General features: G+C 39.7%; 2 protein-coding genes across 8 annotated transcripts; one reads left to right on the top strand and one right to left on the bottom strand.

Moving 5' to 3' along the window:
* Positions 1 to 952: 952 nt before the first annotated feature.
* Positions 953 to 6,632, bottom strand: si:dkey-103j14.5 (isoaspartyl peptidase/L-asparaginase). 3 transcript variants are annotated; one of them, XM_020632798.3, is made up of 7 exons: positions 6,513 to 6,632; positions 4,893 to 5,089; positions 3,328 to 3,470; positions 3,013 to 3,176; positions 2,294 to 2,412; positions 1,778 to 1,888; positions 953 to 1,621 (listed from the first exon to the last, which is right to left on the bottom strand). In XM_020632798.3, the coding sequence occupies exons 2-7, from the start codon at positions 5,077 to 5,079 to the stop codon at positions 1,413 to 1,415; spliced, it is 933 nt and encodes a 310-aa protein (XP_020488454.1). In that variant the 5' UTR covers positions 5,080 to 5,089; positions 6,513 to 6,632; the 3' UTR covers positions 953 to 1,412. The 3 variants fall into 3 exon arrangements, with proteins under 3 accessions (XP_020488454.1, XP_065815838.1, XP_020488453.2); XM_065959766.1 differs by lacking the exon at positions 6,513 to 6,632 and adding an exon at positions 6,392 to 6,413; XM_020632797.3 differs by lacking the exon at positions 6,513 to 6,632 and adding an exon at positions 6,068 to 6,173.
* A 6,724-nt stretch (positions 6,633 to 13,356) lies between these two features.
* khdrbs2 (KH domain containing, RNA binding, signal transduction associated 2) lies at positions 13,357 to 112,078 on the top strand. 5 transcript variants are annotated; one of them, XR_010667066.1, is made up of 13 exons: positions 13,357 to 13,820; positions 31,084 to 31,211; positions 50,343 to 50,459; positions 58,192 to 58,338; positions 79,283 to 79,410; positions 80,987 to 81,188; positions 94,894 to 94,976; positions 95,722 to 95,780; positions 98,462 to 98,545; positions 102,166 to 102,218; positions 106,476 to 106,569; positions 107,710 to 107,778; positions 111,960 to 112,048. XR_010667066.1 is itself a non-coding variant. In XM_020632753.2 (13 exons), the coding sequence occupies exons 1-12, from the start codon at positions 13,730 to 13,732 to the stop codon at positions 107,741 to 107,743; spliced, it is 1,215 nt and encodes a 404-aa protein (XP_020488409.1). In that variant the 5' UTR covers positions 13,358 to 13,729; the 3' UTR covers positions 107,744 to 107,778; positions 111,960 to 112,078. The 5 variants fall into 5 exon arrangements, 2 of the variants coding, with proteins under 2 accessions (XP_020488409.1, XP_020488414.1); XM_020632753.2 differs by having other exon boundaries at positions 13,358 to 13,820; positions 106,481 to 106,569; positions 111,960 to 112,078; XR_003808565.2 differs by lacking the exons at positions 107,710 to 107,778; positions 111,960 to 112,048 and having other exon boundaries at positions 13,359 to 13,820; positions 98,462 to 98,558; positions 106,481 to 106,566.
* The last annotated feature ends 1,804 nt before the right edge of the window (positions 112,079 to 113,882 follow it).

Raw genomic sequence — 113,882 nt, 5'->3', positions numbered from 1 at the left:
ACTGTGCATATTATCTGTGGAAAATGTAAAACAAAGGCTGTTTATTCTCCCCGATGTAAATCTAAGTCTAATGTGACACCTATCCCCATGGCAGCAGATACAGGCAGAATTATAAATTAGAATATAGAATTCATGGATATTATTGCTGATGGTCACATTATCATTCTTATCACTGATTGTCTTATTTCTTTTGTAGATCATAAAGCGGCATCACACTTAATTATAGTCCGTTTCATAAGTGGTTAAAAATTCCTCACATGGTTTTATTTAGTGCTAGAGGTATTATCAACCTGTTTTTAATTTTTCATTATAAAAGACACATTAAAAATATATACCACTATAGGTCCTCTAGTAAAGATTAGTAAGCAAACCATGAAAGCACTTCTTAAATTACTTTATTGTTTCAATAGTTAGATTTAAAAGACCTACTTCATCTACCACTACTTTCATTGAGTATATCAACAACTCCGACTACAGCACCAACACTTTATTCTAAGGAAGCTGTATTTAAATCTAATCTACAATTTATTTTACACTTGAAAACAGAAAAATAACATGACATTTTTCAATGTAAAAATAACAAGTGTCAAGACTGTTAGGCTCTGTAGTGCTATCAAACGCATTAAACAGGTTAATATCTCTGTCTGAGGTTTTAAATGGAATAAAAACTAAACACTCAGAGCTGCTCCTGTCGCAGCAAGGACACCAGCTCATAATATCTCATTCTCATTCAGACTCAACAAGTGTCGAGTTGGGCACCCATTGTTTCAAAAGGACGATGCAATGCCAACAATGCTGCTTGCTGAATGAAGTGGAGGCTCTTGAATGAGGCTGCTGTCATGGTAACAACCTCTGCATAGTCCATTATACTGGGAGTGCATGAAAGGCATGTGTAATCAGTTATTTAGTTTTATGAAACCAAATGGCATTTGGTGAAGAAATAAATGTCAAGTATGTTTTATTTTTTTATTGATAATAACAGCTTTTATAGCCTTTTTTTAATGAAAACACATTATAACTAGATATCAAACATTATTGGCATATCAAGTAGTTTTTTTCATCCTGTGCAATAACTAACTGCTTTCAGAAAATACGGCTACACTGAAGAGTGTTTAGTCCAGAGTTAAAAAATAACAACAGTCAAGGACACAGTTCATGAACATATTTTAAAGTACTCTGCAGTCAAAATCAACTACATTAAATGTGAATACCTACAGTACAACCCTTTGAGTTTAGGGGTTTAAAATGGAACATTATTCATTTTAATTGGCTTAAAAACTAAAGTAGAACATGTCTGCCAAGACAAACCAATGATCCAAATCATACTTCCAGCTTGTAAATAAATGTAAGAGATTAAGTGCCCTACATCACGGCTCAGAACTTAAAATAATAGGAGTGATAGCATTAAATTGCTAATTGGATAGCTGCTCTTTACTTCTTTGATTTGGGTCTAATCCAAACCACAGAACATCATGATCCACGGCTGCCCATGCCATCCGCTCTGTGGTGAACGTGGCAGCCCACTGTCCTGATGGAGACACTACGATAGCGCCTCCTGCACCATGCACACGGTTTCCCATGTACTGCAGAGACAGCTGTGAAGAATCTGCCACTGATTTACCTGCACGAGGGATTAAAAGTATGGTATCACTAAAGAAACACATTTAGGTAATCAGTGTGTCATTCTTCTGTACATTATACAAGTATCAGTCAAACGCACTGTTGCGGCTGCCATTTTTAGACTATATGTGATGTGTAGACAGCGTTAAATTGTTACCTTGCTCAATATGTGAAATAATGAGTCTGGCCAGTGTGACTTTCAGAATAGACTCTCCATGACCGGTACATGAAACGGCACCACTGAGGTTGTCTGCGTATCCTCCAGAACCTCATCCACAAAAAAAAAAAAAAAAAAGACAATATTTGAAAAGCTGCTCAATGTCTCCAAATACGACCAGAAGATGAACACAATAAAAAACTCTTAATAAAAACAAAACTAAGAGTGTGAATGAAATTATAGCTTTGCTCTTAAGATGTAAGTTTATATGGAAAAGGTCATTTGAGGTGGAACAAAATGAGATCAGATAATGATGACTTATGATCAGAGCCCGGCAAACTAATTAGCATATTCGGTGAATATCGGTATTGGCAAATTTTATTGCAGATATGCGCCCATATTGTGCAATATAGTCATCAAAAAACAAAACATATTAGTCAGGCACTATTTCTGATTGTAACTGTAGTAGGCAACTTAGGAAGTGCACTTTGTAAAAGTAAGCAAATGAAGTCGTACCAATGATTGGAGAATCTCCTACTCTGCCAACCATTTTATTTCTGATCCCTCCGGTTGATGTTGCACATGCAACGTTACCAGAACAGTCCACCGCAACTGCTCCAACAGTATCATGAGCCCTAGAGAGAGAGAGAGAGAGAGAGAGAGAGAGAGAGAGAGAGGGAGAGAGAGAGAGGAAATGAATTAAAAAGCAAAAAGAAGGATGAATGCATGACTTTAACAGTGGATTTCTCTCACTTCTTCAGTAGCTGATGTTTCTTTTCACTACCAAACACTGAATCAAAACAATGATTTACTTGTTCAAAGAAAATATCCCACAAAACTTGCTCGAAGCCCAGCGAATTTCTCAAAGAATTGGGAGGACATTTAACTAGCAGTCAAAACTGAACAAAACTCAGTGAAATGACCATGAAAACCACTGAGTGATCCAATGATTATTAACTAAATTCCACTGCCCATGTCAGTGATCACCATTTTTCAAAGGATTAAATTTATCTAGGTCGAGTAGGACAATCTGAACACATCCTCCTGTTTGGCATTTCTCAGAGATGTCTTCTCCTTTTCTTCTATGAACATTTTTTATTATGAAATCCTGCACTCTACAAACCAAAGCAGTATCACACCAGGTCGGTGAAGCTGAAAAAGAAAGCCCTTTTAATAAGGAGATTTAAATCCAGACAAAGAAAGGGGGATAAGAGTCAGTCACTGGAGATACTTACCACTGAGCGTTGAAATCCTCCATTACTCCTGTAACATAGTTCTTGTGCTTCTCCCATTCTTTCCTCTCATACTCAGTCACCATTGTTTCAGTGGGAACTGTCGCCATGCCGATGCTCTCTGCAAACTGGTTTGCTCCTCTGCTTGTCAGCATGCAGTGAGAAGTCTGAGGAAGCCAAAAATGTATGTCATTGTACTTTTATTAATGCATCTTATATCACTCAGTTCACTGAACATACAACCTGTTGAAACTTGTACAAAAAGCATTTTAATGATGTTATAAGAATTATTGAATGGCATGTATTTTAAGGCCTCACCTTCTCCATCACCGCCCGTGCCAGTGTCACAGGGTGGGCGATGTTCTTTGCAGAAGACACCGCACCATTCCCAAGAGTCCGTCCATCCATGATTATGGCGTCCAGCTCCACTTCTCCTTCAGTGTTTAGCGTTCCTCCGTGCCCTACGATTAAATACCACAGTACCTGTAACTTAGCTTTATAATGAGGCAGACAAAAATCTGATAAAGACAGCTGATAATGCACGGTAAAGTAGCCAAGTATAATGGAATGACTTCATCAATGCTAAGAAACTAAACACAATCGAACTCCAGACAGACAGAGAGAGAGAATGACTGGAGGCAGATGAAGATTCCCTGCATACTCGGATCAGAAGATTTGATGGAGAGAAGGATGAAAGAGCATCTTCAAAACCAATCTGTGTAACTGCAATCTTTATTCTTGTAGTGCAGTGAAGGCCTTGTTGTTGTGCCTAAACAGAAAGGGTCGAGAATTTAAGACAGCAGAATCTCTTGATCCACTTCCAGTTACCTGAGCTGCCAAGAAAGAAACACACCTTCGTGACGAGACTCTGAGTGATCAGACACCTGTTTCCTCAGGTCCACAGCATGCGTTTTATGAATATGACATCATACGTCCCGGAGCTTCAATACAATCTGAGGACTGCATGTTTGAGAGAACTGCTTTTCTGAAACTGCCCGTGGATTAAAGTACAAGCACATAAAACCCCCAAAACTAAGCAAGTGGTGGCGCTGGTGGTGCAGTGGTTAGTGCGCGCGCCCCATGTATGGAGGCTGTCGTCTCAAGCGGGCGGCCCGGGTTCACGTCCCACCCGTGGCCTCCTTCCCGCATGTCATTCCCCACTCTCTCTCTCCCTGATTTCCGACTCTATCCACTGTCCTATCTATCCATTAAAGGCACAAAAAGCCCAAAAATAAATCTTAAAAACAAAAAACCAAGCAAGTGAGTGACACGCCTGCTGCACACAAGATGATGATTTTTCATATTTATGGTCTTGGTCTTGACTCCGTCTCCCCCCTGGTCTTGTCTCGGTCTCAGAGCTTTGAGGAACTTTCATTTTCCATTTTCCATGGAAAGCTACAAGTTTGTAATCATGCACTAAATCTAAAAGGATGACCCACAATGGTTATGCCATTTACAAGATATTTGTATTAACAGTGATAATTGAAGTAGACTTAAATAATGTGTTTGAACTTACAAAGTACACAATAAATTAAACTACATTTCCATAACCTGAAGTTGGTGTGAGAATAAACTGACACTGCATGAATGTGAAATGATTATTACATAAAGGCAGGTCAGAAGTGTTTCTATCTCAACTGTTGTGCTAATGTTGCTGCAGATGAAGTCTGGGATTAGTCCTGGATTATGAGGATGAGCACTACACTCAGCCTGCAACCTAACCTTCTCTTAACCCCCTTATTGTGACAATTAGATGGAGTCTAGATGAAGTTCGGCAGCACCACCAGCAGATGGAGACAAAGTGCTACAGACAAACTGAGCTGACCCAAATAAAGGAATAAATATTGGTTAGAATAACATATTCTACAGTCTTCAAAGTATACCTGCATTAAACACAGTGTTATCTTCCAGAGCCCTCACAGCGGCCTCCACAGCATCCAGCGCACTCCCTCCTCTTTTCAGCACTGAATGTCCTTCACATGCCGCGGCCTTTACTCCGTCCACAGAGGCCTTGGCCAGGTCATCAGGTATGGCCCACGCTCCACCATGTACGACTACGACCGCCGACATCTTTAAGTTTCTGCAGGAAAAAGACAAGACTAGTTTGAGGAGTCTCACAAAAGTTACACCTCAAAAAAAATATTCCCCTCTGTGCAGTGACGATTCTAGAGTCTGTTGGGGCCCGAGAGCAAAATCTATTGTGGGCCCCTGCAAACACCATTGTGCTGTTTTCACTCCCAGACAGAAAATTCCTCCAGTGTTTTTAACAGGAAGCTGTCAGATAGGGCCCCATTTTAGGGAGGTTTCCTTCTGTCATTGCACAGTTTGAACTACTGCTGTGTAAAGTTTGTCAGCCCCTCGAGGGGCCCCTTACTGGACTGGGGCCCCAAGCTAGTTGCCTGCCTTGCCTGTTGACAAGCAGCGCCTCTGCTTCTGTGCTTATGCTCTTAAAAGACCTGAAACAAAAACGTTTAATTTTTATAGTTATGTTCAACTTTTTTTTTTTTTTTTTTACAACTTTTGAGAAAATACCAAAATGAAAAACAAAAACTTAATTTCTAAATTTTTACATTTTTTATAATATTTGGTGGTTTTTTTTAGAATATTCAGATAAAAAGTAAAGTTTCCAAAGGTTATTTAACTTGGAGTTAATCAATGTTTTACATTTTTATTGATCCAGTTTATATCATTTTTTCATATTTCGGCACTACAAGCTCTTTATTTTTCTTTATAACTAAATGATTCTAAAGTGAACAGGTAAATACGAACTGTTTGCATTTGGCAATTTAGTTTTTCAGTGTTAGATCATGAAGGTGATGAACGCTTGTTGGAGGGGGCACCCTGTTAGTTTGGACCCAACAGACTGAAGAATCGCCACTGTTCAGAGGAGCTGCTAAATGGAGCCTCAGTTCAGATAATTATGTCGAGATTTCAAAGGATTTCGAGGTCAAAAAGGTTATAACTTACTAATTAACACCTCATCATTCTCAAACCTATTTTTATCATCTAATTGTGTTAATTAATTCCATTTGAAAAGGCTTCACTGTTCCTCACATACCTGTTACATAGAGACATCTTTAGTTTGGTGTGTAACTCTTCCTGGTTGCATTACCTAACTCAAAGGCTATCACATGGACATACTCACTCAGGTGAATATCTGCATGAGTCATAATGTTTTATGGGTGCAGCAGCTTATAATGATCAGTTATGATTGAGTCAAGGAGCAACACATTCTTCTGCTTTACTACAAAATGTGCTTCCTGCTGTGGAAGCATGCACATGTTTAATGTATTGAATGATTAATAATAATATGACCTCCAGCTGATTCGCATGTTTTAAATAAGTTTATCAGGTTACAACATGCAGGACACGTGGGAATCACCTCAGGCAATGTGCAAAGGCTCCTCAGACTTCTTTCCTCAGAAGTTGTTTGACACCCAAACCCTCCATACAGCTGCATCAATTATTTATCAAATAAACTAACAAACTGACACTTCTCTTACCTTTCCGGATCTTCACTCTTTTCCCCAGGGGAGGAAACCTCCGGCACAGTCACGTGGTTTCGTGGTATTTGTCAAGTGTTTTTGCTATCTCCCGACCGAGCCCGGCCTCGAAACGTCAAGGTAACAATAATTTACATATAACTTCCGGTCAGAGCTTTCAGAGTAAACTATGTGACGTGCACCTCGATGAACGTGAGGTTGGCTACTAATTAACACAAATGGCACAGATAACACACAAAGCTGTAACCTCTCCATGAGAAGGCCTGAACAAGCCTAAAAGCAGTCCTGGTACACCTGCTTCACCTGGAACTAGTCGTACAAGGTAATCTATTGCAAGATTTCAATCCAAAGTCATGAGTCCTTTTTTTTGCAACACTTCTCTTATTTCATTTCAACCCAAATAAGCAATGGGTTTGGCTTTAGAGAAGAAATTCTTACTCATCGTATGCATGCCTCATCCACTTCATCTGCCTATTGCTACTGCACAAAAGTTTTGGATTTGAAGTCAAACATCAATTGTTCTCGTAGCCAAAGACCAGGTGAACCAACTTGCAACCTTTTAGGGCTTAAATGGAAATCCTAGGCTTCATATTATATTGTTGCAATAGTTGATTTAAATGACACCACTCCTTATTGAACTGTAATGCCACATGAACAAACATAAAGCTTCCTTAGGTCCAAAGGCGTATAAGTGTTTGGTCACACACTGCAGATGTGAATGTTTCCTTTATGTGTCAAATGCAAAATATTAATCTTATTTTAAGTCCCTTCAAAGTATGTGTGGTATGATATTTAATGTAATTTTATTTTGAAAGGAGAATTTAAACCCCGTTTTGGGTTCGCGTTGTTGGCTTGATGGAGGCGGGGCTTAAAGGGGACAGTGTATTTATTAATTGACTGAGCAAACACAATAAGTGATGAGATAAGTGTTTGTTGTCAACTTGCTTATCACCATTTTTGCAGTTATGTAATTAATGAATAAAAGATTGTTAGTCCTGTTAAAGGTTGATTTGTGTGGACTTCTGGGAGTTTACACGACTTGAGAAATATTTGACAGCAGAGTGAGTTCACAATCAAGAGCTGGAAAAGATGTCTTTATTGATACATAACTTAATGCTTTGTTAAAACAATGAGGGGTCAATGTGACGCCAAGGCAAGCAGCAAAATGCTTCAGTTTGTCTAAAACATCCCGTGCTTAAGGAAACAGAAGTTACAAAGTAAGATAGAAGGATATACTCTATTCGGCATGGACATCACACAATACAGTGGATGAACCATATGCATTGTTGAAATGTTTTAGCATACATGCTAGTCCTCAACATCTGTCCACAGGAGGCTTTAGAAAGGAAAACTATTAAAGGAAGAAAAGCAATAAGAGCGGGAGAAACAATAAAGAGAGAATGAATAAATAATAAAGCAGCAATATATTCAGAGTCAAATATACACATGAACTGTAGAGCAAAGGCAGCAGGATGAAATAATAAACCTGTCAGAAGCTATTCATGTGAGCACTGCTGATTTGATTTTAGCCGTTAGTAAGTAAAGTGCATCACAGAGCCACATCAGAAAAGTAAACTAGAAATGCAGAGGACAGACTTCCTGTGAAGAAAGCAGAAACATGGTTTAAGCTTAAGGCGAGTATTTATAGAACAATTCTGTGCTTAACCAGGGCTTTACAGACATTATTTAAAACAAGCTTACAATATAAAATTAAAAATATATGTATTTTTAATTCATCCTGACAATGAAATGAGAGATTAACACAACAAAGGAACACTAAAAACAGGGTTGAACGTCTGCTTAAATGCAGATAAAATTGGGGGGATACTTTTTTTTTGGTTGTTTAACAGAGAGACTTTTACGATAACTTGGATCCCCACTGATTTGAAAACATGCTCAAACATAAAGCTAAAGCATTGGCTGTCTGATCTGCAGCCTTTAGATATGGCAGTAAGATGCAATTTTGCATTTTGACCACTAGAGAGCTGTAAGAATGCATCAAATCAAAGATACAACACTCGTAAGAGGCTTTGTGTTGGATTAGTGCCGATGGGGTCAAACACACTTTTCTTTTTCCAAAGTGACACAGAGCTGTGTGCAGTTATTATCCTTAATTTACTAGTTGTTTCCATGTCAGGGTTTCTATTTCTTGATCCTGTATTCTGATGTATGTTTGTATTATTTAAGTATGTCTGCTTGAGTCTAATTGTTCCTTTATACTACAGGATTACTGAAACATATTAACAGTCCTGTCAGCGTAAGCATTATCCACTGAAACAGCGCCAGTGTTATGATAATGATTGTCATCAATCATTTTATTGAAGGAAATTAAATCAGTGAATGTCCAGCAAGCATTAAACACAAAGACATAGGCAACTGGCCAGCATGAACCCAAATCACCTTTTTTTAGGCAAGCGGCCAAAAATCTTTTTCCAGAGATAAATGAATTGTTTTTATTTTATTTATTCTTAAAGTTGAGGAAATTAAAGTGTGAAGTTCTGATCAACAGTTGCTCCTTTTGGGTGATGATAAATGATAATCAAAAGGAGACTTAGTGTGAATGATTAATTTGAACCATAAACTGTATAGTCGCCATATTGGTAAGCTAACTTCTGGTTAACCTTGTAATAGGCAAAAGAGAAAAGAGGTGGAGCGAAGAGGAGCTGAGGCGGGCTTTAAGCCCACTGACAAACAACTAACCTGCCCATCAGTCAGGTTTGCCACACCCCTAATTTTGAATAACTCGTCTCCTTCACTCCTCCCAAGAGGCTGGCTGCATAAACCTCGGAGGCCAGATACCCATTCAATAATGCCAGTTTCTACAGAAGAAATAAACATGTCTTTATTGGCAAACAGAGGTGCTGCTTGTCAACAGGCAAGGCAGGCAACTGCTTGGGGCCCCAGACCAGTAAGGGGCCCCCGAGGACTGACAAACTTTACACAGCAGTAGTTCAAACTGTGCAATGACAGAATGAAACGTCCCTAATGGGGCCCTATCTGACAGCTTCCTGTTAAAAACACTGATGGAATATGAAGAAGAACTTTCTGTCTGGGAGTGAAAACAGCACATTGGTGGTTGCAGGGGCCCACAATAGATTTTGCCTAGGGCCCCAACAGACTCTAGAATCGCCACTGTTGGCAAACAATTTTTTAATAACACATCTGTTTTGATTCTATGAAGGATAAGAGTCATCCATAATTAGGGGCGTGGCCAACCTGACTGGAGGATGGGCACTGTGCAGCTGTTTGTCAGCTTGAAACCCGCCTCAGCTCCCGCTCTTAGCCTGTTAATAGGTTGATTGAAAGTTAGGTTTAGACAGCATTCCCACCTAGAGGTTCAATGGTCCAGTATTCTTAGAGATAGTACTTACTAATTCAATTAAGTGATACATATTTTACAACAAAATTGATTGTAAAATATATTGCATTACTGTTAGATGACACAATTTCTGATTTTGGAATGAACAATTCCATCAAGATAGATGTGTATATAAGAAGCAAGAACTGATGACTTCCAATTAAGGGGGGAGGTACAGAGGCTTGAGTCCTTCAGAGCAGACGGCCCGGGTTTGAATCCGACCTGTGGCTCCTTTCCTGCATGTCATTCCCCTCTCTCTCTCTCCCTGGTGTTTGACTCTATTTCCACTGTCCCATCTCTAAATTAAAGGCATAAAAAGCCCCCAAATAAATCTTTAAAAAGAACATCCAATTAAGTCTCATTCCCCGTACACCAGTATCTGCAGTCCCCTCCCTCACCCTTTACGATTCTGATCAGTGCACTTTGAATCATCTCTAAAAGGTCAAGCGGAGCCAGCGTTGGTCATTCGGCAGCATCTTCAGCTCAAAACTCATTTGTGAGTAAATAAAACAGACCTGAACGCTGCTTCGCTCCAAACAACTTGAGGATCCAAATCGATATCAAAGCTGTGGGGCTTGAGAGGCATTTTATATGAAATGCAAACACTCCTACTTACACCGCTGGCATCTTTTCTTAACTACCTAATGAAGCACTCACATGGCATTTAAAGTCTCTGAAGGTAGTGTGACATCATTACTCTGAACTTGACCTTCTTGAGAATAGTACAGGAGTTTAAATCCTACGTTATTACGCCTCTCAAAGCAGGGATCACAGCTCTGCAGTTATGTTAAGAAACAGTCATTCTAACTATATGTTTTACTTAAAAGAATATTCAACATTTTTTAAAAAAAAGGAAACTTTCTTATGTGTGACCACGTTCTTCTTCTTCGAGTTTTAACAAGATTATAATGGGACGGGATTAAAAGATCATCAAAAAACAAAGTGAAGAAACAAAGCAGGGATAATCTCCCAAACTTATTCATTATTTCTTCAGCATTCAAAGTAAAATCCACAGCAAACAAGGAGCAGGAAATTAACAAATTTATATGTTTCTCCTTCCCTCCTTTAAGCCCTGTGATTCAGTTATAAAAGGCACACGGTGGGCATGGTTATGCAGAGCTTTGCAGTTGCCAATGTGTAATTTGCTCTGTATTCATGAAGCCAAATATCCTTTTGGATTGTTTACTGGAGATGTTAAAACAGACCGAGTCTTAGAACTAGCAAGACCAACAAGATACAAGAGTGGTAAGGTCAAACCACTTTGAAAAGAAGATGCAGTTTCACCAAAAAAAGAAATTATTAAGTTTATTAAGTAGTTCAAACCAAATGCAATTTCAGATAGTTTCAGAAATGACTATTTTACACATCTTCCAGAGAAATCTCAGCCATGCAGTCTGTGTTCAGCACCTTGGACAGCGACACAGACAGCACTGTGTTTTGTTCCCTCGGGCTCGACTGACATTTCCGACAGCTTGCTTCAAATACCAGCTGTTCTAGTAACTTTCAGAGCCTCGAATAGAAACTCTCAGGCCACAGCGCATTACGGGTGTCGGCTCGCATGTATCTGAAAAACTAATTGGTTTAGGAATGTTTCTCTCAGAGATAAGGTGCTATCGCTTAATAATTTTGACATAACTGATCTCACTATAATTAAATGTTATCATATCAAAGAAAGCTGCAACTCCGCTGATAGCCTTTTAAAAATCCCCTGACTAAGAATAAAGTATAATGACTCTTTAAAATGCTCTCATAAGGGAAGTGTAGACAGGCCTAACTGGAGAGTTTGCAGGGCTCTATTGTCTTAGAAATCAGTCACTAATCTTGGACCTAATACTTTTTTGTTCTTCTGTAGAATATAAATCAAGTAGAGGTCTTGAATCTTGATCATTTTAGGACCTAACAATGTGCCTTTACTTTAGCTTCTCTACTCAACAGATGGATCCAACTTCCAGATAATATGCAACTGTTTCCCATTACAAAAAAATCAAAAAAATCAAATGCTTTGTCATGGTCCTTCAGCTTCATATTCAGAAGCACATGGTTGTGTCTTTGTGTCTTATATATATTTCAGCATCTGTGTCTTCCTGACCAGAGGTTAACATAAGCAGTTCTGTATCTGGTGGGCATACAACACTAATGTTTTCTAGTGGATTCAAACCGCATTTCATCCCTTGTATTTTGGGCGAGGGTGTTATCATCACCTTCAGTTTCTCTGAGTGTCCTTTATTGATGCTGAGGGGCTGCAAGTTTTAAAGTCCCCATGAACAGAACTTCAAAAGGTAGCTAACTGCCATGTTCTGACACGAGATAGAAGGCAGGACATTTGCCGAAATGAGCCCCTCACTGCAGGATGAGTCAGCAGACATATGAAACGTTTTACAGGGAGAGAAAATTTGGTTATTTTGATGTAAAAATACTCAGATAGTGCTTTATTGTGTGAACATATGGGTCATGAAATCATATATATTTCCTTGAAATCATATACGGTCGAACCATGCACAGTATAAAACATGGACATGGACAGTTCAGTGAAGTCACCCATTGGTTTCGAGTCGAGGTTTTGAAACCGACTGACGGCAGTCGTCATATCAGAAATACTGTCTCAAACTAACTTTTGGTCAACCAAGTAACAAGCAAAGAGGCGGAGCTGAAAGGAACTCAGCCACGTTATTTAAGTTATTATTATTATTTTTTTAAAGACATACGCTTTACGGACTGAGATTTGTTTTGTTTTTTTAACCAGGCTGATAACATGGACATTAATGTGACTTCCTGTACTTTTGCAGGGAGCCTCAAGAGGACAAATGAGGAACTGCAGTTATTTGCTGTTACGCATAGATTTTCCTTTTTACACCTGAGGGTGCTGCATGATTGCAACAAGCCACTTTGAAAAGGCCGTAAATTAAATGACTGTGCTAATTCTTATTATTCTGATTATTTTATCATCTGCACTTTAAATTCTGCCCCAGTTTAAATGGGGCAGCTAACAATGTATTAATGCACTGTAATTTGCATTTAAGATGATCACATTTTATTTTGTCTTATCTAATTTTATCTTTGAGAATTATTTTGAATTAATCTTCATTGATTTGTTTTTAATCTCTCATTGTTAAAATGTCTACTGCTTTCCCCAGTTCCTGCAAGGCACTTTGAAGGAATTAAAAACGTGCTGTTCACCCTTTCTTTAAGCTGACATTTATGGTGTACACTTTGGCCTATTTATGTTTTAACTGAGTAACCCTAAAACATGTGTAGTGTCATTGTTTATTTCCCTCTTGCACTTTAGATTTTCACTTCTTTTTCATGAGGGAGAATTTGTAGTATCTTAACAAGCTGATTTTACTTTTTTTTTTTTTTTTTTGTGAGATTATTGCAGGAACCGGTGTCAGCATCGTCCTCAACTTCTCTTTTTCTAATTCCATTCCCTCCGAGCACAAATTGGTATGCGCTCAGTGGGGACTGTCTTTGTTTTCCAGCAGCGCCAGTCCCAGAATATGGCCAATAATGTAGCTGAGGGGCGGGGAGCGGCAGCAGCAGCAGCAGCAGCGCGGTCTGCAGACCCACCGAGGCTGACAGTCTGGCGGAGTGCCGAGGAGGAGAGGCAGCAGGCAGCGGTGCTGGTGGCGGGCAGAGATGGACTCACACCTCTGAAACACAACTCCAACCTCCAGTTTACCTCACGCATCTCGGACACCTGGGAACGACTACTTGCTCTTTTCTTCTTCTTCATCTACTTATTTTAAGGAGGTTTTTTTTTCTCCTGGTGTTTTACGCCACCCAAAAAAAGCAGGAGCGGGAAGCTTTACAGTTGCATTCCTTTTCGTCTCACCTGCACGGCCGGTGAAGAGGTGTGATAATAATGCATCCCGACAAGTACTTACCTGAACTGGTGTCCGAGAAAAACAGCCTGGACCCCACCTTCGTGCACGCTGTTCGCTTGCTTGCAGAAGGTAAGTCGTGCATCTGTTTTAAGTCTTATCTGCTCTCAGTACACATATTTTACAGTAGTGTTCCCTGCAAGTGAAAACACCATTGCATTGCATTTCATGGACCCTAATGCGTCCTGGACTGTAATGTATGCTTGATATTGGATGATGAATTCACTTTGCTGCGTGATGTTAAGAAGGGGAGATCCACTGCACAACTTTTCTGACGTTTTCCACCCTCAAGTGCAGGAATGCAGAGAGCACGGAAAGTAAAGTGTGAGTTAAGTCATGAGAGTCATCACCTGTGTGTCTATCCTGCTGCCCTCCAAGGTCAAGCACTTAGTACAAAGCAACCAGGAAAGAAAGTGGAAGTGATAACAGAGCTATTCTCTCTGGGAAAATGATGAAAATTAACTTAAAGTGATTTTTTTTGTATGCAAGATGTTCTGTTAATCCTGTGATTCACAGTACCTCCAGCTGTTTTCTTTCTGTTATAGGCACAGTGTAAGGACAGGTTGCTTTTGTAAACACAGTATTTTCCACCAGAAATAAGTGTCCTCTTTAAATAATCTAAATGTCAAAACAAACCAAGCCACACGTTGTCAGAAAGACGTGTTTTGTGCAGACTTGGTATCTTCTTTTGGGTCATCTTGAGTACAAAGTAAGGACATGATTCCACCTCCAAGAGAGTGCATGTTGAAATGTAAGCGCTAGTACAATTTTTCCCATCAGTCAAAAACCCTATTTAAGTGACTAAACTTTGTCACTGGTATCACCTTCTCTGTATTATGCACTAACAATAACTGATAACCGTCATCAAGGTCACCGAAAGGACTTAATGCCATTGAGCCAGATGTTCCGGTTCCCTCCTCTGACTTAATGTTACAGTATGTCTAACAGAGCAGTATAATGAGGCTCAGCCTGCAGAATGTAAAGTAGTCGTCCATACTGCAGGTAGCCTTTTTTGTCTCATTCACACAGTGAGAATGTGTCACTTTTGACGAGAAAGGGGTGAGCCCCGGAGCAAACAGAAGAACTCAGCTCACTCCATGTCTGTAACTTTTGATTTCTCCATTGTTGATGTGCCCTCTACCCTACTCTTAACCGCTCCTTGTATGTCAAAGTATGGATCTAATTATGGCACTGAGGACAGTTTGAGTGATGTGCTATGATGGTGAACGGATCGATTCATATAATTCAAGTGCCAACACTAAAGTTCTTGCTTAAACCACATGTACTGCACTGTGTGCTTTAAGGTTGTCAAAAATGTCCATAGTTTGAACCCGAAGTTGCCACGAACAAAAGAGAGAGAGCAGCTGGAGTCCATTTATTTCACATCGTCGTTTAAGTGTCTCATAAAAATGCAAAAGTTGGGTTTATGTCTCATTTTGAAAGACGGAGAGCAGAGAAGTTTCAATTCTAAATTGTTCATATTCGGGGCGCAGGTGGCCTAGTGGTGAGCCATACGCCTCATGTTCAAAGGCTGTCGTCCTTGAAGCGGGCGGCTCGGGTTCCAATCCAACCTGTGTCTCCTTTCCTGCTTGTCATTCCCCTCTCTCTCTCTCTCTCTCTCTCTCTCTCTCTCTCTCTCTCTCTCTCTCTCTCTCTCTCTGATTTTCTGACTCTATCCACCGTCCAGCTGTCTCTCCAATAAAGGAACAAAAAGCCCCAAAGCCAAAAGTAAATCTTTAAAAAAAGATTCAGTAGCAAAACATTGTCATTGCATTGTGCAGTTTAGACAGTGTGCAGATGTTTACTTGCCAACAAAGTAAACATCTGCACACTGCTGAGAAATGTCTTTATTTTGGATGCCTAGGACTTCTTTCTTGTTGATATGATGCTGAAACAAAATTGATATCATTTGATAGCATTTAGATTTACAGTTATTGTATCATGACAACCCTGCTTGTATGAAATTAAAATAAATCAGGTAAATATGACCACATTAGGGCTGTACTGTGGTGCAGTGGTTAGCGCTGTTGCCTGGTTCCTGATTCGAATCCCAGTCTGACAGGAGCCTCTCTGTGAGGAGTTTGCATGTTCTCCCTGTGCATGTGTGGGTTCTCTCCAGGTACTCCGGCTTCCTCCAAAAGTCCACAGACATGCTCGTTAGGTTGACTGTTGACTCTAAAATTGCCTCTAAGTGTGAATGTGAGTGTGTCTGGTTGTCTGTCTCTTTATGTCAGCTCTGTGATTGACTGGCGTACAGTCCAGGGCGTAACCCCGCCTCTCGCCCAATGACAGCTGGGGTCAGCTTAAGCCCCCAAACGGGAAAAGTGGTAATGGATGGATGGATGACCACATTAAACTTTGGGCTTCAGCTCACACTTTTGTTGACCTTAGTTTATGGGACGGCTATTTTTGCATTTAATTAATATATCAAAGGTCAGACATTTGTGAAAACAATCAACATTTTTCAAAGTGACTTTTTCAAACTACAACTTTTGTCAAACCATCAATTCAAAACTCAAAACACTTTTCATTAACACAACAACAAAAAGCAGCAAATCCATATGTTAGGGTTCAAACCGGTCAATTTGTGACAAATTTGATTGAACAATCTTCAAAATTGCATATAGATTAAAGACTTAGTTAACTTTTGATTGTTTAATTTAATAATCGTTAAATCTCTATTAGAATGCTTTCATTTGTTACTAAGAGCCTTAAACAAAATCTCAAATAAATAAAAACCATGTGCATAATTTAATAATTTACTGTCATCTCAGACTGAAGAGTCTAAAAATAAAAGAAAGAAAAAAAAACTACAACTTATTTGTGTGTTATACTGTGTTTTTATGGTAAAGGTTATAGTTTCTTATTCTGATGAAGAGCACAAATGGAAACAGGCTACTGAAGTCTATCATTTCTCACTGTGTTCCCAAAGTGAAATATAACACCCAAGTCCTGCCAGAAGGTGCTTTTCTATCAATTATAGTCAAGACGGATCAAGTCAATCTGTACGAGAGATTAATGCGCTCTGATTGGACAAGGTGTTCGCGTCGGGTGTCTCGACCCCTTGAGCTTTCCTGTTCAAATGTGTTGATGAGGCACCTGACAGGTCCGCTCTTGTTGCTAACTGTGATGCAGATGGGATCATGTGTCACCCAGTTCACTCTGCCAGATTGACTCAGGGCTGCCGACTCACAAAGCCAGAGCGTAAACAACTAAAAAAAGTGTCTTCTTTATCATACCAACCACATTGAACAGCAATTTGCATGTTAATGTGCAGTTTTGTATTTAGACACTTGGTGGGCATTTTCTAATTTCAGTGTTTATTACATTATGGTCAAGTCGTGTTCGTGCATTAATTACCCACATGCCCTTCATTTTCAGTTTCCCATTATGTACAATTGAGAGCTGTACAGTCTGCTACAATACAGTATAAGAATGCATACAAAAAAATATAATAAACTGCATGTATTTCTATAGAATGGCATGCATTTCCCTGAAAAGAATCCAATCTGCTGAGAAGTCAACACAGTAAACATCACGTGTCACTCACAATGGTGGGCAATCGTGATGGCAGCTTTAAAAAAAAAACATTCATCACAATCAGCTGTGGGCAGCATGTGAAATAACGGTAATAATTTCACTACTTTCACATAGCTGTTATCCTAATTCAGTCTATTTGCTCATGAATAATTCAGAATCATGTGTATCAGTGGACAGCAGGATAAACTGCCTTTTACAGATTTATAGATTCACAGCTATTTATCACTGGATATCAAAGCATGAAATCCTGCATTATTCACATCACGCACCATAAACTGCAGAACATGGATTTAGCATGGCGTGAGTTGAACTGCTCCATATTTATGAGGTGCGTGTCTTATGAGTTTAAATGATGGAGCCTCTAAATTTGTTTGTCTTTCTTTGAGAAGATTTAAAGCTGTTTGGACAAAGCTCCTGCTGTTGGGTGGGCGGAGACGAGGCACTTTATGATTTCTTTGATGGTGGAAGTAATTAAGAATGAAACGCTGAGGATTATTTAAATAACCACACAATAAATACCATGAGTATTTAACTGTTTATATTAGTTTGTATCCAGTATTCTCACTTGTGATCTTAAATCAATTGAAAAGCCTGTAAGTCACAGCTCGGTCTTGTCTAAAAATATAAAGAAAAGAACGCTTCTTGGACTCCAGACGAGTTAGTTTGAGATTCTCTTTAAATAGGGCTAATGTTAGCATCGAGCCAAAAATGAACTCCAATGCAACTCTCTTTTTTTTTTGGATAATTAAGATGTCTTGATTGTCACAGCCTGGTCATGTAAACCTTGAAGGAGTTAGTAAATCACATGCTGACTACGCACAGACGCTGTGATCTAGGGCTGGGAATCTTTTGAGTGTCTCACGATTCGATTCGATTATGATTTCGAATTTTGGGGTCACAATTCAATTCGATTCAAAACGATCCATGGATCCATGGATTCAAAGTCTACATTTGATATAGTACATACTTCAGGATCTACTCATCTATGAGACTGGCTGAATTTCTTGCCGCTTCATTTGGTATTTTATTGAGTTGATTTTTGGAATTTTTGAATCTATTTAAAATCTCAGAAGATAAGAATCTGGATTTTTACATAAATCAATGTTTTTTACCCACCCCTACTACTGTGACCCCTCATGGTCTAAAGAGCGGCTCATCACTGCATCGACCGCACAAGAGCTGCTTTCACCTCAATTTGAATAAATTTTGCTCAATTGACTTTGCTCTAAGGGCTTCATTACTTTTAAGACAAGAAAACATTTTGTCTGAATTTGAATTTACATTTAAGGGACTGGAAAAGTGAGCTCATTCATGTGTAATGTAGATGCTTAACTATTGATCAGATTTGAAGTGAAATGCTTTTATTCTTTTCTGTATTTAATATAAGTTGAAACAGCCTAGTTATACTACAAGCAGGTTGAAGTGAGAGTCTGGAGAAGGAAGCCTTTAATAGATCCATGTAGTCCTGTCGTACCATGAAAACCAACAATCCTAACAAGGTGAAGGAGAAGCAGACATGGAGGCAGAAGTGACATTTGATGGACAAGAAGAAAATTGTTGAGAAAAAAACTAAGACAAGAGCGTGCCATGTTTCCAATTTTAGAATAAAGGGGACATGTCTCAACAAAGTGTTTTTTTTTTACAACAACAAGATCTGGTTTAAGTTGTCGCTAAGAATTTTGACAGGGTGTATAATATCTCAAATGCCTCCTGTGCTGTGCTGCGAGGCACAGGGACAATACAAACAAGCCCGCATGAGATTTGAATGGTGAAGGTTTCTCTGAATAAAATATGAGTAAAAATATGGAGGACAACAAACAATATGACTTATATCAAGTAAAAAACAAGAGTATAAACTTAGGAAAAGCTTCACATCTGATGTTGCCTGCATCACTGATTCGCAAACTTTTTTCTATAATGATTCGCTTTTAAATATTTCAGAACCAAATACTGAACCCTTTGATCCGTGCAAAATAGTTTTTGGGTGGAAAGATACGCCTTTAAAAAGATGTTCGATACAGAACGTCACCTTCAGTGTCTGATGTTTGAAACTACAACTTTATAGTTCAAAAGAGCATCAATTCTTGTACTTCCTGATGACAGTATTTTATTATTTTCTTTTCATTCCTATACTTCTGTCTTTTATTTTTCAGATGTTTGGCTGCTTTGTTTTTTTTTTACCAAAAATCAGTTTCATGAATCTAGACTATATTTCAGTATAGAAATTGGCTTTTTGCAAATGAAAGCAACATCCCTAATGGGCATGAATTTGTTTGGACAGGCAGGTGACATTTAACAGCAGTTCGTCAAACTTTAAAATGTGTTATTGAATATATTACATTATCTTTACATTAAACATTTTGTATAGCTGGACTTTTTATCAATAAGGTAAAAATGTTCCACTGTAGTTCTTCATGTACCCCACGATTTCTTGTACCTTTCTTGTACATTTCTTGAGGCTGTCTGCAAAAGCCCTGACAGTCCCATACACGGACAGTTAGAAATGCCTGTTTTTACAGCAGAAATAAACATCTTTACACCCGCGTTCAAAAAAAGAATTTGGCATGAATAGCTAATTTCTTTATCGGCACACACTATACGGGACGAGAGTTTCTTTTTACAACTTACCTGTTCTGATTTCATGGAGGATAAGAGTAATTCATAATAAGGGGCGTGGCTGATCTAGTGGATGGCGGCGTGGTGTAGCTATTTGTTAAGACTTAAACTCCAGCGCTTTGACTGCTAGTACGTTGACTGAAAGTTAGTTTGAGACAGCTTTTTCAATATGGCGACCACCATCAATGGGATTCAAAAGTCCACTTCAGAAACCAATGAGTGACGTCACTAAGCTACGTCCATGTTTTATACAGTCTTTGTTAAATTCACATAATAATACATTTGTACATATCATGTTTATTATTGTTTTACTTTTAGTAAATCCTCTGTTGTAAAGGTTCTTCTTGAGCGCTGTGCTGTGCTGTAGTGTGGTTGTTGAGTTTATTCAAAGGAGGACAACTTCTAAGAAAAGCTGCTGCAGTAATCAAAGTTAATCGTATTATTGGTCAGATTCTGCTTGCATTGTAATTCTGAGGGAATTAATGGTATACATCAAAATGAGCCCTTACTACATAGTGGCCAATGATCCTTTAACTTTAATTAAAATTAGACAGACAATACATGATCCGTGCAAAACACTGAAACCATCTCGGCCTTTGCTATAGTCAGTCGATAATGAAGAGCTTTAATTAGAAATTTAGATGGTAAGCTTTAATTAGGGAGATCAAAATCTAAATGTTCTTTTTTCTTTTTTCATGTTGCAGAATATTATCAATGTACAAACACATATTGTGACAGCAGAGGCTTTTCTCAATACCAATACACAGGTCGCCTGCTCAGTCAGAAAGACATACAATTGTAAAATGGATTTGGATGATATTTCACTGCAGAGTGGTTTTCTCTCAAAAACAATTGATCTTCATTTAATCTCTCTTTCTCTCTTGTTCATAAAATTGTTGCTCATATTTTCCGTGGTTCCATTATCGCCTGCTCGGTATCCTGCAGTGACCCAGCTCAAAGCAGCAGATAAACATCACCCTGTGTGGTTTGACCTATCAAAAGGACATAAAAATTACTTTTCAGTAAAGTGAGACATTGCATTACATTTTTTCGGGCATTTAGCCGACGCTATTATCAAGAGTGACTTACAACGAGAGCACGGGTCGAATGAGATTAAATTCCAAGGTCGCAAGAATTTCAAGTAACAGAAATGAGCCGAAGCCGCAGCACTCAGACAATAGATATTTGATACCAGCTTATGTTACTATGCCTCTTGAATTTTCACATATAACATTAGGGTTATTTATTTAAGAAAGAGATGGCCCAGTGGGATCTGTTCAGTTGAAAAATATGTATTTGAGGGGCATACAGGAGTCACAGTGGGGGGGTCAGGTGTGTGGTTAATAAGCAAAATTACTTTTTACATTTGGATGCTTTGAAGCGTCTCCCAGTGAAAAGAGCAGTGCTATTTGATCCTTGAGAGCATCACCACTTCACACAGCATTTCAGTGTCAGGGGCAAATGAAAAAGAAAAAATCTTGTTGTAAAACGTGATTAGTAGTTTTGGTTCAGGCGTGATTTGCTTGTTATTAATCTCATTAAAGCGTTGCATGCTGACGGAGGCTAATGTGCTGCTTCATCCAACATACCAGTAATTACATTTACACAGATTGTCTCATCAGACCGGGACATAAAGTGCTACAGGGAGCGCGGTGCCAACTGAACACTATTAGGACTGGAAAACAGAGATATACACACATCGATCACGAGAGCAGACAAATAAAAGGAATCAATCATTTGTTTAGAATCAATTGGCTCATCTTTGCTGTATATTATTTCACACAAATACTCTACCTTCGATTCATGTAACTCTGCTGACATGCATTCCAGTGCAGAGAAATATCTTGAATTACAGTCAAACTACATGAAAAAATCAACAACATAAAAGAATAGATTATACAACAAAATAAAATCCAGTGACACAAAGGACATTTATTGGCACTCTAAAGGCAGGATCAGGTCTCATTTAGGGGTGGTGCATGGTGCCCCGTGTGAGGCTGTTGTCCTTGTAGCAGTGGTGAAGGGTTCGAATCTGATCTTGCCCTTTGCTGCATGTCCCCCAACACTCTTTCCTCCTAACCTTTCCTGTCTCTCTTCAGCTCTCCTATCCAAAAAAGGCAAAATGGCCCCAAAAAACAACTTTAAAAAAACATGTCTCATTCATGGGGCTCTGATGAAGATCAGAAAGTAACATTGACAGTAATTAAATGAAAGCAGTGACCACAAATTAAAATACTTTTGCTCTGTGCTGTCTTCTTTAAAACTCATGTATTTTATAATGTATTAATATTTTCCCATTATCCATACTTTCTTAATTTATTTTTCCTCCTAATCAACCCCATGCATGCCTCTTTCCAAATTAAGTAAAAATTATGATTTGCAGAATAAATAAATGGAACTTGAAATAGTAGAAAGCAGTTTTCTCTGTGGTACTGAATAATGCAAAGAGGTCAAAAGATGACTCAGAGTCATTGCAAACATAAACTAACACAAAGAGCATGCTCTCGACTTAAACACAGCTACCAGAATAGATTAATGCAAATACACAATATCTAACTATGAGTCATTTCCACACGGTAGTGATATTAAAATGTATGTTTCACAGCCAGAGGTTTCATATAACATAAATAAATATCACACTGTGTTTAAACACACTACACAATGTCATGTGTCCAAAGATATAATAAATCATTAATGTTACATGGAAGGTATATTTATTCACCTAACATGTATTACAATATATTCCATCCATCTGTTATCTAGAACGCTTTTCCCGTTCAGAGTAGACACTCACGTTCACACCAATGGGTCACAAATTTAACCAAGCGAGCATGTCTTTGAACTGTGGGAGGAAACCGGAGTACCCGGCGAGTCCACGCATGAACTAGGAGAACATGCAAAGAGACCATGTTTGACAGGGATTTGAACCAGTAACCTCCTTGCTAAGGCATCAGAACTAACCACTACACCACTGTGCAGACCGATTATAACATATTTTTAGGGCTGGGAAACGATTAAAAGTTTTAATCGCGTTAATCGCATGAGTTCCTGTGATTAATCACGATTATTTGCATTGTTATACGCAAAATCCAATAATGAATTCAAAAGTAGTGTATAGCGCACTTTTATTGTAAATGTACTTCTCAACTTAAAAAATGTAATCAAAGCAAATAAATACAAAACTAAAGCTTATTGCATTCGTTGCAGTCTGGACGCAGAGTGGGTCTGCTGCGCGAAGCTAGACTGACAGCCTGTGAGTACTTTTGAAAGGGGGAGGGGCTCACGGCAGCACCCGCTGCTTGTTGAGGACAGTAACTGCATCCTCTGTACATGGGGCGCACCCTCTAACCACTGAAGTAAACCAGCACGCCATCATATGTATGTTCAATAACAGTTAGTTGTAGGGTTGTCTTGTTACCAGAATTTTAACTCACTGGAGATAGTTGGGGCTTCTCTTGGCGGGAGGTCCGGGGTTCTGAACTGACCTGTGTCTCCTTTCCCTGTGTGTCGTTCCCCACTATCTCTCGTTTTCTCTGATTTATGGCACTGTCCACTGTCCTATCTCTACAAGGGAGGAACAAATAGCCCCCAAAAATTAATCTTTGAAGCAAGTTTAAATCAAGCGATATTGATACCTGTTTCGATAATAAGACCACAAAATATGAAGTCCTATCCTCTCTATATCGGGTTATTTTTTCTTTTAACTTACTGAAAATTACAGACAAACTCATGCAAACTGTCTGAATTGCCCAAATATGTTGGTAATGTTTCAGTGGGCAGTTATGCAGTTTTGACATTGCTCTCTCTGTTTTTCTCTCAGAACAGCTTCGGTTCAAAACTAGGACTGAAGATCTGAAGGTTCTTTTTTAAAGTTTTGTTATTTTTCGATCGTATTGATCAATTAAATAACAGATTGTGTACATGTTGTGTCAAACATTTGGTATCAGAAAGCAGTACTGAAAGTTTTGACCACCTTACTACATCTCATGAATCCGAACATTTAGTCATTCATACAGCATATATCATATGTACACTCAATAACAGGATGTTTGTCACTCTAAACATGGACCAGGTTTTCTACCTTAGCTGAAGTTGTTTTCCTTCCTGTCTGCCTGATAAGTAATTGAAGTAAATAGATGATTATTGAAGCACCATCTTGATTAAAATGTGTATAATTTGCATTCTTTTTAATATGTCATTTGCATGAATAGTAATTACTTTTTCACTTCACCCTCTGTCACACATTCTCCATCTGAGGATGGCTTATTAATCAGATTGAAGTTTTTAATATTTATCACCATTTCAACGGCTGAGGACAATTCACACACAAACAAACCACATAAACAGCGTGTAGCCAAACATCGGCGTGCCTTTGCTATCTTCAGTCCGGAGCGAAAGAGGCCACAGCTAATTGCACACCTCGAAGTCCAATCACCGCCCGGTCCATTCTGCTCTGCAGGCTGTTATTACGAACTCGTTTATTATATTGGATGTCAACAAGCAATCAAGTTATTGAAAAAAATCAAAGCGATTTATTTTGCAGTTAGTCGCTAGATAAAAATGGCGAACAACAAAGCCTTTTTTCGGGGGGGGGGCATGTTGTATCTGGTCCTGTTCCCTTTAGTGCAATAAAGCAAACATATTTATTCACTGGATTCAGTTTGTGTTTTTTTCCCATCCTGCAAATCAGAACAGTGTTGTGATGTCTCAAAAAGCCCAGTAATTGACTCTGATTTTATTGAAAGGTTTAAATAAACAAGTGGGTATGTGCTGCTCAGCTCCAATACAACAACAACAACAACAACAACAAAAAACAGTCAAAACAAACGTCAACTCAAAATGCAACCTCGTGGCATCTCAACCTGGTAAAAAATTTGGTGCTTTTATAGCAATTTACTTTCTGCACTTTATCTTTTATGCTTGTCCATCAGTTTGCAGGTTGTTCAAGGTTTCCAGTCTTTCAGCCAGCTTTGCAGAATAAAAGGTGAGCAGAGTGCAGAAAGAAAACTTCGAGGGATGCTTACTGTGTGCATTATTTGTCTACACAGTGCTCGTGTCAGACTGCAGGACATCCTGAGTGTGTTTCTCTGTTTGGCTGTGATGAGCTTCATCATATCATCGTGCTCTGTTTTATCTCAGCTAACTGTTTGGCTGACATGACAGTGCAAACTCTGAGATTTATTAAACCTTCCAAATTAACTGTATTTGGATTCATTATTGTGAAGTGTTTGATCATTTCATGACCGTATTCTAGTGTGGGGGATTTCTCTGGTTCTTCTTTCTGTTTACCCATCAGAAAAAAAAAAAAAGGACATCAAACACCCCCCTCGCAGCGTATGAGAGACAATTTGATCGTACTATCTAAGTGTTGAAAGCAAACCCATTTTACAAACAGCTACTCCCTGGCCGTAGAACAAAACTGCATGCTCTATAAGGCAAACAACAACTGGAATCCAATAAAGCTGCGATGTGAGGATAAACAGCAGAGCAGTAAACATATTATCTCCCACAAATGATGCAGCTCCCATTCCCTTTCTTCTGATTGAACTGCATACACATGCTACTTTATACTGATGGTAGAAAACGACTGGAGGATATTTTTGTTTTGATATTTTTTGTTTTAGGGCTTTGAGGGAAACTTAGATCTTTGGGATTCTCTGTATCTTTGAAAGATTTTTCTTTGTGATTGAAACACAGTCTTGAGCTTGTATATTGGTTTTCTAGCCTTCTGACTACTCAAAGCACTTTTACACCGCAAGTCACACCTACACATTAGGTTAGGAGTTAGGAGTGGTTAGGAGACGACCGACCAACTGAGCCACAGCCGCCCTTAGAAGTAAACTCAGTGACCTGCACAGCTTTGGTTCATGCATTGAGTTTAATGGTGTTGAAGATTTCAATTCTATTTTGGGGGGCTTTTTATTTTATAATACAGGAAATGCATGGAGGAATAAATGCGCCAAAGGACTGGGAGTGGATCCTGTGACCACTGTGTGACCGTGACCAGAGCCCTTATGGCATTAAGGATTATTGATTATAAGAGCAATAAAACATCTTTATTTCTACAGCCCCTGTCAGAAGAAATGCATCTTACGATAAGGAATTAAATCCTGATGAAAACAGACAGGAGGAACATTAAAACAAGGACGGAATCAAAGGACTGAATCGATCATAAGAGGATTTTTTGTTTCTATATATATCAAGTTAACATCCTAAAATAAGATGGGAAGTTAAGCTCTGTTTTTTTATAAACCAAAATCACTTTGAAAATTAAAATACCTGTAATTTATATCGTATGGTTAATATACCCACCAAATAAGTAGGTTTGGCGAGGCAATGGGTGTGTTTGTAGTGGTTTGAAATGTTTGATGTTTTTGCATCTAGTGTCCGACCTCATCGATCGATGCACGCCGTTTACGTGCAGAAATTTGAGGAAAGTGATGAGATGTGTTCAACCCTACGTCAGAGCCTGCAGGTGGATGCTGGGGCGGTGATCGGGTTGAAAGTAAGAGAGCAGTTATGGTGTTGGGCAGCACTGGCCATGACAGAGCAGAGGGACAAAACTGGAAATGTTGCCGCTTAAATACACCGCCGGGGGGGGGGGGGGGGGGAGGCTATTGTGGAGAATGACACGTGTCAAATGTGAAATCAGTGCGGCTCGAGCTGCCTGCCCAAACTTGCTCGCAGGGGAAGTTCCTGTCGATTGTGAGGTCCCCTCTGCACAAGTTGGTATCCATTATCTCGCTACTGATCTTGTCCTGTAGGTGTATGAATAATGCAGGGATTCCCAAAGTGGGGCACGGGACCCCTAGGGTGGTGGGGCTTAAAAAAATATGTTTGTATGCTAAAGGCGCAACTGGCAGAACAAAAAGTTTGGGAACCACTGAATGAATGTTTTCTGATGAATAAATCAGCTAACCATAGCACTCACTGTGAATCTTTGCTGTGGAAGTGATAGAGGCTCTCCTGTTCTGTGTGCTGTGAGTCACTTTATTAGACTCTGACCTGGTGGCAGCTGTGACTGGTATAAGAAAAAAGTTATAGTTAATAGAAATGTTCAGACTTCTTCCTGATGTTTTCATCTGCTTGTGTCGGTCATATAGGCATCGATTATGATTTGAGTCATCCAGCTGCAACATATTCACAGTAAAGGTTGAAAATGTTTCAGTTTAAGAATATATAAAATCAGGTAACGTACAGAGAATTGCAGCCGTGCAAAGGTATGATTAAAAGGTTCCATCAGGAAAGATAAAGATGAACTTTAAACTCCTCCACAGTCAGTGTTTGGTGCAAACTTGCCAAAGCAGATGTATTTAACCTTAAGCCTCTGCAGGCTGACCGAGCACATCACTCATACAGTTGCACATATTTATCTGTTAACTGCCCAGTTAACTCAATGTTTTTTCTTTTTCTTTTTCATATTCTTGACTGCTGAGCTGCTCAGCTGAAGAAGTTTGGGCAGTTCAACAGAGGGGCTCAAGAGCCCCAGAATAGTCTCTGAGAGTGTTTTACTCATTCAGCTCCCCCAAAGAGATTTTATTTCATCCTGTGTGAGGACTGAAAGCGGTGACCTTCAAAGCACATTCGCGCTTCTCTGATCTTTAGGCTCCCGTCTCTCGCCGCCACATGTTTGACAATGATGATACTGCAAGTGTGAAATTTTCCCCACATTTCTCTATATTGTAAGCTATCTTTTTCTCTTTGCCTGTCTGTCTCCTTCACTCACGCGGAATCTTTTTTTTTTTCTGAGTTCATGGGCAGGCTGCAGACCAGAATAAAGGTGTTTCCCTTTCTGCACTCTGCAGAATAAAATCTTCTTTGTGGCCAATATTAGCAGTGTTATTCTATCCAAATATAATTAACATTGTTAATAATAAATGTTAAAAATACCACAAAAACTCAAAGCCAAGCTGAAGTTAAAATAATCATGGAAATATGAGTCGAAGAGAATGATCGTAGTTTGGGTTAAAATATTCTGTTTGCACGCTGCACCTAATTCCCAGAAATGTAATTTAATTAATAATAATTTTCACGTAAAATCTTGGTGAAATGTTTTTTGAACTCAGCAGATAATATCCAGGAAAGTTCACAGTGAGCCTTCAGGGTGATGATGTGTATTTCATGTGACTGGTGTGGGACTATGTTGACCGTTGTGTCAGTTTTTTAGAACTTTTTTTTTACCTTGGTTTCTACTGTTCATTGGCTTAGAGTGTTTATTTAAACCTGATGGCGTTGAGGCTCACAGAAACCAAGAAGAGTTTACATGTAGTACAATGGGCAAACCATTTTGACAAGAAAAAACCTGTAGGGGATTGGGATCCCAAGTGGACTATATAATCTTAATATGGACCCTGTATAGTGCCAATCAAGGACCCTTCTTCAAACCATCTCGGCTTAAATTTGTGGTGTCGATAGAAACTCAGGACAGAGCTGGCTTTGCCCCAGTTTGTTTTCCCCGATGAGCCCAGGTGCAACCCATTTCGGCTCTTCTTGGACTTGTTGGCAGGGAAAGTAGCTGAGGCAGATGGGAGAGTCATTACTGTTACAGGTATATGGTAATAAACCAATGGACAAGGTTGATTTTTAACCTGGTTATGGCAGAAGATACCTGGTGAATGGATCACTAAAACACATATAGGTAATCCTCATTGAACCATTAATGTAACTGCATTCAATGCAATCCATCCAAAAATGTTTAGATATTTTTGGCTGGACAAGAAAGTCGGACTGACCGACTGGCCATTGTTTCAGTTTGTCTAATTATCATTGTATGGATAAAGGCTTGTTTGAAATATGCATCTTTTTGCCCCCAACAGATGGTGTTCGTTACACCAAATGGTAAACATAAATGGTATTAAAGATCAATTCTGCAAGCACATGCTATCCAAAGAAACACATGTTGCATAAGTTTCTCATAAGGAGATGTGAATCAAACATGTTGATGGAAATAAATGCTCGTAGGAGTGTTTCTTTCTATTTACCTCCAATTTCAGTGGTTTTTGGCACAGTCTGCCTTTTTCATAAAAGCATATGTGAAATTATACTAGTGTATGATTTTGACAAATTATTCACAACAAATACAGTCTTTGATTTCAGTGGTTAACAGAAACGCATAGAACATTAATTCATTCTCACTCGCCCATTTTGATGTCTCTGTTTTTTGGCATTTTTGCTGAGAAAAAAACGCGAAACAGTGCAGACGGCTTGTTCCAATTTAAGCGATCTTCCTCGCACAATCAGGCACAATCAGAGAGCTTGTGTAACCCTTCAAGAGCTGACGTATTTCAAGCAGTTAGAGTTTGGTGTCTGTCATTTCACAGACAATAGCCATTTCAAATAAATGACCTGAATTCTTGGTATAAAACTGAAAACCACTGGCCATTACATGCTGGAATGAGCGAACTCTAGAACTGCTGGGAACAGCGGGCTCATTATACTGTCGTTGAGGATGTCTGTAAGGTCTTATCAAGGGAAATTATCAGAGGGAGCCTCTGCTTTAGACATTATCCGGAATATTTCCATAACATGATACATATTTCCTTACAAGCATATAGTTTGTCAATTTGAGATCTCTAAAGCTGATGACATTAGTGTGAATTCCAACATTTTCTTAGACAAGGCTAAGAAAACAGGAGTTTCAGTTATACCTTATTTGCCTATTTAAAGGTTTTACATGTGATTTTTCACACTTAAATGTAATAGAAATCAAGTATATCCTCTGAAAACACAATGGGTGTAACACCCGAGTCCCACTGTCTGTGATGTTTTCAGAGTCCTATCTTCACTTTGTTTACATCGCCTGGACGGCAGCTGACTCCTCCCCTCGTGTATAAAAGTTGTTTAATTGAGGGACTAGAGAAAAGAAGAATAACATACTGTACTCACTGCTTAACTGTGTTTCTAGATCACGCTCATTTCAGGTAAATTTACATGCAGTGTGAAGATAACAGCATAATAAAGATCGCTAGCATTAGCATGCTAACACAACAATGCAGCGAGAGTTGTTTTGGTTTCATGCTGGTGCTCAAGGGCGACATCTGCTGGATCAAAAAATCGCATATAAAGCCTTTAAAAAAAATAATCTAGTTTGGGCCCTTTGTTGTTACCAATGTTTTGCTCGTATTATCTTAATGGTGAGTGCTTCAGAGATCTGGTCTGGCTTTCTCCACAAACTGTTGTCAGCTCAGGTGAGGTGATGTCCTTCAGTCTAAATTCACACTTGCTTCCAATAAAGCTTCTCAGAATGGGTCAAAGACTTGTACATGATCTTATTAAATAACATCATTTTTTGTCCAGCAAATGTCCTGCAGACTAATGACGTAATTCCACTGAGTGTTAATTTAGAGCGGGGAGCCCTGCTAGCTGAAAAAACAGATGGCTTCATTTTTACAGCACTTACTGTATGAGGATGTGAATGTTTCAGGTCAAGTGCGATATAATGTATGAATCAAGAAAAATAGCTGTACATGGTGTTCAGGGACTGTGCTGTTCCTGTCAAACTGAAGCGGACAGTTAATATCAAGCACTTGGCTCTCACTTTACTGCAATAAGGCCGAGACACACAAGAGGACTATTAGGCCAATTTGCACAAAATTTGCCCATCTTGCAAACTGTGGGGGAGAAATACAGCAGTTTGATTGGAAGCAATGATATGCAAATATGATCTTAATATGAGATCTAATCTTAACCGCCCCAATTGACTTTTAGCAGATAACATCAAACGTTTTACTCGTCTAATCCGCCATCAGGATAAGCCCTGTGCTGTGCGATCTGAGACTGCTGACAGGCCACGAGAGCTCAGCCTGCACTGAAGTGAGACACAGCGAGCCGAGTGTTACTGTTTGCCTCTGTTGTTGTTTTGATTGGAATTACTGGATCATGAGATTACAGGGCCTGATGTAAAAGATGCATCAGGAGTCAGCGGGATAATCTCATATCATTAAGCCTGCATAGTGAGCATATTTACAGCTGAGACACAGAATAATCAGCAAAATACTTACTCTGTGATGCAATGCATAGTTAAATTTGTACTAATGCGTCCCCAGCCTCGTATTACACCACTCGGTTGTCGCGCTGCTGTTGGCTCCAGAGCAGACTTAAATGTGTTGACTGATGTGTTTTCAGTTACATAACAACCTAATTATCTCCTTATCTCTTTTTATTGTTTTGTTTTCTGCAGAGATTGAAAAGCATGACGGTGATGAAGTGAGAAAAGATGGGGACATGAAGAAATACCTTGACATCATCAGCAATAAAAATATCAAGCTGTCCGAAAGAGTCCTCATTCCAATCCAACAATATCCAAAGGTAAGAGACGCAACAAACACGGCTTTACACTAGAAGTGGATGTAGCCTCTAGTAAATGTTTATTAATTACCCCAGTAAAAATGTTGAGTGAGTGAGTTTATACTCCAGGTTTATACTCCAGGTTTAGTAGTTTGAAGTCTTCCATACTATAGCATAATATGAAATATTATGCATAATATGAAACAGTAAATTTGGGCCAAATGTAGGATACCAAGTAGGATCTACAATTCTACAATTCTACAATTCATTTAGCAGATGCTTTTATCCAAAGCGACATACATCAGAGAGTACAACGCAAGCAAGGATCTAGAATAGAGGAAAGTGCAAACGAACAGCTTTAAGTCCGATCGGACACACAGATGCTGACAGGCATTGCACAGAGGCAAAGCACAACATTGACGGCTGTTCTAATCAGCATAGAAGCCATCTTAAAATCGTCATTATCAAACAAAACGGTAGTCATCATCATCATTAAGGTCGTAGGTATTCATGAAATAGCTGAGTCTTTAGCTTTTTCTTAAAGGTGCAGAGGGATCGAATGGGGGCGACAGAGGAGATTAACATTAAGTGTTGAAAAATGATTGCAGAAGTCCAAATAACTGCAGTTCCTTGAGTGTCCACTTGAGGCTGCCTCCAAAAGCCCAGGAATCGTCATGAACATCTGTGTCTAAACGCCCGTTTTTATGCAGAAATGAACATGTTTACAGCCTAGTTGAAAAAAAACCTGTTTTTGTCTAAATAGCTAATTTCATTATTTGTGCACATTTTTCTTATAATTCATCTGTTTTTGTTTAATTAAAGCTAAGAGGTATTTATACATTTGCATAATTGGATGATGCGCCTAACAGATGAGTGTGTTGTAGGTCTTTGCCAGAAGGCTTAAGGTCTGCCTCAGCTCCACCTCTTTCCCCTGTTAGTAGATCAGGTGTAAGGTTGTGATAGCATTGCCAATCTGTCGACCACCATCACTTGGCTTCATAATGCCTCTTCAAAAAACACTGCGTGATGTCATTGATACTACGTCCATGTTTTATACATTGTATGGGAGAGATTTGGTAACTTCTAGTGCCAAAAACAACACAATGGACAAAATGTCAGCATCATCATCAGCATGAAAAGAGGAATTCACAAACAAATGGGTTACATTTCAATGGCTACATCCACTTGTTTTATACAGTCTATGTATTTTGTCTAACAAAAGACACTGCACCCCCTAAGGGTCCTTTATTCTGTTGTTCTGTTAAAGGAACGGACTGTAATGGAAATCTTTTGTTATTTTAATTGGCAAGAACTAGAGTAAGTTTAAGACAGATTTAGGAAGAGCATGGCTGCATTTGAAAAAAGACACTGAGCTTGTGAATGTGTGGTATTGTTTCATTAATTGTAGTTGTCCATCACTGGACTGGGCATTTTTTGGCACCTTATCCCACTGAGCCTAAACAGGCTAATAGAAAGTCATCAAACGTGTCTGCTTTACTTTGACGTAGTCATCAAAAAAACAAAGTTTTTGCTGGACTAAAGCACTCAAGGGTACAGGGAGGAACAGTGACCATAAATCATTGTATGACACAGTACACGTTGTGAGTTATGCAATGTCAGTTTGAAATGTTGCCTAATGAGGCTGCTCTCCGTCAGAAAACACAGCTGCTTGTGGAGAACCAAAAGGCTCTGCTGCCGCTGTAATCAGAGAAAACCTGCTCCACTGAGTCTGTATCCTCACACTCATGCAACAGGCAGCAGAAAATAAGGCTGTGAGTGTAGTATCACAGATCACAACAGGACATTTAATCACATACTGCTCATATATGTAACTGATTATTACACCTGCTCTGCCAGTACTGTATATTAACCCTGTATGTTTTGTACTTTTAGACACAACATTAAGAACAGTAATGTTGTCATATCACAAGCATATATGTGCTTCTAAACAGGGAATTTTTTATTTTTTAAGATGTATCTTTTTGTGCCTTCATTGGAGAGATAGGACAGAGAATAGAGTTGGAAATCAGGGAGAGAGAGAGAGAGAGAGAAAGAGTAGGGAATGACATGCGGGAAAGGAGCCACAGGTTGGATTTGAACCCGGGCCGTCCGCTTGGATGACTAAAGCATCCCGTACATGGGGCGTGCGCACAAACCACTGTGCCACCAGCGCCCCTTAAAACACATAGTTGCCCTTAAAGTCAAAGACAACGCCTGTTTTGGAAACTGCTTACTTTACTAGTAGTACGTACTGATTGGGCCAACATGCAGTATGCAGTATGCAGTATGCAGTATGCAGTATGCGGACAAAATCGAGATCCACAGTATGCCAAAAATACCTGGACCAGTCTCCCACGCATACAGTACTTTTTCCCACAATGCAAAGATATGTTGCCTGTTTTAAGCACTATGTAACTTTGGCAGCTGGCCGCCGTTCTCTTGCTAGACATACATACGACTTTACAGCACTTGTGTGCACACACTAACCGTCTGCTAAATAGAAGTCATCTAGCCCGTCTTCGGTACTGTAAGATACAATGACTGAGCCTCAGACACAGAAGAGGACAAAGACAGATGAAGCAAAGAAGAGAAAAAAGAAAGAGTGACTGAGCAAGAAGCTGAACTAGAGTATATATTGGACTGCCACATTGGCGAGAGCCGCACAAAACAGTAGGCTGCAAGTCCGGCATCGAGCTGGGGATCATCATCATCATCATCATCATCTTTATCGACAGACTCAGGAGTCCTTTATTGGCTATGTGGGTACACTATGTCTGTTTTAGTACAGTGAAGTTGTACTCAGAGACCTTCCATTGGGCGCCAAAGTACACCAAACCAGATTCCTCCGTTTTCTTGCTCCAAGTATTTGAAAACTATTTGTTTTATGTTCCCATAAAACACGTCTGATATTGGGTCCCTGTGTTTAGTGTTCTTTTTCCCCCTCACATTTTTCTCTAGCCCTTTAATACCATTTATTTTCTTTGTTTTTGTGTGTGCAAACCCTCTCAACAAATTTGATCATAGATTTTCTTTTGACCCTGCCGACACCTGTCATCATATAAACTAACGAGGCTCCATTCTTCTTTATACCAGAACTATCACACTTTTTTTGGTCTCCAAGCATTAGTTTGAAGTGGTTTTTCCCTCTTGTTGTCCGTTCCCCGTACGAGCACTCGGGGAGTTCCAGAGAAGGGATCCTCAACAAAACTCTGTCAGAGTTTATTTTTCTGTCTCACACTCTCAGGTCAAGTCCTTCTCTTAGTTTAAGTCGTCCTTTGATGTTGTTGTTATGCACAGTCAGAGCAACTTAACACAAACACTTCACAGTTAAATGATGTTTCAAATGTAATTTACTGGTTCTGTTTGTGTTATCGGAGAGGGACGAGGGGGAGAAGAGGCCTATAGGATGGGCAGAGGAACATTTAGCTGAGCATCAGGATCACAGGCGGTGCACTTTAGCCCACTGAGCCCCTCAGGACACTCCATAGAAATCAATTTGCTGTTTCCTCTTCAGGATCAGGGTTGGGGAAAGTAATTAAGCTGTGTTCAGGAACTCCTCAGTCTATTAAATTGATTTCAAATCTATGAAGAATGCCAATTGAGAAATCTCCTTGGGGAACAGAAAAGCCACAATGACTCCGGGATATCTTTCTGTCCTTGTGTTTCTGCCTCATTAACTGACTATTTCCGTTCAACTGTTACCCTTTTTACTTCCAGAGAACTTCTTAGTTGTGAAAATTGACTTTTTTTTTTCGTGGAACTGTGACTTTCAGCAACATTTTCAAAGTATGGCTCACCCTTGCATAGGGAGTAAAAGTAAACTAATGCACATACAATACCTGTTAGGCAGCTTATTTCTTCAGCAAGCGTCTCTCAATTTCTTCCATGGATAATGTCAAGCATACCAATGTTTCCTCCTGGAGAATAAATTGGAAGCCAAATGAAATGATTATAGATGGATTGAGAGCTTCTCAACCTGCTGGTTAATTGTATGCACCTGGTGTCTCAGGTGTGAAAAACTCCTGATTAGATTGTTGATGAAAACCAGCGGAGCTTGCTGTAAGGAAATAAAAAACAGGGAGCCTAAAGCAATATATTTTGCAATATTATATAAAATGGTAAAATAAAAAATGCATAGAAAAATCTACAATGCATATTCTCAAAATCCTGCCCCTGTGTAATGAATATATAGGAGGAGCGGCCCTGCAAAGTAAGCAAAGCAGTGCAGTCCAGAGGGACGGTGCTGTTGTCCGAGCAGCTCCTGCGGATCTAATTGCACAGTCAGCACCCAACAAGAGTGCAGTGTCACTATCTTAACCATCTTGGTAACACTGCACTTTCTCTTAATGGTTACACACAAAGAAACTCTTTAATCAAAGGCACATCACACAAGGAGGAGAGGTATCAGAAAGTTTGTAGAGGAAATAGATCAAAAAAGTTCAAATTTAGGGTTTTTGACATTTACATGACAAAACTTAACACCAAAATGACTTTTCATGTAGCTCATCCCAATGCCTGTCCTGACAGCATGCAACGCAAGTCAGCGTCAGTGACAATATCAGCCTGATTCTACTGGAGTGTCCTAGCTACCCGACGCCCGTTTTCTATTTGTTTCCCTGTCACTCATGAAGACAAGTGGGGAACGAGAGAAGGAGGGGGCTCTTCAAGGCACTGGCACTTGCTAATTAACTTGTTTTACAAAGTGTAGAGAGTGGTGCACTAATAATGTTGAGCTTTAACTTGTGTCAACACCGGAGAAAAACTTTTTTCTGCTCACCGCGATCCTTTTATTGACGAGCCTCTGACCGTTGTGATTTGAGTCAACAGCTCTTCAATACAAAGCCTTCCATGGCCTTTGCAGCCAGCCTCAAGTGAAAATGCAGCTTTGTACACTTCCACATTAGCTTCATTTCAACACCAGAGATTGTCGCTCGCATACCAAATGTTTATGTTTGTTGCACATCTGACAGTCTTTAACTGTGACGTGCAGTTTTGCTTGCAAGGTTTTTCTTTAAGTTTTTTTTCTAAATCAGACCAAATTATGTTTACTAGGTTGCAGGCTTGACTGCTTTATTTTTTAGAATCTTAGAGGAGGGTGCATATTTATTATAGCCAACTGCTGTGGAGCCCTGAAGCAAGGGTGAGACCAGATGTTGATGTTATGAAGAATTCGGAGGGTAAGAAAAGGCCAAGCCGCAACAAAAATGAATCTGGAATTACAACTTTTTGCAGCATAAAATGAGTTGCCAATTGATTCTGAATTCTTTCAGTAATGTTGCATGCAATTATCATTATCATAACAAATGTAAAGAGCTGGACGACAGATCAGAGAACACAGACTGTAGGTCTTTTGTCGTCTTCTCTTTGTTGTGATAAACATTGACATCATACGTTGTATGGGAAAAATTAATTTCGGCTACACAGAAAATAATTCCTGTGAGTTTTTACTGATCAATACATACCACTATTTTTGCTCTGACATCTGGCCCCACTGAGAGACACAAACTAATTGGCTTCATTTTACTCCATATTGGAACCTCACTTCCTGTCACAGCTTTTTTTTTACACACGTCAACCGTTACCGACCATACTTCCCGTCACTGGTGGTTGGTGCACAGTCTAACATGTCATAAATCCCTTCTTCAACATTCCAGTGGTCTAACGGTGCTCACTCTTGCTTACAGCTGCCGCCTTGCCACGATGTAATTAAACTCAAAGTAATTAAATTATTACTTGGGAGAATTCTTCTGCATGGTTTCGGATTTGACGAGGTGGCACATAGAGGATTAATGTCATCACACTGTGGAACAAGCTGTACTGATGAAATCATTCTTTATGGTTTCTCTGACAGACTGTTTAGGGTCCCGTAGGCTGTTCTCACTGCGACATTTTCATGTGTCAGAGCAGGAAAAAGCACAGGTGTTCTTAATGACTTCTACGCTGGCTGAGATTCAAGGGACCAGTTACAGGACTGTGGCTGTGCAGCAGGTTTACTGACATGTCTTAATGTGAGCTCTCATTAGTGTTATTAGTTTCACCTGTGCTTCTCCTGCCTGTTTCGTCATGTTCTGTTGTATTGGGTGGTTTTTAGGGAGCATTTTATTGATGATGGGTTAGGGTTAGGGTAAGAACGTAGGGTTGCATGTTTTCCCTGGGCATGCATGGGTTCTCTCCGAGTACTTTGGCTTCCTCCTTCAATCCAAAGACATGCTCGTTAGGTTCATTGGTGACTCTAAATTACCTGTGAATGTGAGTGTGGCTCATTGTCTGTCTCTGTATATGTCAGCCCTGTGATTGACTGGCAAACAGTTTAGTGCAGGTGTGGGCAACTGGCGTCCCCCATCAACCCTCAATGTGGCCCTCAGGTCTATTTTTATGTATCAATTTATTTGAAACATTTAGAAAACATGACAATATCTGCCATGAAATCATGAAAACCAGAAATATGTCCAGTATAATATTTGATCACTGGCATATGTTGAGTTAAATTTGAGACAAAATTGACTGTGATCGTTTTTGGAAACTACAATTTGGCCCTCTGGCAGTGAGAATTACATTGGTATGGCCCTTGCTGTGACCAAAGTTGCCCATCCCTGGTCTAGGGTGTACCCTGCCTCTCGCCCAATGACAGCTGGGATTGGCTTCAGCCTCCCCGGGACCCCGAACCGGACAAGCGTATTTAGATAATGAATGGATGGATTTTAATGATGATGATGTTTACAAATTAAGTGCTAATTTTCCTTTTTTTCTTAGAAAAAGTCTTTATGATGAAATAAAGAAAGAATAAAGTGTGACTGTGTATTAGGCAAGATCTATACATGCAGTGCCCCAAATATAGCTTTAAACTTACAAAGAGCAAATTATGACTAATCTCAACTGTATGATGTAGGGTATCATTTATTTTAGTATAGTCTGTGCAGTTAAGGATAGTAGAGCCTGAGCATAATTTTAAGTCAACACTGTTATAAATGCACTAAAATAAGGCGGCCATACATTGGCTTTTTTATCCATTATCCACATGATTACACCCTTGAGGGATTCTTTTATGAGATTTTTCCATAAATGGACATGAATCTGAATCTGGATGCCGGACCGTAAAATTGAACATAGAGTATGATGAAATGTAATCCACTGAAGATCTTGTGTCTCATCTTTTCCAATATGAGCCAATTCCAACATGCATTCTTGAGTTTACAACAAAATATGTGATGTGAGAAAGATATTGCAGCATTAAACGTCATTAAAATAGAGTGCATATTCTCCTGACAAGAATCCAAAAGCTTTTTTTTTTCCCGCAATCAATTATTCTGAAAGAAGCTGATAGATAGCTTGAGTTTCATCTGACTGCATTCAAATTGTGTGAGCCATGATACACAGGCCTCCAATTAATGGGCCAAATGTTTGATGCTGAGTCAGAAAGCACTTTTCTTACCAAATAAAAAAATAATAATTTATTTTTCTGAGGATTTTTCTTTTTCTTTTTATGACTTTTTTACAGAGACAGAACAGTGGATAGAGTCAGAAGTCAGGGAGAGAGAGAGAGTGGAGGATGACATGCGGCAAAAGAGCCACAGGTCATATTTGGACCTGGGTTGCCAGCTTTGAGGACTGTAGCCTCTCCAAATAGGGCGTGCGGACTAACCACTAGGCCATCAAGGCCCACCAACATTTACTTTTCTTTTTAGAAAAAACAATGCAAGTGCGAAGCTAGCACAGCGCTACATCGAGGCGTCATGGGCCCATCACAAATCTTTCTAGCCCACCTGTGTGTGCTTATATGTGAACATAAAAAGAGAGAACTGAAAGAGTAACTAGGAATTCATGAAAATCAACATATTAGTCAAGCCCCCTCTCAGCACCAGGAGAAAAAAAATCCTGGCGCCGTCCCATGGCGCGAGGCTATCCCTGTCGGAGAGGCAAATCCAAAATACAAGCTGGGTCCAAAACAAGTTTGAGGAACTAATTAACGCCAGAAAGCTACAACTAAAGACAAAGAGAATCTGGCAGAGAGCTGGTTAAATGTAAGGAGGGCTATTAAGGTGAAGGGGGAAAAGGTGTGCAAAGGGGATGTGCAGGTCAGTCGATTTTACAAGCAGAGAGGCCGACAGGTGGGAGTGGCTGGGTCTGAAATGACAGGAGAGTTACATCACAGTATAAACAAAACAAAAACAGAATACATAAATGGTGAAATCCAGAATGTGGACAGTATCATTAAAAGCATCAGATCTCTCTGAGGATATGTGACAAGACAATTTCATTAACTTGTTTATTTAAAATCTTTTTAGCTACAAGTTCCTTTTCTTTCAGTGGAACCCCAGTTGATTGGGAGATAAATTTCCCCTGCGTAACATGTTGATAAGGACATTAAATTTATACGTCTCACAGACTCATCTTCCAATCATCCACGAGGTGCACCTGAAAACCAGAAGTAAATTATACTTGTCACACTAATCTTCAACATGAATAATAAATTCAGTTACACCTGTCAGCGCCGGGGAATTTATTTTTATCTTCACGCTGCAGAGCTGACAAAGGAATATATAAAGTCAATACAGGATTAATGCTGAACCAAACCTGCCAGTAAAAATGCGTAATAATTGGACTGAAATGTTCCAGAATAAAGCGTTTAAATCAAAAGGAATTGTGTGTACATTAATGTTGTACTTATTTTTGACTATGTGTACACTCATAGCTGTGATACCAACACGTTTTCTTTGTCACAGACTAGACTCCAGCATCCTTCAAAGCGGGAGGACGTGTGTGTTTTTGCGCACCACTCTCTGTAAAATGTGCATTAGGTGTGATGTGGTTTCACAGCCTGTCAGGATAAAGATATTTGGCCTTGGTTTCTTGCTCCAGTGACCTCAGCATCACTTTTTATCTTCCGTCTCCTCTGAAGGGATGAAACCTTGACGACGGGGTTGAGCTCAGTTAAAGAGAGAAAAAAGGGAGGAACATCTGCACCTCTCCCGTGTCGACATGTAAACAAATGACACACTCACACTGTGCGTTTAAGCGTAGGAATTGTACGTTTCACTTCTTACTAAGCAAAAAGATAATCAGCACAGACATTTTAATTATCGCATAACTAGAATTTATCCTCTGCTGTTTAATGAGACGGCTTGATTAGCATCTCATAACCTTGGGGTATGAAATGGATTTTCAATGGCTGATACTGTCTGCTTGTCTGAGTCCAGTGCTGGGACTATTATGTCTTTATGTGTGTGTGTGTGTATGTGTGTGAGAGAGTGTTATTAAAATGATTTTTTGCCCTTTTAATTAGAATAAATTGAAATACTGCTGCCTGCTTAACATTTGAGCGTGCTAGTTTTTTTTAAAATATTACCTCTGTCGGGTGCTCTAACTCTCCATTCTGCAGGTACTTTCAACACTTTAAATTGTATTTTGTCCTAGTGGGTTGCCACAATTCTCAGCTTATCAGACTCGGGTTATTGTGACCTTTAAATAGTGCAGCTGCAGCCGAGCTCTAGCCATTGAGGAAAATTCCATTTTTGTCCGCACAGAGATGTCAGTGTCCCAAAGAAAGGCCCGGCAAGAGGAAAGGTGTTTTGCTCAGATAAGTGCTGAATACAGAGGAGGGGGACGTACAGAGCGGGAATTAAAATGAAGCACTTGTATGATGTTATCACAGCTCCACTTTGGGATCCCAATGTGTCAGTGTTTGTGTGATGACTTTGTCTGCTACAATGCTTCCCATGACATATAATAACGATAAAATGCCTCCCAATGTCCGAACTCTATGCAGCTGTTTTCAGACCTTAGTTTTCATTTCTATCCTAAGACAATGTCTTAGGAGACAATGTCAGCATGTGGTATAGATTCCCTCAATTGTTTGTGCTTCTGATTATCACTATTGTCCCACAATGCAGCATGCAACAGAGATGGAGGAGCCGCTCACAGCTGGAGAAAATCAAGGCTAATTGTAATAACTAATGTGCGACAACAGGGAGGCGTGGGAACACAAAAATAAAGTAAAGCATGCTCTGGAAAGCATTTAGCGTCCTCATTAAATCTGTTTTGATCAACAACAATGGCTCAAATGATTCAGTGGAATGGTAAAGATGCTGAGTGATTAGCTAACGGAGAATTACTACGCAACTCGCCAGGATCTGTTTTAGCGTCTTTCAGCTCATTGTTTTGTTTTTGCAGAACATGTTTTTACTTTTTGGTTCCTGTATCTCAGGAAACTCATTTGCTTTCCTTTTACTTGTTTGGTCAGAGGTAGGGCTGGGAGATCCTCTGAAAATAACTCTGTGAGTCATGACTGTCTACAATGGGTGTAACACCCGAGTCCCACTGTCTATGATGTTTTCAGAGTTTTCAGAGTCCTATCTTCACTTTGTTTACATCGCCCGGACGGCCGGCTGACTCCTCCCCTCGCGAATAAAAGTTGTTTAATTGAGGGACTAGAGAAAAGAAGAATAACATACTGTACTCACTGCTTAACTGTGTTTCTAGATCACGCTCATTTCAGGTAAATTTACATGCAGTGTGAAGATATGAGCATAATAAAGATCGCTAGCATTAGCATGCTAACACAACAATGCAGCGCGAGTTGTTTTGGTTTCATGCTGGTGCTCAAGGGCGACATCTGCTGGATCAAAAAATCACATATAAAGCCTTTAATGGTGATTCACAGGATATATCCCAATATTTTTTCTGTAAAGAAGTAACCAACGTAAAGGCAGTAGTTTTTGCTTTTTCTCTTTTTTAAAGGTTTGTTTTGGGGGATTTTTATAACTTCACTTAAAGATAGGAGAGTGAAAGAGCCAGAAATCAGGGAGAGAGAACGAGGGGAATAACATGCAGGTTAAGGAGCCCCAGGTCGGAATTGAGGACTGCAGCTTCTTTACATTTAACCCAAATAGTCAAATCCACATTGGCAAAATGCCATACAGGCGCTTTTATTATGTTGATAGAAAAACAAAATTCAGTCAGCTTTGAGTTTCAACCACAACTCGTTTGTTGTTGCAAAGTTGTACTTGAATATTATTACTGGGAGACATGGCTGATTCAGAGCTTAACGTTAGCTAATTAACAGCTCTTATGGTGGATATTGTTCTCAGGAGTAACTGCCAACAAACAGCGAAAAGGATGGTGAAAAAGTAAAACCAATGTGCACAAACAAATTCAGGCTAATGTTGCTAAGTGACGGCTAAATCGGTCATAAAAACGTTATTTGGTACGACGATGTCATTGTTATATTTACAGCTCGTTTTAATATCTCAAAGTGCCAAAAAAGAAACAAACAAAAAGCTTGAAGTTTCCAAATGTTAGGCGGGAGTTTTCCGAGTAATAGTTGATGTCATGGTGATGTATGTATCCCAACACAGTTACTGCAAAATGAAGTAGCTTACTTTTACTTTATTTCAGATTCACAGGTTCATATCATCATAAGCTTGAGTTAATGCCCTTTAAATAAACATTCAAACAGCACTGATCAACAGCACTCACTATTATAGCTTTTTGAAAGAGTGAAATGAAGCCTTGGTTACAGCGTTGACGACACAGAGCCTTTCTTCAATAATGCAATAAAAGAGTATTGTCATCTAAAGACCAGTGCTTGTTAGAGACTTGCAAGAGAAGAGCTCAGATTGTATGAATTGATTTTATTTTCCTTCGCTCTAACTGGAAAGCTAAGTGCTGCTCTGACAGTGAAACAATCCCGCCTGTCTGGAACACTTTCATGGTCTTAAACAGCTTTTGTAGCGTCATGTGCCCTTTAGCATCGCTGCATTCATGTCTGCATTGATCTAGGCTCATACTGTTTGTCACTTTTAACAGGAAGCTTGATATTTGTTTTGTTTTCTTTTTGTGTGTGTGTGTGTGTGTGTGTCTGTAGCCATCTGGGTGGCAGTTCAGGGCTTACACTTTAATAGGGAACTGTGAAAAGCATTGTAACTTTAAACACGTTTTACTTCAGTGTGCAACATTTTCCTGAAAAGACCGCAGGCTGAAGAGGATTCGACTGGACAACGTTCTGAACATTTGCATGTAGTATCTTAAAATAAAATGTTTATCCTGACTTCTCAGGTGAATGTGGCATATATTAAACGTAATGAGGTATTTTTTGACTAGACATTAAACACATATACTTGCTACAATTTGACTTTTTGCACTGTTTGAACTTTGGAAAATACTAGTTATGTGTTTATGAACATGTGACTGGACTTCTTAAAATGAAATAAAAAGACAAAAAACATTCATGCCTTAACGACTGTGATTGGAAAATATCCTGCTCAGTCTTTAACAGTCGTAAGCACTTTAGTATACACCACATAGGAGCATCCCAATGTTAAAGGAAGAGTACATACCACAAATATTTGACATTCTTTTGTTTTGTTGAGTCTCATGGACACTTGTCGGAGTTGCGTATATGGACATGTATGAGAGTCTTTTTTTGTGACGACAAGTCATGTCGGAGAAGAAGTGACATACAACATCCAGGTGACTTTGTGTGTTTGAAGATGAGTCACAAGAAAGACTCTCTGACTGGTGGATGTTGCCACATTTCATTTCAACTTCACTTCACTTTACTTCTGTTCAATGTTTCAATGTGTATTCAACCCACAAAATGCCAATCTCTTGTTGTCCGTTCTCATGTCCTGATGTTTCATATTCATAGAAATCCCCAAGACGATGACTGATACCTCTGATTAGCATTTACACTGATGAATTGCATCCCTTTAAACACTAACATCATTTAGATTCCTTTCTTCAAAAACTCACCAGTTAAACAGTAAACCTCCTCCACATCTCTTCTGCTGTCTTTATGTCTGTGCTGAAAGGACACACAGTCCTCCAACACACTCACAGAGCAGTCAACCCTAGCTGTCATTTAAGCATAAACCTCTACCTGAGGCTTTAATCCTCCTACCAGACAAGACCTGGACTCCCCCAGTATAGCACAGCTCGCTAACCCGGCAGTAAGTGCCTCAGGGCGTCTGCAAATCTTGACTAGCCCCAGTGCACAGCATTAACAGGCAGCGACCGTGCACACTTTCCAAGTAACAAACTGAAAAAAGTTTGTCGTTATTACCTCTGCAGGATTAGCTCCTTGACAGGTTGAGGAATTATTTTATGCTTGCTAGAAGAATGCTAGAAGTCATTTTGGTTTTATAAATAAAATCAGAATGAGGGCTTTGATTTCAATAGTGCTATGTAATGACTTGCATAATTTAAAATGTGGCAGAATAAAAAAAATCAGGATCATGACAGTTCTCACATGTTTTCAAAGAAATCTTCATTTTAATATATGTAGAAATATTCTTCAGCTGGGATGAGACTTCAGAGATCTTCCAAAGGGAATTAAGTGAAGTGTTGGACTTGCTTTAATGTGTGGTTGTGTTCATATTGTCTTTATCTTTTAAAAAAAAAATCTTTTTATTGTTTGAATAATGTTTTCCTTAGTTTGTGTTTGTTGATTTCACAGCTATCCTTTTTGTTGTTTGTTGTCTTTTTATTAAATATCACATATTATGCGAAAAACACTTTACAATGTTTTCTAACACTAATATGTGTCTCAAGTCTGTCTATAAAACCCCAATTTATGAAAAAAAAGTCCATCCTCTCCGTCTTTTACCTGCTCCACTTTTCAGAAAATGTGTCCTCAAACAGGCCCTTTGGAGATTTTCCCTTTGTGACATCACAAAGGGCAGTAACCCCTCCCCCAGATGGGTGACACTCACACAGTTAGGGATTTTGCTGCATTCATGTGCTCCTCCTGGATGGTCCCAGTTTCCGAGTTGGGAAGTCACTCTTTCAAATTTAGTGTGTTCACGTGATGAGTTTGGAAAGTCAGAATGTTTCGTAGCAACAACCGTCGTGGATGCTATGAATAAGATGTGTGAATGTCTCTGTTCCAAGTTGTTTTAAAGCAAAAGTTGATGTGCAATTCTTGAACTCATAAAATGTACCTCAACATTAACAAAAAAAATGTTGCCTACCCTGTGATGACGATTATGACGTCAAGTCATCAAGTCGAGCACCTCATCTTTTTAGGAGTTTCCGAGTTGTTTTTCCGACTTGAGCAGGTGTTCATGTGCATTTTACAACACGGAAACTCGTTTTTCCGATGTGTCCTACACCATGTGAATGCACCATTTGTTCTGTCCTCTGCGTCAGCCTTTCCACCATAAACAGTTGGGCATAGTACGAGAAATCCCAAGCCACATCCCCTTGCAGAGGGGGGGCGTGGTCAGACACAGCTCATTTACATATTTAAAGCTACAGACACAGAAACAGCCTGTTCTGAGCAGGGCTGAAATAGAGGGGTTTATAGGCATGATCAAATACAGGATCAGAGTGGATTTAGAACAAGAAACTTCACAGACATGTTTTGGGGAGCTCTTAGACTTCTCTTGCTTTTCTCTCTAGTTATTGTTTTTATAGTTATGTGGTACACTATGTAGTAAAGATAGTTGTCTAAAGTCTGAAGCTGGAACAAAGTCCATCTAAATTTCACATGTTACTCCTGGTCACTCCTGGTTCAGTCCTTTAGTTGCAGCAAATACATTTTCATTTTGAAGTTTTCTCGTCTTTGTGAGAGTCCCACGTTAGGTGTCAGTCAGACGTTTTCAAATGCTTTATAGACAGAAAACAACCACATTGAAAACTGTGAACTACTGACACTTTTTAAACATTTATAGACTTTATTTATAGGCTTCTTTTGTGCCAAAACCTTTAAATAATTCATTTGGACTCTCAGTCACTGCTGTCTGTCACCAAGTGAAGATGAATGTCAATAGCTGATGTCTTTAATATTCATGTTTTGGGGATTACAGACTGTCTGTTATGAAACCTGAACTCACTTTTGAACATGGTTGTATAAGATTAGATTCTGAAATGGTGTCTTTTTATGAAGCCAAACCACAAAAAGTGGAAGAATGGATGACATGTATAGAAGCAGGACTTATCAATATTATGAGACAGGTGTGCTCTGTTTGCTTTAAGTTGTTTCAGCACTTTAACAGATTTCCAACACTTAGCATTGAACTCCTGCAGGCTGTTGATTTCATGACTCAGCATTCTAAAAAAAAAAAGGATATGTATGCAGCAGAGCATAAAATATTGCCCGTTTTGTTCTGTGCATTCGTAAAAGATCCTGGTGCAACAATTTCCGACAACACAAGCGTGTACAGTTTGGTGTGGACTTTGGTTGTGTAATAATAGCCGTGGCTAATGTGGCCTCGAGCTCAACGCCTCGAGCACAGATTTGAAGCAGGAAATTCACATTCAGATGACTAAATTTATTCCAGAAGGACAATTCAGTCTCACAGCCCACCGAGTCAAAGAAGAAGAAATCAAAACAACCTTAAAGGAAACAAACAGTCACAGCAGCATTTCAGTGACATCAGATCTGCGTACACACGCGGTTGTCAAATGATAAACCAGATTCTAAAAAAAAACTATCAATACTAGGGCTACACTAATTGGTCAATGATTTTCTTTATCGGTCTGATATCGGGTATAGTTCCAATGGGTCGATCCATGAGGCCAGTCTATACAAGCCAGTGCATATTCTGTGTTTATGGCAAACATGTGCATGTACAACGTCGCTGTCATCGCTGCGCTGGTGGGTTAGGCTGAGCAAACATAGCATAAAGGGTGCTAACAACAAAAGCTAAGCAGTTAAGAGGTATTTCAGGCTTCTTACACCAACAACTCCTATGGCTTCTAGTTTAACGTCTGCATGTTTAGAGGAGTGATGGCAGAAAGAAGAGTTTAGAAGAAAACAAAAATAGCTGAAAAACTGGACAGTTTATGGGCTGCATTGCAAAGACTCAAGAAACTTCCCTGCTTTGAGATAAAAGCTATAAAACACTTAGAACCACGGTACAGTTTGACATCATGTAAAACAGTTTTCTGAGCTCGCTCTGATACCAAGAACAGAAGTATTGGATCAATATCGAAACTCAAAGAGTTGGATCGGTGCTCTTTAAAAGTACAACAGAAGAATGAATTTATAAATAAGTAGATATGTAAAAACACCTTGTACTTTACTCAAGTGTACAGGAACTCTCCATAAATCATTTAGAGCTGTCAGCATTCAACAACCAGAGTATCAGTTTGTCCTCCAAGGAAGGGCAAGATAGCGCCTTCTCCAGCGCATTAAAGAGAAGTCAGGGGAGAGAATGTGGTCAGTTTGATTTGTAAAAACAAACAACATCATTTTCTCATCCTTATGTGTGAAATATGTGTGACATGTTTTGTGCATCCTGAACTTTAAATGTCATTTGAATCCACATCTGCTTCATAATTCTCCACTAATCATTTATTACATCAGTCAACCTTTTTCAAATCCCACGTAATCATTGAGGTCATGCTCTTATTTATAGATCAAATAAGTGCAAAGAAAAACACACAAGCAGAAAAGCAGAGCGAGGTTACTGACAGTTGAATTTAAGAGCAGAGAAAGAGAGTTTTAAACTGACTTACTGGGACTTCTGTTGGGTTTTAAAATGTTTGATGTGTGGACATTGTAAATACTAAAATATGCTTCCAAAATGTAGTATTTGCACACAGTACTGGGAGCATTAGCCAATCAGAAAACATGAAATTCACAGGGTTTTTTTCTGCAAGAATGAGACTTAACACATCATCTTGTGGCACAAATGAATGGTTTATACAAGTTATTCATATATGCAGTGATACTCCCAAAGACCTGTAAACAAACTTTCATGTATAAAAAAAAAATAAAAAATCAATCCCAAGAAAGTATAGAAGCATATGGCAACTGAATGAAACACAATAAAATACCCTGGAAATACCTTCCAAATTCAGTTTATTGTAAAAGGGGCTTTGCCAAGCTGCATTGGCAGGTTTGCAGATTCAAACTTCCTGCTTTAAGCCTTTTAGTCCTGCAGGGTACACAGTACAGAACTTTAGAGGAATTATTTTGACTTTTAATCCTGCACAAAAGCTCTTAGTTTCAGTTTCTGTCATATAGACGCTCTGTGAAATACAAATATGTAGATCCCTGCACTTTATCTCTTAATATTTGCTCAATGTTTAAATTTGTCTTTGCTCTCCAGTGCTGTGTCCCCAACACACACACCGCCCCCCCCCCCCCCCCCCCACCCCCCATCTAATATCTGCATAGTTATCAGTGTTGAGACTACAGGGGGCACATTGCATCATTTCAAACCTCATTTAACACCGAACCGTGCCCCCTTTCTCAAGCCCAAATTGCTCGCCGTGGAGCTGCAGAGTGGCTCCAGACATTCATTAGCTTAATGAAAACAGGCCACTCTTCTTCTACCGCCCAGCGAGCGCGTTCTCGACGTATCCGCATCCGCCATCTGCTCTCCAGCTCCCTGCCAGCTATAGGAGAGTCCTGTCACAGCGAGCCCGCGTGAAGACAGGATCCACAAAGGTGCCTTAATCATTCAGATCAGAGGACAGGCAAGGACAGCAGGGATGCATTTTTTTTTTTTCCTCTTTCTTTTTTCTCTCGATGTCCCCTGGCGCTTCCCTAACCTGGGATGTAAGCGCTCACTCATGATGATAATGATGTTCATGAAACAAGCTGAGTGTGCAGTTGTCGGAGTTGAGAGGCAGAAGCCACACAGCTGGCAGGGAAGTTATTAGCCGCTCATCCACAGTGGGAGAGGTTGCTTTGTAGAAAGGTTAATATCATTTTAGGGTTGGCCTGAGTGTGTTGTGGTGGGCGTCTGACCACCTGTTCAGCCCTGGAGGTGGTCTCTCATCATCTCGTCCAACTGCAAACATTTGAAGGTCGAAACCACTCATCAGAGTTAAAAAAAAAAATGTTGGTCAAATAGCGTGGTGTATTTTAAAGTATTGCCACAACACCAGAATTTGGAACTTCAATACCATAATAGTAAAAATCTATTACATCTGTCGACACAGAAATTTAGTCATTTTTAATGTCCAACCTGCACATTTTGCTGGTATAGTATAGGGATGTTCCTAGGCTAGTAATTCCAGTTGGTTTAACAGAAATTTAAATTCAGACTAATCGACTAGTCTAAAGTGAAGAAAACACCCAGTAAACTGTCAAAATTAAGCAAAATTAATTAAAAGTTGTCTGCGGGTAAACGATGACTAGCGTTAGCAGAGCTAGCGCAGCCAGCCTCCGGTCCTCCATGCAGATTTAAGTCCAGATGCCTATTAACTTTATGTCCGTTTTCAAGATAAAAGTACCGCCAAACCCTGATGCTCCTACGAGATGCTGTCTGTTCACTGTGCTTGTTTACATCCAGGTGGCAGAGACTGTATATTTTAAAAGCACATGGTATTGAAAGTATCGAAGTAGCGCACATTTGGACTCCGAAGACAGCCTCATTTTTAAGTAGCATTCGAGAAAGTCTATTTTCTCTCTCTTGTAATTGATCTTAAGCTAATATTTTTCCTAAAAATTACCCATTAAAACGGTCGCATTACGAGTTCTATGCCCCCCATATTAATCACTGCTAATCTCAGCAGTGGTTCGCCTGTTAACAACCCACAGCTACTCTCTTCAATATGAGCGCTAGCTGGTGCACAGCGAGAGGGAAATGATAGTCAGAGCCCCGAGGCTTGAATCTGATAGTTTGTCATCAGGATAGTATAACTTAATTTCCCACTGGGAAGAAACTCATTATTTCTGACTTTATCTCAGCGCTGACCTCTAGAACAGACTCAGGAACATTATTGGTTTGAGCCCGTGCTCCCTTGTCCTTTTTCTTTCCCTCTCTCTCTCTCTCCTCACGACATGTGTGACCCTAAACGCCAAATAAGATACGTGACTAGCGAGGGCAAAGTTCAAGCAAACGGATGGATGGATGTGTTAGGCAGGACTGCAGATGAGAGTCTCCTTCACCTTTAATGTGCTACATACAGAGCGCAATTATATTGATTTATTACAGACTGGGATACCGCTCTTTCTGACATGATGAATGGTCAATGCAATGTGAGATTATATTGATATTAGATGACTAATGGCCAGCAAACAGCGTTTAAGGCTAACCTTTTCTCCAAATGGCTCAAATTCCTGCAACACATAAAGAGAGGGTTTCAGAAATATTTGTCTTTCTTTTTCCCTCCATAATTTTCTCTGTCTCACAAATATTGGAAGCATTGATAAGATGTCTGATTGCTTTTTTTTTTTTTTTTCCTCCCGTGTCACAGTTTAATTTTGTCGGGAAGCTGCTGGGGCCGCGGGGAAATTCCATGAAACGATTACAAGAAGAAACGGGAGTGAAAATGTCCATCCTTGGGAAAGGGTCCATGAGGGATAAAGAAAAGGTAAGGGAGATATTGATTGGTGCTAAAACTTTCATTTTGCTGTAAGGTTTCGATCAAACGGAAATATTAACAGAATAAAAAAAACACTTTGAATTCAACACAAGCAAAGAAGAAGACTCTAACCAACAACATCTGAGCTGCAACTGAGACAAACAACACCCGGAGTAGAATTAATGGCTCCGGGTTGACAAACATATGTACGAGAAGAAGGGGGAAATGTTTTTCCTTGTGTTGTTTAATAGCATCTTTTGTAATAGTCAATTATGAATGCAAAGTAATGAATCTCTTTGCCGAAGTCATTTATCCTTCTGACTTGTGTTTCCCTGGAGCTAAAACTTTACTGAGCGTGTGCAAAGTCAGCCTGCTGGATCATAACAGGTCTCAGTGTGCTGCTATAGAGTTACGACGCTTTTAATACTGTAACCTCTGATTTAAGACCCGGGACATGACTGAGACACTAGCAGTGCTGCAAACCTCTGTGCTGAAACTTAAGCTGCAATTAGTCAAAAACACTTTGAGTGTAAAATAACACAGAGGCTGGTATAACTACTTAATGATCAATGTTTGTAAGATACAATTGTATTGATTGACATAAGATAACAATCAGGGCTGGGAATCTTTGGGTGTTGTACCATTCAACTCAACATTTTATAGTCGTGTGTATTGGGTTGGCTGGTTTTCTTGGTTCCTGGCTTCATTCCCTTGATATCAGCATTTTGTGAAATATCAATTGAGGATTTGAATGGAGAAATTAACTTCCCGAACCAGAGCCACCAAAAAAGTAGAGGCACACAGTGTTAAGCTCTATTATACTGTAGGCTGTGTCAAGTGACAGACAATTTCTGTTAGTCTAAACTTTGACACATTTGGAAGAATAGAAAAAATATCATTTGACTTTGAGAACAAGTTCAGGAGGAGTGTGAGATTGTTCTTGGAAACTGCAGATGACGAACCCACTTTGACCACATGGTCCATTTTGTTGCTCGGCTTGAGATTCAAATGTTCCATGTACTCTTGGTCAACAGATGGAGTTTCCCCAGTTGGCATTCAAATATAGACTATATTGTATACTGTTGCTATTCACAGTTTTAAGTGCCTGAAAGTTTTGAGTTATTCAGAGCTTCTCCACTTTCAAAATGTATCTATCAAATGAAATGACTGACTTTGGAAACATTAGACGGAAAAATCAAAGATCACCGTCAAGTCAAATCATATGCTGTTCTGGAGCTTTTGTTTATATCGCACCACTGTTTCCTTATAAATGAGACAAATGGCAACTTGTCCTACAAAGACCTGAAAGAGAAGAATTATTCCCAATTGGGTATTTTAGACAAACATACTCTTCATCTGTTAAACACTGATCTTAAAGGAAGAATGTGGGACTTTTTGTGTCGAGACATTTACAGAGGAGATACTTGAGGTCTGCTGTATTTATGTGTAAAATGTTGCACATTCTGCCTTTAATTACTGTACCTTATGTCATGCAAGATAGCATCCAATAATATAATTACTGTGTGTACTGCCAAAAGATGTGATTTAACCAAAATTTATGAAGCAATTCAAAAGTCAAGTCAGTGACTCTTTGACTTTGTTTGTAGAAATAAATACCTTTAGCTTGGCCTAATTGTGAGCCACAAAGTCTGCAGCCTCACAAAGGCTTAAGGCAGTGGGACGTGCCTTAAAAATGTTCCTTGGCCGGAGCAAGAGTTCATTTAAAACTTTGGCTTGCTGCCACTAAGTCCACTCAGTTGACTCATGTGCTGCATAAACTCATTTTTATTTTTTGTGTGGAGAATTAATTAAAGAGATGCCAAAACGTTTACAGCAACAGCTTCAATGTAAAAGTTTAATTACATCTATGCAGTGTCTGGGTTGTGCTACTGAACTGCTAATGCAGTCAGGGGTGTTGTCATTTAATAAGTACTGGTACCCTTCACACAGTGATGGGGGGGTTTTCACCTGGATTTTAAAGGTGATACATGTTTCTCTGCAGCACAAAGGACACTTATAGACCCCTAACAGATTTTATTTTGTTATCACATACCAGCTATGTAAAGATAACATTTAGTTTTTTACTGCTCTCTGTTAGTGATATTGATTTTGTGTTCAGGCTGAGCAGGTCTGAAGGACTCTGTGACGAGACTGACACCTAAAGGTCGAGTCTGACAGACTGCACGCCATCGGTGAAAGCTGCTCTCAAGGCACTGTGATACAGAAATGGCTGAAGTTTCATTATACAGGGGGGACACACTTTGTAGGGGTTGTGTGACTGAGGTGAAATCAAAAATCAAGTACATTATTTGTCCCTTTTTTTCATTTATATGATGAAATAAAGAATACATTTTGGGGTTAAATGTTTTCTTTTCTGGATGACTAGACTTGAGTTGTTCTGGAAAAAAAAAAAAGTATGTTGGTAATGTATTTGATGTTCTGTAAACAGAGGACTTGCCTAGTCCAAATGGGTATCACCACCAGCCTCCGGCTCTCCCTGCAGGTAAACATCCACATGCACGTGCTGAATGTGGTTACGCATTGCTCTGGTCAAAATGCCAGTTCAACTTGACATGGCCTACAAATGTATATCCATTTACTGGATCAAGAAAACTACCAAGCTGCTCCATGCAACGAGATGCTATCCTTTCACTGTGCTTGTTTACATCTGTGTAATAGAGCCAAGCCGTTTGGCAGTCTTTTGATTCAGAAAATGGAGATAAAAACATATGTAGGCTGTGTCAGGTTAAACTGGCATATAATCAGTTAACAAAAGCAACGCATAACCACATTTAACCTACATGGAGGAGCAAACCATATAGGCACTAGCATTGCTAATGTTAGCAACACTCAACAAACAGACTTTGTTCTGCTGTGTTTTGCTGCGTTTAATGAGTTGTGCTCAGTTTTGACTTTTCTGATGGTTTTCTCATTTTTGCTATCTCATTCAGAGCTTCAGTAGATTACGTCAGTCCAGCAGTCGGGTAATACATCAGTTCTCTTCTGAAATATTGTCAATATTTCACCTTGTGCATTAGAAATAGCCAGGTGAGCATGCTGCTGAGTCATTGAGCTAAAACAGAGAGTCCTCATTTCACCCCTCTGACTCCAGACTGTTTACCTTCAGCTTAAGCAAACTCTGCAAGGTCAGGGAGACTTTTATTTCTGAGTTCCCTGACTCCTTATAGCGGAGCAAACTTATAATAATATGGATTGATGAAGCACACCAGCCTGTTGTTGTCTTGGTAACAGATCTGCAACTGTGTGTGTGTGTGTGTGTGTGTTGCTCCTGCTGTCAAACATTTCTCTGACAATGTACCGAAAACGGCTCAGAGACACGATCATATGCCGGCATTCACGTGTTGATGTGATCCATAATGACCGTTGCTGTCTGACAGGGAAAGTGAAGCCTGCTGAACATTTTTTGGAGTGATTTTTTTTAATTAAAACTGATTTCTCCCAGAGGGCGGAGAACAACTTTGTAATGCAAGGACAAAAGTTTGAACTCCCAGGTTGGCTGGCTGATCAAAACGTATGAGTGGCACTCCTCTTAACAGCCACCATAAAGGCGTCCTTGAGCTACGCACTCGACTCCCTACAGTTGCAGGATGGGGGAAAAATGAAAAAAAACAACTTCTTGACTGTTTTTTTTTTGTGTCCATGAATGAATCATTTCTCTTTCATTATGCAGCAACCGCATTTTAAACTGGTACAGGTAGACAAAAAGTCACCTCCTCTCTTCTGACATCCCTCCAGATTATCTGTTCAGTGTTGAATTGATTTTACCATTTGCCTGGTTCATTTTAAAACACAGTTAGAAACCAGCCTGGAGCACTGTTACAGATCTTTTTTCAGCCTTTAAAGCCGGTGTGACGCCTCAGGCGGAGCCCCTCAGGGCCTGAGTAAAGACTAAAAGGTGACTCGGCTTTTCCTGTCAACAAACTTTTGAATAGTTTGCCTGAAAAGCTATGACTGGCATTTTACCTCCATTTAAACTTGCTTGAACTAAATTCTCACCTTCTTCACATTCATATCTCTTTGCTCTCTGTTTTTAACTTGTTGAACTGTGTTGAAATTAGGATTCAAAGCTTCATATTATCCATCATTTCATTCTTCCACCACCATAGCTAGTTGAATGTAAATGATGAGTCTGATAAGCTTTTTTTCAGGATAATTTCAATCTGCACTTGAAACCATTTGATATTTTGTTTTTTTATCACATAACAATGTTTGATGTTTGATGAGGATCACCAGTCTGCTCTACAGTTATCAATAGTGCTTTAAAGACTCATTATGCAATTTTCAGAGCAGATTTTCAGGCCAAAACAAATGCTCTGTCCTCCGGGTTCGGTTCCAACCTGTGGCTCCTTTCCTGCATGTCATTCCTCTCTCTCTCTCTCGCTCTCGCTCTCTCTCTCTCTCTCTCTCTCGCTCTCGCTCTCGCTCTCTCTCTCTCTCTCTCTCTCTCTCTCTCTCTCTCTCTCTCTCTCTCTCTCTCTCTCTCTCTCTCTCTCTCCCTGGTTTCCAATTCTGTCCACTGTCATGTCTCTCCAAGGGGGGCACAAAAAGGCCAAAAAAAAACAAATGCGTTCTTCCATCACACCTCCTTATCACCCTGTGCACACCCACAAACCCATATTTTACCTACTCAAACTAAAACTCTGACGAAACCAACTTAGATTGGGAAAAAGCTGCTGGACATTTTGAAGCATCAAGCAGTCAAGTTGTAAACTGAAGAGTCAAAGTGAGATTGCATAGCCTGGGCCTCGACTAAATGCTTCTGTTGCTCAATATCTGCTGCAAGTGAAGCTGGGGAATTGTTTTTCCACCAAGTGTACCATGTCACATTCACAAGGTGATAATGTCTGTAATTAAACATTGTGTTTACAGCTTGTACCACTGCATCCAAGTGGCCAAAGAAAATCAATTTATTCTTCATTTTTATGATGACATTCATGTTATTTCTAATTAGAAGGAGGGACCTTGAAACTTTGCTAAACTTTTTCTCAACACTTTATGTCACTGGGATATGGAAGAAGTATATAATTAATGTTAAAAATTGCACTGCAATTGTTTGTGTCTGTCAGAGTGACATCTGAACCGTTTGTAGAAGAAGACATACTTTGTTATTATTCCTCCCTTTTCCCTCCCTTTTCCCATCTCAGTCCCCCAGACGATAACAAGTAGTCTACATCCGTCGCAGAGCTAGTTTGAATGCAGCCAACAAACTCATTTAGGGGCTGACTTGGGGCTGATTACACTTTTTGATGAAGATATTGGTTTCAACTAGGGTTGTAGGCGACTAATTTCCAGTCTAATTTGAACAAAAATGTAGATTCAGACTAACATAAGTCTAAATGTAAAAAAAAAAAAAAATCAGGAAACAGTCAAATCTGTCAGTTTATTTGAAATTGTCTGTGGGTAAATGATGCAATGTGGTTTGTCGAATGTAGCTAATGTTAGCAATGTTATAGCATCGCCAGCCTTTGCTCCTGCTTGCAGGTTAATACCACATGAACATGCATGCATAATCTGACACAGCTACATTTTATCTCACCTTACTGGGAAACCACGCTGCACCTACAAGTTGCAATCCGTTCACTATGCTTGTAGAGCCGGGAGAGCAGGCCCATTAACCTAAGCTACAGACCCCGCTAGCAGTGGGTGGCTGCGTTGCAACAACAACACTATTAGACCGGCATTGAGGGCCAAAATGTGAATAATCCTTCAAACCACTAGTTATTGAGGTGCTGCCAAGACACAGAAATTAAGTTTAACCGCTTTGTCAATTAAACCCCTTCCCAAGTTTGAGCTCAGTTAAAAAATACAAAAACCAAATGGGCTTTAAAACTTCAAATTAAATGAAAATGACAGGTCAAGTTGGCTTGTTCAAGGCAGCTGTCAAGGTAGCTAGACTCTGGTGATTCTTGGACAGAAATTATAAAGCTGGGGTCAGCTGGTGACATAAAAATCCTCTGTAGACTCATTTCAGTTCGGCATGAGTCGCAGGCAAGCGACCCCGCTGAATTTGGACACAGCTATGTGTCTGTTAATTTATTTCAAAAGCTTGTCATTCCTCACCTGTCCACCAAGTGTCCTCCAGCCTAAAAACACCTGTCTGTCCTGCATGCTATCATTCAGCTGCCTCCCTAGCTGTGGCTCATTTGTTTCTTTCTTATTTGAATTGGTCTTGCTTGTTGGTTTTTGTATTCCTGTCTTAAATCGAATCAGATCTCCTCTGTCATGTTTTTTTTTTCTACCATTATGTACCTCCATTCTTCCCTGAGGTCCCTGAGGGACTTCAGATTTGTTTGGCAACTCCGATCACTTACTGTCCATCAGAATGGTTGGCTATTTGAGTCTGAGCCACTGGATGTCTATCCATTTGAACATTTCCCTGAGCTGTTTTGGGCCATGAGAGCATTCCTCAAAACAAAACCAAAGTGAATTTTTCTAACCAAGATACATTCACTAACAGTAACCCTGGAGCCAGACTCTCTCACTGCACTCTCTTCTATCTGATCTGTTATTCTTTCAGTTGTCAGACAAGCAGAAATGATCCTTGAATTGGAAAGTGAGGTAGAGGTCACATATCATTCATGAATGTTTTTTTTCACTTTAAATGTTTTACAAGTGTCTTTCTGGTGATGAGTGATTGCTCAAGTGTCTCCTTGTCTTTGAACAAACTCATTATTGTCTCTGCAGGTTTGAGACTGCCCGTTACAGAGACGCTTCAAATGAAAGGAGAAAACTGATTGTTTTTTTTGTTTTTTTTGTGACATCAAAAGCTTTTCATTCTCAGAAAAGATTTTTTAAGCAGGAGTGTTTCTTATGACTGAAGGCACATTTTCATCGGGCGAGCAGCATGGTCTGAAAGTTGGATGTGTCTATGTCTTTGTTAATCTTTCCTTCAAATATTTGCAGTTAGAATTTGGCTCAGACTTTCATGGTACGCTGAGGTTGCACCTTGACCTGGTATCTCACACCATCATCAGGTCAAAAGTAGAGCAGGTGCTTCCTTTTATGACCAAATACCTGCAGAGCAAATAATATCCCAGAGACTAAACTCCCTGAATTTGTCTTCAATGCTAATTATGCAAATTAGGATGCTGATCAGGTGAAATGAACAAAAACAAGGTAAACATTAAAACCACTTTACTTTAACTTAAACCACTGCTGTGTTCAAGTGCAATCAGCTGCAATGAAGCTAAGTAGAGAAAAAGAGAGAGTGACAGAGCAAGAAGACAAACTGGAGTAAATATTATTTGTACTATAATGTACTCTGAAACGTTGGTGTGAGCTTGGTGAAATAGTCGGCTGCAAGTCCGATGTCAGCTGGCTATTCACTATGAATGTTTTCTGACAGTGCAATTTCACTCAGAGACCTTTGGGGGGTGCTAAAGCGCACAAAACCAAATTGATAGATTATTTATAACTTTTGTAAAACTGAAAAAGAAAGGCTGTTTTATCCTTCTGTTCTTAAGTTTCTGAAATTGGGCCCCCGGAAGACAAAGTAAATAGTTCACCAGAGTACAGCTATCTGCTTTTTTCCGTCACCCTGTAAAGTACTTTTTAAAACTTTGTTGATTTATCGGGATAAGTTTGAACTGTGTTATTTGTTGCAATAGGAATGAATAGATAGCAAACATTGGACAACAGTGTCTTCAAAGTATTTGAACTTGAGGTTTTCCTTTGTGCTTTTTGTGGACGTGAATCCTTCACTTGCTTTCTTCTTTCACAGGAAGAAGAATTAAGGAAAAGCGGTGAGGCCAAATACGCCCATCTGAGTGATGATCTTCACGTTTTAATTGAAGTCTTCGCTCCACCTGGAGAGGCCTATTCCCGCATGAGTCACGCCTTGGAGGAGATTAAAAAATTCCTTGTTCCAGTGAGTTAAACACTTCATCTTTATTTTTTTTACCACTTCATTTCTATTCCTGTGTCGTCTATGCACATCAGTCATTAATGCAGACTTGCTAATTTCTCCACAAGGTGGATAAACACAAAGCAAACAGTGTCTGTGTTCTGGGGAAACCAGTGTTCTGCAGAGTTTCTGTCTGTTTGACTAAGACATAAGACATAAGCGTGGAAGTTTTCCTCTGCATTACAGCCACTTCCCAACACTACATCATGCCCTTACTTACAAAGGAAAAAATAATGTATTCAGCAATTAAAGTGCAGTATGGAACTACTTGTAAGACTCCAGCAACTTATAGCCTGGAGAACTGAGCAATAATTAATGTGCATGTTGTGTACTCTCGCTGAGTCTAAGCTGTAAATATTAATCAAGCTTTGCAAATGTGACAGGCCTAATAGAGGAGTTGTGCAGCATGAGTCTTCTTTATAGAGTTCATGCCTCTTCCTCTGCCGAGCCAATACTCTTACAAGCATGTCTGCTCCCTGGGCCAGGAGGATGATGATACTGCAACGGCGCCAAGCAGTTCAAAGCCTTCCAAATGCAAATTACTTAACACCGTGTTGCCAAAACACAGGAGCAGACATGCAGGGTTATTAATCTATTCCTGATGTGTTTTCTCTGAGGAAAAATACTATGTGAGTGCTTCACCCATTGAATCATTAATCTGTACTGACATTGGGTCATATATGTAGAAATGTGAAATACATTTTGAAGTTGGTGCCTTCTTGGCCGAGAAAAGGCAGAAAGTGTCTTTTTGGCTCATTTGGATGAAAGACACCAAATCCCAGAATGCACAGCACCGCAGGCCACTCCCACTAAGGTCCGAATCAGAATCAGAAATACTTTATTAATCCCAGAGGGAAATTCGATCGTTACAGTTTCAGTTTCTCGCCCCGGCGGGCACCCAGCAGCATCAGCGATGGGCGGTGGGCAGCGGTCAGCGGCGGCCCCAGCGGGCAGCGGCCGCAGCAGCCAAAACACAAGACCGGCCTTTCAGCAGCAGCCGTCTCGCCGCTATATTTATATTTTCACCATTATCGGCTTTATCCATAGAGCCTGTTAGCATAGCTTCCAAGCAATATGGCGGACGTTAAGTTTTCGATTTTGGGAGTGAGTTCCCACCCACTGATCTGTGATTGGTCTGTAGCTTCAGTGGTCCAAAATATGAGTAACTAGCGTTGTAGTTTCACCTCGCTAACTGCAACAGCTTCCAGTGATGCAAAAATCATCATTTTGCATCACTGGAAGCTCCTTTTCAGACTTAGAAATACAAAGATTTCCCATCTCAGGGGAAAATGAGGGCTGGATGCACGACCATTCAAAAATACTACCAGGTTTCTAATGATACAAAGATTAATGCAAATGGATGAAGTATCCCTTTAAAGGAATATTTGAGATTTTCTGATGTGTGGTTGAATGAGTTATCAGAAAACTTACTTTTATCACCCGCGATAGATATCGAGCGGCTCAGCTCCTGTTAGGATGGGCCGGCTGCTGTACCATCACTGAAGCTAAGATAACATGTTGAGTACGTAAATATGTTATCATGCAGGTCTTTACTTTGTCACTATTACATCTCCTCAGGGATAAGGGGAGTTACATTGAAATTAAATCTACAGAAAAGAAGGGACTAAGTATAAGCAAATTTAAAAGTTACTAACAAACTAAAGAACTTAAAACAAGTTCCTGTCAAAAAGAAACACTAACAAAACAGAAGCTGATCTATTTGGCAAATGCAAACGCTGTAAGCTGAAACTACACCAGCAGGAAACACTAAGGCATTAAAGACAAAGCACCCTCCTTTCACATAAGGCATAAACACTAGAGAACTCAGCGTTCAAGATGCACACAGCTCCAACTGCTTCCTCTCTCCTGCTCTTTATACTCTGGCCTTGATTGTTGAATTGTCACAGGTGTGCTCGATCTCCAGCTGCAACAAGGAGAGAGCAGAATCTGAGAGGAGAAAAACACAACAACAAAAACACAAAATACTACGGCACAAAACGATCACTTTATGCTTTTTCTTACCATGCAAGTATTGTGTCCCTACGTGGGTCGAAAAACGGTATCTGATAGAGTTACATGTCTTTTAGAGAAAGTGGCAATTTGACAACTTCATACTGCTCATGGTTGCACTTGTGACAGGAATGAGAGTAACGTTGACAGAAGTTAATCAGCCCAAAGAAGAAGATGGAGTAGTTTAAGGTTGAACAATGATAAGAGGTCAAACTGGTACCAAATTACAGTTTATAGATAATTTAATCCTAAACTTCTCCTTTTAAGACACTTTTTGTACAGTTCAATTTAGTATATATCTGATTTGTCATAATATGTTTATCTGCTGATGTAACAATTCTTGCAGAATCTCTATATTGTTATATTTTGTTATTGTGTCATGAGTTATTCTGCTGCTCCAAACCTGAGTCAAATGCATCACAGTTACCTAAGAAGAGGGAACAAGTTAATTAGCCACAACACTTTTATTCTTTGTAGACGTTTATTCATCATACAATCTTTTAGATTTTTGCCTTTTTGCCTTTAGTAGTTAGGACAGCTGAAGAGAGACAGGAAATGATGGGAGGAGAGAGAGCGGGGGATGACATGCAGCAAAGGGCTGAGGTCGGATTTGAACCCACAGCCGCTGCGCTGAAGGCCATTGGCTCCATACATGGGGTGTGCATCATAACCACTAGGCTATCGGTGCCACTAATCATACAATATGCATGTATTTTAAAAACATGTAATAGAAAAATGATAAATTCCTCTAAAGACAAGAATGCTGTTCTTCCTTTGCTGCCGTATACTTTCAAAGTCTGTCAACCCGCGAAGGAATATCATGGACTGAAAATAGGTGCAGGAAAGTCAGACTCCCAATCATTGAACTAACTGCTTGACTCTCTGACTGAAGCCTCGTTTAAAAAAAACACAGAGAGGGCTAACTTTTCTAGTTGCTCTCCAAACGTTAGCTCGCTGCTCTGGAAGGATTCAGCTGATACCTGAAGTACGTTGATCAAATAGTCAGCTTTTATATCTGTGAAGTGGTTCTTAACATTTGACCTTCGCCTTGTTTTATTTCAAAGTGTTAATGATCTTCAATGTGGTAAAAGGACTTGAGCTTGTGTAGCACTTTTCTTCTGACTACTGAAAATGCTTTTACACCGTACAGTAGGTAACACCTCCCCATTCACACACTGATGGCAGAGGCTACTATAAAGTGTCCATTAGTATGAACTCATCCCATTCATACGCCGCTAACTGAAGCAGTTTGGGTGTCTTGCCCAAGGACACATCGAACATGTGGCTGCAGGAGCTGCGTGGGGATCAAGCCCCCGACCTTCAGATTAAGAGACGACTGGTGCGGGTTGCAGCTTCTCAAAAAAGGGTCGGACTGTTTTGAAAAATGCAGCAAATTTGAACTAAATTTGTGATGTTTTCCTCCTGCAAGTTTTGTGTCACTACCCCAAGTTGAATGCAAGTTGCACTAGCATTCAGTACATCAAAACAACCTTTTGAATCCTCTTCAGGATTGCTCATTTTGTTTCAGGATTCCGGTTTTACCCTGATGCTCTCTGTTCTGTGCCATTCACACCAGTCTGAGAAAGTCAGCCTGCTTCTCTTGCTTGCTCACAGACCATTGGGGGGGCTTTAATGTATTGTTTTGAGGAGGCTCATTATATAAGCTGCAATAAATATCATGCTTCACTTCAACACAAGAATCTAAACTTTCATCTGGCAGCGTCCCAGCTCTCTCAAGTGATTTGCACTACCTTGAGAAATGATGAAGTATTGTGTATTTTAAATTACTCTGCATAGAAATCCGTCCCAATTAGAAAACACAAAGGATGCGCTGTATTACATTTCGTTTTCAATATATTCAAACATTCAACTAAACTCAGGCAGTTTCGAATAGACAACTGTTCTTTTGTACATTTTTTTCCAGCAGAACTAATGAGTCAAGGTAACAAGGGAGGAACCGATATTGCAGATTTTACAACGTGACAAAAGGGCTCAAGTCAGGACTGTGGATGAAAATGCATTGTCATATTTTGGGGAAGTCTATGAGCAGTTAATGGCTGCAGGAAGTGGACAAAGAGCTGATCTTTTTTCATGAAAGCTTAGAAAAATAAAAGCATATGTAGTGAAAGTTGGGCGAAACAGAAAATGACTGAAAGTCTTATTATCTTGCTCTTTAATGGTCCAATATGTAAGATATCTGCTGAATTTTATTTAAGCTCCTTTAAGCCGACCTTACTTTCCGTTCTCTAAATAGACTTTTGTTGGTGAGTGTGGACAAAACCTCTGAATGTTTAGTGAAGTTATGTTGCTTTCAGACATGCTGCGTGTTGGCTGCGTGATGCCTTGTTTTCATTTCGCCCTGCAAGTCAAAGTCAGAGCTTTCAGTCTGTTAGCAATGCGTCTCACACTGAAAATCTAGAGAATAAAAGGCTTGCATATTTAGCCGGGGCGCGTTCTCTGCAAAAAATAGCCAATAAAATGATATGATAAGAGCTTTATTGATACTGTATGAGTGACATGTATAGCTACAGTATATCGGTAGAATATGTGACAGACATGAAAATGAATGTATGGTTACACTTCCAGTGGCATTTTCAAAGTAAAAGCCCAGTCCGGGATTTTTGTAAAGAAACTCCGCTCCAAATGTAAATATGTTTGTTTTCTGATAAGCCCAGCCCCCCAAAACTTAAATTAAGACACTCAAGACAACCTGTGATTGTGGCAAACAGAGGAAAGAGTGCTTGATAGTTTTACTTTATTCATGTTTGTTGACTATGATTTACAGTCACGTAAACACCTCTTTACCTGTGAGGAATAAATCTATATGTCTTCAAAACCAACAAATAAAATGAAATGAATATAGTTTATGGACTTCTTAGAATTAAAGCGTACAAAACAAAAAAAGACAAATCTAACTGAAGGGACAGGAAGCCAGTGTGAAACAGGCCTTTGACAAGAAAAAAAAAAAAAAAAATTTGTGAGCCATAGAACTTCATCATCTTGCAGATAAAAACATGGAGACAAAGAAAAAAGAGCGTTAATTCTACAGCACATGCTGCCTGCTTCGGGGATCTTATGGATTTAGCAAATAAACTGCACAGAATGCAACACAACAGGCATCTGTCAGTATCCATGGCGACAGATGTTCCCTGCCTCTGGTGGAGAGTGCCGAGTGCATCCTGCTGTTTACCTTGTTTTAGTGGCTCAGGATGGTGACTGTGTTGCCAGAGGGAATGGGAACACTTAAGTTGAAAATAATCAGCAGGCGTTTAAACTTGTTGTTTTTAATCGCTTAATTTAATTCATAATCCTTGTATTTAAAACAGGCATGTAAATGTGTTATTTCTATTGGAATTAAGGGGAAACTCAGCTGATTATAGATATCAAAGTGTGTTTACAGCATATTGGGAGTGAAAATGCAAATGTGAACGAGTTGGTAAAAGCTTTTCGGTGTCTCCAGAGGAGCTACGTGGAAGTCGCCTGGAGCGGAAGCCGCTTCATTCAGCATTAATTGGGGGCGAGGACTACAAGTTTGAAATTTGAGAAATCCTGAGGGGGAAGGAGTTAGAAGAAGTGAACTCACCTGACCTCGGAAGTCCGCTCCATATCTCAGCCTGAAGCCATCACCTTGAGGCTACATTAGCTGCTACTAGCATAAAACACAAGAGTCTCTGAGTGGAAGATGAATGTTTCTACTTGTATTTAAGGGTTGCACCAGCTGAGATAGTTTTAAAGTGAGCAAGCATAAGTTGCAACTGTGTGGCTTGAATATCCCCAAATCTAAAAATATGTATATACAGTGTAAATATATGGACACATGGATATATAAATATAAGAATAAGCAACAGTTTTATGCTCATAAATTCAGACAACAACCCTGTCATGCAGTAACGGAGCGAGTGTGGGGGCAGAAGGTGCGGCCGCCCCGGGCCCACTGTTGTCTCAAGGGGCCCATTGTTGTCTCAAGGGGCCCACTGTTGTCTCAAGGGGCCCACTGTTGTCTCAAGGGGCCCACTTTGAGCCAAATTTAACATGCATTTTGTTATTTAGTTGAATTTTCTCATAAAGTTAGTTTGACTAGGTCTGAGTCTCTCTTTTCTTTTGCCGCAATCAAGAAACACAATGTATTTTGTAGAGCAGAGAGGGGCTCCCCTCCACTGCCAAGGGGGTTCTCAACTTCGGCAGCAAACAGCACCAGCGGGGTGCTGTGGCCTGTTTGTAATGTCATTGATGCCACCTCTTAGCACCCCCTTTGCTGGGCCCCCGCTGCTGTCTGGAGTTTTACAAACCTAGTCGTCTGTCTGCTTTATTTCTGTTTACCTCGCAGTTTTTCGTAGCATTAAAAGTGTAAAAAACTAAATAAAAAATGGTTTCTAATTGACAACTCAACCTGGCAAGTCTCCTCCCGTTGCTAGCTCCACTAACGTAAACGCTACTAACCAAGCAAATAAACATGTTAGGAGGAGCACCCAGCTAGCTGTAGGAAAGTCTATGATGAAAACTTCATTGGTAAATTGTTTCATCATTATTTGAGATTACGCTTAGATGCTGGTCTTTTGTTTGTGGGTGCTTGTGTTGTAGACCGCCCTGTCTGCTTGGTTATCGTACTGTATGACCGGCAGGCCATTGCTGTCACACTGTTTACAAAGTTTGTTGTCTGTTTGGCTGGATGAGCGTTCAACTTCACTGAATGTTAAACTGTAGTTGCCTTCTGTCTTTGGTTTCCCATCCGGCTAATGAAGTCTGCTTTACTTGTTTAATCGGTGGAATATGCGCACAGACATATCAGCACTTGTTCTGTTTAAACATCAGCAGGTCACTCACTGATAAGTCCCTGTCACTGTGATAGCACCCTTTGTAATCTGCAGCGGCATTTCTCTTTGTCCCGCCCCCGTCTTGTATCTCCATACAGCCGATATTATACCATAAATGATATACTATATTACTATATATGCTACAGCATATGCAATATAGCCTATAGACAGTTTAAGGGCCCACTATTGGTCCCCGCCCCCTCTGCAATGATTCATAGGCTCCGCGCCTGCTGTCATGCAGTGGTTCCTAACCTGGATAACAGACAGAGGCTCTGCAAGTTTCTTGTTTTGGCATTGCCCACAGTATCCTGTATATGATATATTTTTTATTGCTCAATATATAAACATTTTAGGCGACCCCATTTGAATTCCATGAGACCCCACAGGTTGGGAAAGACTGCCGTGCCGTGATGTAGTGTTTTGTGTCAAGTTGCTCCTCAGACTGTAAACAACAAAGAGCTCATGGACGAGGGAAACTTTCCCAGAATGTCTGTTATCAGTTAAGCAAGGAGGACCTGTTGGCTCTTCTGAAATAATTTCCATAATCCCCATAATCTTAATCATGGTCAGATAATGGCCAGTGGATTCTGAGATGGTAGAATAAATATAAATGGTCTTATTCATCTTTTAATGTTAGGAGTTTGTTGTCTGCTAAATGTGTAAAATACGTTTTCCACAAGAACTAAATTTATGCCAGTGTTGCAAAACTATCTGATTTAAGTCAGCTGCCGCGCGACACCATTCCTCATCTTTGCCGGCCCGCCAGGAGAACTCCCACTCTGCTGCAGCGGCACATCGAGCCTGCTGCTTTGACATTTTGCCCCCGAAAAACAAAACTCAAGTCAGAGTGATAAAGCACACAGGATGACATGAGACATGAGTCTGTGTCCCACAATGCCTCGTGTAGTTAAGTGATTTACGCTGCTGGTTGCAGCTGAAAATAATGTAATATAGCCCTTGTGCTTCACTCATTTCCTCCCTTTTCTCGCACTCCTCTCTTTTCTAATCCATCACTGATCATAACAACTTTAATGTTTTCCTTTTTCTAAAAGCAGAAAAACTAATTTAATCAGAATAAAGCATAATTATGTCTAAGAATAAATGTCATTCTCCTATGATTTAACAAAACCTGCTTCCTTTAACTGTACTCACATCTTTGGAACGGGAAAATAATCTACACTTCCATCTTTTTATAAATGAAAACAAATTAACAATTGGTTAAAAAATAGAATCAAATGAACGAGCACTTTGTTTTCCATTTTCATTATACGTATGAGTAAGTAGAGAATTTTATTTCTGGGCGGACATAAAGGTGCAGTTTGTCATAAAAGCAACTGAGAAGAGAATGCTTATCATTACAGGAGCCTTCACAGATCTGCTGTGAAGCAAAATCTGACTACAGATACGCTGGCTGCACTGTCAGCTTAGAGGAAGAGAGGAAAATGCAAACATGAATGTCATCAAAGGACTGCTGTATGTACAGAGAGAGAGAGAGAGAGGAGAGAGAGACAGAGAGAGAGAGAGAGAGAGAAGAGGTAGAGAAGGACGTGCAATCCTGCTCTCAGCTGCATGAGCTCCTCATCCAGGGCCAAACTGCAGAGGGGAGCATTTTGGCACATACGGGGACAAACAGATGCTTTGACCAGATACGTGGCAGCAGCTTATTTCTTCTTCGCCATAAACTCAAATGTGAAGTCAATCGTCGATAAGCCTGGTATTAGGTATGACTAAGACCTTTATGTGCCATAACTGTAGGTAATCTATTGGATCCACACAATCCCAGATATACTCCCAGTGTAACAGTAAAAAGAAGCCCGGTGAAGAATCAATTCAAATTCAAATAACTTTATTTATCCGTTAGGAACTTCACTTCTTGTGTAAAGAAGCATCAGTGCAACTATAGCTCACATGATGGACAGCACAGCACATAAAACAAACACACACACACACACATCACATATCAACATCTAAAGAGTAATCAGCACTGAGTGAGTGAAGCCGTAACACATGATGCAGGACAGATCAGCAATAAATAATGCTAAAAAGATCTGATATGGGTTCAAAAAAGAATAAACATCCAAGTTAACTTGTGAGCAATTTAAAAAGCATAATAAATAGTTAATGAATAATTGTTATGAGAGGTTAAACGAGTGGTGTTAAAGGGTGCCAGTCATGAGTCTGATGGATGTGGGCACAAAGCTTGACATGTCCCTCTTGGTCCTGAAGGTGAGAGATCTGTATCTGTGTCCTGAGGGGAGAAGGTTGTACAGTCTGTGTGTGTGTGTGTATGTGTGTGTGTGTGTGTGTGTGTGTGTGTGTGTGTGTGTGTGTGTGTGTGTGTGTGTGTGTGTGTGTGTGTGTGTGTGTGTGTGTGTGTGTGTGTGTGTGTGTGTGTGTGTGTGTGTGTGTGTGCGCGCGCGCTGTCTGAGGCTATGTGTTGTCCCTTTTGTCCTCCTCCTGTTATAAATGTTGATCAGTGGTTCCTGCTGCTGTCCGATTATTTTACTGCTCATTGTTATGATCCTGTTTAATGAATGGATAGACAGGGACCCAAACCAGGTTGTGATAGTCAAAGTTAAAACTGATTCAATAAAACGTTTCAAGAACATTTCTAACAAGTTGAACTGGAACTGAGTGGATTTAATACGGATGCCACATTATGATCTACAAAGGCAAACTGTCTATTTCTCTGTTCTTATTTGTTATGCCTTTAACCGCTGCAAAGGGAAAGGTGTCAGACAAAACAATCTGCAGCACCCTAGAAAAATCTCTTTTGACATTTTTTCACAAGCAAAGATTCACAAAGACTTACACGGGTACGGAACAAGATATGCAAAGAGATTAAGAGCTTTCACAGCAGGGGGCGCCAAAATCGACAAAAAGAAAAACTTCATCACAGGAGCTTTAAAATAAAACAGATCAAAACTATATGCTGAGAACAGTAATGTTTAATATGTACTGATGCTCCGAGGAATCATTATTCTTAGTGTGTTGTTCATTAATGTTAAAAAGAGTTTGGTTGTTGGGAGTTCAGCACACAATGATGATAAGTTAAACAAAATGGATAATTCTACTCAGACACATTAAAGCAGAAGTCGTGAGTATGTTTTGGAAGAAATTGAAAGTGAAGATGTCACAAAAAGTAAAAAATTGTCTGAAAAATAAAAACTGTAGTAAGGTAACTGTTCAACTTTTTTCTTTGCTGATCTTGTCTTGCAAGTGAAGATTTCTGTAATTATTTAACGTTATCACTCACTGTGACACAGTTTAAGCAGTGTGCGATACAATTAGATAAACTTTGTTGTCCCCTTGGGGAAAATTGTCTTGCTCACAAGTGCTGCACACATTAAGCTGCCTCCAGAGTAGAATCAATAAATAAGGACAATAAAAATCAAACAACAATCCACATGCAAACTGAGAAGTACATACTAATGAAAACAATGAAAACCACAAACATGTAATGCACAAGATCTGCTCCAAAAAACACAACCAAATAATAGAACAAGATAAAAACAAATTTTACAAATATAGGAACATTATGACGCTTTTGCACAACCCAAGACGCCTAATGAAGCATTATTCAGAACTCTGATAGAGGTGGGCACAAACACGTCAAGCACAGACAGCTCATATATTCTGTTAAGTGCGTTTTCTGACACCAACCCGATTGCAGTCGTAACAGGCAATGAAAATTATTATACAGAGAAAAAAATGAATCTTCTTAATGATAGTTTGATTTTGAATGTCCTTTAGATATAACAGCATTCATTTCAGTCGATTTTGGTGACCCAAGTGGACACAGGTGTACCTCTTACCTCAAAGTCGATTATGTCCTGCACATGTGTAGTAAGTCCTGATCCTGCTCTCTTTTATCATCACTCGTAAAAAAGTTTTTTCTGTAGAAATTGTATAAAAATTAAAAATAAACCATGCATTTATAGTTACGTGGTCTGACACCTACCCTGCAGCAGCATTTACAGGCATAACCATATCAATATAGAAATATCCATCCTGACCCTGATGGTGGGGTTCGCTTATATATGTCATAAAGAGACATCGGTATTCATTTTGGAACAGTTAGCTCACAGGAGCTTTAAGTAATCAAAATATCTGTACTTCACTACTTCCCACCTCTGATGAGCACCAATGAAGAAGACTGGCCTCATGCTGCAAAAGGTTGCACTTTATATTCACAGTCGTCTGCGTTATTATCTTCAGAATTGATCCAGACTCTGCATATTTTCCTCACAATGCATGGCTGTTTTTCTTTTTGAGTTAATGAGCGAGGTACAATATGTGTAAAGGTGACTGTGGAAAAGCTCAACTTGTGAAATAACACATTTGTAACATACAATAGGAGAAGATGTGGTTCTCATATAGCACACAATATGCAATTATGCAAATGCAAAGAGTGTGGTGGTATCACACTAGATGCTTTTGCTACATCTGGCCCCTTCAATGGCAACGCTGATTCTCCGTTGTGTTCGATATCAAACCATCTATAGTCATTAAGCATCACAATGAAGTGAAATGAACAAGCAGGAGTCCAAATAATGAAGGTTAATAGGAATCAAAGCCCACATCTACAACCAACTGAGCCCTTTTGTCGCGAGCTGGTAGAGGCTGCTCATGCTGAAAAACGTACCAACAAGCAGAACAACACAAAAAAACAAATAACCATAAATGTAGATTAACAGCTGCTGCAGCTGTGCGCCTGCTTTCGGTGCCCCTGGATCAACCGGCCTGATGTGCTGTGGGAGGATGAGAACATTTTTTTCAGCAGGTTGTTATGCAGCACAGCATGACCTATGATGTTTTTTTCAGACTTTATTTGGGTGAGAAAATTGTGTTTGGACACCGGAATGTGCTGTGCACAGTGGGGAGCTTGGTGCTTTCCATGAGCTTTAAAACGTTGTCATTATAATATTTTTTGTGTTTTTCCTTTTTTATTCCCATATCCTATAAGAACACTCACCATGCATGTTGTGTTTTGTTTTCAAATCTCCTTTCCTTCTTAGTTGAAAGAGAGTCAGAAGCGTTTTCCTTCAAAATAAAGTAAGAACTTGTACAAATGTAATGCTGCTCAATCATCACTTATGGGCCTCCATACATGTGAGGTGGTGACTGTGTCTGCAGAGTATTATTGATATTTTGATATCTAGGGACGTTTCTTGGATGGGGACTGGATGTGTCAGCCAATGACAGTGTGCAGGTGAGTTCAACAGTGGATACAATTCAGCAATTGGACACCACTCGAACTGGCGTATATTGCAGATGTAGCGGCAAAGAAGAGGAAATATAATCAAAGTAAAGCAAAATGCAAAGCAGATAAAGCTTGTTCCTAAACGAAGGTGAACCTTGGGTTGACTTTCACCCGCGGACGCAGAGTTGGCCCGCTTTCTGTTTGACAAACACCAGCAGTTAGCTTTTGCTAGCTTGCTAAATTAGCGGCTTTTCCATTCGAAACAAATGTAATATTCTCAGTTAGCTTGCAGTGTTGGTACAAGTTGTAAACGTACACACACGTACAAGTCCTACAGTGAACTGCTGAATCTATCTTTAAAAAGTTTGATCTTGGGCTGAATCAGTCAAGATGTATTTGGACATTTGCATGGACAAAATATACCCCAAATGTTTGGGAAAAACTGTGTCTGAGGGGTGCCATTCCCGCAGTATGAGTGCATGTTTGTGAACGCCCCATGTCCCTGCATATTGCATGTTGATGTTGAGCTGCTGCGTCTACCTGCTGTGAGGGAACATGATGTATCACACACATGAATTCTGCACATCCAGCACTGCAGCCATGACAATTTGTGCAAGCATCCCATTCACCAGATATCGGCGGGTGGTGAGGCACTCTAGATGGATGAGGCGTCAGCTGATCTAACTCGAGATACATTTCAACACACGTCTTGTTAGCTCTTGGAAATTGAAAATCGGTTCATCCACATCACCGTGAGCCATAAATCTGCTCCGTCTTAGAATATACTGTCTGCTCTCTCTGGATCCTCAGCTCCGTCCTACAAAGAACGTCTTGATAAACATCTTTTTCTGACATCTTCATATGTAATAATAGAGATCTGGTCATAAAAATATTAAAGGTGTGGAATAAAAGAGTCCTACAGATACAACTGATATCCTCTGTGTTTGGGCGTACAAGTGTTTAACACCATACATAACTCAACAGGAGGGTGCAAAAATGTATTCAGAGGCTGCAGGCTTGATATGTTATCTTTGACTGTTTATCTCTGCAACGTTTTTGTTTTAGTTGGAGAACTATATTTACTCCGGAAATAACACATCCACAGCTTCTCCTGTCTCAAGGTCTCAGAGGAGATTCGTCTCAAAAAACATCTCTTTTAATTAAAGACTAAAGCCAGTGAGATTCATCATCCAGAAAAGCTGTTTTAATTTCTGGTTGTTTTTTTTTCGTCGAAGAATATATAAGAGGTCTTCATAAATGGTCGTCTTGCCAACAGAATAAAATTGCAGTGATATGAGATAAACAGAATGCAACAGGGTGGTGGGGGTGGTGGTGGGGGGGGGGGGGGGGGGGGGAATACATCACACCAGAAGTACCGCTATGTTTCACATGCTGACCTCTTAAGGCTTATTCAGACCGCCGTTCACAAGGCCCGATATTTACTCCCCTGTGACGTTACGCCTTCAATTCTGAATCCCCCCCCCCCCGGTCTCGGTTTACAGAAGCGTTACAGAGGGTGAGATGGTTTCAGCTGAGCCAGCGGGGGGAGCGCAGCGCTGTGTGTGCGTGCATACATGTCTAAATGTGTGTCTATGTAGAGCTCCCTCTGAGTTGTGCTTTTTTGCAACGCCCAAACACAATGTGAATTTACAGACAGTGACACCAATATTTTGCTGTCGCAGAATCAATATGAATGTACAAAGACATGATGATGGCTGGGCATAGTTTTGCAAAAATAGCAGTCTGAAAAGAGCTTTTAGAGTCCAGAACTAGTCTACATTGTCGGACAAGACTTGCCTTTGTCCCCTGCTAGATATTTAAAAAGGCAGACTGTCACAAATAAATGTCTTCCCTGGAGGAAAGAGGGACTGAATTTATGATAATGTCACAAACATGTCTGACTTGAGCCAGCTGGTGAGCAGAACTAATGCTCTGTTTTGCCGGCCAACCAGAGAAACATCAACACTGCTCCAGTTGCTGATAGACCCCCTTCTGGTTGGACATTTTTTTCTCCATAAACCAAAGAGATGAAGCAGGCAAGAAGACAGGACTGTGTGTGTCCGTCTCCCACAATGCCTCATGTGTAGTTAAGTAACTTATACGCTGCTGGTTGGAGCTGAAAAAATATGATATACCAGCCTTATGCAGCACTCATTTCTTCCTCTCTCGTCTCCTGATCCATCTCTGATCATAACAACTTAAATGTTCTACCGTCTTCCACCGCTGTCATCACAATGATGTCTTAAAATAAATGTCTTACTCCTATAACTGAACGAAATCTGCTTCCAACTGTGCTCACATCTACTCAACGTGAAAAAAAACATCTACATGTCCAGCTTTTTTTTTTATGGAAATAAACCCTACATGCATGTGGTGTGAACACGTTCTCATTGTTATATATCAAGATGAGTTGAAAATTACAAAGTAATGAATAAGCAATTTAGCCATTTTCATCTGATTTATATATAGCCTACATTATAGGGTAGTTTTATCTCGAGGAGAAATAAAGGAGCCATTTTTCTTTGAAGGGACTCAGAAGAGAAAGCCTATCATTACAGGAGCCTTCAGATCTGCTGTGAAGCAAAGATATGCTGTCCAAGTTTATATTTCTTTACATATCACATATTTATTTTGTTATATTTCATAATAAGTAATGAATAAGCTAAAAGGGCCCATTTTTCAATCAGATTTCCAAATGCACAAGAGACCATACAAGCCTAAAGTCAGAGACGCAGACTCACAGAGACGTGTCTGTTTCCCACAATGCTTCATGTGTACATAAGTGACTTACGCTGCTGTTTGCAGCTGAACAAATAATGTACCAGCCTTGTGCACGATCATCCCCCACCCCCCTTCTCTTAAATCCTCTCTCTTCTAATCCGTTTCTTCTGCACACAACTCAAATGTGCTCTGACTTCTGCCAAAGTAAAATTGATTTGAATGTGGCGTCAGCCTGATGACAGCGGAAAACTAAATGTTTTACCCCGATGATTTGCAAAATGTTCTTGCACTGAGTGACTTGCTGGTTGCATGTGTAAATATATAAACTACCAGTATGCACTGCTCTTTGCATCTTCTTACCTCTCAACTCAACATCTCACATGTGCTCTGTCTTCTACCAAAGTCAAATTAATTTAAATTTGTCAGCACCCCATGCTGTCTAAAGAAAATGCCTTACCCCTACTATATAAAAAAATCTACTTCTTACCGAGCTTTTAACTAATAATGATAATAACCTTAACTTATAGAGCAATTTTTAAAATGAAGATCTAGCACTCAGAATTTTCATTCTCCAAACACATCACCCACCCTATCGAGTCCAAGCACCAAAGTCTTTCTGTCAAGTCACATTTCCATGTTATTCATTGTAATAAATAATTTTCTTAATTCACTTGTCTCTCCCGATTGAAATCAGTGTAACAACGTGCTTAACAAGGACAGCAATAATAAAATAAACATAAAACAGGCAGGGCATCAAATCATATGCAAAAGGAAAATAATGAAGGAATTCATATAAAGATGTAAAGTTCATCTAAAAGAGCTCTAAAAAGACATAAAAGTCAAAGAAGTCAAATTCAAGTTAAAATCAGGAAAGGCTTGTCGGTATAATAGCATGTCTTCAGAAGGGATTTGAAAGAGATCACTGACTCAGCTGACCTGATCTTCTACAGGAAGAGAAATATTAATCTGCATTCTCTTCCACCCTTTCTTAAAAAAAACATATTTTTATTAAAGGATGAAGCCAGTGAGATTTACAATGTTACTATTTCATTTTGCAGACACTTTTTTCCAGCAACGTACATCTGAGAGTACCGGTAATTACAACACAAACAAGGATGTAGAGAGGTGAGTGAGTGCCGACAAACATCTTCTAGTTAGATTTGAAACAGTTCTCAAAGGCAGTGCACAGAGGCAACGCACAAGCAGCAACTTCCTCTGTTGAAAAATGAGGAAAATGTGAAAGTGTGAAAAAAACTGCAGTTCCTCAAGAGTCCACTTGAGGCTTGCTCCAAAAGACCTGTAAGTCACATTAACGTTCATTTTAAAGGTTTATTTTGGGGGTTTCATGCCTTAATGTAGAGGTAGGACAGTAGATAAAGTCAGAAATCAGGGAGAGAGAGAGAGTGAGAGAGAGAGAGAGAGAGAGAGAGAGTGGGAAAAGAAGCCACAGGTCCGATTCCGCCCCGCCCGCTATAGCCTCTGTTCATGGGAGGGCTAACACCCATTTTAACAGCAGAAATAATCACAGTTACAGCCAATACAAAAAAAGATTTTAGTATAAAAAGTGTCTGTCTTTATCAGCACACACTGTACAGAGGTTTATTTTCTATTTCATATTTATGAAAGACGAACGTTTTGTGTTATTAAGGGCTGATTTGACTGCGAGCATGTGTGTTATCGCTGTTTGCCAGAAAGAGAAATCGAGGAGTCCGACCTTTCAGAAGTTGTACGGAGCATGTCGTTACGACCGAGCGATCGGGGCCGCCTGAACCATAATTTATTCTCCAAAAGGGCAGTATTGATTTTTATCTGTGTTTTTGCCAGAAATACGTCAAAGGATATAGGAGCGGATCATAAAGAATCTGTAGCCAACTTAATAAAACATTGGGCTATAAGAACAACAAAGGTAAACAATCAGTGAACACAGCCAGCAGCAGACGAGAGTGAAGGACTGCCATGCTTCACGTTCTGACCTCTTAGAGTCGAACTTCAGCTCTGTGAAGGGCATCGAGTGTGTGCAAGGCCATGCATGGGCAGAATTAATCAGAGTGAGCAAACAGTCTGACCCAAGCAGCCTCCAAATTGGGTTTATCTCTGTTTTCTCATGTTAAAGCATCTGTCAACAGTCAACTTTTTTACAAGCTCTGGCATATTTGTTGTGCTTTGGATAAGCTGCCAGCTTTCCACTTCAAAACTCTGCCAGTCTCCTTCAGAAGGAACACAACGCTGTGGGCCTTATTAACTCATTAAAAAAAAATCTACCATAAGAATGTTTTTATTTTGCCTGTTTGGTGACGTGTGGGTGTCTAAATCTGTTCATCATATGGTCCCCGTCTGACACATGTTCTATAAATATAAATGTGACATCTTGTGTATTTAATCTCGCCTCATCTTTTGCTTTTCTTCATTGAATTCAAAGTGAGGTCGATGAGGGAAAGACGTAGAGCTGACGCTTGGTGTTACTTGTGCAAAGTGTGTGAACATGAAACATTTAGGGCATTGATGAGTAGCCATATTTGGACAAAATGAGTGACACATACTGCTGCAGCTCTTTTCTTGTGGACTAGTAACTGGGGTAGCAACTTTTCACTCACAGGAAGGGATGTGCGCAATTTGTTGACTAAATGATAAAACAGTGTTACCCAGTTGGCTGCAGAATCGTTAGTTGGTTTTGAACGTATCTATTATTAATGAACTATTTCAAACAGCATGGAGGAAACCATGACATAAAAAGAACAAAGCAGAAGTGGCAGATGGGATTTTTGCCTTTCTGAATGCTACCTTCAGTTCGGACTCAATCCTAATATTAACAAGAGAGCGGAGAGAAACATACTTGCACAATGAAGCGGATGCATTACATTCATGCAGATTGCACCCGTCTCGTGCATACAGTCTGTGGTTGTGCGTCAATTCCAGGATAGAAATGTGACCACCCACTTCCCGCTCGCCTGCAGGGAATTTTCCAGAACATTTCCTGCTGCATTCAAACATCAGCTCACCGTGATCTCAACACAAAAATGTACTAAGGGGCTGGCAGGAAAACATCTGGGTAAAGTGAGAGTGAAAAGTATCGCTGTTTGTGCTCTCACATGCAGCAAGTTACAAAAAGGCTAGTGGCCATAAAACATACACTTTTATTATTTACAATATTCAATGCTAATGTGTGCATACATACTGTAGTTGAATGATTTTGGATGCATTCACACCTCTGTAGTCTTGAATCACTGACTTCAGATTCTGCTCTGTTTAGGAGAGTATAAAACGGTATGTGTTCATTAGAGAAGCAGGGATCTGTAGCATGAGTATTAAATGTCCCTCATTAATGGTTTAAGAACTTTAAATAGTCTACAATGAAAGTCAAGATTCACTTCCTTCTACACATTGAAGGCTTGATTTCATTAATATGAAAAGCTGGGTGTGCCGGCAGCCTAGTGGTTAGTATGCGCACCCCATTTACAGAGGCTGTGGTCCTTGTAGCGGGCGGCCCGGGTTCAAATCTGACCTGTGGCTGCTATCCTGCATGTCATTCACTTCACTACAATTCACTCTCTCTCTCTCTCTCTCTCTCTCTCTCTCTCTCTCTCTCTCCTTGATTTCCAAATCTATCAATTTCTCTCCAACAAAGGCATGAAAAAGCCCACAGATACATCTTTTAAAAAAATAATATGAAAAGTTGCCCTGGAGAGGTTTATCAAAGTTTCCATTTATACGCAGTGGTACCCTCAAAGCCTCCTCCAGGTTTAAACAAACATATTCAGTACATTACCTTCTTCATAAAACATCAGCAAACTGAGCAAAGCCCCATTTTTCCTAGAAGTTTGACACCTGAATTATTGATGTGCATGATATTGGCTCAGAGTCTTCTTCCTCCTCTTCTCTGTGTCTACCTGTTTGTCAGCTGGACAGATTTGAAGACCCACTGGCTGAAATGTGTATCGCGTGCTAGTATACTCTTGTGAAGAACAAAAAGGAGGACACACACATAAAAACATTGGCTTCAAAACTATTTCTTAAACTTCCATAAAATGTTGCCACAGAGGAACTTTTTTCCCTTTTTTTTGCAGAGGAATTCAAAAACAGCCCTCAAAGGGTCACAGTGTGCACACACTTCAGTCTGCACAGTGAGGTCAAACACAAAAGTAGAACGAAGAAAAACAAATACAAAAAAACAAAAACATTCTTTGAACATGTGGGAGTTAAACCTGCTCCAGCTATCGTGGTAGAAGCTCATGCTGAAAGAAAATAAAACATTGTTGAAGTGAGAAAATGTCCTTAAAATTATGACTCATAACACTGCATTTTTTAACACAATTAATAGATCTCACACTCTCTGTGTCCACACATTATTAATTCAACCTAATAATAGGCCGTGTTGAAAGTTTGATTACATTCAGTGACGAAAACAAAGAAAAAAAAAATCAGTGGGTTTGTTCTGTTATATCGTCTTGATTGAAAGCGGTGTAGGCGATAACATAATGGATGTTAGTTACTGATCATTACGTCATGTGAGAGCTGTTATCCATTAGACATTCAACTGTAGTCACAAATTGTTGCATCAAAGAAGTCACAGCAGTTCCAACTCCAGAAGCCGGGTGTTGTAGTACTCAAAATCGGTCTTGGTATCAAGTCCGGGCTCGAGACCACTTTTTGAAGGTCGAGGTCAATCAAAAGCATTTGACTCGGTCTTGTCTTGGTCTCGGACTTGGTGAACTTCATATTTTAAATCAAGACCGGTCAAGTCCACCACTGAAAGGCTGTTTTTCCACATCATACTGTGATAAGAAGGAAATCATCCCTTTCTAAATAAACAAATAACTTTGACTGTCCATGATTTCATTTTTATCCCCCGTTTAAGGCTGCAACCTCCCTGGTGTTACGGTCTGGAGTGACTCGCCCGCTGCACACAAGTTGATGATTTTTCAGTGATATCTATGGTCTTGGTCTTGTCTTGGTCTCGGAGCACTCTGGTCTCGAGCATGTCTTGGTCTCGTTCAGTGTGGGTTTTGACTGCAACACTCCAGAAGCCTCAGTCCACTGGGGTTTTTAAGCATCTAAGATAAGCAGCAGGCCGTCCCCACCAACAATCCCGAGGAACCCTACAAGACATGAGAGCTCAGGAGCTCCCATGCAAATATGTGGTTAGTAACAAACATTTACAGAGAGCGACATGCAGGATTATGATGTGAATGTGCAGAAAGAGAGAGGGACAAGTAGGAAGTACAAAATAAAAAACAGAACAGATCAGATAAATACAAATAAAATAGGAGGCATATACAAGTAGAATATAAAAGAGTGAAGTGAAATATATTGGACAACTAAAACATTAAGAGACCGCCACCATAGCAAAAGCAATTTACATAAAAAATGAAGATAATAAAATGCTTAGTCTTTAGTTTTCTTCACGTAATAAATCAATTCAATGAATTAATTTAACTTAGATTCGGAGAAAAACAGACAGAGCAGAGAGATGATGAAGCACTGGTCACGTACCGGCATATCACCCCAACCCAACTCGCTCTTAATCAGTGTTCTTGGATATCACACATCAGCCGATTCCAAGATTTTGGGTACATTTTACAAAGTCATTGGCAGGAAAAAATTGAGGTGAAAATTTGGCAGTTTTTTTACGTGAACACAAGCAACCAGGGAAACTTCATGAGAGAATCATTTTATTTGTTAAATTCCCAACGTCTGAACTTACACGTGGGCTAAATCCTACCTAAATCTAGTCCTGATTTTGAATGATAGACATTAAATTAGTCTTCCAGCCATCTGGAAGGCAGTATGTCAAAAATTCTCACTACTCCTACAAACTGCTTAACACAAAAAAAAACCTGCTTCCCTTTCCTTTTGTTTCATCACACAATGCACTGATATGAATGAATCCACAGCTCTTTCAGATATATATTTATTGTCTTCTCCTACATTACTTATCTGTGTTTTGCATTTTCTGTCCAAACACAACGGGAAGACGACATCCTTCATTGCGTATTCAGCGCTCAGCTCCGCCATGTGTTTCCTGTGTGTGTCAAGATAATTTTAATTTGATGACATTTTCTGCTGTTGCGAGCATCTGTTGCCGTCAGAAGACAAATGTCCTTGTTTTTATATATATTTTTTTCTTCTTCTTTACAAGACATGCTGTATTATGTTCCCTCAGGACTACAATGATGAGATCAGACAGGAGCAACTGAGAGAGCTCTCGCTGTTGAACGGCTCCGACGAGCCGAGCAGAGGGAGGAGTGCTCAGGGGAGGAGTGTACGACCGGCGAACACGATAGCTTCCAGGTTTGTTCCACGCTTTTGTTCATTTAAAAAGTGATGTATTTGTTTGTAGGAGCACAATTATCAGAGCTTCATGAAGAAACAAAACTCTGAAAGTTGACTTTTTAGGAAAGACTTCTTCACTTCTAAACGCTACAGGGAGTGACAATACCTACCTCACCAAATGGCAACAACAGTAGACCAATGGGCAGCAAGAGCCAGGACATCACCGGGGTTGTCAAGTGGGAACCTCCCTTTAATGATTTCATTGTGCGGTGTCCTAAATGAAAAATCAAACAAGCAAATGCAAATAGGAAGAACCCACCTTTTTGACATTTTCTGATTAATTGCATTCACCAGCAAACGTTTTAATCCTTCATTTAAACTCACTCTGAGTTTTTTCCCCTCAGGTTGTTATTTAATTATTTCCAACCTTATTCCCTCTACCTTTTTCTAGTTATGTCTCCCTGATAACTCAAATACGTGTTATTTCTATTTGTTGTAGCTCAAGGGGATTATAGGCCGGACCAGCAATAAAAAAAAAAAAATGTGATTGGCCCTGCTATGCGTGCAGCAGCTTGTGTGAAACACTCGCCTCTCCCAGTCTCATATTTTATACTAAATTGTCCGTAATCTACCTCAGCCGTGGTGTTCCCTCAGGAGCGAGCAGGTAGGGGTTTTGCTATGACAGCCTGGCCTAATTCTGGCAGTACATGTAGATGAGCTAAATCCCGCAGCAACACGGGACGCCCCCAATTTAAAGTCACCACCACCACTCTCCTCTCCCAGATTTACTCCTTTTGGCGCAACGATAAGCGATTATTGTAAATCTCCATGAAAAATATGCACCAGTAATTCCCCTTTGAGTGGCTGTATTTTTGGATTACAATGGGCCGCTACCTAGTGGAGGATGTGCTGAGATGAGATGAGAAAGAAAGAAAGGGTGTCCTAGCCCACCTACGTCCTGCTGCTGTTAAAATGTGAAGTTAGCAGACAATAGGCAGCTTTGAGAGGCTAAAGCCACCCTTCAGTCCCTGCTGCGTTCATTCGGCTCTGTCGCTGGACACTCACACATCCATAAAAATAAACAATCCACCTTCCATTCCTCATGCGCTCCCACGTCCCCCTGGCCCTTTTCTGCAGCAACAACAACAACCAAAAAAAAACTGGACACTGATAAATACACCTGTCTGACTTTGGGTTTGTCTGCAGTCGGAGTTGTCTTCAGCAGCTCCAGGCAGATGGAGTTATGATTTTGTACAAACACAGGCCAGGCAGCGCTCCATCGTGTTATTGAAATAACCAAGCCTTCATCCCCACAGGCATGTTTGCATAGCTGAGAAAGACACAAAGTGACACTCGTCAGCCCTGTGATCGTTACAAGATCTACCTCAGTGCCAGGGGAGGTTATGCTTATCTAGTGTTCCACCCGAGCGTAGTGTATGACAACCACCGACTGTGACAGCCTGCGAGTATGCAGCGTTTAAAGGGATTTAACAGATTTCTTACAGTCTTAACTTTTTCTACTTCGGCTTCTCTACCAGCGCCGTGGAGGTAGATTCTTGATGCTTTGCTTGTCTGCTTGTTTTTGCTTTACCAGGGGCCACAGAGGAACAGGAAGGAGTGCAGCAGCGCCTCGGGGGACAGCAGCAGCAGCCGCCGCAGCCGCAGCCACACACAGCAAACTTCCCACAAATGTTTTAACGAGGGAGGTACAAGCTCCGAGAGCCAGGGGGGCAGCGGGGAACACTGGATACAGGCCCCCACTGTTAGCAGTCACACATGATTCATATGACGACTACGTAAGTCCAATCCTTTTAGCACACTCTGAGAGTACACCTGATGATATTTTTCACTTCAATTGTGTCAGTAAAATTCTGCTGAAATCCGTTTGCATGTGAACTGGATGAGTCCTGCTTTACATGGAGAGGTGGGGCATTCAGGGACACGTGCCTTAGAAATTAGGGCAAGCAGGATATAATTATTAAAACATACTTTGAATTACCATAAATTTAAAATCCTACCACTCCATTTAATATTACATTTAAATCACACAGGCAGCCCTTCATTTGAATAATTTTAACATCATGCTATTATCATGTTTCCTATCCTGCATGCCCAATAGGATAGTTGATCCTGAAGTAATCTTTTAACGAGAGGTCTTCTTCATCTTTTCTCTGGCCTTGTTTACATACAGGTTGTAGATCATTATAGCAGTAGTATTACCTGGAGCGACAGCCCCAGCTAGTGGCGGGCGGCTTCTTAAACACAACATTTGACCGGCTATCCTGAATTGCTAAAAATACGTATTAGTTTCACAGACTGTAGTACCTCTTTTTAATCGACCCATCGCCCACATCCCTATGTTTAACACTTTCTTTTTGTTAGTAGGTTAGGGAATCATTTCACATTCACACAGCAGCCATTTTTCTTTATAGACGTGCTCAAAGTTGAAAGCTTTAAGGCAGTTTACATTTTCTACTGGTTTATTCTTGGTTTGCAAAACTATAAGAAAATCTTTGAAATCTTTGTTTATCACCTCTCCAGTGATAAGCAACTAAAACGACAATGAACCGTGTAAATCTGGCCAAATATCAAGGTCACAGCACTTTGTCTGTTTTACGACAGAGCAGTTGCACACAGAGACCTTCGGTGGGTGCCAAAGAGCACCAAACAGAATTCCTCCATAAAGTGGTTTTAAATGTGATTCTGAATTTTCACTTCACCAAGTTTTACAAACCACTGAGTTTAAAGTCATGACAACACCCAAAAAGTGAAGGTAATCTTCTTTATGTTGCAGTGAAGGTTTGGAAAATATATTGCAATGGTTCTTAGAAATAAAAACATGCACATGAAATATCTTCGCTGCATGTAAATAGGAGGAGTTTGTCTCAAGATGTGTCTCGTTTGCTTACTTGTCACATTGTCATTTCTGACAGTTTTGCCCCACAGATGAGGCGTTCTGTCGCGGACAAAACGCCAAGAATCTTTCCTTGTGCAGCCAGATTTGAGTTTCCTCCGTTGGCTCAGGTTCGGTCATCTTAGTCTGTGTTGGGATGTATCAGCTTTGAGCTCTATTTACTGTGACAAATCTTTCCATCACCAGCTGTGACAGTTGCTATTTCTGACTGCTGTGTGCCTGGAATTCTAATCGCATATTTATTTTTCTGATATGGTGATGTTGTTCTCTTTTTTTTTCTTCTTTCACATATTTTGAGGTTTGAAAACTTTAAAGTGTGCAATGTTTGACGTTAATTCTTAATGTGGTGAAACATTCATAGAGCACTTTCGTCCTGACCTTAAGTCGTCTCCATATCTTTGAGACCGACTGTGTTAGATGAGTCTGAAATCCAAGAATTGGTTGGAATTAAAGCATGAGTATCCTGTTAAGCCAACAACCACTTTATTGAGCAAGGAATTAGCATACTGATCACTTAGATCTGCGTCGTCTCCGAGCTTATTGACTTTCTTTCAGGAGCCAACATGCACCATGTACTATAGATTACCCTGAGGAAAGGTGACTTTAACATTGCATGAGAGCAGGGCTAAAATGTATGGACAGCTCATAGACTACTGCATATAATAGATATAGACCTCACCAATATGTGACCTTGGGTCAGTGAACCTCCTTTTTGAAGTCTTAAACATGGCATTTCAGTCATTGCCTTCTTTTGAGATGAAGTGCATCTCAACCCTGGGTTGGCAGACAACCAATAGGAGTAACTTGACTTGTCCTTGGGACCAACATTTGCAAAATTAACATAACAGTGAATTCAAGAAGACTTGAAGCATGTCATTGAGATCATGATACCATGATGGCAATTAAATAACTTGTTAAAAAAAATTAATAAATCAACTGAGAAGTAGACTGGTGTCTTTTGGTGTCATACAATTGTTGATTTATTTTCCAACCGGTGGAAATGTCCCCTTCTGTCAAATTAAAAGTGTTTTTTTTTGTTAGATTTATTTTGGGGCTTTTCGTATTAACCAGATAGTTCATTGGGCAGAGCAGGAAGACCAGGGAGAGAGAGTGGGTTAAAGGAGCCACAGGCGGCACCAATGAACTGGGCCCCCAGCTCGGAGGGCTGTAGTCTCCACATATGTGGCGCTACCTAACCATTAGGCCATCCGCACCCCAGCTACTTGGAATTCTTACATACACACTTTGAAATGGCTTTTGAAAATCAAAAAAAAAAAGACAGCCAACCCCCCCTAGAGAGGGTATAGCTGGTTCCTTGACCAGTGGTTTATAAAATCTTTTTTCACATAACTTTGCAGGGATCCATGAAAAATATGAATTCAAAGCCTTTTTTGTATCAAGTATGGCTGTCCTCAGATCTTGGAAATTCCTCAAGGTCATTTTGAAAGGACTACCCAAGGTGAGCTCCAAGTTTCATCCAAATGGAAAAAGGCAACACTTTTACCAGTCTATTTCCTCAGAGCCTTCCTGCTAAGCAAAGCCCCCACGTGTGCTGGCAATTGAAGATTGGGCTGTCTGCATGGGGAAATGCACAAGCGCAGTCTCATTACCAAACCAAATTGAGTTCTGATGTGGAGCCTGTGTATTTCTGAGGAGTGAAAAGGCGAGGCATTTCTTCTCTTTGTAATTGGAGGTTTGGAAAGAGTGGTGGGAGCGCAGAGACTATGGGATTATGGAAAGATGAGTTTGTCCTGAACATTTTCTCATATCTCACTTTGCTATTTTGCTGCTGGTACATTACACCATTTTCTTTAAGCATGTTTCCAGAATGGAGAAAGACATATTCCGGCTATACAAAGGTCCAGGTTATTTGTCTTTTCAATCATAGAGCGTGCACGATGCTGTACTCTGTGCCGCTATTCCATTACATGTATTCTGCACGGTATAATTTACAGAGACACAATAATAGATCAGCAGCAGCAGATGCATCTTTGTAGCTTCATCCTGTTTTTGTCTTTGGGAAAATAGGCACTATGGCGTGCATGGGTATCGTGTAGACGGCTGATTGATGGACACTGTCAAGCTGTCATTCTGTCTCATAAAAGTGATACGGTGAGAATGTCCATAATTGTATCTAATCGAGGGTGGTATCGATTTAAAACTTCAATAGAAAGCACGAGGCAGCTGGTAGTGATCATGTTTCATTGTTTGCTTTATAATTTATGAACACTTCCTCGTCATCTCACCCTGCTACGTCCTTTACACAAGCATTTATCTTTGCTTGTTTCTTCCAGATCATAGCTCTTTGTGTGATATTTACCATTCAGGTGTATAGAAAGCTACAATCAGTCCCTTTTCTGACACCTGCTTAAACCATTGAATCAGTCCTGACAAAGCAAACAAAAAAAAGAAAAGCGTTGAACAGAAAAGCTTTGCACGTTTGTCCTGTCCGTCCAACAGTTTGTTGACAACGGCTGCTGTATAAAGGCAACGGCTCCGTTACTTTTTACTGTATTTTTTTTTATTTTAAATTGTTTATTTCATGATCAGACATGACGTCAAAGAGGATGTTGGTACAAGACACGATCTGAAAGGCGGTATAACTACTGGGAGTATCATACATTTGGAAAAGAGTGCCGGTGATGTCAACAGCGCCTTTCTGAACATTTGAAATATTTTTTTCCAGTCGGTCGCATTCTGCTGCAAACGCTCTCTCCTCATTGAAAACAATTGGAAAACTGATCCCATTAAAAAATAAATCCTACAGTGAAATGATCAAACTAAGTACAATCTGTGATGCCAAAGTCCTATCAGTCTCCTGTGCCATAGAGTGCTGTTGTTATACAGAATAGAAACTACTGCTGAAGACATCAGTGTGAGAGCTTGGTGTTGCACTCAGGAGCATTTTCCTTCATCACAATGAACTCGAGCATAATTTTCCTCTGCTTCTATAAAAGCTACGAGTCAATCTCTTAACATAGTCGGTCAAAGGAGATAAATGAGTGATTAAGAATAAAGTTGTGTATCACACAAACTTAAAAACACAACTGAAGTCCGTAGATCTGGTCAAGGTATAAAGCCTGTTTTGGTGTTATTATATTTTACAATAAGGTTTTAATACTTCTGGATTATAGTCAATATTAAAGCAAACATCAGATAATATGAGGATTCATTAGCATGTGACTATATGTCCTTGATGTAGTTACTGTTTTTTTCTGCATCACAACATTTCTCAAATTCCCTCATCCTTGTTTGCACATGTTATTAGTATTGCTGCTCATTAGAATTGCATAAGATGTATTAGTTACAACCAGCCCATACACATATAGCTATGTATGCATCCAGTACTTTGTAGTCATTGCGTTTGTTGAATGAATGACAGGCGGCTGTCTTCTCCTTGATTTGAAGGGAAGTTGCCGTAAACGGCACCTGTGTTTCCTCTGTGGAGCAGGTCATCATGAAACAGGGTTTCCTCTGGAGACTGCAGTGATAAATGGACTCTGTCATGCTGTCAGTGTCGTAAAGCTAATGCAGTGACAGTGGCCATTATTGTGCCTCTTAAAGGATAACTGAGAATCAGAAGTGAAGTGTGTTACATTGCCTTGGTGTGGAGGGAGTTGAATCTGTATAAATGTTGGCATCAACTCCATGACATGAGCTACAAATATCTGTACAAGTGGAAGACGGCGTCCTTGTGTTTGTCTTAAAAAGGTCTGGGCTGGTGAACCGATTCTTATCATGTACGTTTTAGAAATCTTCAGAGATTGGTGATAAATATTTAAGATTGATTAAGTTGTGTATGGTACTTAACTATGGTCAGTGTATTAATTACAGTAGATGGTGGTCAGGAAGGGGTCGGGAAGAAGAAGCCCAGGGTTCAATCATGTGAGCTTAGCTACGCTATGTATTGTTTGTGCATGGGATCTGCAGCTTTACATATTTAGTCGACTGAAAAAAGGCACAACAAAAAGCAATGTTATGATTGTAAACAGGTGCTATGTTTGGAAAAGTTTCAGGGCTTCACCTTGCTGTGGGACAAGTTGTTAACTACAAAATATGCAAATAATTTCAGACCATGAATTATAATGTTCCATATATGTTGTTTGTGGCTGCTATTGGTTTGTGCTTCTATGATTACACATCGATCGTTGTTTTCTTGAATTGTTTTTATTTTTGTATCTACTGAGGAGGCAGATATATGTGTGTAACACTGGATCGTATAGTACCATAACATACTGTACCTTACAGTGTTCTATTAAATCATATCATACTGTACCTTACAGTGTTCTATTAAATCATATCATACTGTACTGTATCGTATCTTACCACACCATGCGGTATTCTATCGTATCGTATTGTATGGTATTATACAGTACTGTATCGTATTCTTTAGTATTGTACCATGCTGTACTGTAGTCTATCATATTGTATCTTATTGTAACGTATTGTTCGTATCCAATTGCATTATATCCCCTCTTTTGTATCTGATCTAATCTAAAACGCATCATATCACATTTTATTGTACGGTGTCATACTGTACTATATCATACATCGTACATATGTACTATATATATATATATATATATATATATATATATATATATATATATATATATATATATAATCTGAAGAATATACTTATATTTATCACATTTATTTATATTTATAGCATCCCATTAATTCAGCCATATATACCCAATAATTCACTTTTTTTAGTCTACATCTGTAAATTTTGTAATTACTGTACATAGCACAGACTCTTGCACTTTCTGCTTATTTGCACTTCTGGTGAGATGCCAAACCTCATTTCGTTACTCTATACTTGTATATGTGTAATGACAATAAAGTTGAATCTCATCTCATCTCATATCATATAAAAGAAAAGAAGAAAAGATGCATGTTATTGTTTTGTTTTTTAGTGTTCTAATACTAGATTTTCTGGATTTGATCTTGATTTTCTACAATAAACAAAACAGAGCATCATTTTTTTGTTTGCATTTGACTAGTATGTATTATATTTGGTTCAACACTTTAATTTAAAGCAAGCATAATCAAAGATGGCTTATGAATCATCAGCTTTGTCTTTCTCTGACAGTAATTTGTCATATTTATTAAATCAAGAAGCGGAGCATTCAGCCGCCATCTGCATCGAGCCGCAGAATGAACATCCCATCTTTACTTTAATGTGAAAGTGCTTAAAATGCAGATCCCTTATCCAGCAGAGAAGTCTGTTTTCCAGTGATACATTATCTGGCAGATCAGCAGTCAGCTAATGTCTTCTGTGTAAAATTGTGATATTGATTGCTTTAAAAAAAAAATTTAGCAGAGAAAATTACCAAAAAGACAAAATGAGCTGTTTTGTAATCTGATATGAGAATTATTTTCAGAGCATGCATTTTGATGTATTACAGTTGTATCACAGCTTCTTCCCACTTCTTGGCTCTTCCAGAGTGTGACCTGATTTTGGTAACACTCTTTGGATTCTGTGTTTCTGTTGCTTTCATTACAAGCATATTTTACAGTTTATCATGTGATAGAGATACAAATGTGAGTCATTCTTTTGAGTCTTAAATTGCAAAAATATCTCACTGAAATCTGTCTTTTAAGGTGGAATATGACCAACTTTTGCTGCTAAAGTGTTAGAGTTACCATAAATAACTTCCTGCTATGACTTTTAAACAAGTGTTAATGAATAAATGTTCCTAATCCCCTGGAAAGAGCAGCAGAGAGACATTTCACTGCAATCAGTACAAGTTCATTCATGTGAAACGTGCAAAGGGAGAGCAGAGAGAGATTAAAGATGTGATTTATGGCGTTTTATATAAACTGGGACCATGGCCTCACTTTAAAGATCAAATCCCATCTGGATCAAATCTTATCGTTTAATGTCAGAGCTGATGATAGGAGAGATGAATCCCGGAGTGATACAGGATCCTGTCCCTGACAGCACACCGTGAATTGTGCTGGTAAAAATTGAAACGCATGGCCTCGTTTTTTGTTTTTTTTTTAAACCTGAGCCTTGCAACCATACCGAGGCAACGCTGGAAATGCCATAATGTGATTAAACACAGAGCTTTGGGTGGCTTTGAAGAAAAAAAAAGTCTAATCTAGCTGCTGTGGAAAAAAGCAAAAAAAGGACACCCTTTTGAAATGGTGGGGGGGGAAATTCTCCCCATATCATCTTTTTCAAGAACATAAAAGATGCGTGAGATTCGAGAGGTTGTGTATACCTCTTGAAGGAGAGCAGACTCTCAGGCCAGCGTTATGCACATCTGCTGTAATTGCTTTACAACAATGGGGTTCAGCTACACTGCTGAGTTCACATTTGTTAGATTAATTATGGAAATTCTCCATGCAGAACTCTCCTGTTTATTAAAACAGATGTATGACACACACTTGCACTCGATTATTTAATAGAAGGAGAAACGCAGGTGGAATGCATAATGGCCCCGGTCGTCATCACCGGAGACTCAAGCCAGCTGTATAAGGAAAGCCTGCGCCGTCACATTGAATACTAAACTCTGCAAGATCACATGAACGACAACATGAAAAACTTGTTTAATGTCAGTGTTCTTGAACGTAATCAGGTGTTCTTAAAAGAGGCGAAATACAACCTTAGTGCACACCCAATTAATGCCAGAATTTTAAGCAACTATATTCAAAAGCAGATTCAGAATTTGAGTCTATAACCTTCAACAAAAGATGAATGCTGATTGAATTTGCACAGGTGAAAGAAGTGAAGAGCAGCATCTATTCACTGAGACAAAAGGCTGCAAATCTCATTTTCCTCCCCATTCTGCGGCGTGGAGAGGCATTCAGAGGCTGCTCCCTATGAAGATCAGTCACTGTCGGGGGACGTACAGGTTGTCAATTGATAATGAAGCACAGTGCTAAGGGCCTTTAGCTCCTCGCTGTACTAATTACACTGACTGAGCGAGGACTCTCCACCCTTGTGTTAACATTTGATTTATTTCCTCTGGCTTGTTAGAGAGGACCAGTGTTAATTGTTTTTACAGATGAGTGTCAAACTAAACGGATCCAGCCTTGTTAATTAGAGGCTGGATGTTTACACTGTTGTTCTTGTTGAATATCAATGCAGAAAAAAAGTTGTAGGTCAAAGCTTTGGAGAGGTCATCTGATGGAAAAGTCATAAATGTTTGGGATTTCTTTCTGCTGACACTGAAGTAAAAGACTCACATTCATGCATCTGTATTGTGCTTGTTAGAGAATGAAACAAAAATCAAACATGAAGTTAATTACCTTAACTCAGGGATCAGCTTCTAGCTGTTTCCCGAGCTCCAGCTGCATTTCATTTTCTGATAAACACATAGACATTTTGAACTAGATAACATTTTGTAATACTTCCGAGTAGGTGCTTAATCAAAGACGATGATTAAAAGTTCTTTGCCCAATGGTGTAGCAGCTTTTTTTGAGCAATATCTTATAAAAGTGGGCTAGAAACAGCCTCACAGCAGAAGAAAGCTTCTACCTTTTGCCTGTTTTTAGACTGGCTCAAAGTTAGAGTGCGACAGCATTTCAAATATGGGGATCCACATATTGGTTTTCATAACGCCTCTTTAGAAACCGATGGGTGTTAACTGAAACTATGTTATATAGACTGGCAGAGATTCCCAAACTTTTTCTGCAGGGCCCCCCATTGAGCATATTTTGAAGCCCCCTACCCCTCACCAGACACATGAACACAAAAACACATATTGTATATCCATATATCAATTACGCTGTCGCTCACACTCTTTGCTAACATTGTCTACAAAAAGTACAGAATAGCAACTTTGGTGTGACAGCTAAAGTTAAAAAACTAACAAGCGGCTTTGACAGAGGAAGACTTTAAAAGTGATATTACAACAGGAAACTTCCAGATTAATAACAGTCATAGTTTTCATTAGACCTTTTTTTTTAACCTGAACCTATGAAGATAAAAAGCTTCTTGAAATTAAAATTTGATCAAAATCCGAGATTAAGTCCTCCAGTCCTGCAATAATCAACATGCTTCTTTTTGTGAGAAGGATGCAATGTCTTCATTTGGCATCCTAACTTGTTCAGCTTCAGGCTGTCTGAAGCAAATACTCTGAGGCACAAACATAGACTGTAACAACACACATTGTAGCCTCTCTTCATTACCCACCGATGTGCAGCTGAAGCCGAGGGCGACACATGACTCTCTCTATTAAGCTTTGCAGTCCACCCCCCCCTACTGTCATAACTCCACGCCCCCCTAGAGGGCACATGTCCCACTTTGGGAATCACTGGACAATGGTAAACTAAATATACACTGTTTTTGGGTCATGCTACTTACACACATTGGCTGAAAATCACACAAATGTACAAACAGGATTTTGCAGACATGCACTAATGGAGAGATGACAGAGTGATGGGCTGCACATGAAAGATTAGGGGGGGTACAGAGTTTGGGGTTGCTCAAGGGCACCTCAGCAGTGCTCAGGAAGTGAACTGGCACCCTGCAGCTACCAGACCAATTTCCAGACTTGGTCTGCACTGGGACTTGCTGACTGGCAACCATCTGGTTCCCAACTCTCCCTACAGACGGGGCTACCTCATGCTGAGGCTTTAGTTTCAGTAATCACCACTTTCAACCCATCCTATTTTTCCTTGTGTTTTGGTTTTCTATTGGATAAAGTAGACAAACATTTCCCCTTTTGATGTAAAAGTTTAAAGGTGTGTGTCCAACTCTTCAGCATGCACAGCTTTAGTGTTTTAAAGTAAAACTTAAAAATAAAAAAAAAACACAAACCCAAAGTTTTAGTCAAGAAGAAGTTTGGAGTCGTATTTCTTTTGCAAATGTATTTTTTAAAGGCGACATATTTCAGATGAGGAAACTCTAAACCGGATAACTGCTGTGTTGGAAAGTGTAAACAGCAGCGTAACACCGAGATAACTTTATCAATACTTTCCTCATGGTGAGCCGGGCACACACACACACACACACACACACACACACACACACACACACACACACACACACACACCTCTTTCCAGTAAACGAACAGCTACACACAGTATTCTGGGTTAGGATTCGTTCAGATGTATTCAGCGTCTCTGTCATTTCTTTAGTTCTTTATTTAGCGTATCTAACGCACTGAGAACAACGCTGAAATTTTTCTTTATCTAAAGGCAGAACACATTATTATATTACGACTCAGTGGTAAAAACACCCATTTTAATACATATCAGCTACGGTAGAGGATGAGAGCTCATTCCTGTAATTTTTTTATTATATCCGAAGGTTTAGTTTTATATTACATTTGACTGAAATAAATCCACTGATTGCCTCACATTCACAGTCCAGTGTGGAGCGATTTGTCACGTGGGATTGCTTACAAAACAGTCAATTAGGGAGATACGCGGCTCTCTGGCTCTGCCTTTGTGGAGAAATACTCATGCAAGAAAAAGGAGAAGTATTGGATCCCCTGAACAACTTAATCCCTGACATAATCCCTAACTTTAATTTAGTCAAAGTCATGTTCACACAAATAAAGCCACACAGGAACCAGAACTGTTTGAATCAGCGCTCCCCGACAGGACCGAGAGAGAGAGAGAGAGAGAGAGAGAGAGTGTACAAGTCCTGAAAATGTAATTTATTTTGTGTTGCTGCACTTGATGTCCTTCACACTGATGTGTCACACAGCATTACCGAAAGCAGCTACACCTAAAGGAAGATGATATTACTCTTTTGTTACAGGCAGACATTGAGGATAATGGGATGTTGAGAACACGTCTAGCATCAACTGGCTTCTTTTAAGCTTTCACCACATTTCTTTCTGATGATTTAAAATGTATTAGATCTCTGAAAGGAACTGATCACTTCTATGTCAAGCTTTATTTGATACAGGAAGCTTGGAAAGGATTAGTCGGCTTTATATGTTGATAAAGAATAAACAAAGAAGAGCACTAAATATCTTTAATGAGACACATCTAACAAGTACACGAGCAGACAGTTGCTAAGTTTTTCTTTGGTGCATAATTTGGCCTTTCTCCTCTTAAGGTGTTATTCATGTTAAGCTGGTCATGGAGCTTTTAATCCACCATGATTGATTATCACTGCTGTTATGAATCAACCTTTTAAGACATAATTACGTTGGGTGTTTTCATCAGACAGATCAGTTGTAAGGGTTTGGTCTCAGGAGTGGGAAGGACACCGAGACTTTCTATAAGTAGTGGTCATTTGATATCTGAGGTGTATTCAGTGTGAAAGCTGAACCTGCATTATTTCAAATGGCCAGCATGAGACCTTTGATTGTCAGATTGCCACAGCTGCAGCAATGATCAGTAACCAGGATAGTAATGCATCGATCCTAATCAGCCAAGGCGGTAAAATGTTAAAATTAAGTCTTCTTTAAAGGGATGAAAACTTGTTAAAACGAGTAAAAAGATGGATCACTGTAGAAGTTGTCTTATTAATGAGGAAAAATACAATCTATTTTATTTCTGTGTGACTCTAAATTAATTTTAAATTAAACAAACTGATGCAAACAACAGCATTACCTGATAGTTTGAGATAATTAAAGTCCCCAAAATGTCCCTTTAGAAGATACGGCATCCTGAAAGTTGCCTGTGAGGCAAAACCCAGGGCACACAGGTTAAGGAGCACTCACTTTCTGTAATGAAACTTAATTGCTGCAAGTGCACGGTCCTCAGTGTGAGCCACTCTAATGAGTGTATAAGCATTTTAATGAACCCCTCTCCTCCCTGACCTGATTATTGGCAGCTGGACTGTCTTTTTTTTTTTTTTTTTTTTTTAGCATTTAATCAACTAAAACTGTAGAAAGTGAGACGATCAAAAGTGAAGGGGACATGTCTGCTCCAAGTGGAAATACAGCCTTGAGTCTGCCAGTAATTAAAAAAAGAAGAAAAGTTGCAGCAACATTCTTGGTGTCTCCTGGACGTATCTAGCAACTCTTCTGCACGCCTCCTCACCCACACCCGAATACGCGAACACATCACCCCTGTCCTGCAAAATCTCCACTGGCTCCCTGTCCCTTACCGTATCCAATTCAAAATCCTTCTCCTCACACATAAAGCCCTTAACCACCAGGCCCCTCCTACCTCACGGCTCTCCTTCACCCTCACACTCCTGCACGCAGCCGCCGTTCTTCAAAAGCCAACCTCCTAGCTCCCCTCTTAGAACCAAGCACTGAACCTGGGGGGACAGAGCCTTCTCCATAGCTGCCCCCTCCCTCTGGAACTCACTCCCCACACACATTCAACACTGCACCGACCCTCCTACTTTAAAATCACTTATCAAAACTCACCTCTTTAAACAAGCTTTTAATGTATGATTGTGATGTATTTTCTGTTTTCTGTAGTTTACCTTTATTGTTGTTATCTTTATGATTTGTTTTTAACACTGCGATGTCCGTTAGTCTGTCCTTCTGTGCTATTCTTTATGTTTTAACCATTGTAAAGTGTCTTTGAGTTTTTAAAAGCGCTTATAAATAAAATGCATTATTATTATTATTATCTAATGATCGTGTGTTATGCAGATGATTCGATGGTTTATGCAAGAGACAAAACAAAGTTAAAGGAGTGAGTGTGGTGAATACTGCAGTAAAAACTCTTGTACTAAAGCCAAATTAAGTTAAAATGTTTGCCTGAAATGTTCCGAACCAAGGTTACTTGGAGTCATGTGTAGATTTAAACAGTCGTAAACTTGATTAAAAAGATGAGGGGGGCAATCAGAGCTGTCAGAGGTATAAATAGCCTCTGATTGTCTGATGTTTACAGGGGTATAAATACATATATATTATTTTAGTCACTAAAATAAAGCCTTTTTTTAAACCCAGCGGAAGTGTTTCAAGGAATGATCTTTACTTTGAGATAGAAGAGGACAGTGTTAAGTGTTTATGCTAAATATAAATAGTTTTAATATAAGAATAAAACTATTATTTATAGATGTTCTTCAACTGCACTGATTATTTTTAGGTTTGTTTTGGGCTTATTATGCCTTTATAGAGCGATAGAACAGTGGATAGAGTCAGAAATTAGGGAGAGAGAGAGAGTGGGGGAATGACATGCAGGAAAGGAGCCACAGGTCAGATTCAGATTCGAACCCGGGCCGCCTGCTTGGAGGACTACAGCCTCCGTTCATGCACCCATAGGCCCTGGGGGATTTGTTTTTGTAAAGAAGCTTACAGGCAGCAGAGGAGAGACATTCTTTACTTTACAGCTAAAAATACATTAACTAAATCTTTACTGTGTGCAGATTTCTGTTTAGCCATCTTTATTGTTATTGAACATGGCTGCAGATACTCGCTGGCTTGTTGTGCTTGTTTCTTGAATAGATACTTCTCAATAGCTTGGATCTATATTGCAGTTAAACTCAGGAGGTGTCCATTAGGCTCCACTATTGAGACACGCTCCCCTGCCAGGATGGATCAATAACCCCTGTTGGACATGATTTTTTTTTTCTTGTTTCCTCTCCTATTATGAACCCAAAGTAATGGGGCTTTGCCTGTGGAACTAAGTATCGATTTGCCTTTTCAATTTATCTCTAACCAGTACCACTTGCATAGAGATGAAGTTCATGCTTACTGTGTGTGTTCTTGCAGGGCTATGACGACGGATATGGCGGGGAATATGACGAAGAGAGTTATGAAGCCTATGAGGACAACTACAGCAACCAGTCGAAAAGGTGACGCTCACACCCATGCAAGTTTTGCATGAACAAAAACAGCCATTCACTATTTTTTTCAATCACCATCTGGCTACAGTTCTCTACTAAACAGAATGGGAAAGGTTGAGTGTAACCAGCTGTCTTACTGCTGAACATTTTAAAATAACAGAGTTCATAATTATCTTTTAAACCATGAAAAACTTTAATCCCATGAAGATAATGCATTTATCGTGATAACTTGTGCTGCCTGTGTATCTAAACTCTGATGCATCCTATCCCTCTCTTCCATTGTCTTCCAAAGACATACTCATTTAAAAACACATCAATGAGCAACAAAGGCACTGCACTTATCGCACATGCACCATCCTGCTGCTGAAAAAATACTAGAAAAAGCATCTACTGAGTATTAATCCACAGCTGAAAATAGTCCCCAACAAACGTAGTATATAAAGCTGCTTCAGTTATATAAGTGCCGAGCCGAAGAAGGAAATTACAGAGCCTTTTCAAGAGTAAAAAAACACGTTTCTCCGGCATGTTTTTAAAGATCTGTCTTCAGTTTGAACTAACGGACACTGAGCTGACGGAGATAGACAACAAAGTGCTTTTTCAGGGCGTTTGCTGATTGATGTGCCAGCCTGAAGTGTACTCGTGATATTTTAACCTTGGGGAAAGGCTTTGTAATATCTCCCCATTATAAAAAATAAAATAAAATACAGCGTTTTGTTGTTGACATTGACCAGTGTTTTCTCTCTATCTGATTTAGCATTTCAGAATATTATGAATACGGACATGGAACCAGTGATGAATCGTACAACAACTACGGTAAGCTTGGTTTTATTTTTAAAAAGCTTTTTGTTGAACACCAGTGATCCAATTATTAGTCATACCTTTTCTGATGTGTCATTCCTGGTGTTCTTTCCACTGGCTCGTGAAGTAAAGTGTTTGATGTTGCAAAAGAAGAGTTGTCATATTCACACTTTGGGAGCATAAAATATGAGTTGATAATTTGGTAAAATCGATTAACATAATAGTTCTCTCATTCTGGCTCCCCACTTGTGAGAATTTGCAGATTTTTTTTGGTTTGTACCTGAGTGGTCATTTGATGCTGTGGGTCGTAAAAAAAAGCTGTCAAAAGATCTCACTCTGTACATTTGCATGCACCGTTAAGTCCTGCTATGGTTACAGCTCGATTAGGCCATCTAATTAGAATACTGTCCTTGTCCCGGTATACAAGCACCGGGGGGAAATCGATTTATTGACTGGAGTATGTCCAGCTCTGCTACGGTAGGTGGCCTTATGCTCCTTTCAGCTGGTTATCGAACCTTCTTCCAGCTGACCTATTGCGTCCCAAACTAAATAATCGACAGTCACCATCCCGGCTTTTCCTTCCTTTCATGTACTTCAATACGTTTAAGTCTTTTAGCTGACACAACTTAAACAGTGTCTCCTCATCTAAAATCCTGAATCAAAAAGTGTGTGGTTCTTACTCTGACACTCTTCAAGTTGATACCTTAATCTTGTTTTCTTTATGGCTTTCTTTTATATTCATTATACTGTTGGACTTCAGGGTCAAAGCCTGTGGAACTGTGGAGCATGCACAGGCCACCTAGGCCAGTTTGAGGTGTATCCATGCAAGAGTAAATTGATCCCCAACCACATTATCTGCTTTATATAGGCTAGTCGACTTCAGGAAATTCAGCTTGGTACAGTTTTAGCTAAGAGGTTAACATGTTTTTTAAAAGTCAGGTTTTAGTCAGGGGGCTGTTGCCTTACAGCGAGGAGGTTCCTGGTTCAAATCCTGAGTTTGCATGTTCTCCCTTTGCATGTGTGGGTTCCCTCTGGGTACTCTGCCTTCCTCCCACAGTTAATCCCACAGTCCATAGGTTTACCTGTCAGGTTAATTGGTGACTCTAAATTGTCCGTAGGTGTGTGAGGGTGGCTGGTTGTCTCTACATGTCAGCCCTGTGATTGACTGGCGACCAGTCCAGGGGCTACCCCACCTCTCACCCAATGACAGCTGGGCTCGGCTCCAGCCCCACCCCGTGATCCCAAAAGGGAAAAAACTGTAAAGATAATGTATGGATGGGAAGTTTTAGTCGGACTACACAATAAATCAACGTACTGTCATGGCCGTGGGCTTAAGGTAATGCGTTTTTGTTGCAAAGTAGGATCTTCTAGTTTGCAGACCATTAACAGTCATTATGTAGGCTTACTGTAAGAAAGGAATTGAAGATAGTTGTTTGTTGCAGCTGAACTCCATACAAAGGAACGTGCAGCATGAATTAGTCTATTTTTGCACGAGTATTGTGAACATTCCTGCAATACATGCAACAAAGTAATTGCTCAAAAACAGCCTGGCACATCCTTAAATGTTTTTCAGTGCTTCCATAACTTAACTTTAAGCTGTTATTATTTCACAAAGCAACAGTTATCTGCCTGTATTGTTAAAGATAATTGGTCAAATGTGTGGACACAGGATTAAAAAACAAACTTTTGAAATAAACACCCTTGAAACTTATTTAAATTTAAACCAGGTGAAAAAAAAGTCTTGGCTGCAGCTTCACAGAAATGTTAAAGATGTTTCACTGCAGAGAAACAAAAGGGAAAAAAAGGCCTTGTGATTCCAGCCCACTTCTAATCATCCTCACCCTGGGAGCCGCTCCTGCATGCATCAGCCCTCCTACCTTTTCTGGCTACGGGGCTGCATTTGACTAGAACAGTAAATGTGCCAGTGGAAGCTCAGGGGGCAAACTGGTGCCCGCTGTAAAGGTGGAGTGTTTTGCTTTTTGGATACAGGCCTTATTGGCTTATTCCAGAAAAGCTGTTACTTTCGGCTGAGCAACCTCTGCTGTGCACACAACACCGCAGTCAGTTAAAACAAAAATGAATCCTAAAAACAGCAAAGCGTGTATTTGTACTTGTTTAAATCCTCCAGAGATATTTTTAAGGTTTTAATTCAAACCATAAAGTTAAACATGTAAAGCTCCAATTTAAACAGCAAAAAATGTTAAAAATGCAAAAAATGTGGAAACAAGGTTTTCCCATGACGGAGGCGATAAGCTGGTTGCCACTCCGGGTTCGCAGGCTCATTCATTTTCAGCACAATGAATTGTGCATTGGGGTGTTGAGGTCGGACCAAACCAAAACCAAGGGGCCAATGATTTGATTTTCTGCTCCATAAACACTTTCTTATTTGGAAGCGGTGCAATGTGCCATGCAGCAGAGGTGGCCGTCTTTATGTAATTTGGCTCCATGTGGAAAGAGCTGCTGACAGCCAGATCTCAGTGTTGGTCCAACAGAGGGCAAAGAGCTTATAAAATTAATTTTCTGTGGAGAGAAGCCCCCCAAAGAACCTCGGATAGAATTTTCTCGCTTGAGTTTTCTTGTCTTTGCGTAAATGGATTGTGAGAGGATAGTGTTCCGTATACCTGAGCTCACAGTTTGACTTTGTGACATGAACTTTCTCTGCACAGTGAATGGTTTGATTTTTTTTTTCTTTGCAGAGGAGGAGTGGGCCACTTCCCGTCCCAGTCTCAAAGCCCCGGTATTACGGCTGACAAGAGGGGGCTACAGGAAACATCCCTATGGTAGATACTGAAGGTGCTCCCTCCAGAAATGTGACCTCCGATTACAAACTCTTTCTATATTTTTTAAATTCCTCATAAAATGTTGTAACGTTTGCTTTTTTTTGTTCGTCTCCTTCAGACATAGAAATAAAGAATAACCCCATAGAGCACAGAAATACACAAACGTTAATATTACTGGAATATTCAGACTTTTTTATGCATATAGGATAAAGTCCAAAATTGGAAAATACACATGAACGGACACATGAAATGATACCCACACATGCCGTAAGGTTGTTTTCTCAAATTGGCTGTTAAAATGTTTTTCATCCCTCCTCTTTCCCCTCAAATAAATGTAGTTATTTCAGATTTTTGACATTAAACAGCAGACTTTAGGACACATTAGCTTCCATATGTTGCCTTTAATGTAGTGATTATAAACTTTTACTGAACCCCGGTGCTGTGATGCTACACAGTACATAAAAACATCCTGGTCATACCTTAACAACACAACGCATCAGATGTTACAGACCCCCAAAAAATGAGGTGACGCCTGCGAGCTGGTTCAGGCAGTCAACTCAAGCTGCACTGATTTCACACCTGACATGGCGTCATTTTTCCACAATCGCCTGACGACACCTCCGTCCAATTAGCAGTCTATTTAAACTGCAAGATTTCTGCTCTCTCACTTCTGCTCTCTGATTGCCAGCTCTGACACACACACACACACACACACACACACACACACACACACACACACACACACACACACACACACACACACACACACACACACACACACACACACACACACACACACACATAGGAGAGAGCCAGCTTGTAGATAACTTTGTGAGAGTGCTAGTTTGAGACACACTAGTATTTGGTTAGTACAAAAAAAAATAGCTGAGAGTTAAATTGAGTATATTATTTAACTTAACTAATAACAAATGTAGGAAATTGACGCAGCAGCCCAGTTCTCCTTCCCAAGTCACATATTCACAGCACAGCATTTGAGTCAATGACCCAGAGTGTCAGAATATGAATCAAGGTGCTTTCATGCTTACACAAAAGTCCTGAAAATGTCCTCAAGTTTTCTGGGTATGCTGCATGTGTGAACACAAACAGCTGCATCTTTTCACTCCGCCTTTACCCAGAGTGAAAGGCCTGCCACTCCCCCTAGTAGAGTTCCACATGTAGTTGTGCTGAGCTGATGTGAGAATGCAGCAGGAAATGTTCTGGGAATTTCCCAGCAAGCACTCAGGAGGGAGTGGTGATGATGTTTAAATAATGTGATCAATGAAAGACCATAGTTTGTTTGCACGTTACCGTTGCAATCTCGATGTAATGAAACAGCTTCATTTTGTTTCCTTTTCGCCAGTTTGTTCCTCTCCGCTTTTTTGTTATATATATATTGTGATTGTGTTGAACTACAGGTTGCACTGCTATAAAGGCAAACATTCTCATCATAGCATCGTGTAGCAGACTCCGTTGCTTCGCTCACAGCTTCAGCGTTGTTCTTTTTATGCCACGCTTGCCTCCTGAGTTTGACAGGGAAAGCCTCCTGCTGTGAGGGGCATGTGTGAACAACCACTCAGGAAGATTTCAGGGCCAGTGTGCCAGGAAATCTTCGAGAAGTGTGCTTATGTGTAAGGTGGTAATAAATTGCATGAGAGGGGAAGAAATATAAAATTCTGACACAGTAGTCTTTGTTAGCGTGTCAAGACATCCAACGTGTCTTCCGCTGTGACAAGACATTTCAAAGAAGCGAAAAGCCTAATCTCTCTTTTTAGTTCCACTGCAGTTCCTTGAATACACAATGTTTTCATCTGGAGTTTCCTTTCGTTGTATAAGAGAAAACAGAAAACAGCATGAAAGCTTCTTAGCTCATTGTGGGTCATTGAAAATTGTGTCACATGCAGGATGATTCTTTCAAAAAAAGAGAGCTGCGTAGAAAATGTGATGCACACTTCACAGTGACTGTGGACTCAGTCTGGTTTAAATTAATCTTTCCTGTACTAAAAAAGACCTCAAAACAAAAACAGTCTGATTACAAACCAGCTTCTTCAAATGTGTTCACTCTCTGCCTTTGTAAAAAATAAATCAAGGTAGGCTTTGTGGCTTCTTTGTCTCCAGATGTTTCTGTGCAAATGAGTATCTGTCTGCAGAAACTTCTCTCCTTCTGTGACTTCATTAACAATCATTAATAAGGCGACCGGCACATTGCTGTTTACTCAAACGACCTGATAAACTTCATTAAAGGCAACAGATGGAAACTAAACCTTTTCCCGCACTGAAAAGAAAAACAGAATGAAAAGTGACTCAATAAGCTTTTGTTACATAAGAATGTTTCGCGGAAATCAGCCTGTATTGTGATTTGAAATGAGATGTGAGATTTGTTTTTTGTTTGGGTTAAAAAAAGCAATCAGCAATATTCAGTGTGTACTTTATAACCGTGCATTGTTTTTGTGTGTAATCTGTATTTGTACATAAAGCATTTAATAAAAACGACATAAACCTGAAGACGGTGTGGAAGACTCTCTAAATAGGTGGCTATGGAGCTATAAAATGCAGATTTGTTAATAAAACTGACACCGAGGCTGTGTAACAACTGTTTTGCAGGAAGCGACTAACTCGTTTTCTAAATTAAAAAAAAAAAGTCCACCAACCTGTCTCCAAATAATCCCTGCATAGTCGTCGTTCTCAATCTTCGATCACTCTCCCATTTAGAACTAATACATCTCTTTTCTTAATCCATTCTGTGAAGTTGTACATCATTAAACAGACTCTGATTGACTCTGAGAATGATATGGAGTTAAAAGAGGTAAGAAGCCCTGATATATTGTCATTAAAATGCATTAAAAATAAGATGAGCATTTGAAGCTGACTCATGAGGAGCATAATGAGCCCATGCAGAAAAGTAGATATTTGATATATTCAGGCTCTGATAGTGTGTTTTTGTTTTTTTTTGCTGAGTGGAAAATCTTTTTTGATCTGCGACTCATCAATGTCTCTGCTAACCTCTTTCTGAGTTTCTGTCATTTAACCTGAGAGCGCTGGATTTGCACCGTAAACTCTCCGTGCATTAAAAACGCCGACGCTGAAGTCCAGCTGAAGTTTAAGCGCTTTGAATTCTCTTTTGTGATTAGTCGGCCCTGAAGCCCGGCTCGCATTAAGAGCGTAGATCACTGGACTGAAAGGAAGACTAAACACTAAAGCAGGTAACCCTAATAACAATAATTCTAATTTAATCATCCAATGCTAACCTCCACTTAAAAAAAAGTAAACCTGCCCTTTTTAACCCCCCAATAAATTAAAAAAATCCCCTCATCTCTCTAAATAAACATTCAATGAGGAATTCAGCTAACACAAGAGATAATACGTTTCAATAAACGGAACTAAAAATAATGTCCCGCAAACTAAACATAATATTAATTTAACGCCCCAAAAATTTGCTCAAAACCCCTCATGACATTTTATGATGATAAAACTTGGATTGGTTTACTTTTTTCACAGTGATAGAAGTTCATGTTTGTTCTGTGCTGTTTGTTGTGCATGCAGTGTGTCGGTCGAGTCTTGTGTGTGATGGAGGATGTGTGTTTGACGTTTATATTTACACTGCTTTGTTTTCTCTCTTATAGATAAAGAAACACGCTATAATGTGTTTTTAACAAAGTGGAGAAGAACGTCACAGGTGAGTGGATTTATCTTCAGTCACCAGAGACAGATCTGTAGTGGAAACACAAGCCCCCCCCTAAAAGTCAAAAGATTTAGAGCTGCCCCGCCTGATTGGCTGCAGTAGAGGCCGTAAGCTCCGCCTTCTCTAAATAGCGTAGCTCTTTATTGTGATTGCTATGAAAAGAAAAAGGAAAAACAGTTGAGCAGCTCTTGTCAGTGGCAGCACACACAGACACACAGGAATAATAATAATGTAAAGACAAACATTAAGAGTACATCATAAAGAAAAAATAGTTACAAACATTCATCAAATTCATTAAATTTTCCTTAAGTGATTTGTGTGCTCCAGTATTTTCTTTGGATCTGAAAGAAAGTATCAAAGTATCAAAAATGAACGTGTGGACTTAATTTGAAGGAAGATAAACTTTCCCAAAATCTGCCCGTCTTCATGCTTACAAGAAAAACAATTCACTACAACGATGGAAAGGTAATTCTTACATGTTGATACGGCAAAGCGGGACCTGTGCGAAGATGATACCATTAAAATAGAACAGAATAGAATGCCTATATTGTTATTATACAATTGTACAACTAAATTATTAACAAGCAGCCACTCGTATTACCACACAGAATTGAACTACACAGAATCGTTCTATATTTCCGCCAATCATCCGTCCATTTTATGGTAGCCCTCAAGTTTCCAATCCTATCCAATCGTCTTGTAAAGGAGAGATGCCGACCCCTGATAATTTAGCTTCTGTGGAAAAACTCCAGCTAGCCTCCTTAAGATGACTGTAATCTACTCTCTTTTTTACATTTATTTTAATGAGTGCCTCCATATGAACCCATTCCAAAAACCCTACCTGTCCCCGTCAGTGTGGCTCTTTTAGCCTCTTCGATTGACTTTTTTTTCCTTTAAAATTAGAATTTCAATGCTAACCTCTACTTCAAAGCTCACAGTTGAAAACAGATTGACATCTCCAGTCTGTTAACGAGTGTTCATCTTAATTCTTAATCACAGTTAACAACTGAACTTGTCCATTTCTGTTTATGGATTCATAGTTTCTTAGAACTCAATGTGTTTGCAGCGTTAAAGGATTGAATAATAATTTCTGTCCCGCTGCACATTCTCGTGAATCCACCATTAAAGCTCATTTATGTTAACTCCGAGAGTTACAGTGCACAGTTAGAGTGACTCTGACATCTCGTTAAAAACATAATAAAGCACACACGAGCAATTAAAAATAATGGAAAATCTGAAGTAATTAATCATCTGATGTGTAGAACAGCAGAGAAGTGACTGTATGAGGAAGCTTGAAGAGAAGTGCATTATCGTTAGGGAGATTTAGATTTTAAAATGAAATATACAGAAAACAGAACTCAGGTAATTTAATACAAAATCATTAATACAGCACCAACCTTATTTTCCTCCTACAGATATGTTCATTGTGTTTCTTCTGCACCATTTATTTGCATCTCTCCTTCCTGCTGTTTCTGTAATAAATCCCATTTGTGTGTATTTTTCACTCCTTCCTGTTCCGTGCAAATGCAGCTTCACATAATCCCCATGGACAAATACCTGCTGACCCGTTCATTATTCATGCCCTTTCTTCTTGAGATTTTTCCAAAAGCAATTCTGTTTTGAAAATATATTCAAAGGCATAACAACTTAATTGTACACTTGTTCTGGTAATGCATAAAAAAAAAAAAAAGATTTATGAACAAAGCAGACCCAGAAGTGTTGCATCAATAGTTGTTTGTGTTTGTGCTGAAGATGTATTTCCCTCCTGGAAGGCTGCAATAAGTCACGCTCTTTCATTTTCTAGATGCAGAAAATGCCTTTTTAAATGCAGTTTGGCACATTTTGTTGATTTCACACAAAAAAGAACATTAAGTTATCTGCGATCTTAATGGGCTGTCGTGACTGCAGAGCACATTATTGTGATTGATCGAGACAGGAGAAAGAAAAAAAAAAGCTTAAAGAGCTACAGCAAATATTCAAGCAATTCATCTTAAATAACCTCCGTCTTCATCAAAACGATATTAGTGACATGCATGAATCCTTACTTACCAAAGAGATCTTCATTGTGCTTGTCACAGCAGGCTTTTCTTTAGTCGATGCTTCTATTCAGTGAGACATATTTCATCAAGGACAAAGAGTCTGTGAATAGCCGGACACAAACAGCAGTCTCAAGTGTAAGAAGAGGAATTTGTGCGCTTTGTAGTTATTCTGAGCTTGTGAAACAAAAGAACTGACTTCCTGCAAAGAAAAACAATGTTTGAATTGACGGACAATCTGCAGATTTCATGATGAAAAACTTCATGAAACAAATCTGCACTTCAACTGGCATTCAAGTATTCCCCACCTGCCCCACCCCACCACCAATGCATCCTTTTTATAATGTTGCCTAAACATCAGACCGCATATTCCTGAAAAACTGTTATTTACTCCCCAGCAGCCATATGGAGGACAAACTGTGCAGGTCCGCTCTCGTTCACTGTGTACGGCAAGCATGCTGGGATACCTGGCAATTCAATCCAAAGTGGGGGTGCAATTAGAGGGTGTGAAAAAAAAAAGGAAAAATTCAAATGTATCTCACATCACGACACAGCCAGGCAAGGTGCAGCAGTAACGCCTTTCTGAACAACTGTGTGTGTGTGTGTGTGCAACCAGAAGATGAAAAAAGAGAGTGACGATGAACATACATGCAGCTTTATTTCAGAAAGAAAAAAAACCCTAACCCTAATATTGATCATGTTTCATTCAAATTGGCTTAGAATAAAAACTGCTGGAATTTTACTTGAGATGAAAAAGCTGAACTTAGAGCAACTGTAATTTATCCAGCATCAATGAGCGTCCTCTTTTAAGCAGCTTGTCCCCACATTAAGTCAAGATCATTAGCCCTGCACACCACAGGTTAGAACTGTTAATTGTGTAAGCGATTATACTTGAGAAGGTTGTTATAGCGAAAGACAGAGAAGAGAAGAAATCAGCAATTTAACACTAAATATCTAAACAACCCTAAAGCTGGCCACACACAACACCATTTTAGGCTCGATTTTCACCTCCCAACAATCAGCCCGTTGGCCCGATTCAAGGCTTGTTGTATCTGATTTTTTTGTCCAAAAAATCCCCCAAAATAGCGTGTGGTGTCACTTTTATTTTACTGCTTCCCATCAAATCAGAGCCTCCCCGATCTGGACACGATTCCTGGTTGGACTTTCCTCCGACAGAATAGCCTCAGCAGCCAGTGAGAGCGAGCAAAGGAAGCATTACTAACTGGATGTTGCGTTTGGTTTAAACTGTCCTTATGTCTGTGGTCTCTTAAATTGGTTAAGATATATAAAAAAAAAACGTCTAGTGTGTGGCAAGCGTAAACCATTTAATCGGTTTGAATCTTCAGTAAGAGCTGCGTCCATAGCAGCGGTTAACTCATTATTCCTCTTTAAACGAGCTAAGCTAGCTGTTATTACTCAAATTAAAGTGAACATTTCCACTGATGGTGAAGTGACACACGGTGAATCAGCTCAGCATCTGAATGAGATTTTTTTTCTCTCGCTATTTGGAGTCCGCTGGCACTTTCTATTTAATTCACTAGTTGTGGAAAAACGCACAAAGCACCATTATTTGTTCACTACATGTGCCATCTTCCATTTAGTCATTTTCTCTGTCATTGAGAGCAGTTTTCAAATCTTTAATCTCCTTATGTTTCTGCTGTTTTCGTCTTCTTCCTCTGTTACACTCAGTGAAAAGACCAACATCAAATTAACCGGGCTTCTTTCCGCAGATGATTACATGTAGCCCTCCAGAGTCTGTTATATCCCTATAGCAACCACATGCTTTTCATTGTAGAGGTTTGTTATTCTTGACAACGGTGCACTATGGAGGAATAGCAGACCTTTGCTGTGCAGAGTAAGCCAATCAGAATCAAGGTATTAACAGAGCCATGTAATAATTTATATTAAACATAATTTTTAGGAGCTTTTAGGAGTGACAGGACTCCTCCAATTACACCCACAAATGACTGAAGAAAAACAACCATACTGAACAGTGATTCATACTGTGCTGCAGTCGTGTTTTGGTTTGTTTGAACCCTTGACAGTTCATTCCAGTATTGTCTTACTCTGCACTCTGCAGTATTGTGTGGTTATATTTTAGAATGACTAGACCATCTGATTGTGAAGAAGTCTAACTCTGCAGTGCTGCAACATGACTCATGATCATGCTCCCTTTGCCTTTTTCTGCAAAATAGCATTTTCTACTTCTTTCCAGAGCAGCAGGCGCAGGAATCTGCTCCCAGAGAGATGAAGATTGTGCTCAGCTATCAGACACGTTCGGGTCCTTCATCAGTCAGAAAAGTAGCCCGGTACGTATTTCAAGTTGTTCACCATAAAGCATCCATAAAGCTGTCTGTATTTGTCTGTAGTGCCGAGTTAGAAAAGATTCATTTTGGAGGTTATATGACAAAGTGGTTGTGTCATCTTAATGGAAAATTAACAAGACGGCTTCACCTTGTACCTCATGAATAGATCACATTTGTCAGACAGTTTATTTTTCAAGCCATTTTTCTGAGCCTACATTCTGGTAAATCAGCAGTTAGCTAACAGCGATGAGCAAATGATGATTTGTTGGAAAAATATGGGGGCATAAAAAACAGAGAAAACGTTCCAGGGACACAGCGGATTGGAGGGATTTGTGTTTTTTTTTTCCATGGATAATTGTTGATAAAATCCACGTCTGGTGTGGTAATTAGTGGAGATCTTCTGAAACTGCCAAGAAAAAAGATGATGATTATACAAATTTAATTGAATAATTTTTAAGTTCTTGTAAATATAGTTATCAGTTTTGATCTCTTTTCTGTTCCAAGTTTGCGTTTTCTTAGCTCTCCCTGTATATTTGCACCTACGAGTTGGACGTGATCAGTGTTGCTGGAAACCCTGTGTGCCAGTGGTGCTCATGCAGCTTTTGCCAGAAGAGCTCTCAGATCCATTTTCATAACAGTCCCGCCGCCAGCTCCGAAAGCAGCCAAGAGCCGAAATCCCAAAGCCTGCCACGGATGTTGATGCATTTCTTAAAGTGAATGCCGCTGATCAAACTCTCACATTCAGATTGCAAAAAAAAGGATTTCAAAGAAAGGACTAATCACTCTTTGTGCAATTTTTCTTGTTTTTGCACAAAGGACTCAAGTCTAAGGTGCTTAAAGACTCCGCAGCTGTCGTCACATCTCTCTGCCATTAGTCCACACATGGATCCACAGTGATTTTTGTCCATTAAGCGATCTTGGGATGCAGCCTCAGGCGCTATAAGAAAAAAAAAGAAACAGGTGGCTGTTTGTTTTGTTGGTTTGCCAAGTTTAGCACCTTTGGCAATGTTGTTTATGCAGCCCAAACTCTCTTAATAGAATGCACATTACTCCATTTAGTGAATACTCTCTGCCTATGCATCTGTTCCTGTGGCACATACAGATGAATAACTTCTGACAACAACTTTTATTTATCGCACACAGAGACACATTCGGACTTGGAGAGGAAACAAGATGAGACATGGCGGCAAAGACTGACTCACTGGCAATGAGGTGATTTGTGTGTCTTGCTTTTTCAACCAACATAAATGTAGTTTATCTCCGTCTAGGTTTCTGCAGCTGATTTGCTCTGTATTTAAATATAATTCTGGTATTTTCAGACTGAGTCTTGCGGGGGTTTACCTTTCCTTTCAGAGCTCTGCTGGAGATGTTTTTATAGTCTAGACCAGTGGGACCAAAGAGAAAGACAAAAGAAAAAAATAAATCGTTTTTCTGCTTTTAGAACCTTTGAACATCTTTACACACTCTCACTTTAAACAAAGCTTTTTTCTCAGGTTGACACTGATAACACTTATGCAATATTAAAGACTCTCTTAATGGCTTTTTTAAAAATGTAATAACTGTTAATGGTGGTATTCATGAAGGCCTTCAAATATTTGGATTTGACACTCAGGTGACAGTTGGACTGTTTGAAAGCCATCTAACAATATCGGAGCCTTGACCTCGCTGGAGTCTGTGAAAGATGTTTTCAGCAGAGCTCAAATTCATTCCGAATCCATTCATAGTAACGACTGTAGTGAAGGTAGCTTTGGCTGAATGACTGTTACAAAATATAGCTTTTAATGTTCAGGATTTTAGGTTAAATATTCATTTGCTGTTTTTGCCAAGAATGAGATTTAAATAATTACACCAGCCATAAAGCTCTTAAATCTCCTGTGAGTAGCTTTTATCTGGTTATGAAACAGACTGAAATGAATACTGATGCCTCTAAATGACCCATAAAAGCAAACCGGCACACCAGCGTCATGATTGGTAATTTTGGTTAAAGTTATTCGACTGTATAAAACATGGACGTAAACTCAGTTACGTCACCCGTTGGTATCTGAAGAGGAGTTTTGAAGCCAACCGATTGCAGCTGGCACTTTTGAAAGGCCCGATCTTCCTAACATTGATCAGTCTAGAAACAGGCAAAGAGGTGGAGTTAGGGCCGGCGTTCAGCCTCTTGGCAAACAGCTACAAGCGCCGAGCTGTCAGTCAACTAACCTTAGCCCCTAATTGTACAAATGTGTGCATATTGCTTAGTCTTCTTCAACGCTGGAGGTTGACACTTGACCATTATGTATAAAACTGATGTCGCCAACCGCAGGTAAGTTTATCTTGGCACAAAAACTGGTAACAGAGGGAAACAACTAGCATGGCTTTAGCTTTTTTGTTAGAGTGGTATAAATGTTGTCCCAAACATTGAACTTCCCCTTTCCTCAATTGTGTACTAAAATATCTCGTTTTGACTTCGTAATAAGACAAGGAACGTCAATAAAAGGATTTTTAAATTTGTGATATTGTAAATGGAGGTTGCACAACTGGAGTTGATACCAACAAGACATTCTGCAGGCACATAGTGATACCATCTGCTTATGGGTGCAGACTGACTGAGGGAGAGACGTCCTCGTATATGCGACACGCTGTTCACCGCTAATTCAGTCAACGGCTGTGTGAGCAAATAAATGATGGCTGCTCACTCTTTTGTGCCAACTCTCATGCATAGAGTCTCGTTCCCTCCAATGATTGCACCTATTTGTTCTTAACAAGACAATAAAAGCTCATTTGAAAAGGTTGAGGTGAATGCGAAGAGGTCTATCTGCTTCCATCTCCATCTCAAGGACGAGCTGATTGTCTCTGGCTAAAAGCCGCCTCTCCATACACAGCGTCACCCTGGATGTCAGACGCGTGTTGACAGATTATAACTCGGGGATTCATAAAGAGACAGCCAGTGGATCGAGGGGAATTACAGAACTGCATTTGATGCACATCCAGCCAAAATGTCAGACTCGAGGCTCAAAGCCCCGCTGCATATACAAACTACTGCACACCAAGGACACAATGTCATTTGTCAAACATCCTCAGAATCAGTTCAGACAGATGGCGACATGCTTGTCACAAGAATAGTGCTAAAGATTATTACATGAACTGAAAGGAAATAGTGGACACATTTGGGACATATTTGTACTTTTTTTAAAGAGTTGGATAAGGAGATTGAAACCACTGTCCTATATGTCCTTTAAATATGAAGCTAAAGCTTTGCTAAAGATCAACAGACATGATCAGAACAAAGAGTTGTTTCAACACTTATTCTGGTTGGGGATAAACATACAAGATATTATCAGTTAAAGTCCGGGCAAAGCAATAAAAAAATATTTATTTTTATAAGTTTGTGATGTAACAGAAGACTGTGTTATTAACCACCAGGAAAAATTTCAGTAATGGAAGGAAATCACAAATCTTGACAAATTAAGTTTCAAAATCAGGATAAATGCTGCAGTTATCTCTGCTCTGGGATGCTGTGGGCGTGTCTTTCTAATTCCCTGAAACCACGCACCCTCATTCATTTGAACTTCTTCAATTCTCTTCTCTTACCTCTTTCAATTCTCAAACACTGCCATTTGAATTCTTGAAATTCTGGGAAACAGGGGGAGATGAACTTGAAGAATACGGGCATAGCTGCTGGAAAAACTGCACACTGTGATGTTGAAACTTGTAACTATAGATTAAGTGGGCGAACCAAAGATGCTAAAGTGCTCAGTGCTTTTACATCATTTTAGTTTTATTTATTTATTTTAGTTATGCAAAGAAACTCCAGCATGTCATTTAGCTTCCCATTTGGCCCCTTTAAAAAAAATAACCTGAACCTAAAAATGACCTAATTATCTAAATATATAATTTGGTCAAACTTTCCATTCTGTTCCCATGTTTACAGCAATTTTTTTCCAACATATGTACCCTGTAGCGTGTTTAGAGACCAATTTCTGATTTAACTTTACACACACTTGAAGTGTTAAGCTTTAGAGGCAATGCTTTCCCTATTTCCAAATCGTCAAACACAGCAGCTTGTTCTGTTGTCCTGTGGTTCAGGATAAGATGCTCTGGGCCTCTCCCGGGTCAGTCTGGCTTCTGGATGCATTTGCAGGGCTCTTCGGTCAAGTTAATAAAAAGATGTGCAGCATTCAGTTTGACCCAAGACCCTTCTACTGCTATGACTTTTGAGAGATATTTTAAAATGTGGTTGTTGTACTTGTGGATGGCGGGCAGTGTGTGTGAAAAGGATGGACAACAAGGTTTGAGATTTCTCAGTTGAAATAAGAGTTTATTCAGCTCATTTCCAAATGTCCTCTGAAGACAAAATTCAAAAAATTGATCAAAGGAGAAACTGATGAAATGACAGAAACGGGCTCTCCTCACAGCCTTCTCTTCAGGAGAGACAAACACACACCAACTATAACCCTCAGAGCAGACTTCTGCCTTTGTATTGTACTAAACAATAAGATAGAGGACAGCATGCAGAAATGATGATAGCTGTTACCCACAGCTTCATGTTTTGTAGGGTTGTGCTGCTGACAGAGCTGTGGTATTTTACAACCCGGGAGGAGGCTGTTTTAGTCCTTTGTGGAGAGTTAAGCTAGCTGTCTCTCTTTGTTTCCAGTCTGTATGCTCAGCTTAGCTGAGATTCTCCTCAAACTATTTTAATAAGGGTAAAGATGTGACATTTGTGACAGTCCTGTCATCTAATCCTCATTAAAGGTCACATATTATCCTCATTTTCAACCAGTTTAAATAAGACTCAGAGCTCCCAAAACATGTCTGTGAAGTTTCTTTTTTATAAATCCACTCTGATCCTGTATTTGATCATGTCTATAAACCCCTCTATTTCAGCCCTGCTCAGAACAGGCTGTTTCTGTGTCTGTACCTTTAAATGCTAATGAGCTGTGTTTGACCACGCCCCTCTGTGGAAGGGGATGTGGCTCAGGCTTTCTTGCACCATGCCTTATTGTTTATGGTGGAAAGGTGAACTGTAAGGGCAGAACAAACACCTCACTGTGGGAGTGTCACCCACCTGGGGGAGGGGTTACTGTCCCCCACCTGGGGGAGGGGTTACTGTCCTTTGTGATGTCATGAAGGGAAAATCTCCAAACAGCCTGTTTGAGCACAAATTTACTGAAAAGTGGAGCAGGCATAAGATGGAGAGGATGGACTTTTCTCATAATTAGGGTGTTTGTAGACAAGCTAGGGACACATGCAAACCATGTTAAAGTGCATTTTGCATAAAATGTGACCTTTAAGTAAGCATTTATACCCCTGAGTGTCCAGATATTTGTTTAGAAATCTACATTTACTTTGCTAATTTATGTGGTTTTGTATACATTGTTTGTTTTCCTCTTTTGTGTTTTTTTGTGTTGCAGGTTGGTAAGAGTCATGAAGATGACAAGACACCTTCTTACTCAACAAATAAACTTTTCACTTGTTTTAAAACATCGGTGTTATCCTGTTTCTTCTTTGTCTGTGTATCCGAAAAAATAATAATTTCAACCAAAGACTAACAATAAAAGTTATAATCCATCCTATCCTTGCAGCAGAAAATAAAACATCATTAATCATGTTATGAATGTGTTTTTAGCTTTTTGTTACTGGTATTATTATCCATCACAGAAACCATCATGCTATTTATGGCCTAAAGCTTTAATATTAGAAATATTAAAGAAAACCTCAACACACCTGCACCTTATTGAAGCCATGTTGTCATCTGGCTTGACGGCCATTACCAACCCGTTTGCTCCCCGTGTCCGTTCCCAGCTCACGAATAAATGGTTCACTTAGTGCTGCCAACTCGAACATGTTAGTTCATTAAGCAAGTCAAAGCCCAATGCTGGCGTTGTGGCCAACTGTCACAGCTGCTTTACGAGCCCAACCTGCCACTGCGTCCGGAAAATTCTCCAGCTGACAGACACACCTCACACCCCCGTGTCATCCTCTGAGTGCTGGAGTCATTATAAAGGATTCTGTCTGCAGCTCTAACAAACAATCATCTACAGACGGGATTGATGGAAGACGTGCTAACATCTCACTGTTAAAATTCAAAGACATGAACATCTTTTTTATGACTGTGTTGTTTCTTCACAAAACAGTGAACTTATAGCCTCATTATCCATTTCAGTGTCTCGCAACATGTTCAACCTGAACAGCTTGCTGAGCAGATTTGATGCAAAAGAAACATCATCCATTTCACCGCAGAGGGATTTCGTGAATCTGCTCGATTGTGGGGCTAACTCATTTGATCAAAACATCCTCCGCTTATTCTGGTGTTTGTGTAATTCATTTGCTCCATGCCATTTATTCTACAAAGACATGGCAACAACAACAACAACATCAATATGTTTCCAGCCTATTAAACCATCCCATAGTTTCACAGCATGTGCAACTCAACCCCCTGATTCTGCCAATTCACTTGTTAAATGTTTAGTATTGCAAAAACAGTGCATGGTCATTCCTTCAACACAGAGTTAGAATTTGCAAAAACATCTATTTAAAAACTTCTTGTATCACAACATGTTCAACTCGTTGACTGGTCCGAAGAGATTCAGGAAAAAGTCTTCTATTTATAGGATGAGAAGGCATACTGGTTTGATCTTTGTTTCCTGATTCAAGTGTTATCATGAGTAGTTTGCTCCATGACACTCACTCTACATAGACAGCTTTAAAGCATTTATCTTTGTCTATCATTGTTAAACAGGAGGAAACACAATGACACAAAAATGGATCAGAATCGAGGTAGAAGGTGTAATTTATGCCGCGATGGGGACTGCAGCCTCCGAATATAAGTAGAGCGACATAACTGCTCGGATACCAGGCGTCCCACAATGTGTAATTTCCATTTGTGTTATCCACGTGTGATTCACAGAAAACAAATGTGTCTGTGTCTCGCAACATGTTGAACCTGAACAGCTTGTAGAGCAGATTAAAGGCAAAACACACAAAACCTTTTTAGGTGGTGAGCAAAGTGTCACCTCCTACAAACCCGTAAAATGTGTTATTTCATTTACACATCTGATTCACAAACAATAAATTATTAACCTAATAAACCATTTCAGAGTCTAACAATGTGTTGCAGGGCAGATATGATGAAAAAAGTTATTTTTTGTGTTGGAGGGAGATGTTTTGAATCTACTCAGTTGTATGGCAGTTTTAATCTCATCAAAACATCCCTACCTGATTCTGCATTTTTAATGGTTAATTCACTGGTTCGATGATCATTGCTCAAATACAGTGCATAGTGTTAATTTAATTCTGACAAACCCAGAGAATTTCTGGTGTATGAAACTGTTTTT

The sequence above is a fragment of the Labrus bergylta genome, chromosome 10, assembly GCF_963930695.1.
Source record: "Labrus bergylta chromosome 10, fLabBer1.1, whole genome shotgun sequence".
Taxonomy (NCBI): Eukaryota; Metazoa; Chordata; class Actinopteri; order Labriformes; family Labridae; genus Labrus; species Labrus bergylta.
This window is presented reverse-complemented; position numbering and strand designations above follow the sequence as displayed.

Bases quoted from the DNA above. Each gene is read 5' to 3' on its own strand.
- si:dkey-103j14.5 (XM_020632797.3), bottom strand. The intron at 2,413-3,012 runs GTAAGTATCTCC...CTCTCTCTCTAG, and splicing joins GAGGATTTCAACGCTCAGTG to GGCTCATGATACTGTTGGAG. The intron at 1,622-1,777 runs GTAACAATTTAA...TCCCTCGTGCAG, and splicing joins TATTTCACATATTGAGCAAG to GTAAATCAGTGGCAGATTCT.
- khdrbs2 (XM_020632753.2), top strand. From the start codon at position 13,730: ATGCATCCCGACAAGTACTTACCTGAACTGGTGTCCGAGAAAAACAGC. The intron at 13,821-31,083 runs GTAAGTCGTGCA...TGTTTTCTGCAG, and splicing joins TGTTCGCTTGCTTGCAGAAG to AGATTGAAAAGCATGACGGT. The intron at 50,460-58,191 runs GTAAGGGAGATA...CTTCTTTCACAG, and splicing joins CCATGAGGGATAAAGAAAAG to GAAGAAGAATTAAGGAAAAG.